General features: G+C 34.8%; 2 long non-coding RNA genes across 2 annotated transcripts in view, besides 2 other annotated features; both read left to right on the plus strand.

The window, feature by feature from the left end:
• LOC105370239 (uncharacterized) overlaps positions 1–8,125 on the plus strand; it is an 11,043-nt gene extending 2,918 nt beyond the window's left edge. Inside the window, exons 3-6 of the long non-coding RNA XR_942029.1 lie at positions 98–156; positions 3,550–3,657; positions 6,391–6,466; positions 8,039–8,125. This is a non-coding gene — a long non-coding RNA (uncharacterized LOC105370239). The remainder of the gene's footprint in view (positions 1–97; positions 157–3,549; positions 3,658–6,390; positions 6,467–8,038) is intronic.
• A 35,938-nt stretch (positions 8,126–44,063) lies between these two features.
• LOC105370240 (uncharacterized) lies at positions 44,064–103,783 on the plus strand. Its single transcript, XR_942030.1, has 3 exons — positions 44,064–44,179; positions 102,232–102,364; positions 103,494–103,783. It is a non-coding gene; the product is annotated as an uncharacterized LOC105370240 (long non-coding RNA).
• Positions 64,626–64,920: a silencer, noted in NCBI's record as "tiled region #870; HepG2 Repressive non-DNase unmatched - State 24:Quies, and K562 Repressive non-DNase unmatched - State 24:Quies". NCBI's record gives its function as "represses a minimal TATA promoter and a strong SV40 promoter by Sharpr-MPRA in HepG2 and K562 cells {active_cell/tissue: HepG2 | K562}" and the evidence as "EXISTENCE:reporter gene assay evidence [ECO:0000049][PMID:27701403]".
• Positions 92,518–93,717: an enhancer, noted in NCBI's record as "CDK7 strongly-dependent group 2 enhancer chr13:65360601-65361800 (GRCh37/hg19 assembly coordinates)". NCBI's record gives its function as "activates an origin of replication core promoter dependent on BRD2, BRD4, P300/CBP, MED14 and CDK7 cofactors, with strong dependence on CDK7, by STARR-seq in HCT116 cells {active_cell/tissue: HCT116}" and the evidence as "EXISTENCE:reporter gene assay evidence [ECO:0000049][PMID:35650434]".
• Positions 103,784–144,179: the final 40,396 nt, after the last annotated feature.

Consider the following 144,179-nt stretch of genomic DNA (forward strand, 5'->3'; position numbering starts at 1 on the left):
TTGTTTGTCAAGGTATTGTAAGTTTGCTGTGGGGAAAATTTTCAGGTTAGTTCCCTATGCACTTTTGACATTCCCCTGTTTTCTTTTCTTTCTCCAGCACCAGAATCAATGAACTCTGCAAAGATCCTGGACTCCTTCTCCTGCTGCATAATAAAGGTCTGGGCACTGGGTCTGCTTCTTGCTCCTGGGGTATTACTGATGGATTTTGAACTATAGAAGGGAAAAATGTTCTTCAGTGATTTTTAATATTAATGCTCAGAGTGACTATTGGGTTAGAGAAGCAATTTACACAGGAGTTTAGTTTAGAGAAGCAATTTACACATTAATTTCTGTTGTCTTGAGTCATTTATTTTTTATTTCTATTACTCTGAAATTTTAATCAGAAACCACAGTTTTTATTGTGCTTATTATCATTGTGTAAAATGAGCACAATGCTATAGTAGGGATATTCAAGAAAACAATCATTGTTGCAGAGCATTATTGATGATTATGTTTTGGAGCAAGATAAAATTAAGCATGAAAAATATTATTGTAAAAGAAAAATATAATTAAATATCAAAGATTATCTCAAATAACTATGATAATAATGTTGTTCTTAAAGAACTTAAATCCTGGGCAAACTACTTCCACTGTCAGTCCTCAGAGCTGTCATAAATAGCCTTGTATGTGCTTTTAGTATTGATTTGTACTAGGGTCTTTGGAAATTTTACTTCTTTAGTCAAAACTATTGATAGTAGAAGCTTAGAACTTCATATCCTAAAATAGGTCTTGACTTCAGGAAAGTGGCTTGACACCCAAGTAAAAACTTTTACAGTATTACTTAACTTTATTAAACTTTAGGAATTTTATTTAAAATTAAGAATAGCCGGGCGCGGTGGCTCACGCCTGTAATCCCAGCACTTTGGGAGGCCAAGGCGGGCGGATCACGACGAGGTCAGGAGATCGAGACCATCCTGGCTAACACGGTGAAACCCCGTCTCTACTAAAAATACAAAAAATTAGCTGGGAGTGGTGGCGGGCGCCTGTAGTCCCAGCTACTCCGGAGGCTGAGGCAGGAGAATGGCGTGAACCTGGGAGGCGGAGCTTGCAGTGAGCCGAGATCGCACCACGCAGTCCAGCCTGGGCAAGAGCCAGACTCCGTCTCCAAAAAAAAAAAAAAAAAAAAAAAAAAAAAAAATTTATATATATATATATATATATATATATATATATATAAAAGTTGATTTTGTAAGGGTTGGTTTAAATGCTATAGTTCATTCATATATATAATTTTGGAACATTCTTTAAATCGGTATCTTGTACCTCCATATATTCTTAACGATACTGCAGTTAAATTGGTTTTGTTTTAAATGAATTGCTCAAATCTGCTGTGGAATCAGAATAAACTAGATAGACAAACTTTTTGGCATTATTTTCCTGGGAAGGTCAGAAATATCTGAATGAGAGTCTAAGGAGCTCTTCTATGAGTAAAATGCATAGACTTTGGTGCTTAATCCTTATATTATCTAATTTGGCAGCTCTGAGAAATTATTTGTTCTGTGCTTCTTATTTGCCCCAAATTGAACTCTTTCATGCTTCAATGGGTGCTTCTAATTTTAATGTATTTTTGGTTGGATGACTATGCCTTGCTAATCCTATCCACATCCCCCATTAGTTTATTAAAGACTCAGCAGTCATAATTTCAAAAGGCTTAGTTTTATTAGACAAACAATTTTAATACTTTTAGCCTCTCCTCAAAAAGCAGTTACAGTGTCTTTCTGCTCCTCTATACCCAAGGTGGAAATATTGCTTATCATTTACACTTGGAGAATATTGAACGTGAAAGGGGGTACTAGTGGGCTACAGGACAAGTGAAATATGCATTGGAGTACATAAAGTCTATTGATTATGCTACATATACAACTTTTATAATTTTAAATAACTAAGTTTTTTAAAATCAGATTAGTATTCCAATAAGGATGCGCTATAGTTTATAAAAGGGATCAAATTATTTGCATTTAATATCAGGATTTTACTTTTGTCAAGGTTTTTTTTGATAAGAGGAAGCTTTACCAGAGTTTCTCTTTCTGTCTTATTCTGTTTTCTATCAATTACCAGGAACCATGAGTTGCTCAAGCTACTTAGATTTTTTCATGTAATTGTCCAACATATGCATGATATTTATATGATTACATGTTTTCATTTGAGAAATCCAAAGCTAGGAGAATTTAAGTGTAATTTCTAAAACTTCTGATAGAACAGAGGTTCAGATTTGCAATCAAGTGCCATATCATTTCAAATCCTCCTTCACAAATCTCATGGAAAAATAGTATTATTACATTTATATTTTAGGTTTCCTCAACTTTAAGTTTCACAATTTATTAAATATTAATTGTTCAAAGACAAAAAGTGTGGAGCATATGAGACTATACCCTAAAGCTATATTCCTCAGATGAAATCACAGCTCTGCTACCTACAAGCTATGTGATCTTGGAAAAGTCACAAGTTTTCTGCCCTGAGTTCCCTTATTCTATGAACCCTCCCAGAGGAACCCATAGTTGTTTTGAAGAATAAATCAGTTTATGTAATTAAAGTATTTATCTATTTTATAATAAGTTTGTTACCATATGTGAAGTGTTTATATTTATTTCATTCTAATTTTGAACTGTAATTAGATTTAATATATCTAATAAATATGTTTAGTTATAGCTAATTAAAATATAAAAATTTATATAAGGAAATATAAATATATTCATACATATTTTATCAGCATTATATATATGCATGTTTTTAAGTAATATATCCTTAGAAGTATATCTGCTTATATATTTTACAAATGTGCATATGTAACTATAAGAGGTATATATTTGTAAATAAATAAATATAAATATAATATATAAGGTAAGTGAAAAATACTTTACAACAATTTGGATAATATATGTAAAGTGCTAATATTTATTACATCTTAGTTATTTTGATACTTCATTACTAGGAAGAAGTCTATGTTATCTACAAACTTAGAAGTTTTCACTTTAATATAATTTCTACTCTGCTGAGAAAAATATTCATAAGAAACTGGTCACAGAATGGGACAAAGGGGAAATGTTGCCATTTATTTAGATGCTACAATAAGAATATACCTATAATCTTTGTTCCCATCTTCATATCCTAAATCAATTCCTCATTCATCTACGTATACTTCATTAATCTCATTAACCCTATTTTAAATATGGTGTACTTTAGAACACTGCTGTTATTGAAAATTTGAATAAATAAAACATATCCTTTGGTTATACTTTTTCTCCATGCTTCTTATCCCTTCAAAACAAAAATTTAGAAAATTGTCATTAAAGCTACTTTTCTTTTGAGATGCTGTCATACACTCCTCAGAAAAATGGTGCAAAGTTGGTATAAAGTTCAGGCAAAATAACAGCAAGAACAACATAGTTGAAATGTGGTGTCAGGGCACTCGCCCAAGCCTGGAGAATTGCCAGTGATATAGCTGTGGTATAAACCCATATATGCTTGGCTCCAAAGCTACTGTCTTTTCACTGTGTTGATTTTTCTCAGGAAGTGAAATTCTGCTTCATCGATGAATAACAGGATTTTATATAAAACTTTGAATGACATAGGAGGGACAATTTGCATAGAACAACAAGTCCTCAAACTGGCCACAAGGTATTTATAATGTATAAGCTAGGTTGTAAATTTTGTTATATTTTTCATGAAAAATACAATTTATGCAAATTTATTTTTCTTACTAAAACCATGGATCAAATAAGATGTGTGTGTGTGTGTGTGTGTGTTTAAAGAAGTTTAAAATTGTTAGATGAAAAAAATCATTAAGAATATACTAAAATATGTCAAAATCATGTACATTTTGATTTGCAAACTGAATCTTGGTACAATTTAGGTCAAACTGTTTATATTCCCTATGGATTAAGTAAAAGCATAATATGTACTAAATAAATTGTTCAAGGTCTCATGGTAAATTTTATGAAATCCTGAATGAGAACATACTTCCCCTGACATTAAAGAGTTGTTCTTTATTTATTCCTAATGCATTGCCTATACATTTTTATAATTTAGAGAAGTATGTTACATAAATATTAGTATATGCAAAAACCAAATAACTATAAAATACACATGACAACTCTGCTGTCAGTTTGACCTATATAAATTAATGTGCCACCTCTAATAAGTAAAAAATAATTACTATGTAATAACTTTTCTCAGAAATAAATACTTTCATTAATGTGGTCATAGATGTTTTGTATGTCACATGTGTATTTCATAAGTGCAAGTTATTTAACAAATAAAAGTTCGTAAGAGTTTAAGAAGATTCTTAGCTGCAAGGTGAAATCCCTGTAATAATTGCATAGTTAATAATCACTATTAATTATAATTTGACCTTATTCATGAGGATTGAATAAGCTATAATGTCTGGAATTTTATTAAATGCAGAGGCTCTGAATTAAGAAATATTTTTTACAATTTGCTAGCTATGTTATCTTAGAAAATTTATTGTTCTTTCTGTGCCTCTCATTTTTCTATAACATGAGAATTATAATACGGGAGAAGCTGATTATGAGGAATAAAAAGTTCATCTGCAGCATTTCCAAAACACTGCTTTGTTTTTGGCCTTATTTCTTTTCTTTTAAGTTTTATGTAGCATATACCTTTGTAAATTTTTTATAAGACTTCATTAAATACATTTTTAATGAGGCTAGACTGTACCAAAAAACTGTTGGCATTTTGAGTTTTGCTTTATATTTACCTTTCTTGCTGAAACACTGCCATTTTCTAGAATTGTGACTGTCTTAACAATGAGAAAAAATAGTGTGTTCTCCATAGTATTATGACACTCATGCAATCAGTTTTTGGAGGAAGTGGTCTACTTGACACGGTGAGGTGCTTAAGTCAGCTCTGCCTCTAGCAATATCTACCAAACAATATTTCTTCTGCTGATGTATGTTTCTCTAGTGGAAAGCAGTTTTATGATATCGGATAGCAATGATAACTCTTGGTAATGTTAACTTTCCTGTGTACCCTAGGAAGATAAGTTTTTATAAGCAATTAACACTGATTTCTTAATATAGTAGAAAAAGCTATAACATTTATATGTGTTTCACAGTTACCATTTCTCTACTTTTCCTTCTTGTCAAGTGTGAGTTTAGTTTAGTGACCAACTTGGATCTTATAGCTCATCTAGAAAGTAGTAAGTAGAAAGTATCTCTGAAGTTACTTTAAACTGTTATCTCCTAAAGTTACTACTATTTCTCTTTAAATGACTACTCCATGATAGTTATGCATATTTTTAAGGCCTTACCCTACCTAGCTTAGATTTGGTCTAAGTCACCAAATTTCTCCGTTAGCAACTGATTTCAACTCAGTATTTATAAAGGATATTCATTGCCATATGAGATAACCTCAATGACCTGGAAGAATTTATGCAATATATAAATGAAGATTATATATTTCTTCTGTGTAAGAAAGTTAGAATATAGAAAAAAGTTTTTGCAAGCAGTAGAACAAAATATTTGTTAAAATAAAACATGAAACATTATTAAAACAAAAGGCTATATTAAGTGCAAAAGAGGGTAAATACACATTTTTAAAAGAATAGCAGACAAGTTTAAAGAGATATAACTTGAAGTAGTGTGGACATAAGCATATATCAAGATGCATTCAAATCTGTATCAATATAACTTTGCTTTTATTATATTTAATGTTATAATTTCAATGTATCTTCATATCAGGGAAGTGTTAATCCTATTCTAATTTTTCAGAAAAATAATTTCTTCTTGACTGAGGGCTGATGATGCTTTTTATTTTAAATATAATAGTTAATAATAAACAGAAAATCAGAAAACCAAAATGAATGTTCTTCAGGAGAATTAATGATAAATTACACTCAATAGATTTAAACACTACTCACTTTATAAATTTTATTTTTTAAAATTATACTTCAATTCTGAGGTCTCTTAAGGAACATTGTGCTTTAACTGAATGTATGTATCCTACAACGGTTGTTTTACCAAACAAGAACATCTTGAATGTGTTTATGTTGTAGACACATTAATGGATTTTTCATATTAAAAATACCAAGACATTTCCAGATTAGAACGTTGTCTAATTCAAGGCAACCTAACATCAATATTGAATTATTACTAAAATTTGTGTGTTCCATAAGTATTGTTTAATCAATGAATTTTTTTATTGTTAAGAACAATATTAGATTGAGATATATTTAAGATAGAGGATAATTTCTCTTAAATCTTCTCAGTTAAGAGCACCAGGAAAATTAATAGACATATTATATTTACAAGCAAACTTTTCAAACTTTCTTCTACCCTTTCTTTGCTATTATCCTTGCCTCTGAGTGTTAATTCATCATTCTTTTTTTGTCAGCTGTCTGCACTGTTATTTGAGGATTTCCAAAATGCCAGAAGGTGCACTAACAGCTGTAGATACTTGAGTCAACAAGGTAACATCAGTTGATTTTGTTCTAGACAATACACAGATACATAATTGCACAGAGTACATGTTGTGGAGGCACTTGGCACATTTCAAAATATAACTTTTTGTTATTGCACTAAGTGCCTGAAGCGGCACAGAATTTTCACAATAATATTTCTGCCCCCAATTATTTTTTAAATTCTGAAAGTTTGGGGATCAGGTATTCTTCAAGAGTCACAATAAAAAATGTAATTCTCATAATACTTGGATAAGTTACTAAGCAATCTAACCTCTGCATTGCTCTACTTCTTAAATGCACTTCAGTGAATGAAACTGAATGTCCCTATTCAGGAAACATGCTCATGGCATCGGTGGCGTTATACCACATATATGCATGTTGTTAATTTAAAGTTTAGATAAAAAAGCAATCTCTAATTTATTTATGGTATAAAAAGAAGAGAGATAGAACTAGTCACAGATATTGTACCTAAAGAACTTCAATGTCTAAAGGGAAATTTAACTCTGATCCTTTAAGAGTAATCCTGTAAGTTATTAAATTAAACTATATCTATATAGTGTTAGTTATAAATTTAGAAACCTAAGTTTCCCAACTCATATTATTTGAGGGTATAGTCACTCCAGTCTCTCAGAGAATATGCAGAACATACATCTCTGGTAGATCCATCATCACCTGAACTGATTGGATTAGAGTGTACTGAAAGTTTAAGAGGCTACCTTTAAAGTACTAGCAAATGGAGTGATCAGTTAGTGAGTTCAATTTTCCAGATTCCAGGTAGGATGCAAAAACACCTTGGTCTGTGGCAGGCTGTGCCCCTAGTGAATACAATAGGAAAGCAAACTGAAAGCATCCTGAAGAATACAGAAAGCTAGAACCAGGTCAGAAAATCAAAAGTAAGAACACGGAACAGTCGTTCCAGTGACTACATAGAAATCAGTCAGGAGAAATAACTAAAGAGTCAGGATTCAGGCTTACATTTCATGTGATGCTGGAGATGAAAAAAAAAAAAAAAAGACAGCACTTAAATTTCTTCCACTTTAAAAATTATGTTTGTTTGGTATTTCCTCCTTTACCAATTCTGGCTTACATTTTTATTTTTAGAGGTTAGTTCACCTTACCCTTTAAGAAGTTATGATCTATAATATCACAGTCAAGAACACTTTCTGTAAACTCCAACAAAAATGGATTACTAGAGGAGTCTAACTTGTTTTAAAATCATGTCATAATGTATTATCAACCTTGTAAAGTCTTGCACATATGTATACATATTTGAGAGGAACCTGCATTTGTATAATTTCATAGATGTATAGCATCACAAACGTATTAAAAATATTATATATATGCCAATATAATTGTATAAACATGTATTTTTATTTGATGGCAAAAGTTGGTTCATAAGCTGGGAGAAATAATTTTCTCCATGATGTTCATTAGTTTATATGTTCATGGGATAATATTCTAATTCATTTTCTAAGTGTATTGTATTTAAGCTTATGTCTAAGAATTTTTTTGAATCTAATTTAAGAAGTTTTCATAATTCACTATTTGAAAACATATCACTCATTTTTTTCTTCCTTGCAGAAACTTCTGTACTTTTTCTCTCAAGGTCATACAGCCCTGAATCTGATAGCAACAGAGCTTCAGCAATAACAGCAGATGCCATCTTAGATTAATGTGAGTGAATGCTTTTTCACAATTTTTATAGTTTCTCTTCTTTGCACCCATTTCGTCAGGGAACAATGTTGGGTTCAATGCTGGGTGCCCTAGAGGTGCCCTAGAGTTATTTTAACGAATTCAATTTGCTTTGCTTTTCATGTAAGCACGGTTTTTCTTCTTAGATATTTTTTGGAGGTAATACGAGAAACTATTTCTTACATAAAATATTTTTAAAAGTTTACTCTTTATATAAGCCTTCATTATAGAATCATAGAATTAAAAGACCAGAGACTATAGAGATCATCTATTTTACTTTTTCTCAAGGATAATAGACAGAGGTTTTTGCCTTACCACCACTCATTTCTATTTTTTCTTTTCTTGAATGCAGTGATTCTCACCTGCTTTGCCCACTTTTCCTATTTCTTCTTTAAGTCAGTAGTGGAGAATTTAACTAGTTTACTTTTTTGTAGTATATTTTGAATTATGAAACACTAAAGTGGTTTTAAGTCCTCATTTCACATAAAGAAACTACATTGCAGAGCAGCTTAGCTATTTAACGAAAGAGCACACAAACACCTAGTAGCAGAAGAAGGTCCTGAATGGCTCAGAAATGCAGGGCTATTTCCCCCTGTGAATTCTAACCTAGGAAGTCTACACATGAAGCCGGAGCTTTGACTCCTTTCCTACTGCACATAACTGTTTGGAGACGGAGTCTTAGCCTGTCGCCCAGGCTGGAGTGCAGTGGTGTGATCTCAGCTCACTGCAACCTCTGCCACCTGGGTTCAAGTGATTCCCCTGCCTCAGCCTCTGCCTCCTGAGTAGCTGGGATTACAGGTGCCTGCCACCACGCTTGGCTAATTTTTTTGTATTTTTAGTAGATATGGGATTTCACCATCTTAGCCAGGTTGGTCTTGAACTCCTCACCTTGTGATCCACCCATTTCGGCCTCCCAAAGTTCTGGGGTTACAGGCGTGAGCCACCGTGCCCGGCCAGAGCATTTTTCATATGCTTATTGGCCATGTGTATGTCTTATTGTGAAAAAATGTTTATGTCCTTTGTCCACTTTTTAAATAGGGATACTTTTTGTTCCTGTTGTTTGTAGATTCTGGATATTAGTTCTTTGTAAGATGCATTGTGTGCAGATACTTTCTCCCATTCTCTAGGTTTTCTGTTCACTGTGTTGATTATTTCTTCTGCTGTGCAGAAGCTTTTAAGTTTGATAAAGTCCTATTGGTCTATTTTTGTTATTGTCGCATTTGCTTTTGAGGTCTGTCTTAGTCTTGAATTTTTGCCTAGACCAATATCTAGAAGAACTTTTTCTAGGTTTTCTTCTAGTATTTTTATAGTTTTAGGTCTCACATTTACGTCTTTAATCCATCTTCAGATTTTTGTATATGGTGAGAGATAGGAATCTAGTTTCAGCTGCCTATTTAAAGAACTATGATGTAGCTGAGATTTTTCAGTGTACTTGAAAGCTAGCAAGTTAGCCTGACACCATTACATGGATGTTGATAGAAGAGCCAAGACTCTTGGGTCAGATACAAAGGTCCTTATTCAGAAATTACAATAGCCTCAGCCACAGTCATACAGAGTAATGTCAAGAGGGCCAGGTGAGACATGCACATGTAATGTGATGCATTATAGGAGAGGGACCTGAAACTTAGAGAAACCCACTTTTACAATAGGCAGTAAATATGCCTTCTTTGTTCTGGAGGAAGTCACTAATACTACATGTCAAGCTCAGAAAAGTTTGCTCTTTGCTATGGAGAGAAATACTGTATCTTTCAAGGCAGTTAAACGTTCTTGAAAACATATTTAATAAGGATTTTTTTAAAAATGGCAATGAGCAATCAGTGTCACAGCTCTCAAAATGTACAGAAACATAAGAGACCCAGGGATCATTGTCTCCCACCCACCCCTTTCTACACAATGACAATGTCTTAATTGTAAGAGCAAAAAAAATAGCATGACAGTTTAAATTGGAACATGCCATTTTTATTTTGTCAGTATAAACTGTCTATTGTTACAGGATCAACCAGTATGTATTATTGTTTTAAGGAATATATTCATGGATGCACTTAGAACATTTTTTTCTGCCACTTTTGTTTGTTCATTTGTTTTCATCTTGTGTTCTATTGCTCCAGTTTAAGTCAAACTTGTAATATAAGGTTTCTTAACTTCCTCATAGACTGAGAAAGAGATTCTGAGTTTTACTAAGAATTACCTTGACTCACAGCTTAGCTATTACAGAGTAGATAGGAACATGTGGCAATTTGTTGGGGTGATCAGACCCAACACCAGGTTGTGGGGTTGACAAAGTTCGGTGCAGTCAAAGGATTGAGAAAAAGACAGTTTGAGAGAGAAATGTGGAACACCAGAGGGCCATCACTATCGTGGAGGCTGCGAAGGCCCCGAGTTCTGGGAGCCCACGGTATTTATTGGTAATCCAACAAAGAAACGGTGAGAATGTGGAGGTCAAAAGGGCACATTGCATTAAGCACATGATTTACAGCTGTGATTGTTTAGCATTTATACTGAACATGTTCTGCTACTTGAGATAATGGGAATAGGAGCCTAGGAGCAAGGAGCCAGCAAGTCTAGACACATTCCAGAGGACATTATGCAATCCCTGCCTCAGTTTCCCTCCCAACACTCAGCTTTTTCCCAACATGCCCCCCCTTCTCTTTTTTGTAAAAGAAGGTATCATTATTACTAGCTATCATTATTACTAGCATAAAAGGTAGCCTTTTAATTGAGCAAGGCGATTGCAGGCTGTGCAGCCCTTAATTGCAGGCTGGTGATCCAGCTTCATTTTTCTTAGCCCTTATTCAAACTGGAGTCACTCTGGTTTGAATGCTTCCCACATATCTCCCCTTTCCCTTTTACAAGAGGACCCTTAATCCTAGGGGTTTGCAGAAGGATGAAGGTCCGTCTTCTGTAACTCCTTCCTGCTGAATAGGGGCGATGATATTCCTGCCTATTAGGGTCTCTTGTATTCAGGGTAGAGAGGTGCTGAGTCAGAAAGCATTGGTCCATTAAGCATTGTGACTCCAGTTGGTCCTTGTTCCATCTTCGTATTCACATTCAACTGGCTCATGGCTCCTACTGGGGGAACCCAGTCCATGGTTGTGATCCATGGGTCCCTCCAGTTTCCTGTTACATGGTTGTACACATCTTGAGGACATCCGCACGGTTCATTCATCTCATGTAAAAAACACAAGCATACTCTCACCCCCATGTTAGTAAATCTACTGAAACAGAAGCAAAAACTTCTGTGGCTGTAGCTGGGAGGCATGCCATTGCTGAAGCATTTGTTAACTCCATTTCTGCCTCTTTCGTTAATTACCATGAGGTAAAACTTTCCAATGATAATGAGAAACAGGCCTTTTTTGATTAACAGAAGGCATAGAGAAAGCAAATTGAGGCTTTTCAAACCTGCAATTCTCACTGTACATGTGGGTCCACTAGATGCTGTGGCTTATGATAGATCTTCAGATGTTTGGTGGGCACCCACATAGGCATCTGATTGTCACCTGGACAGACACAAGCAAATCCTCTTCCCCATAAAATTATCTTTAGGTGGGGATCAGAGGAAGTAGACTCAGAGGTAAGGAGAATTTTGGGGACTAATGGTTTCCTGATGTTTCATAGGTGTTCCCTTGGAAGTTAGGAATTCCCTTTCTCTCCATATTGCTGCGTGGGCATGGAGGACTAGGTAAGCATACTTAGAGTCTGTATATATATTTACCCCTTTTCCTTCTCTTAATTCTGGTGTATAAGACCCCTGCTTTTCCTAGGATGTCTCTCGCTACCAAAGGAGTGGGGCTTTCAGGAATAATTAGAAAGGCATGTGAAAAGAGTAAAGTTCCCCAGTCACAGCTTAGTGGCTGGGAGAAGTATCTAGTGACTGCCTGTCCTAGGACCCCCTCTAATAGTGACAGATCTGGAGGACAGTTGTCCGGGACTGGAGAGTAAGACCGAGAAGGCAGTGCCAGTGTCCAGGAGACAGAACCTCCTGGCTCTCAGTGGTCAAGCATACCTGGGGAGGCTGATGGCATGGGCTGGCACTTGGCCCAGGCACCCTCAGTCCTGCTGCTGGATCATTTGGTTAGTGGCTTCTGACTCAGAGGACCTTCGTCCCCTGGGGCAATGGGCCTTCCAGTGATTCCCTTGACATAAAGGGCATGGACGAGGGGGCAGCTTATTTCTATTCAGAATCTTTTTTAAAGTGTCCTTGTAGACTGCACTGGAAGCAAGCCCTACTAGGCATTCGATTTTCCTAGCCTTTCCCTTTTCCAGAGCCTCAAAGTCTGCTTGTCTGAGGGTCATGACTAAAGAGGTGGCTTTTTTTTTTTAAATCCCATTTGTCCTGTTCTGCCTGCTCCTTATCTCTATTATATATTAAAAAAAAAAAAAAAAGTTTGCCAAGTTCAATAGGGTCTCTAAGTTTTGCTCCGGGCCTAACGCAGACTTTTGAAGTTTTTTCTAATGTCTGCAGCTGACTGAGTGATAAATTTATCATTTAAGATTAGTTGGCCTTCGTTAGAGTTAGGTGACAGAGGTATGCTTCCTCAACTCCTCCCTTTGTCTCTCCAGAAAGGCGGTAGGATTTTCTTCCTTTCCCTGTGTTATAGTGGTTTCTTCCTAGTTTTCCTTAGTCCTTCTAACACTCAAGTTAGCAAACGTCTGCGGCACCAATCTCCATATTCTGATTCTGCGTCCCACTACACTGGGAACTGCCTGCTGGCCTGTGGGGAGTTGTTCTCTTTCCTCTGTTGTCATCTTATCATTGACCTGACTGAGATACCAGAGATTGCCAAAATCTCAGGCTGCAGTTATGGCGGCACTTGAGGTTAACTCTCTCATTTGAGGTTAGTGTCTGATGTAGCAGTAACATTATATCTATGTCAAATCAAAGGATTGTCCTAACCCTTGTAAAACATCAACTAGAGCCATCAGGGTTATCTGAGAATTTACCTAGGTCTATTTTGTTTCAGGTCTGAGAGGGAGAAAGGTTCATACACTCTGACTGGGCCGAATTCTCCAGAATACATATTAGGGGAGTTTTTGCCTTGGGGGGAACGTTTCCCATCTGAAAAAAAGAACACAGGGATGCCAGCACCCCTAGTCATTTTCCGAAGCCGATGAGCATTAGTCCTAGAGCGTCCTCTATGATCCTAATGCTTATTCTCTTCCAGGGTGCGTAACCACCCATAGACCTCTGCTTATCGGATTAGTTATGCTCACCGATGTAGCAGTCCTGCATCTGTTTTCCTGCCTTTCTTGACCGCAAAGAAAGGGGCCTGGGCTGCTGGATTCTAGTGGTCCTTTACCAGCATGCCCACCATTGCCTTTGTGCTCAGAGGTGAGTTCTAGAGCTGGGCTGGGTTCCTGAATATTTCATAACAACCCAGCTGCCCCATCAAGATGTATTCCCATAAACAACAGTTCTTATGCAAGTTCATTTTAGAGAGGGTGTAGGTAACCTTTTGAGTCAGGATTGAGAGAGTTTGATTCTGTGAGTATTTTAAGGCTTGGCTGAGTGCAAACAGCTCGAACGTTTAAGCAGATTATTAGGCAATTTTCCTAACTCTGCTTCTACAAGACTTTCCCTATCAATTACTGAACACCCATTGTTTGTTTCTCTTTTCTCAATCACCCGGGAGGAACCGTCTATCATCCTGTCCTGAAGGGAGTTCCTCCTAGGTCTGGTCGGACTTTTGTGTGGTAATTAAGGTTTAAATCCCGTTAGGAAACCTGCTAGGTTAAGGGAATTTTCAGTGGTTAATGTTAAATCACCTTTTTCTAACAGAATAGCCCCATACTTTAAGATTGGGTTAGTAAGCTACCTTTTTGTTTTTTTTGTTTTGTTTTGTTTTGTTTTTTAACTTAGGATAGCTCTGAACTGGTGAGGTGTGCTCAGAATGAGGTTTCCTCTAAAGTTTATTTTTTCTACTTTCTTCTGCTGGCAAAGCAGTTGCTGCTACAGATTGAATGCATTTGGGCTATCCATGGGTTACCAGGTTAAGGATTTTTGATAGGAAGGCTACTGGTTGTCAGTGGTCTCAGTGCTTTCAGGCTACTCCCTTGTTTACGCTGACAACAAGGTAGTATTGAAGTATTGTAGGGTCATGGAGAAGACCTTCAATTATCAATTATAGGTTTTAAATTTACCCTGGCTTTTAAAGGAATAGGGTACACTTTTTTCTTTACTTGTGTATCTCTTTCTCCTTTTGTAGATGGATTTTGGAAACACAGTGGAATGACGTTTGCTGTCTTCCCTGCTGGATTATAGTTACGGGAAATTGCCATGCTTCAAGGTATCCCTTGGCTCTAGCCTTTTGAATAGAATTTTTTATAACACCACCAATTGCTCCAGGTTTTAACGTTGCAACTACAGTAGAAGTTTTGTAGCTAATTCATCTTCTTGCCCATTAAGGGGAGAGAGGAGGTAGCCTTTTTCGGCAGTTGGAGCTGACGGGCTAGTAAAACACGCTTTTTTCAGTTTTCCTTTTCTTTAATTTCCTGTTCCTCACATTCAGAATCTGAGGTTAGTTTTTTATACTCGTCCTCCTCTTCCTCATCTGAATCTGCCTCATCATCTGTTTGAAAAGGCTCAAGAGCTGCTTTTATTAGCACCTGCATTGACCAAACAGACTGGAATTTTTGCTCCATGTTTATGAGCTTTTTTTTTTTAATTTCTGCCAATTCTCTCCCATTCATCTAACTCCATAGTTCCTTGTTCCAGGAACCATGGACAAAACTGCTTTACTGCACCGAAGAGTGATAAATTCTGAGTACTAAATTTCACTCCCTCTCTTCATGATAAATGCCTTAAGAACTTTAAATAAGCAGAATGTCTGCTTTCACTTTGTCCTATTTTCACCCTGGTTCTCCTGAGCACTCAGGTTTCCCACCAAGCTTCTTATAGACATCTTCCGTGTTCACGTGCTCTGGCGTTCCTTCATTGGGGTCTTTGTTGCCCCACGTTGGATGCCAGGAATATTGGCGTGATCAGACCCAACACTAGGTCATAGGGGTGACAAAGTCCGGCGGAGTCAAAGGATTGAGAAAAAGACAGTTTGAGAGAGAAATGTGGGACAGCAGAGGGCCATCGCTTTTGTGGAGACTGCGAAGGCCCTGGGCTCTGGGAGCCCACAGTATTTATTGGTAATCCAATAAAGAAACAGATGGTGAGAATGTGGAGGTCAAAAGGGCACGTTGCGTTAAGCACATGATTTACAGCTGTGATGGCTTAGTATTTATATGGAACATGTTCTGCTACTTGAGATAATGGGAATAGAAGTCTAGGAGCCTAGAAGCAAGGAGCCAGCAAGCCTAGACACATTCCAGAGGACATTATGCAAGCTCTGCCTCAGTTTCCCTCCCAACACTCAGCTTTTTCCCAACAGCAATTGCACTAAGAGTTAGCACTAGAATGAGACAAATATAGGAAGAAGGAAATGTGCAAGCAAACCAGGAAAAAAAACAGTGTAAGTGAAATATCACAAATTGTATACTTCCTATCAGTTTTTACTATAATAACTTAAAGACTGTCGTCGTATTTTTATCTGTGTAGTTTTGTAAACATACCTATTCTATAATATTAGATACAGAATAATCAGGTACAATCTATCTTGCCTATTTTGTTTTATATATTAACTTGTTCATTTTTAATTTTTATATCTTCTTTATAGATATAAGTATTAAGAGAGAAGGGAATACATTATTTTGTCTAATTACTGTAGAAGTGTGCCTGGTAGAAGAAGAAATTGTGAATGTTAGTCGAATATGCAAATAAATAAGGAAAATATTATGACTTTTGTGCTTCAGAGATTATGGTATTGTGTCAAGGTATAACGTTTCCAAGAACCTATATTTAAACAGCAAACAATAAACATAGTAACAATATAAACATATAAACAATATAAACATAGTATATTTTACTATATTTAAAATATAGTAAACTATATTTAAATAGCATCCTTTAAATGTTTTTCTAACATAATAAACATAAAAAAAAAGTTTCAAGATTACACAAGGTAGACATATAAATGAAATTCAAATATAACAATCCTTAATAAAATGGCAAAAAATTATGCTATTATTATGACACTTGTATACTTTCAGACATAAGAAAACATACTTGACTTAATTTTCTTTTAAGTGCATACTTATGAAATAAAGCTAAATATGTTAAGCTAGAAATATCATTAAAGTAAATCATTATAATACATTTTATTAGCCTCTTTTAAAGACACTGTATGTTTCAAAGGACTTAGTGATATTTGGTGTTGCTTAGCAACATGAGCTTTGGAGCAATACAGACCTGGGTTCAGATTCAAGTCCTGCAATATTTATGTAACTTTGGACAAAATATTAAACCTTAAATAGCTTCGATACAATGTTCTATAAAATAAAGATAATGTATAACTTTTTGAATAATATATGAGATTGTACACAAAAAATGTTTAGCATTTTGCTTATTTCATCACTATTGTTATTATTACTATTATTAATAGCAAAAGCTTTGATATGAGTTTGTTAACATCTTATTTTATATGAAGAGTTCAAAAAGTTTTCCTGTGTTATCTGCCCTATCTGGAAAATGATACTTGGAATCTGGGGCTATGCACTGTGTAAAAATTGACCTTATGAAGAGTGTGCATCACGTTTCTCCAAGTATTTGTTTATTCATTATTTTAACAAATAGCTTGAGCAATATCTGTATGTGAAAAGCTTGAAGTTATGAAAAATGCAATGAATTGGGGAAACAATAAAGAGTAGTAGCCTTAGCAAAGAAAGGTAAGTTAATGAGTCTTGTAGTGTCTAAGATTCAGGAGCTTGCCATGTATTGAAAATCTTGAATGTCAATAAGGATAAAATACAGAGGTGCAGTAATGAGAACATTATGAGTGAGATCATATTAATCATGTATAACAAAATCATATTAGTAGAGTGAATATGTGAGAAAAGTAGAGATGTGATATCAAAGCAGAGATACCAAGTTAAGGAAATCATCTCCTGTACTTTTTATTTATTAGATTATAAGATTTCTTCCTTTTTTATTACTTTGGATTTATTTTTTCCCTATTTAAAATTGATACATAATAGCTGTACTCATTTATGTGGTACTTGTGATAATTTGATACAAGCATACAATGTGTAATGATCAAGTCAGGGTAGTTGGCATATCCATAACCTCAGATATTTATCCCTTGTTTGTGTTGGAAACATTCTAAATGTTCTATTTTACCTATTTAAAAATATACAATACATTGTTGTTCACTATGGTCACCCTACTATGCTATCAAACATTAGAACTTATTCCTTCTCTCTAACTGTATGTTTTTACCCATTAACCAACCTCTTTTCACCCCCCCTCACCCTTCCCAGCCTTTGGTAATTATCATTCTACTTTGTCCTTCATGGGATCAACTTTTTAGCTCCCATATATTAGTGTGAGCACATGTGATATTTGTTTTTCTGTGCCTGGCTTATTTCACTAAACATAATGCTCTCCAGTTCCATCCCTGTTGCTGCAAATGCCAGTATTTCATTATTTTCTTATGGTGGAACAGTATTTCACTGTGTATATATACCAGTATTTCACTGTGTATATATACCATTTTCTTTATTCATTCATCCATTGATGAACACTTAGATTACTTCCAAAGCTTAGCTATTGTAAACAGTGCTGCAACAAATATGAGAGTGCAGATATCTCTTTGATATACTAATTTCCTTTCTTTGGGGTATATTTCCAGCAGTGCAATTGCTGGGTCATGTGGTATTTCTAATTCTGAACCTCCATACTGTTTTCCATAGAGGTTGTACTAATTTACATTCCTACCAACAATATGCAAGCATTCTCCTTTCTCTGCATCCTCATTAGCATCTGTTATTTTTTGTCTTTTTGATAATAACCATTTTAACTGGGATGAAATTTTATATATATGTGTGTGTGTGTATATATACACACACACACACACACACACACACACACACATATATTTTTTTTTTGAGATGGAGTCTCACTTTGCCACCCAGGCTGGAGTGCAATGGCGCTATCTCAGCTCACTTCAACCTCTGCCTCCCAGGTTCAAGCGATTCTTCTGCCTCAGCCTCCAGCATTGCTGGGATTACAGGTACCCGCCATCTTGGCCGGCTAATTTTTATATTTTTAGTAGAGACGGGGTTTCACCACGTTACCCAGACTGGTCTTGAACTCCTGACCTCAGGTGATCCACGTGACTTAGCCTCCCAAAATGCTGGGATTACAGGTGTGAGCCACCATGCCCAGCCTGAAATGATATTTCATTTTGGTTTTGATTTGCATTTCCCTGATGATTAGTAATGTTGAGCATTTTTTCATATACCTGTTGGCCATTTGTATGTTTTCTTTAGGGAAATGTCAGATCTTTTGCCCATTTTTTAATAATTAGATTATTTGTGTTTATTGCTATTCTTTGAGTTATTTATTCTGGTTATTAATCCATTACCACTTTTATTCAAGATAGTACTGGAGATACTTAGCCAGAGCAATTAGACAAGAAAAAAAAATAAAGTACATGCAAGTTGGAAAGAAAGAAATCAAATTGTCCTTGTTTGCAGACAACCTGATCTTATATTTAGAAAAAACTAAAAACCCTTTCCAAAAAAATTCCTTTTAGAACAGATAAATGAATTCAGTAAAATTGCAGGATAAAAATTAACATACAAAAATCAGTAGCATTTTTATATGCCAACAGTGAACAACCTGAAAAAAAAATCCGGAAGGCAGTTTCCTTTACAATAGCTAAAAATTAAATCCCTAGGAAAAACAATAACCAAAGAAATGAAAGATAGAATTAAATTATAAAACATTGGTGAAAGAAACTGAAGAGGATAATGAAAAATAGAAAAAATATCTAATATTCATGGATTAGGGGAAGATTAATGCTGTTAAAATGTTCATAGTATCTAAAGTGATCTAGATTCAATGCAATCTCTATCAAATCACATTCTTCACAGAAATAGCAAAATTAATCCTAAATTTCCTATACAACCACAAGAAAACCCCAAATAGCAATCCTGAGCAAAAAGAATAAAGCTGGAGGTATCACATTACCTGACTTCAAAACATACTACTAACCTATAGTAATCAAACCAGCATGATACTGGTATGAAAAGAGACACATAGACCAATCGAACAAAATAGAGAACCTGGAAATAAATTTATGCTTTAAAGCCAACTCATTTTCAAGAAAGGCACCAGGAACTTACACTGGGCAAAGGAATATCTCTTCAATTAAAAAGCTAGTAAAACTGGATATCCACGTGCAAAAAAAGAAATGAAACTAAACCTCTGTCTCTCACAATAAACAAAATTAAATTGAAATGGATTAAAGCCTTAAATGTAAGACCCTGAAACTATAAAAGTGTTATAAGAAAACACTGGGGAAATGCTTCACAGCATTGATATGGACAAAGATTTCTTGAGAAGGACCTCAAAAGCACAGGCAACCAAAGCAAAAATTGATGATTGGGATTACGTCAAACTAAAAAGCTTCTGAACAGCAAAGGAAACAATTAACAAAGTGATACAGCTAACACAGTGGAAACACATTTGCAAGCCATCTTCTATACTTATGTAAATCCCCAGTTGTATCATATCCATCTTTCTGAGAATAGAAAATACTTACTTAGAGTTTTTAAAGATCTGGATCTAGTGAAAAGTAAATTATCACTCTAAACAGTCATATATTTGTATATCTCAGGAAAACTTTTTTGAAAGAAAATTGGTACACGCTCACAATTTATATTATTATTATTATTATTTTTTTTTTTTTTGAGGTGGAGTCTCACTCTGTCACCCAGGCTGGAGTGGAGTGGTATGATCTTGGCTCACTTCAACCTCTGCCTCCCGGGCTCAAGTGATTCTCCTGCCTCAGCCTCCTCAGTAGCTGGGACTACGGGGATGCACTACTACATCCTGCTAATTTTTGTATTTTTAGCAGAGACAGAGTTTCACCATGTTGACCAGGCTGGTCTCGAGCTCCTGACCTCAGGTGATCCATCTGCCTCAGCTTCCCAATGTGCTGGAATTAGAGGTGTGATCCACCACGCCCCATCTGAAATGTTAAAATGTAACTTCATTAGCTCTGTATTTGAGGGTTAGACAATTGCTAATACTTATTGTGCATAGTAGTTTTCTTTTTCCTTTTTTTTTTTTTTCTTTTGAGATGGAGTCTTGCTCTGTCACCCAAGCTGGAGTTCAATGGAGCAATCTTGGCTCACTGCAACCTCCGCCTCCCGGGTTCAAGCGATTGCCCTGCCTCAGCCTCCCAAGTAGCTGGGATTACAGGCACCTGCCACCACGCCCGGCTAATTTTTTGTATTTTTAGTAGAGATGGGGTTTCACCCTATTAGACAGGATGGTCTCAATCTCCTAACCTTGTGATCCACCTGCCTCGGCCTCCCAAGGTGCTGGGATTACAGGCATGAGCCACTTCACGGGGCATTTTTTTTTTTTTGAGACAAAGTCTTCCTCTTTTGTCCATGCTGAACTGCAGTGGCTAGATCATAGCTCATTACAGCCTTGAACTCCTGGACTCAAGTGATCCGCCTGAGTCCTCCAAGCAGCTGAGACTACAGGCATGCACCACTACACCCAGCAAATTGTTTTTTGTTTTTTGTAGAGATGGGATCTCACTATGTTGCCCAAGCTAGTCTCAAACTCTGGGCTCAAGCAATCCTGCTGCCTTGGCCTCCCGCAGTGCTGAGATTACAGTCATGAGCCATTGTTCCTGGCTCCTATTTTTCAAAATGGAAAAACCAAAAAGACCATTAGAAATTTCCTTTCAGAACATGTGAAAATACTCTTGACTCTTACAAATGGTAACCAGAATAAGTTATCCATAAAAGGAAGTTACTATGGTGAGCAAATTCCCCTCTTTGCCAGAGTTCTAAAGGAGTCTTGGGGAACTTCATGAGAAGATACTTGAAGAGTCTTTGTGTCTAGATTCAAGTAGTTTAAAGTAGATTATTTAAAGCTGAAGATTGATTGGAATCAGACAAAATTTAAAAGATATTAGTTTAGGAATTGTGGACATAAGGTTAATGTCTTAAAGTGAGTCTTTATTGGTAAACTGTGGTTTGACTAGCAAGCTACTTGCTCCTGTGAACAAATGGTTTGATCTGTATTAATAGTTTGGAAGTTTCTACCCTTTTCCAAAAAAAAAAAAAAACAGTGAAATTATTATTTTATACATTATCTTCCTGGTCAATGATTTCTTAGAATAATGATATATTCCTGTTGACCTATGTGGTCTTTTTTCTCAGTCTTGTTAATTAAAATATGTACATGAAGGTGGTCTTTGTTCTTTGAGTCCACTCTTTTCATACTCAAGTCTGTTCCCAGTCTTTTGTAATTTAAGGGCTCTAATAGAAAAAAGAACTTTAAATAATTTGAATGTGAAGCAATAAGAAGAGTAAGCCTATAGTTAGTATGAAGTAAGAAGACCATTAATTTATAATGAATGCTTGGATACATTCAGCAGTTTTATTAATAGCAGACTAATAAAAAATATTTTTACACACACAATGTAGTAGCACTTGTGAAAGTTCTCTGTCACTACAGCTGTTAATTATATTCTGCAACAAGACATAGTATTTCTTTTAGATAAAATGATAAAATGATTTGATTATAACCAACAATTATTTGGTAATAATCTTATCTTGTTAAAATACAAACTACTTGCAATTTGGAAACAAATCCAGGAATTTAATTAGAAGTTGGAAGCCTTTGAGGGATATAAAAGGTTTACTGTTGCTAGAATATTGAACGAAAATGCAGGAATGTTTGAGATTTTATAATTTCAGGAGCAGGTTGGTGATAGAAATAGTTTCACTTAAAGCTGATTTTGTTTTTCAACTTGTTTCCTCTTCCTGTATTGCTACTATCTGTACACATGCAAATCACCCTATAATCAAAAAGAATTCCCTTCCATGTACTTCTTGTTGTAGATCACAGAGAAATGACACACAGCCCTTGCCTATCATTCACATACTTCAAGGTCCAAAGCTATTTCTGCATTTCTTCTATTATAAGTGATGCAGTTGGACCCTGTAGTCCACAAAATTTGCTGGGAAATTACATGATGAAAGTACCACATTGCTGTCATAATGCAAAGTTTATTATCTTAATGCATTCTGCTTACTCAATCTTATTAAACAACAAGAATTGGCTGTACTCAAAAAAGCTTTCTAATAGTCTAATGACAAACGTTTACCTCTTCTCTTCATATCTCAAACTTATAACACCTCCCCCTAGTTCCACACATGAAACTATTTCCACATCTAGAAACAGTTTATGTGTCCACGAAGTTGTGTATGTGTGGTCTGATATGTTAAAATTTGCTTCTTCACTCTTACCACACTTTCTTTTTTTAATATTTTTTCTTGCTTCCACTAGTGTAACACAGCCCTCCCTGTTCTTTGAAAGGAAGTTAAATTCTTCAAAATATGATACTACCTTTTAGAATATAATTTGCAAACTATATACTTACATACAGATACTCACGGTGAAATAAATTACAGATTGTGGTTTTAAACATCTCAGACTAGGCAGCAAGTGCATCAGATTTTCACTCTGGTTCTGTTATTTAGACAGAGACAATAGCAGAGTTCTCACCAGGAGGATAAGAGCAGCTTCTACAGACACATGAATGCTAAGGAGGCAGCAACATTCTTTTGAGTTTAAATGTATTTTTCATCTCTGATATACAGCAGTCTGGAAATCCCGTGACGCTTTAATTATAATAATTATTATTATATGAAAATAGGGTTAGAGAAGAATTGTGTGTTTGGCTAAGATGCTGCAATACAGGAGTGGACCTTTTGATTTTTAAAAAAATACCCTTTGGCTGCTTGTTCTAGATAATTTGTATTTACATTTTGGTAGTTCTTTTCATTCCTGTTGAATGTGGCTAAAAGTATATGAGTCTTTAAAAACGAGAGTAGATCACCTAGTTTCCCAAAAGGCTAAAAACAAATTGGGGAAAGAGCGCTTGCTGAGAGGGTGTAAAGGCTAATCCAGTTCTTCTTTCTGTTCCTCTTGAACTTTGAGCAAAACTAGAGGACCAAGATTAGCTTTTTCTCTACCTGAGTGAGGTTAACAATGCAAAGACAAATTTGAATTACTCCTTGTAATCAACTCATATGATTACTGTGAACAGGAGAAATAATAAATACCAGGCAAGACAAGATCATTGTAACTGGAGGGCTTTTCACCTCCCCTACTTTTTAAGATCTTTGAGTCAAGCGTGACTCTTGAGAGACTGAAATGAAAAATGAAAGAGAGGGTGAAAGAGAAGGAGAAGGTCACTGGCCTCAATTTCTTTAATTAATTTGCTTACCATGAAAACAAATTAAGTGGAAATGACTGACAAATCTTATTTGTGAATGCTTTCGATCTTGTTCATATATTTTTGTTTTGTTCTAGTTTCTTTGCCCCTTAATGTCATGATTTCATGTGATTACTAATTGAATATCTGCACACTAAAACCTTACATCATAGAATCTTAAGATTACCAGGTTGCTACTGTTGCTTGCTACTGTATATTTGGTGAGGATGATTTTCAAAAAAATAAAATAAACACATTGGTCTATTAACACCTACTAATAGTTAGACTAAATATACATATTTGGGTTTATTAAAGGCATTTTAAATTTCTTCCTCTTTGAAAATACCCAGATTTATGGGAAGCATTCATTTGGGACATGGATTGCATAAAAATATTTAACCAACTGAGTATCTTGATAGAAATGACTTCATAGTGCTTAAATTTATTTGGTAAGTCTAGCTACCTTAAAATATATGAAGTATCTGTAAGTAAAGTAACGCATCTAAATATTTACAAAAAAATTATTAGCCAACACCTTAGTAGCAGTTATTTAGCACTACTAAAATATTAAGTCTTGGTAAAAACTCTAAATAACCTGAATGATCTGTTGAATTATGTAAAAATACAAAATGATAAGAAACATAGATATAATTAATTTTTAATGTCACTTATTTAAATGTCTACATTTTGTTTTCTAATGTTTTATCCAAGCATCTCTCATTATCTGAGAAAAAGAATATTGTGCCTCTATCATGTTAATTTATTGCTATCAGTCATCCATTTGAAATTGTGAAAGAAGTCAGCATAAAGGAAGGCAAATTCTGGCTTCTTTTCTTTCATGCTTCATGGACCCTGAAACTGTCCCGTCGTTGGTCATTCATTTCCCATGCCTCAGATCCTGCTTTTTAAGAGATGAATGAACTCATACTGACATAATTTATTCTCTCTGAGTCTCTATGTAAAACCATGTACTCTCAAGTCAAAAAAAGTACAGAACAACATTTTGCACTAATAATCACAACAGTAATATTATTTTTATTTTTAAGGAATTTATTAGAGGAAAAATGCCTGCACTAAAATATATATCCTTAGAAATTCTAGAATATCCTGATCTTTAAATTAACTCTGAAACACACATTCCAACACAACTTTTTTACAAAGGTGGCAAATTTAAACTCAAAAAGTGTATTGTTATAAATAAAACCTACAATTTTATGTTGAAGGCTCAGGGTTCAATATGCAAATGCACAACTTTAGGTCCCCAAAGATTATGCAACTTCTGCTAATCTGACACCAAGGTAGCCTAGACTTAAATTTGAGGTTGCTAATAAGTAGGAGGTGACAAGGGATAAGATTTATTAAATCCTTCAGTTTCAGTTCCCCCATTATAAGATTCTTTGATATGGTGATTTTTAAGCATTGTACAATGTACATTTAGGAGATAAATTTTATTCCTTCACATATCCATCATTAGACAAATGCCAAGGTTGATAGAAGGCCAGTATTTAAAACAGAGCAAAATAAAACAACACCAAGTTTTTGTTAGGTCATCAATGGATTAGGCAAAGAGAACACAAATTAAAATTGTCAATCTTATAAGCATTTCTTTATAAGTCACCTTCATTCATTTGAATTTCTAGGTAAATCAAATTTTATCTCTTAGCTTTATTCTTTTTACAAACATATGTGTATGTAGTAGGGCAAGTTCTTTTTTCCAAAAAATAGTTTGAAAATATATTGTCTTCCCAATTGAATGTATTTTTTTTTGCTAGTTGTACTTTGCAAAATAATTTGTCTATGACCTTTTCCTTCCATGATGTGCATTTTTTATTTTCTGACAGTACTTTAACAAAATCTTCAATATCTTCCACAAATGGATTAACATGGACAGTAGGATAAGATAAAATAACATATCATAAAATGTTTATATCAGGTACTCCCTAAAGCACACATACACACATATAAACATGTACATACACAAATACATACAGATTCAAATGAGAATATACAACTTGCCACATTGGCTATGAATTTTTTCCAGTAATACCTCCAAAACCCAAAGATATCTGGACCATGATGTCATAATCTGTAAATAAATTTGCCAAAATTGACAAATGGGACCTAAGTAAACTAAAGATGTTAAAGTTCCTCATAGATTCTGGATATTAGATCTTTGTCAGATGGACAGATTGCAAAAATTTTCTCCCATTCTGTAGGTTGCTTGTTGACTCTGATAATAGTTTCTTTTGCCGTGCAGAAGCTCTTTAGTTTGATTAGATCCCATTTGTCAATTTTGGCTTTTGTTGCCATTGCTTTTGGTGTTTTGGTCATGAAGTCTTTGCCCATGCCTATGTCCTGAATGGTATTGCCTAGGTTTTCTTCCAGGGATTTTGTGGTTTTAGGTTTTATGTTTAAGGCTTTAATTCATCTTGAGTTAATTTTTGTATAAGATGTAAGGAAGGGGTCCAGCTTCAGTTTTCTGGATATGGCTAGCCAGTTTTCTCAGCACCATTTATTAAATATGGACTCTTTTCCCCATTGCTTGTTTTTGTCAAGTTTGTTAAAAATGAGCTGGTTGTAGATGTGTCATGTGATTTCTGAGGCCTCTGTTTTGTTCCATTGGTCTATATATCTGTTTTGTTACCAGTACCATGCTGTTTTGGTTACTGTAGCCCTGTAGTATAATTTGAAGTAAGGTAGCATAATGCCTTCAGCTTTGTTTTTTTTTTTTTGCTTAGGATTGTCTTGGCTATACGGGCTCTTTTTCAGTTCCATATGAAATGTGAAGTTGTTTTTTTCTAGTACTGTGAAGAAAATCAATGGTAGCTTAATGGGAATAGCATTGAATCTCTAAATTACTTTGGACAGTATGGCTATTTTCACAATATTGATTCTTATGATCCATGAGCATGGAATGTTTTTCCATTTGTTTGTGTCCTCTCTTATTTCCTTGAGTAGTGGTTTGTTCTTGGAGACCCACAAACAGACTTAGACTCCCACACAATAATATTGGGAGACTTTCACACCCTACTGTGAATATTAGATCAATGAGATGGAAAATTAACAAGGATATCCAGGACTTGAACTCAGCTCTGAACCAAGCAGACCTAATAGACATCCACAGAGTTCTCTACCCCACCCCATGGAATATACATTCTTCTCTCCACCACATAGCACTTATTCTAACATCGACCACATAATTGGAAGTACTCCTCATCAAATACAAAAGAATGGAAATCATAGCAGCCTCTCAGATCACAGTGCAAACAAATTAGAACTCAGGATTTAGAAACTAACTCAAAACCACACAACTACATGGAAACTGAACAACCTGCTCCTGAATGACTACTGGGTAAATAACAAATTAAGGCAGAAATAAATAAGTTATTTGAAACCAATGAAAACAAAAACACAATGTACCAGAATCTCTGGGAAACAGCTAAAGGCATGTTAAGGGGGAAATTTATAGCACTAAATGCCCACATCAGAAAGCAGGAAAGATCTAAAATTAACACCCTAACATCACAATTAAAAGAACTAGAGAAGCAAGAGCAAATAAATTCATAAGCTAGCAGAAGACAAGAAATAACTAAGATCAGAGCAGAACTGAAAGAGAGGGAGTCACGAAAAACCCTTCAAAAATCAATGAATATAGGAGCTGGTTTTTTGAAAAGATTAACAAAATAGATAGACTGCTAGCCAGACTAAACAAGAAGAAAAGAGAGAAGAATCAAATAGACACAATAAAAATGATAAAGAGGATAACACCACTAACCCTACAGAAATGCAAACTACTATCAGAGAATACTATAAACACTTCTATGCAAATAAACCAGAAAATCTAGGAGAAATAGATAAGTTCCTGGTCACATACACCCTCCCAAGACTAAAACAGTGAGAAGTTGAATCCCTGAATAGACCAAAAACAAGTTCTAAAATTGAGGCAGTAATTAATAGCCTACCATTAAAAAAAGCCCAGGACCAGGCAGATTCACAGCCAATTTCTATCAGAGGTACAAAGAGAAGCTGGTACCATTACTTCTGAAACTATTCCAAACAATAGAAAAAGAGGAACTCCTCCCTAACTCATTTTATGAGGCCAGCATCATCCTGATACCAAAACCTGGCAGAGACACAACAACACACAAAAGAAAATTTCAGGCCAGTATCCCTAATGAACATTGATGCGAAAATCCTCAATAAAATATTGGCAAACGGAATCCAGCAGCACATCAAAAAGCTTATCCACCACGATGAAGTCAGCTTCATCCCTGGGATGCAAGGCTGGTTCAACATATGCAAATCAATAAATATAATCCATCGCATAAACAGAACCAATGACAAAAACCACATGATTATCTCAATAGATGCAGAAAAGGCCTTCAATAAAATTCAACACCCTTCATGCTAAAAATACTGAAAAAATTAGGTATTGATGGAACATATCTCAAAATACTGAGAGCTATTTATGACAAACCCATAGCCAATATAATACTGAATGGACAGAAGCTGGAAGCATTCCCTTTGAAAAGTGGCACAAGACAAGGATCCCCTCTCTCAGCACTCCTATTCAACATAGTGTTGTATTGGAAGTTATGGCCAGGGCAATCAGGCAAGAGAAGGAAATAAAGCGTATTCAAATAGGAAGAAAGGAAGTCAAGTTGTCTCTGTTTGCAGATGACATGATTGTATATTTAGAAAACCCCATTGTCTCAGCCCAAAATCTCCTTAAGCTTATAAACATCCTCAACAAAGTCTCTGGATACAAAATCAATGTGCAAAAATCACAATTCCTATACAACAATAATAGACAAAGAGAGGGCCAAATCATGAGTGAATTCCCATTCACAGTTGCTACAAAGAGAATAAAATACCTAGGAATACAACTTACAAGGGATGTGAAGGACCTCTTCAAGAAGATCCAGTCAGCTTCTAATGTTTAAATTATTTAATCTTTTTACCTTTTGTTTTTCTGTATTTAACATTAAATTTATATTTATAATTTTAATATTTAATCAATTGACTTTCATCTATTCTTATTTTATGTATGTCTTGTAAAATTATACCTCATAACTCAGAATTACAGAATTTATCTTATTTCCATATATTTCAGTGAAGAAAATTAATATTTTGTAAATGTACTTTTGTTGTTGAAAAAAATAATATTTGTAAGTTGCCAAGAGTTGAAAGAATCATCTATGTTTTTTCTCATGTACACCATAAGTTCATGGCCCTTTAAAAAAAAAACAAACTGTATTTTGCTTTGTTTCCTTGTGATAGTTTAAAAGAATTTGTAAAGAACCCTTTGGCGCTTACACAGTTTGATCATATTATTATCTGCTGCATTAATGCTTCTTTACAGCACTGCATAGCTACATCACATTATGTTCATTTATATAAAGTATAGATTCTTTTCTCAAATTTTGACTAAAGCTTTTCTCTATGGTTAACTTGAATAGTCAAGTCAACACTTTTGGAGTGTCTGTTGTGCTCAGAGCACTGTGATACCTGCTGCAAATACTAAGCCTAACTTGATTAATATAATATTGTTGAAGAGATAAAACATTTATACGTGCATTTGTTTGGTTGTTTTATAGCTCAAGAGAGTTCATTTTCAGAAGTGCATAGTAAAATAGAATTATTTTCACAGAAATGGGTAAATCTCTCTTACCTGCATGGATTATGGGATATGCATAATTCTAAAAAATCATTTTAAACCATTTACATTTCAGTTTGGAATATTTAGTACTATTTGAAGCTGTAGAATAAATAATCATCTGATATATATTTTGCTTGAATTAAAGCTAGAATTGTCTGCCTTGTCTGGGAAAACTTGTATTACAGACAAAGGCAAGGATGTTCTTTGTGTACTGAAGGAAGTCAACCTAGAGAATTAAAAATTCAGCATGAAAATAAGTAGGTATGTCCCCTCATTTATGGTTTAATTGAAGAAAAGGCAAATTATTAACACAGCTGGCTTGGATGCACTGATAATAATCAATGTTGCAATTATACCGGCTAGATGACAATTTATAGATTGCATTTCCTGATTTGCCATTTGCCATTATGTTTGTGCTATTTATCAAAAATCTTATTTTTACAAAGCTCTTGTATATATAAAAAACTATAGCCTGCCCTGTTTCTAAATCTAATCCTACAAAGTAATATACTTTCCAAAAACTTAACTGTTTTACATATTTATGAATTTCTCACAGGCCCCCTAAGGGATTCATTTCTCAATTGTGTCATAAGACACCACAGTATAATGCTTGGCTTATTTTCCCATTCCCATCAAGTATTGTTCTACAGTTACACGGTGTTTTCTATTTGTTGTTGTCTAGAGCAGACTGAGGATGTAGCACTGACCCAGCCTGCTCAATGTGCAGGACTCATGCCTGCAAGCACTGGGACTCATAAGACTTATCACTGTGCATTTCTGTGTCATATCAGCAAGCTCATCTGCAGAAATACATTCTGACTGAGTAACCCTGAGGTAGACAATGCTTAATTCTCCATTTCAAAACATTCCAGGAATGGAAAAATGATTCAGCTGGAAGGCATTCGCCCTGTCAGCACCCTATTATCCTAACACAGTGTTTACTCTGTTACTGGTTTCAGTTATCCCTACACAGTTTGATAATCATTTTTGAAGCCAGCCTGGTGTATAACTTAGCACTGGTTCATAGCATGTTTATGATTGGTTTTAACATGATACCTATGGATTCACATCTATCTTTTTGCCTACTTTGTCTATTCTCTAATTTTGAGAAAATATACTTCAAAGAATGTAATTGAAGAAAAATATTGAAAATTAAAAGTATATGTTAAAATATTCTAAAGCTTATTTTAGTAATTACCAATTAGCAATTTATTGAAATTAACATATATGCACACATACAGACACACAAAGAGAGAGGGAGAGGTGCCATCAACAGTGTGTGTTTGAAAATATGTAGAAGTGTCTGTAAGATATGATGTAATTATATTAAGAAAGCATATTAAGAAATTCAATCTTTCTTGAAAGTGAAATAATCAAATTTACCATATAGTGTTCTACACTTCCATATATATTTATAAGATATTCTATGAAAACAAAATGTATACATATTTAATATAAAATAAAATCTTTATTGAAAAAATGTTTTTTTCATATTAGCTTAAAATGACAGCTATTTGGAAAAAAAAAAAGCCTAAAATTTCAGTAGGCTTAATATTAACGTGGCTTTAAAATTATATTTTCTACATAAATCTAGGGAATATATTTTATATACTATAATATTACAAAAATATCAACATTAATATTATATTTTCTTCTTGGTCTTCATGATAACCATTAATAACTTTAATACAAATATATTGGTTTGAATTATTTTTAATTTCATAATTTAATCAATGAATACATATTTCTTGTTTGTACTGTATGTCAGATACTTTCTTTAACATAATGTGCTTTGTAATTTTAGAAAAATAGTATCAAAGTCATAAATACATTAGTGTTAATACTAATATATTTGCTCTTTTATTCTTTTCTAGTTGGATCTCTTTTTAGTAACTTTCAGGGATGAAACTGCTGGAAATCTGTTGTACACCATGCCAAAATGCTTTCAGGGTTCATATGTAATAATGGGCTTTAAAAATTGTCTTTGTGAAAGTTTATTTTTGGTCTTGATTGTATATAGTTTTTTTCTATTTCATATATTTAGAACATTTTAGTGTAAACATATTTAGAAAAAGATCTTTTCAGTTGATTTTATGTTTGATTTGAGAATTATGCCATGATGTGTGCATTTGAAGGCTATTTGATTCGATAATATACATATGTTTCTATTTACGGATAAATTTTCCTTCTGGCATGATTTGCATTTAAATGAATTAAATTTTTATAATCATATATGCATATGTATATGCACCTATATATATCCATACATGCATAATTATTTATATTGTTTATAATCATAATCATGTCTATGTCTATACATGCATATGTACATGTATGTATGCATGCACATATGTTTGTGTGTGTTAGGACTGCCATAAACAAATTACTACATACTTGGTAGTGGTAAAAATCAAGTTTAGCCTAAAGCTGCCTCCTTACGTATTTTAAGTTTGGCCTAAAGGTTTCTCTGTACATTGTGAACTATAACAAGTGAAGATGTAAACAGACCGTAGCCTATACTTGTGCCAATCAGTGAGTTTTGACCAATCAAATGTAGCCAACTATTCAAACAGTGTTCAAATAAGCCATACAGCGAGCTGTAACCAATCTGGCTGTTTCTGTATCTCACTTCCGTTTTCTGTACTTCACTTTCCTTTTTTTGTTCATAAATCCTCTTCCACCATGTGGCTGTGCTGGAGTCTCTGAACATACTCTGGCTTGAGAGGCTGCCCCATTCGCGAATGGTTCATTGCTCAACTAAATGCTTTTAAATTTAATTCGGCTGAAGTTTTTCTTTTATCATACTTAGAAGGACAGTTCTGAAAGCTAGATGTCGGAAATCAAGGAGTCACTAAGGTTGGTTTCTTCTTAAGTTTCTGAGGAAGAATCTATCCCATGCCACTCTCTCAGCTTCTGGTGGCTGCTGACAATCTTTGGTGTTCCTTGTCTTATCAACACACTTTTCAATCTCTGCCTCTGTCTTCACATAGCATTCTCCCCTGTGTTTCTGTGTCTCTCCTTAAGAGGAGAGATGATATGATACAAGATCATGATATGATTAAGTAATATCCAGTAAACAGCCCACACTGATCTAATATGAGATCCCCATCTTAAATGAACTCGTTACTACAAAGTCCCTGTTTCCAAATAACATCACATTCACAATTACTGTGGACAGGATTTCAACAAATCTTTCCAGGAGACTTAGTTCAACCCACACTGTGTGTGTATACATATGCCTATACACATGTATATGTACAACAATTCACTTTAATAATAAATAACAAGTTTTCATTTGTCTGTTGCAAAAGTATGTGTCATTACAAACTGTGTTATTTACACTGCTTTAACTATTAAGTAAATACTAAATCAGTACTAAATTGGTTATGTCAGTGTTTCAGAGCATTAGATCTTAAATAAATTTTGAATACAATCAATTAAAAATAATACACAATATTTTAACATAAAATTGATGAAGTAGAGAATTCTGCAATATTTGAAATTTTAGAGAATGCCAATTAATTGCAAACATTAGTTTTAAGACTAGGTGGATACCTAGCATTCATGTAATGTTAATCTCTGACTTTAGAAAATGTCAAATTATAATAAAAACTTATATTTTATTTTAAACATAAAAATAACATCATTCATGAATACAGTAGACTAATAGGACTAAACAGAATGGCCTGAAAAAGCTCAGAAGTATCATCACCCAATTCAAAAGTAAAATAACTTACTTATAGGAGGCCAGGCATGGTGGCTCATGACTGTAATCCCAGCACTTTGGGAGGTTGAGTCTGGAGGATTGCTTGAGAGTCCAGCAGTTCAAGACTAGCTGGGCAACATAGTGAATCCCCATCTCTACAATACAATACAAAAATTAGACAGGTATGGTGGCATGCACCTGTAGTCCCAGCTACTTGGGAGGCTGAGGAAAGCGGATTGCTTGAGCCCAGGGAAATTGAGGCTGCAGTGAGCTCTGGTTGCACCACTGCACTTCAACCTGGCTGACAGAGTGAGACCCTGTTTCAAAAAAAAAAAAAAAAAAAGAAAAAGAAAACATAAATAAATAATATAACTACATTTATAAAGTTAGGTTATAAAATAATAAAACATGCTTTATCTTTCTCCAAATCTCCACAAACAATATTTTTGTTTATATTCCAATATTAGTAAAAAGGGTGAAGAGTAACACTGAGAAGACCTACTCTTAAACTCTTGTTAATGTCTTTCTAGATATGATTTTTATTATGAAAAATTTTACACATACAACAATGTTGAAATAATTTTACAGTGAACACTAATACATCCATTATCTAGATTCTATGAATAATATTTGCTACATTTGTTTAATCACATGTATATCAATTTGTCTTCTATCCATCTATCAACTTTGTTAATTTTTGATGCATTTCGAAATGAATTGTGGATCTTTGTGTATTTCCTCCAGTACATCTTTATGATAACTTTAGTCAAAGGTCAGTATTTATTACTGTTTTCTGTAATTTGATATAAAGTTTTCATAAAATGTCATGCACAAATAGTAAATATATATTTAAGTTTTGAATACATTTACTCTTATAACCATATCTCTACAGGTGTATAACACTATCATCACCCTAGAAAAGTTTTTTCTATAAATAATATATAATTTATATAATATATAAAAAGTTCTTTATATATGATGGATACATTTCCTTATTAAACACATAATTTGCAAATATTTTCTCCCATTCTGCCTGTTGTCTTTTTTACTTTTTTGATCCTGTCTTCATAATACAAACATTTTAAATTTGGATATAATTCATCTTTTTTTCTTGTGTCACTTGTGCTTTTGGTGTCATATCTAAGAAACCATTGGCTAAACCAAGTCAATAAGATTCTTATAGTTTTGGCTCTTACATTTATAACTGTCAACAATTTTGGTAATTTTTTGTGGCTGATGTAAGTTTGGAATCCAAGCGATGCTTTTGCATACAGTTATCTAGGTGTCCCAGCACTAGTTATTGAAAATACTCAATAAATTACTTTGGCTTCTTTGTTAAAAAGTCAAATGACCATAAATGTATGAATTAATTTCTGGAAATCTTGACCTATCTGTGTGTCTTTTCTTATAGCATACCACATTGTCATTATTAGTCTAGTTGTATAGTAAGTTTTGAAATAGGGAATTGGTGTCTTCCAAATTATTTATTGTTTTTCAAAATTATTTTGTGTATGTATTTGCATTTACATAGGAATTTTAGAATGATTTATGATTATGGAATATCTTGATTTCTTTAGATATTTTATTTTTTTCAACAATATTTTGTGGGGTTTTTTTTTTTTTTTTTTTGACCGAGTTTCGCTCTTGTTGCCCAGGCTGGAGTGCAGTGGCGCAATCTCGGCTCACAGCAACCTCTGCTTCCCGGGTTCAAGAGATTCTAATGCCTCAGCCTCCCGAGTAGCTGGGATTACAGGCATGCGACAACACGCCCAGCTAATTTTGTATTTTTAGTAGAGATGGGGTTTCTCCATGTTGGTCAGAGTGGTCTCGAATTCCGAACCTCAGGTGATCCACCCACCTCGACCTCCCAAAGTGCTGGGATTAGAGGCGTGAGCCACCATGCTCGGCCCCTATTTTGTGGGTTTTAACACCTGGATTTAATTTTCTGGATTTGGCAACGCTACTGGGAGAGAATATGATAAAAGTGTGACGAGTTATTTAAAAAGTATAAATAGGCCTGGCGCGGTGGCGCACGCCTGGTGGATCACGAGGTCAAGAGATCGAGACCATCCTGGCCAACACGGTGAAACCCCGTCTCTACTAAAAATACAAAAATTAGCTGAGCGTGGTGGCAGGTGCCTGTAGTCCCAGCTACTTGGGAGGCTGAGGCAGGAGAATGGCGTGAACCCGGGAGGCGGAGCTTGCAGTGAGCCAAAATAATGCCACTGCACTCCAGCCTGGACGACAGAGCGAGACTCTGTCTCAAAAAGAAAAAAAAAAGTATAAATACTGATAATTTGTACCTAGATTCTAAACTCACTTTTGCAACTTACCCTGCGAGTCTTTTAGCTTCACTTTGCTCCCTTTACATCACCGGCAAATGAGGAAGATAATGCCTGACCTCACTTTCTTTACAGGAATGTTGTTAGAATAAATGAGGCAATGCACACATAAACACAGAGCATACTGGAAGACAAATAATCTATAAAACTGTAGAATCATCATTATTATTATTATAGACAGAATTTCTGAAAAGTCAGCAGGGTGAATATAGTAATTTCCTACAAAGAAGAAAATAAAAATATCATTACAATATGGATTTAATAGCTTTGTCTTTTATTTTATTCAGCACAGCATAAGAATATAGATGTACCTCCTTTGGTTTATTATAAAGGTGCATTGTTTTCCATTTCATGGTACCTTTATGCCTTTAATCAGAATCTAACAATATGTATGTTATTGTACATACATTTCTTACATTTCTAAAAATCACTAAAGACTGATTAGTCATAGGTGTCAGATTTTTTTAATTATACATTTTCACTATATACATGTATGTATACACATGTATACAGTGTGCATCTTTGTGCATCAGTTTTTCAGTGTACACTTTAACCCTAGGAATAATATATCATTGTTCATATGCTTAATATAAATATCAGTGTCTTAGTTTTTTACAACTTAAGTTCCAATGACTTCTTTGTATAATGAAGAGATTAGATACAATTTAGTGTTTTCATTTTAAACAATACATTTTGGAATAAACAATGGATAACTATGAACAAGTCGGTCACTTTCTGTAGGATTCTTTATTTGATATATTATGGAGTTAGGCACAATTATGATTAAGCTCTGTCCACATTCCAATATCTTTGAAATATGCAGAGTATTTAAGGTACAGAGGAGAATGAAGAAAAAGACAATTCTAGGATCAATTTATAGAATATAACTGATAAATATATGTTTCAAAGAAAATCTTGCAAGTAGAGCAATTTTCAAACTTTAGTTTTCTAAAGTATTTAAATTATGTAATACCACTACTTAAATATCTGTTTTTGGTTCCCTTTAATTTTTTAAATAATTTCTACAAAATATTAAGTTTAGCATGCAGCTCATGAAATAAAACATATATTTTATAATAAGGCCAGAAACAGGTAATATTCTTTAAAACAAATTAACTATGAGTGAGTAGTTTTATCTCAGCATAAATTTAATTAAAAATACTCTAATGAATTTTCGTTATGGTTGAAATTATTCTTTTAATTATTGTTATCTAATTTAATTTTAGTCTATTTTTTAAAAAATAGAACTCAAATACAGCTGACTCTTGAATGACATACGTTGGAACGTGTAAGTTCTGACTTAATTTGCAGGTTTTTTTCCTTAAAAGTTATACCAAGTGTTCCTGCCTCTCCTAACTCCCCTTTCAACTCCTCCACCTCTTCTGCATCTGCCACCCCTGAGACAGCAAGACCAACCCCCACTATTTCTCCTACTCCAGCACCTACTCTAAAATTAAGACTTTTATGATAATCCACTTCCACTTAATAAATGATAAATGTGTTTTATCTTATGACTATCTTAATAACATTTTATTTTCTCTAGCTTATTTAATTGTAAGAATACAGTATACTAAACTGATAAGAACAGATACTACACTTGATCTTAGCCAAAAGATGAAGGATATGAACAGACACTTCTCAAAAGAATACATTTATGTGGACAACAAACATATGAAAAAAAGATCATCAATGGTCATTAGAGAAATGCAAATCAAAACCACAATGAGATACCATCTCACGCCAGTTAGAATGGTGATTATTAAAAAGTCAGGAAATAACAGTTGCTGGTGAGGCTGTGGAAAAACAGGAACACTATTACACTGTTGGTGGGAGTGTAAATTAGTTCAACCATTGTGGAAGACAGTGCCATGATTCCTTAGAGATCTAGAACTAGAAACACCATTTGACCCAGCAATCCCATTACTGGGTATATAGCCAAAGGATTATAAATCATTCTGTTATAAAAACACGTGCACACATATGTTTATTGCAGCACTATTTACAATAGCAAAGACTTGGAACCAACCCAAATGCCCATCAGTGATAGACTGGATTTAAAAAAAAGTAATACGTATACACCATGGAATACTATGCAGTCATAAAAAAAGAATGAGTTCATGTTCTTTGCAGGGACATGGATGAAGCTGCAAACTAACACAAGAACAGAAAACCAAACATCGCATGTTCTCACTTATAAGTGGGAGTTGAGCAGTGAGAACACATGGACACAGGGAGGGGAACATCACACACTGGGGCCTGTCACTGGGTCAGGGGGCAAGGGGAAGGAGCGCACTAGGACAAATATCGCATGCATTCAGGGCTTAATACCTAGATGATGGATTGATAGGTGCAGCAAACCACCATGCCACGTGCATACCTATGTAACAAAACTGCACGTTCTGCACATGTATCCTAGAACTTAAAAAAAAGAATACAGTATATATTTCCTATAATATACAAAATATGTGCTAATTGTTGGTTTTTTGTAAGACTTCCAGGCAAAAGTAGTTATTAGTAGTTAAGTTTTCTGGGAGTCAAAAGTTAAATGTTGCACAGTGTTTTGGTGCCACTAAGTTCACATTGTTCAAGGGTTAACTGTGTATTATAATGACAGTCTCATATACTTAGAGAAATTGCAATCTGTTTGCTTATAAGTATTATAATTGCTTGATAAACCAAATGGAGCTTTGGCTTTGTTATAGTTTATAAATTTATTTTCCCCAAGCCTTTAAAACCAACTGTATAATTTTGTTTTCATGTACAAAGGCATTTAGTAGTTTGAAGCTAATGTGTCATATTTGGCTGCCCTTGTCATAGTCCATCCATCATATTCCTTTCAGTAAGACATAATCTGATTTTTGTTGATGAACATGATTTGAGATACAAGAGCCCCATCTTATGTAAAAGGTCAAAGATAACCAAAGTACAGTGAAGATTTTGAGACTAACGACAAACAAAAATCCTTTGTCATGGAGTAATTAGAATATGCAATAGAAAAAAACTTTATTTTCCTCATACTGTTTGTTCTCAGTTTTATTTATAAATAAGTGTATACATTAAAAAAGAAAAATTTGCAATAAAGCCATTGAATGTTATATGCAATAATGGCTGCGGCTATATCCACAAAATTCTTTGACAGGTACAAAAACATTTTTTAAGGCAAGGCATTTTGCTTAATAGTGAATAAATTTGTATTTACATGTAAACAATGTTTGTCCTGCTGGTAAGTGCTTCAATAACCTATAAACTTCATTTTGTATCCTCTTTATTTTATGGCAATTTCCAAAGGCTCTCCAACCATAGGGTTTCAGAAAAATTTATTAAAAACCTTTTGTCTCTACCTTCAAACACTACCATTTTTGCCATCGTTACTACTTCTTATTCACTTTCTCTCTTCTTGAGGCATAAATTTCACTGTTACTTATTAAAATAGTCCTGTAACCAACACTAAACCAATTTTAGTACTTCTTAATCATTTATTAAGGGAATTGATATTACTGAATTCAGAATAAGGGGAGAAACCAAAAATAGAAAAAATAAAATATCGTGGACTTGAATTATTCTATCAATATCTTATTTTTTCTTTTAGTTAACATGTGGAAGATAAAAGATCACTGCCTCCATGGAACATACTGTTCATTAATTTTTATTTCTGTCTCATTCATTAAGCATGCTAGAGCAAAGTACCATCGACTGGGGATCTTATAAACAACAAAAATTTATTTTTTCACATTTATGGCATCTGAGAAGTTTAAGGCACTGGCAGATTCAGCGCCTGGTGAAGGTCTGTCTTCTGGTTTGTACATGGCCCCTTCTAGTTTTGTCCTCACATGGTAGAAGGGAAGAACTCTGATCTTTTTTCCATTTACAAGGGCTCCACTCTCACAACTAGGTCATGAGAGAGGAACCCTCGTGAATGGGACCTCCAAAGTCCTCACCTCCTAATATCATCTCTTTCAGGGGTTAGGCTTTATCATATGAGTTTTTAGGGGACACAAGCATTCACTCTATTAAAAATACCTTTATTTTCTTAATTAAGATTTGGAGTAAAGTTATAGATAACTGTATTCCTTTCCTCACTGTGCCCAATAAAGTTATTTTAACAAAATGGTAGGCAAATTTAAAAAATGAATAAAAATCATAATAAATAATTCATTGTCTTGGTGGCAATAATATGCTATAAATAATAACCACTGAGATTAAAATTACAAGGTACTGCAACAATTTAGTGTTTAATACATGTAGTCATGACAAACATAATAGAAGTCTGTATTTTCCTTATGATTATTTTTCTTTCTTTATATTGCAACTATAGACATAAGCACATGGAAGCAATTTTAAAAAATAATAGACTTTATTTCTTAGAAAAATTTTAGATATAATAAAATATTTATCAGACAGTGAGGAGAATTTCCCTTACACTCCTTCTCTACCCAATGCTTCCCATATCATTTACATCTTGTTCTGATGTGGTACATTTGTCACAATTGATAAGCCAATATTAACACATATTGATAACTAATTCTGTGGCTTACATTAGGGCTTACTGTTTTTGTTTTGTTTTGTTTTTTGAGACAGACTCTTCCTCTGTGACCCAGGCTGGAGTGCAGTGGTGCGATCTCAGCTCACTGCAATCTCTGCCTCCCGGGTTCAAGAGATTCTCCTGCCTCAGCCTCCTGAGTAGCTGGGACTACAGGCGCCCGCCATCACACCGGCCTAATTTTTTGTATTTTTAGTAGAGATGGGGTTTCACCGTGTTAGCCAGGATGATCTCGATCTCCTGACCTCGTCATCTGCCTGCCTCAGCCTCTCAAAGTTCTGGGATTGTAGGCGTGAGCCACCACGCCGGGTCGGGTTTACTTTTTATGTTGTAGAGTGATCTGAGTTTTTTCAAATGCATAATGCTATATCTACACCATGAATATATCATTCAGAATAGTTTCACTGTCTTGTAAAATTCCATGCACCTCTACTCATTGCTTCTACTTTGTCAATGAATCGAGAACAACCGGTGAACTTTTTACAGTTAGTATAGCTGTGCCTTTCCCAGAATGCATATATTGGGAATCCTACAGTAAATAGCCTTTCCAGACTGGCTTCTTTCACTTATCAATATTTATTTAAGTGGCTTAGTAGTTTATTTCTTGTTATTAAATAATGTTTTATTATTTGAATGTATCACAGTTTAATCACATGTTGATGGACATCTTGGTCACTGATAATTGGCAATTATATATAAATAAATTGCTGCAAGTATTTGTGTGCAAGTTTTTCTATGAATATATGTTTTCAACTCACTTGGGCATAGATTCTAGATCATACGGTAAAATTACGTTTATTTTTTAAAGAAATTGCCACAAGTCTTCCGAAGTGGCTGTAGCATTTTACATTCCCACTGGCAATGAATAAGTGCTCCTGAAGCTCCACATCTTCACCAGCTTTTTGTTCTGTCAGTGTTTTGGATTTTAGCTATTCTAATATGTATGTAAAGGTAAACTTTTGTTGTTTTTAATTTGTAATCCTCATATCATAAGATGGTGAGAATTTTATTTAATCCTTATTTGCCATCTATATATCTTCTCTGTTGAGGTGTCTCTTCAGATCTTTTACCTACTTTTTTGTTTTTATTTTTAATTTATGTGGAGTTTTTACTTTAGATTCAGGGGCTACATGTGCAGGTTTGTTAAAAGGATATTTTTTGTGATGCTGAGATTTGCGCTTCTATTGATCCTGCCACCCAGATGGTGTACAGAAGCACCCAACAGAAGTTTTCCAGTCCTTCCCTCTCTTCCTGTTCTTGGAGTCCCTAGAATCTATTGTTCCTGTCTTTGTGTCTGTGTGTACCCGAGGTTTATCTCCCACTTATAAGTGAGAATATTTTATATTTGGTTTTCTGTTTTTGTGTTAATTTGTTTGAAATAATGCCCTCCAGCTGTATCCATGTTGCTGCAAAAGATGTGATTTTGTTATTTTTTTATAGTTGTGTAGTAATCCATGGTGTATATGTACCACATTTTCTTTCTCCAACCCATCTTTGATGGGCACCTAGATTGATTCCTTGTCTTTGCTATTGTGAATAGTGCTGCAATAAACATATAAATACAGGTATCTTTTTGGTAGAATGGCTTGTTTTCCTGTGGATATGTACCAAGTAATGGGATTGCTGTGTTGAATGGTAGTTCTATGTTAAAGTTCATATTAAAGCTCATATATAAAGTTCATATTAAAATTAAATGTGTTTCTATTTCTCTGTAGCCTTGCCAACATCTGCTCTTGTTTTAATACTAGCCATTCTGACTTATGTTAGATAATATCTAATCATAGTTTTGATTTGCATTCCTGTGATGATTAGTGATGTTGAGCATGTTTTTATATGTTTATTGGTTGCTTGTATGTCTTCTTTTAAGAAGTGTTTGTTCGTGTCCTTTGCTCACTTTTGTGTTGTTGTTGCTGCTGTTGATTTGCTTAAGTTCCTTATAGACTTTGGATAATAGACCTTTGTTGAAAGTATAGTTTGCAAATATTTTCTTCCATTCTGTAGGTTGTCTGTTTATGCTGTTGTTAGTTTCTTTTGCTTTGCAGAAACTCCTTAATTTAATGAGGCCCCACTTGTCAATTTTTGTTTTTGTTGAGCTTTCTTTTGTGGACTAAGTCATACATTCTTTGTCCAAAAGGGTATTTCCTAGGTTTTCTTTTAGGATTTTTACAGTTTGAGGTCTTAAATTTATGGCTTTGATCCATCTTGAGTTAATTTTTTCATATAGTGATAGGTAGTGGTGCAGTTTCATTCTTCTGCATATGGTTAACCAACTTTCCCAGCACCATTTATTGAACAGGAAGTCCTTTCTCCATTGCTAATTTTTGTCAACTTTGTGGAAGATAAGTTGGTTGAAGGTGTGTGGCTTTATTTCTTGGTTCTCTATTCCATTCCACTGATCTACATTGTCTATTTTTGTACCAATACCATGCTGTTTTGGTAACTGCCATTTTGTAATATAATTTGAAGTCAGGTAGTATAATGCCTGTGGCTTTGTTCTTTTTGCTTAGAATTGTTTTGGCTATTTGGGCTCTTTTTTGGTTCCATATAAATTTCAGAATAGTTTTTTTTCTAATTATGTAAAAATGTTGTTGGTAGTTTGATAGGAATAACATTGAATCTATAGATTGCTTTGGATAGTATGAACATTCTAACTACATTTATTCTTCTAATCCATGAGCTTGAATTTTTTTTTTCATTTGTGACATCTATCCTTTCTTTCATCACTGTTTTGTAGTTCTCCTGATAGCAATATTTCACCTCTTTTGTCAGATGTGTTCCTAGGTATTTTATCATTTTGTATTTTTTGTCCACTTTTTAATTAGGTTGTTGTATATTTTAGATACGACTACTTTATCAGACATGTGTTTTGCAAATATTTTATCTCAGTTGTGACTTATATTTTCATTCCCTTAACACTATCTTTCACAGAGCAGAAGTGTTTACAATTTTAATGAAGTCCAGCTTGTCTGTTTTTTTATGGATCTTGCTTTTGTGTTATATCTAAACACTCATTATGAAACCTAAGGTTACATAGATTTTCTCACATTCTATCTTTAAGAAAGTTGAGAGATTTGCATTTACATTTAGGTTTATAATCTATTTTGAGTTAGTTTTTACAAAAGATGTAAGATCTGTGTTCTTTTTTTTTTTTTTTTTTTTTTTTTTGCATGTGAACATTTAATTTTTTCAGCACCAATTGTCAGATTTCCATTTCTCCTCTGGCAAAGACAAGTTGACTGTTCTAGTGTGGGTGTCATTTTGGGCTCATTTTTCTATTCCATTAGTCTTTTTGTGTATACTTTTGTTAAGACAACTCTGTGTTTATTACTATAGCTGAATAGTAAGTCTTGAAGTCTTACTGGTCAGTCATGTAGTATCACTTCTCTGACTTTGTTATTTTTCTCCAAAATTATGTTGGTAATTTAGAGTCCTTTGTTTCTTTGTATAAACTTTAAAATAGTTTGTTGATATACACAAAGTAAATTGCTGATATTTTTGTTGAGATTGAATTGCATGTATAGATGCAATTGGGGAGAAGGACATCCTAATATTTAGTCTTTAAATTCATGAGCATGATATATCTCCATTTATTTAGAGCTTTGATTTATTGTATTACAGTTGTGTAGATTTCCCCATATACATCCTGTAAATATTTTGTTAAATTTCTTCCTCCTCTTCTTCCATCTCCTTCCCTTTCACCTTCTTGTTCTCTTTCTTCTTTTTAGAGATAACAAAAACTGTGCTGTATCTTTTATTTCAGTTTCCAACTCCTCAAAAGCAATTGGCATTGTATATTACACATGTATCCTATGCCTTTATTATAATTACTTATTATGTCTAAAAATATTTTTTTCTGATTTCTTTGTAATTTTTAAACATATGTTAAAGTGAACTAATATTACCTGAGAAGGAATCTGTACTTCTATACTTCAGTCCTTGTGGACAAACCATAACCTAGCTTAATAGGTAGACAAGATTGAAAACCTAACTTAGGAGTATGTGCCCGTAACAATAACTGAGACTTGGTCAGTCCCAGCAGCCATACTTCAACCAGTCATATACTGCTGAATGTTCAAATTGTGTCCAGATAAGGTAAACTCTGAGCTGTAATCAATTCAGCTGTTTCTGGACCTCACTTTTTATTTTTGTATATCACTTCTTTTTTTGTCTATAAACTTGTGACCATAAGGCATCCCTTGAGTCTCCCTCTGGATCTTTTATGATTTTGGGGTCTACTCAATTCATTTATTGTTCATTGCTCAATTAAACTCCTTTAAATTTAATTCTGATGAAATTTTTCCTTCATTAGATGATGTCAGAAGTGGGATCCAAAGTAGAGGTTCTAACGACCCCCAAGAACACTGAGTGACCAAACAAGGTACCTGCTGGACTCACTTGTGTCTGCTGATCTTTCAGGGCAGCTGGGGATTGTGGTAAGTTTTCTCTAGGAGTCTGAAACTCCATGGATTTGTGCTTTGAGCTCTCTGAGTTTCTTTGAGCAAATTTCTTTTGGAAATTTGGGTTTGGAAGTTGTGACAGAAACTGGACTGGGTCCAGAATTGGATTAGATCTGGTAATTAACTGGGTTGGATCCAGTTAGAGGTCTCTTACATCTGACTGGGTCAGACAGAAATTGGCAGTAAATGGTAATATTGCAAGAATTGTAAAATTTGGCTTTTGGAAATTCTCAGGGATTTTTGTTTTCTACCCCTTTGTTTCATTTTTCTTGTATGCTTAGGTAAGAAAAAAAATCATTGGCAAGGGAAAGGAAACCCAAGAGCAAAGACACTACCTTAGATAAAAATGGGATCTTTAATTTCTGAAGAACTGAGTTCTTTCTGGCTTATACGTGCATAAATGTTAGGCCCCAGAAGCAGCAAAGTCTTACAGAAATGGCAAAATCTTACTAAAGATAACTTGCTGTGGAACATTCTGAATGAACAACAACACACTGATGTACATTTAAAAATGAGGGCTCCTAAATTAGTCTCATCTAGGGATGCCTATTAATGTGCAGAAGTTTCTAAAAAAATTTCAGTGGTTTTATTTAAGACTTTACAAAAGGCAAATAAAAAGCTTAAGGGACTAATTGATTAAAAAAAATCTGTCTCGTACTTTTTGCTGATGGGAATGGGTGATGGGATTAGGCATGCACAGGATCATGGGATACAGGAAACATTTTTCTTCTTGAAGGAGGAGCTGGAGAGCTGATGGGACTGCTTGAAAGTCCCTTCGTGACTGAAAAGTGGTCACCTGAATTTTTGATTCAATATCTCTGCAATGGATGAATCATTCTCTGGCCTCCCTGAGCTTCTTGCCTTCCCCACCCTACCTCAGGCAATACTACTCTCTCTCTCTCTGTGCAAACTGGTTGTGGGAATGATAAAAATCACTATCTCTTGCAAAGGTTTAATTAATGAGAAAAGGATTCATGAGGCTAGTCTTAAGCTGTACTGAATCTAGTGTATTTTGTGCTATGAATTTGTCTTTCTGTGTCATTCTGTCACAAAGAGGGGTACCTTAGGATAGAACATGGGCTTAGGACCCCATAAGCTTGCTGTTCAAGACAGCCCAGCAAGCTGGTCAGTTACAAACTTTGCTGCAGGTCCCCAACACAAACAAAAAACTGGATGAGGTCTCTATCTTGATTTTTGTCCTTGGGAGCTTGAACTTGTAACCATGTGGTGGTACTTTCTTTTGGTCTCCACCATCTTGGGAACAGGAGTTTTGGGGTTCATGTTATAGTTAGCTCTAAAAATTATCTTGAGTAGATAAAAGCCATTGCAAGTTCAAAATTGACTACTCTAGACTCGACTCCTTCTGGGAAAAGCAATGGAACCTGCCCAAATGCTGTAGCTCACCAGCTAAGGTTTTGTCATTTTATCATTTTAGATGCCATTTTATCATTATAAAGCCTGGTTCAATCTTATATTGAGTACTTCCTGGTTAATATCTTTGTGACTTTTTCCATTTGTTTCTTCTCTTCCCCTCCATGAACAACTTCTTGTTTCCTTTCTTAAATTTTCCCTACCTTGAGCTACCTTGAAAGACTCTAGATTTTGTAAAATCTGCTTACCACCTCTTTGAAAATACCTCATACACTCATAGTTAATTCATAACCTTAGTTGAGGCTTGTTGATTTCGCTTATTAGGTTACCTTTGGTGAAGTTTAAAAGCCCAAAATATTGGCTGTTTGGCCTCGCAAAAGTATCATAATAAAAAATTTAAAAGGACATTTTTTTTTTAGAGAGCATTATGGTTAAAAGTCAGCTTAATTAAAAGTGGATATCCAAGCTATAGGTATATTTAAAAGGCCTTCACGTTTTTTTCTCTTTTTGGACCTTGTTTTTCTGGGAAAAAGGTTTCTATTTCTTCTTGTTGACTGAATTATTTTTCTCCATTTTGTCTTGCCACTCTTAATGCACACATGAGTGGCCCTAAGATAACTTTTAATAGCCTGGAAGTCTTTGGGAAAAACAGAGAAGGCATCACAGACCAAGATTTGAGAAAAAATCTCTGTTTTGCTCATGAAACTCCAGGAATTGAAAGTTAATAAGTTCCTCTCAAAACCTAAGTCTCTGTTCTGTTTTGTATTGTGTTATCTGATGGTTTTTAGTTTGGGGGTGTCAGAAATTACTTCACACCATGAGAGAGCTTTGGTGTGTAATAACTAGGTAGGCAATAGACTGTTAGGGCTGGCTAATGGCAGTTATAAGGGAATACTTAGCTCTTTGCACCTTTGGATCAGGGAAGCATGCTCTTGGCCACCTAGAAAGCATGGAAATGTCCTCATGTCCCACTGAAGGATAAAAATTCCGTGAGGGATGGGCTAATTGCAAAATGGGCTAATTGGTTTAGGGTTGCCATGCAATAAAGTGCACGGTAAAGGTATTGCACTATCTTTTCCTGTAGCATTTTTCTCTTTTGGGGGTTCCAGGATGTGATATAAAAATAAGATCCTAAATTTTGGAGATCTGTTTTTGTCTTCCAGCTGTGCCTGCTTATTAGGCCCTAGAAACTGCATGTTTTCCTGGCCCTGTTACTTGAAGAACTCCACCCTAAAGCCAGTAATCCAATTAAGCAACTTTAAAACTGGCAAATGAAAGATCTTATAAATTCTGGTTATTCTTCTATCTGTCTGTGTAGTTATATGTATTGTGTGTGTGATGTTTATGTAAAAGAGCTCTAATTAATTGACTTTAAGAAAAATAAGTGCTTAAATCAAATATTTTAAAAGAAAAATGAAAACTAATGCCTTTTAGATAATGTGACTTTACAAATCTTTGGGAAGTAAAGACAGCTTTAAAGATTATTAATAAAATGAAGACATTTGGTCTAAATTAGGCAGGTCAGGTATTAGGTTTGCTCAATGCTTTAAGGTCATAAACTGCTTATTTGCTTTTGAAAATTGTTCCACTTGTCTGCTTTACAGCTAGGTAAGGCCTGGGGGCATGTGGAGTTAGCCACACCCCTACCTATGCTGGAAAGAGTCAAACCTTATCTGCACTTCTGTCTGGTGTCCTAAGCTCCACTCCTACTACATAATTAAAATAACTTACCAGGTTTTTCACCAAAATTAAAAATTTCTAAGAGTTGCCATTAAAACATGTAATTGAGACTACTATATGAGTGATTGAAGTATGGCTGCTGGGAATTGCCAAAACTCAGGTATTGTTACAGGTACATGCTCCTAAGTTAGGTTTTCAATCTTGTCTGCCTATTAAGTTAGGTTATAGTTCATCCACAAGGACTCAAATATAGAAGTACAGAGTCCTTCTCAGGCCATATTTAGTTTACTTTAAAAATTCCCTTCTTTTTGGCAGCCTCTCAGTTTAGACAGATTGACCAAAACTTTAGGCATTGATGCCACTCTCTGTCACCATCATAAAGACTTATTTGGTCTCAGGGTAGAATTTACAAGTCTCCTTTAGTTTCAGTATGGAGCTTCACAAGTCTTCTTTGGTGTCAACGTGGAATTCACAAGTCACAGCTCTATACCAGCTGAATGATTCTTTATGTTCTTGCTGACCCATTTCTTGATGATTTGTTATGTTCTTGAGGTCATTCCACTCTCAATGGATGACTGCATCTGAAACATTTAAGACTTGAGAGAATATACCACATGAGGGGGACTGTTGTTATGATTATCAATAAGATCACATCAAAATGCCATTGCATACTCCTTAATAAGAGTTCCTATGAAACAAACCAAACCAAATTAAATGAATTAAGGTTAAGACAATATAGGCAGTCTAACAGTATTAGGGTCTAAATGGACATAGTCCTCATTTGGAGTGTGATAACAATCAAGGACCATAGTGCACTGTAAAGTAGCCTGATTTTAAGAAGTACTCATTTTTATTGTTACCCTGGTAACACAAGTCATAATATCTTAGAAACCTTCTAGAATTAATATAAAGATTAGAAACCCTTGGAAAACCCAAGCTTGCCATTCACCATTTAGGATGCCTGCAAACCAACTGTTGGTTGCTCCTGTAAACACATCATGGGTTCCTTTCTCTAGGGAGATTTATTTAATGTATTTGGTGGCAGTGTCTAAGGAAACATCAATATCAGCCACCTTTTTTTTTTTTTGAGACAGAGTTTTGCTCTTGTCACCCAGGCTAGAGTGCAATGGTGCGATCTTGGCTCACTGCAACCTCTGCCTCCTGGGTTCTAGCGATTCTCTTGCCTCAGCCTCTCGAGTAATTGGGGTTACAGGTGCCTGCCACCTATCAAAATTCTAGCTGTCTTTTCCTGAAGAAATTGACAAGTCGATTTTAAAATTAATACGCATGAGTCCCAAAATAGCCAAACCAATTTATAAAAGAAAGAAAAAAGACAACTTATCTTTTCTGAATTCAAAACTACTAAAAAGCTACAAGACATTGTGACACTTCCATAATGATAGACACAGCTCAATAAAATAGAATGGAGAGATCATAAATAAACCCTGTGTTTATAAGCAAATGAATTTTCACATAGATACCAAGACCATTTGATGGGGAAAATAAATGGGATAATTGTATTTCCACATGGAAAAGAATGAAACTGTTGCCCTTCTTCAAACCACATAAATAATTTAAGCCAAAATGATGAAATATGTAACTGTTAGAAGTAAAATTATAAAATTATTAGAAGGAAATATAAGAGTAAATCTTTATAAATTGGATTTTTATAGAGACTTTATAGCTATAACATACACAAAACAATCACAAGCAACACAAAAATAGAATAAATTGAACTTCATCAAAATTAAACTTTCGTGCTTCAAAATATACCATCAAGATTGAAAAGACAACTCAGATAATCAAAGAATGTTTGCAAAATATACATCTGGTAATAGGCTTTAATCTATAAAATATAACCCTTTCATTCCTATAATAATAAGAAAAACTAATTAAAAATAGTCAGTGAATAATAATTTACATTTCTTTAAACAATGTATACAAATGGCCCATAAGCCCATGAAAGGATGTATTTGTCCCCCAGTTGCTGGAAATTTTATTTCATCTTTTAAATTGTTTTCTCTCTCCCTGTTTCCATTTTGGAAGTTTCTATTGACACATATTCTACCTCACTGTTTTTGTTTTGTTTTGTTTTGTTTTTCCTCTGCTGTGTCCATTCTACTGATAGAGCCATCAAAACCATTCTTCATTTCTGTTAAAATGTTTTGATTTTTAGCACTTCATTTTTACTTTTTGTTAGAGTTTCACACTGTTTACATTACTCGTCTGTTCTTGCATGCTGTTCACTTTTTCCAGAACATTTAGCATATTATATATATTTAAATTTCTTGTATGGTAATTCTAAAATCTTTATATTTGAGCCTGAATTTGGTACTTGCTTTGTCTCTTTAGACTGTAATTTTTTCTTTTAGCATACCTTCCAATTTTTTGTTCAAAGCGGGATATGATTTATCAAGTAAATAGAACTGAGGTAGACAGTCCTTTAGTGTGATATTTTATACTTATCTGGTGAGTAGTTAGGCTGTTTGCAGTAGCTGTGGTATTTTAGGCTAACATTTTCTCTAGTGTCTTTGTATTTGTCTTTGAGTTTTCCTGGAGATTCTTTAAGTAGGACCTGAGGTTTGCAGTTATTTTTAGCTGTTATACCCTTTTATTATAAAGGGGCAATATTGATGTGACGGTAAGATGTGTGTGTGTGGCAGAGGAGGGTTTTGTGTAGTTCTATAATTAGTCTTAATCTTTTAATGAGCTTGAGTTGACTGTTTACCTTTTTTCACCTCAAAGCCTGGAGAGCCCTGGCATTTGGGTATTTTCCTTTCCCCAGGTGTTAGGCTTGGGTAAAACTCCAGTGGGTTAGGCCTTGGTAGTTTTCCTTGAGGGTAGGCTTTGTTAAGGAAAAAAGAGAACTCTGGGCCTGAGTAACTCTAAGAATAGTTACTCTGCCCCTTCTCCCTGGTAGAAGCGCCAGGGAATTCCCTCTGTCCCCCATCTTCACAATAAGAGTCAGCTAGAGCTTATGCAGATAAAACCCAAATGTACAGGGGCTCACCTAAGACTGGGCTCCATCAGAATTGCTAACTCTCAAGCTAGTCTATACTGAGCATCCAGAAATTTGTCGATTACTATTAAAGATGTTCTTACCAGCATTGGCTGCAGCTTCAGGCTTTTGCTTCTGGGCTTTTAACTTCTGGGCTTCAGCTCCAAGTAAACCATGATTTTCTGTATCTATCTGCCTATACATCTTACCAGTTATTCTGGCAGGAGTTTGCCCTGTGATCTAAATTCTCTGATGCATTTAGGAAGAGTTGGTAATTTTTATTTTTTAAATATTTTTTCCTGTTGTGAGGAAGACAGGAGTGATGACTTCCAAGGTCTTTACATAACGGACTGGATGAAGCAAATTATATTTCAAAAATTGGCAATTGCTATGAATAAGAATGAATAGATTTTCAAAACTAATATTCTTGCTAAATTCGGCTTATAGATCTATAGGTTTTCTCTTTTAAAGCAATTAATTAGAATTATGTCATTATTTTATCAACAATCCCGCTTTGACGTTAATTTATTTTCACTAAACTTTTTAAATAAAATGATCTCCTCACCCCCACCTCAAAAAAAGCACAGAAGGAGATTTGGTATTTGAGACCTAAGAGTAACAAACCTAATTCCTTGCCACATATTCTTGCAAAAGTTATTGGGTTCAGGTTGCTCATTTTTTAAGAGAAATAAATCATTATTTGGGGTTTTATGAGGCTGGCAAGATTTCACTATAGTAGAAAAGGTATCCATTTTTTCCCTAATTAAATCTTTCTCCTAGAACTCTATTATAACATTTAAATTTAAAGGGTTGGCAAATATTTAGCAGAATTTGACATGTATGATGAAGACCATAAAAATTGGTTCCCAGGAATGAAATGGGAACATGGAAACGGTGTGGGGGCTTCCTGAGGAAGCAGGATAAAGACTGTTTTCACTTCACTGTGTATGCACAAAAAACTTAGAGGAAGAATGGCTAAACTGATTATCTTTTGGGGGTACTGACATCTGAGTACATTGATCATAATGCTTGTCAGAGGTTGACTCTAGAGATGGCAGTTCAAGTGTTTCAGAAAAAGAAATTATTCATACAGAGTATATAAAAATATTATCATGTGAGGTTTAGACTTTGGTAAAAGATGTTGATTAAATGAATAATATATTAATACATATGTGTATATATACATGCATGCATTGATAAATATATGTATTTTTAAAATAATTTTCTATTTCAACTAATTTGTATTCATTTTTGTCACACAAATTTCAAAATTAAAATAGAGAAATGGTAAAATACAAGGTAAAAATGAACTTCAGTCATCAAGGCCGTATTAGTAGGTCTCTGAAAGTATTTTAGTGATACAGTTCTTAACAGATTCTGCTGTTAGAGTGAAGAGTGACTGTTCTGCCTATGATTGTTCAGCTTGAGTCTAATTTTGCTTTGTTTCAGAGCCCTTTTTACATCTCAGCCTGACAGAAAATTTCTAATTTTTCCGCATATAAATATTTTGGAAAATATGTTACTTTCCTCACTCTTCATGTGTCAGTCACCTTACAATATTCAATAGAATACTTTATAAACCCACATTAAAATACTTGTATCTGAAGTATGTTACCACTATTTGAAGCTGCATGAAGGAACTGGGTAGTTTTTTGACCTAGAGGACTAACAAGATGTTCAAGAAACCTCTTGAAGTCAAATCTTACCAATTAGTAGAGACAAAGCAAACTGAGCATCCAAACTCAGAAATGGAGAAATACATTAAATGACAACAACTGGATGTGATTATTTTAGTTTTTTATTTTACAGCTATGGAAGTTAAATTGAATTATCAATATCTGGAAATCTTAGATAAATAAAACTGTAATATTCATTACAAAATTGTGGCAGAATTCTCACATTGGTTCAGAACCCCAGATTCATGAGAGGGGAGGTTACCATCTGTGGGTCATGCAGCTTCCAACGCAGTTTGTTTTTGGTGAAACCTAACAACATGCTACCAATTCAGCAAATTCGGCAAAGGATCCTAGATTATTACTTCAAAGCTCCATTCTACTTAGCATAATCCCTCAAAAAGAAGAAAATTAAGTTTATTTTCTCACATCAATTTTAAATATACAACAGAGAAATGATAGGATTCAAGTTTAATACTGATGGGGGTTTGGCTCTGTTTTTAAAAAAATGGGAACATTCTAACTGCATCAGAGACATAGGATGGCTACATTACTCTCCCTTATTTTCACAATGATTTATCCATTTAGCAAGTATATACTGAGTATTCTGTGCCAAGCACTCTTTAGGCAAAGCTATCTGAAATATACATAATATATATTATAACATATAAAATATATATTATTCATAGTCTAATGTTTGGGGCAGAAATAAATAGCTAAACAAATAAATGCATATATAATATCAGGTAGCTCTAAGTAACAAGAAGACAAATACATTTGTGTATTGGATGAAAAAGGAATAAAAGTTACTATATTAGTTTTAGTGGTCATGATATGTTTCTTTGAACAGTTCATATCGTACAGAAATCTGAATAAAGTTATAGAGAGTCTCATACAAAATATCTTCTTGAAGAAGGTTCCAGTTAGAATAAACAGGCACTGTGAATGTGTTCAAATTCTTGCTTGGCATTTTGGAGAAATATAAAGAAGGTCCATGTAGTTGGACACAGTTCTGAATATTTTACTTAAAAGTTGCCAGGTGCTTTGAAACAAGTTATGATATGGCTTTCACTGGTGGTTCCCAAACTTGAATGCAAATTGTATTCACCTGGAGATCTTTAGAACACTATTGTCTGGATTCTACCCCTGAACATTGTCATTTAATTAGTAGAGTGTGCTACCTCGGCACCTGCTTCCCAAGTGATTCTAATGAGCAGCAAAGTCTGGGAATTTAACTGTGCTCTAAATTACATTTGAATCCCTGGGCAGCATAAATATCAAATTATTTAACAAAACAGAACATCGTCTTCACAATCTTGTCTGTTTCTATCCAATCTTATTTTCCACTAGATCTTTTGCTGTATTTTTCAGCAGGTTTCCCAAGTCCTTTTTTTTTTTTCTTTTAATTCAGTGCTTCTGCTCATGCTGGGCCATATGCCTTGAATTTCTTTTCTGTTTATGTATTCTCTCTATCTTTGAATAGCTCCCAATTTAAGGCTAAATTACAATTTTTTTTGAGAAGTCTTCTACCTCTACTAAGCTAACATGCCCATTATCCAAGTTTTGAATATACGATTCCTGTTTATTCTTGTTGCTGCAGCATAATTATTAATAATGACTCTCATTTTACCCATAAAAGAGTCCTAGTTTACACCAAAATTTATATGATGACCCTCTAGTCTGTACTCCCACAGTTCACATGATGTTTTTCATTTGTTGTAATATATCATAATTTTTAAGTAAGTTGGGTACATTGTTGTGAACTCTGTAAGAGGCAGACCACACAACATTCTCTTTTGTAACCCCCACAACAAGCACATTGCCCATAACACGGTAAATATTCACATAGAAGGTTGAACGGCTTTAATGGAAGTACAGAAGTTAATGCATGTGACAAATGATGCAATATTTGCATGAAATAGCACAAGTGTTGGTATTTTTAATTTTAAAATTATTTTAATTCTTCCTCTTAAGGCCAGTTTTTCATCAGCTGTATAGAATATTATGAATTACATTTACACAAATTCAGTCAAGGTCACTTCTGTTACACAGCGACAATGATTTTACCAATATAGTCTGAAACAAATAGAGGTCAGTGTACATTTTCTCATAGCCTTGCTCTCAGCTTTCTTCCATGAACTGCAGAAGGTTTCAATTTACTGAAGCACCGAGGTAGGTAAGATCCAATCAAAAGCAAAATCAATAAATGCTAACCTCGAAGGGCTAAATAGTAGTGACATCAGTCACAAAGAAAAGTTGTTTGCAGGCTTGAAATACTATTGTTCTGTAAAGGTAAGAGAATAAAACTGCAATTATGGACACTTGTAAGTTTTGTTTATCCTAAAATATTTAACCTGCAGACAAAGAGATAACAATGTCATGTATTGTATAGGTAGAATAGTGCTAAACAATGAGAGATAATTTGATCTTCTCATCATAACTGAAAATATTTTCTCATCGCAACATATTTCTATAATATATTCAAAAAGAATCACAAAAATGTTTTTAAATGTTTGTGATAACATTTATATAAATGATTATTTCTCATAATATTAATGCTTTTAAGGCCTATGTGTGAAGATTTTATGAATTTTACATTTTGAACAAAATGTAAAAAACATAAAGAGTGAAACTATGGCTCAAAAATTTATAAAAAGGTCATTAAAAGCATATGTCCCAATTCTGCCCCTTAATGCTGCATGAACTTGATCAAGTGATCTTCACTAACTCTATTCTCATATTTGTAACACAGTACCACTTGTCTAGAGCATAGTAGGTGTTCATTAAGTAAATATTTAATAAATTATGGTGTGCAATAGTAAATAAGGAATTGAAGCTATATAGTTATGATTGCTTGTTTGGAGAGGAATCCTTGATTTTCCATCAATGATTTTGTAGTAATAAAGAAGTCAAATTTTTTGACTGCCAGTTATAACTTGTGACACAGTTTATTTTAAAATTTTAACTGAATTTTAATATTGTCATTCATTGTCCCTTCAATGATTCATGAATCATTTGATTGAACATTAGGCAATCGCTTAATTTGACCATTTTAGACCCACAAAACTATTAGTTTCATATTTGACCTAACAGTTGCAATCCTCACACACTTCAAATTTTTACAAAGATTATCATTTTGTATTTTTTCAATCTCTGTAAAGAAAATCAAGGTAAGAATTGCACATGAACCCTTTGGTCAATATGATTACATGGAAAGCTAGAATCCTGGACTCATGAAAATGTCTTTAAATGTTCTTCGTACTGTTTCTACCACACGGTTTGTTGTTCTATATTCAGTACAGGAATCATTATTCTCTCATTTACATTTAGTTTATTTTTTCAGTACTTCTACCTTGTCATTCAGTTACCCAGTCTTTAAAATAATTCCATAGTACAGCATAGATGTAACACTAGGAGGAAGGTTGAGTTCAGCAAATTACGGTCAAGCATACTGATATTGGGCAGTCTGTGTCTTTTCCAGAAAAGATTATGATTCACCCAGGAAAGAGATGGATGTTAAGACAAGGAACTGAAATGAGGAAGATAAGTATCACATACCTCTGTGTAGGGGTAGACAGGTATAAGGACATCCTAGATAACAAAAGACTCTGCCACACTGAGCAGGTTAGGGCCCATGTGGATGTTGTACTCTCTCACGTTTACACTCTTGTTATCACCTCAGGCCTAATAAAATTCTGATTTAACGTCTTGCCTGAGCTCATCTCTTCTAGGTGGAACGGATAATGGGGTCAAGCAGTTAAGTGTATTAAAGGGAAAGCAGGGCTCCTTGAAAACTATGTATTACCATAATAACTGATTGGAAATCCCCAGGGTAAGATAAACAGACAGGAAACCAGAATGTGACCTAATGAGGTTTAGCGGCACTTTTTCAACAGAATATTGTCCCTTCTGTAACAATTAAAGTTATTTAACATTGATTTTATGAAAGTTTTTGTAAAAAGTGAGCTTTCTTTTCAAATTCTGAAGAAATAATTTGTGGGAAAAACAAATTTACTTTTTCTATCACAGAAGAGGCAAAACAATTATTTTTATTATTGCCTCTACAATGATATTCCATTAAATTAATCAGGTTTTTAAATCTGTAAAATAATACAGTTGTATAGCCAATACATTTGGGCTTTTGCAATTGATTTATAGGTAAGATGAATACAAATCTTACTGCAAGGCACATAGTGAAAACCCGATAATTGATGCCAGAAAGTGCCCCTGTTTTGGGGAGGGTGACACGTGGTAGATCTCTGTAGCTGCAGCTAGCACTATAGGGATGATATTTTGTTGTTTGTTTGTCTGTTTGCTTTTGGGTTGGTTTGTTGGTTGGTTTTGCTTATCTGAAACCAAGAATTTGTTAAAACTAGAAGGGCAAACTGATCCAGGAATAGAGGAATACATCAAAGCCCAATATATCAGTTTGGAAGTTCAGGGTTTTTTTAAATGATAAAGTTAGAAGCAAATATAAACACAAAACTATGCAGTGGCAATCCAAGGAAGAAACAAGAGCAGAAGAAAGCCACAGGGCAGGAACTTCATCTGTCTTAAATTGGCTCTAGTTCCTCCTGGCGGACCCCTGTACTTTTTTGAAATGAAAGAAAAAAAAATATAAATTACTTTTCTTTAAAAAAGGTAACTGACTGAATTAAACAATAAACAAATACGTTAAAAGTAAATGAGAATGATTTCTGCAGCTCATTTTAGGCTGTAAATTATTTAGCATATGATTCTTTATTTTCAATTGCATAATTAGCCTTGAAATTTTTGAGTATGTTTATATTTTCTTTTTAAAACTAGTGCCCAGGATAACAACCATATCCTTTGCTTGACATCACATTTTTGTTAATTAACCCTACTCACGCTCATACTGTTTTTCTTCTGGAAATCTATGCTTACAAGACAGGTGTATTAGTCAGGGTTTTCTGGAGGGAAAGAACTAAAAGGAGATATATATACATATAAAAAATATATAATATATAATATATTATATATAATATATTATATATGTATATTCCCCTAAATATATATAGAGAGAGGAGTTTATTACATATATATATATATATATATATATATATATATATATATATATATATATATGAGTTTATTAAGTATTAACTCACAGGATCACAAGGTCCCACAATAGGCTGTCTGCAAGCTGAGGAGGAAGGAGAGCCAGTCCGAGTCCTAAAATTGAAGAACTTGGAGTCTGATGTTCGAGGGCAGGAAGCATCCAGCACAGGAGAAAGAGGTAGGCTGGGAGGCTTTGTCAGTCTTTTCTCTTCACGGTTTTCTGCCTGCTTTATATTCTCTGGCAGCTGATTAGATGGTGCCCACCAGATTAAGGGTGGGTCTGCCTTCCCCAGCCCACTGACTCAAATGTTAATCTCTTTTGGCAATACCCTCACAGACACAGCACCCAGAATCAATACTTTGTATCCTTCAATCCAATCAAGTTGACACTCAGTATTAACCATCACATCAGGTGAGGTTTTACAGAAGCTTTTCTTAATGGAACGCTAAACTGGCACAAAGCAGGCTGCTTTGCTTTTATATAATTTAAAATTTACTACTCACTGTAGCCTTTAGGACTCCTTTGTGGTAGTGATCTCTGTGGAAATCACACCTCATTGTGCAAATCCACAAGGTCATAGGAGAAAATAATTCTCAAGCTCTTTTCGAATGCAATTAACTTCTTTTCTGGTTCAAACTCCTTGAGTTATAGCAATACATCTACCCATGAAAGCCAAAAATGTATTCCCATTTGTTTGAGTGACCCAAGTACATAACAGCTGTATAGATCACTGGTTATTATGGGTTGTGTGTCATGTAAAGAAGACCTTCAGCTTTACTGTAATAAGTCTTGGTTCACTTGGTTTTCAAGTGTCCTGTCAATTTTGGTTAAATATTGATAACTTTGCACAGCAGAATGCAGAATGTTCATTTTGTGGGTAGATAGCAGACAACTAACAGGTAGAGTGAAGCTTTTTATATTCTGTGAAAGTGCAGAAGTCATATATCATATTGACATAACAAAATCCCATTATACAGAACCTCGTACAAAGAGTACAAATAATGACAGTATCCTACATGTAAAGTCATAAGGTTAAATAAGACATTTTGACCTTTAATAAAAACATGAAGAAAATTGTCCTAAAATAAATTTATTAACATACCTCTAACAGCTGAAAGATATTCAGCATACTTCAGGAAACATGATTTACTTTTCTCAGGGAAATTCTTGAAAATCAGAAAGACTACATGCATTATTAACTATTACTACCTAATAGAACCCTCAGATAGAGTTTTTAAAATTTTTCAATTAAAAAATATCAGTGATACAAATGTATATTCATAAGGTATTTGTATATCTTCAAGCTGCAACTATTTTATACTTTAGTAAATTATTGTGTACCTTAACTCTATAAAAATATACATTATTTTCTTTAAGATTTAACATCTTAGATCTTTAAGTAGACAGTTGATTAGCATGATTAAAAGTTAAATCAGGCAATTTTTGAAATAAAAATACATTTTCTATAACAAAAATATTGCTTGAAACATAGTGAAGATGTTTAATGTAAAAGTAATTTTGTTGTCTCTCATTTCATTTTTGTTTCAAAAATATGGAGCAAAAGTATTTTTATAACATATCCTGTGCTAAGTACACAACTACTAGCTCACAATAGCAGTGAACAGGTCAGACCTTAGCTTCATACAAATATTTCAAGTTACAGGACAACACATAAAACACATAATTATTGGCTGGGCACGGTGGCTCATGCCTGTAATCCCAGCACTGTTGGAGTCCAACGAGGGCAGAACACAAGGTCAGGAGTTCGAGACCAGCCTGGCCAACATGGTGAAACCCCATTTCTACTAAAAATACAAAAAAAAAAAAAAATTAGCCGGGCGTGGTGCTGGATGCCTATAATCCCAGCTACTCAGGAGGCTAAAGCAGGAGAATCGTTTGAACCAGGGAGGCGGAGGTTGCAGTGGGCCGAGATCATGCCATTGCCATTGCACTCCAGCCTGGGTGACAGGACGAGACTCCGTCTCAAAACAAACAAACAAAAAACCCTTAATTAGGTAATGGAGATTTTAATAAGCAGTGCATCGGTTCTCTTTTACATACAACGTTATATCCTCTAGGCCCTGTCCCATTGCAGCCACTGAGTAGTATCTAGTCCCTCACAAGCTCTGAACAGCAGCTGTGTCTTCACAACCTGATTATCTTGCCGGCACAACTTTCTTGTCTTCTTGTCAGTTCAGCTATGCAAACATGCTTGTCCCTCATATATACAGAGCTAAGAAGTGAAGGGGATTTAAGGCACAGTGAGCAACAGTGGGTGACTCTTGCCCGATGGGAAACAGAAGCTGATGTATAAATATTTTTATTTTCTCCATTCCCCAGCCTGCTCCATGCCAGTTCTCTGGGATAACATTTGCAAATAGACTATTCATACATAAATTTTTATCATAGCCACTGTTCAGGAGAAAAACCCAGGCTAAGATAATGAGTACCATAAATACATTTAAATAGTAAACACTTGGGATGGGACTATGGAGCTGTATTATTCAACAGTCAAAAAGCAATAATAATCCTTTGCAGAAGCAATAACTCTGGCATGCAGCAATATGGCATAATTATGCACACTGTCACTTGTGCCTCATTGGGAAGGGTGCAGGTGAAAGCTGAAGTGTTGGCTTTTGCAAAGGTTGTGGTACTTCATCAATATGAGGGAAAGACTAATTATAAATATGGGGAAAAGTGGTATGGCTTTTTAAAACTAATTTGAAAGCCTTTACAAAATAACCATGTGGTGCCCTGATATTATGAAATGCATCATCATTCAGAAACAGTCAGCCTGATGTAATAGTGAAATTACTTGTTGAAGACTCAGCTAAAAGCCAGATGTAGAACAATTCTTTGGAGAGCTGTTTTTCAGGATGGAAAATATTTATTGAATCAATAGCCAGTGTTTGAAAGTATGACTGCAGCATGGTGCTGAAGAAGCAAAAACATGAGAGGAGGGTATGAGTTAGTCAGGAGAGAGATGATTCAGGGTCCTATGATAAGGGAGATATACACATATATAAAATGTATACACGGATAAAAATAGACAAAGATATATAAATATACATGTCTATATATTTATCTGTATATAATTTAGAAAAAATTAATGCTTATGCTTCAGAGATATATGCTCAGAGATTGGAGGAAATTAGATTAAAAAAAAAACTTGGAGAGTAAGGAAGTTATAAAACCAGTGATCCAGACTATTTCTAAAATTGATTTTCTAAGAGAAGGAATAAATTGACTTTATGAAAGTTAATTGATGGTCTCAATGAGAGTAGTTTTGATGCTATGGAAAGAAGCCTGAACAAATAGAATAATATAAACATTTTTTCATTCAATAAATATTTATTGACCAACTGCCATGTGCCAGGCACTGTTCTAAGTACCTGGGAAACATCAGTGAAGAAAACTAATGAAGAGCCTTTATCACCTCATGAAAACAAATGAGAAAAAAAAATAACATATTAAATTAGTCACTGAGTATATTAGAAGGTGACAAAAACAAAAGAAAAAGTAAAATTAAAAGTGGAGCTGGGAAAGTAGGACCAGGAGTGTAAGGGGAAGAGTTGGCAGACTGCTATTTTAAAGAGGTTAGTTAGTAAGACAGGAATCATTAAGGAGGCATTTGAGGAGAAAATCAAAGAAGGAGGCTCATTGATGGAGGACAGAAAGTCAGTCACATGTGTGTAATTGGAGAAAAAAAGTTCCAGCCAGAGAAAAGAGCCAGTGCAAAAGATTCACAGTGAAAGACCGTGTGGCTGATTGAAACCTATAACAGAAGACTAGAAATAGATAAAGACAATCAATAAATAGGAATGCCGAATCATTTAGAACCTTGCAGGCCATTGTCAGCAATTTGGCTTTTACCTTGAGAAAGATGGATTTAGTGGAATAGCATCATTTGATTTGTGTTTTAAAAATGATTGCTCTAGCTGTTCTGTAGTGAAATGATGCTGGAGGTATAAGGGTAGAAGCTAGAAAACTAGTATACGTTTCACAGTCTAGCCCACTGCCTATTTTTGTAAGGCATTCAATGAAAACATTTTTTTTCAGGTAAAATTGACAATCAGCTTGATGATAAGAAATACAGGAATAGATTCCAGTTCTGTCGTTATTAGGCATATGTTATTTAAAGAATTGTGTTCAATTAGTATTATTACATTTGAATTTTGTCAATAAAAATGTTTTCTCTCTTGTTCTATACGTACCTACATCATATCCTGGTTTTTGCCTCTTGTCCCTCAATGTGAAAAATTTTTACTAACTATACTAATACAATGTTAGAAAATGTATTATTAAATATATTAGTAAATTAGTAAATGTATTAGTAAAATATTTAATAAAAATGTGTAAAATATCTGACCCTTTAGAGAAAACATTTCCAATCCCCTGAGTTAGAAAACTACTTAATCCAGACAAAAGAAATTGTGTTTCACATCTGAGTCTTTACAATAGAACTGACAAAAAAATGGCAGAGTTCTAGATGTATTTTGGTAAAGAAAATAGAATTAGCTGATGGATTAGATACAGAATATGAGACAAAGAAAGAGGACCAAAATGCAATCAACATTTTTGACCTGAGCAATTGGAGAGAGTAGTTGTCATCTCTAAAATACGGAAAGCAGTAGTGGGGCAGGTTTGAAAGCTAAAATCAGTAATTCATTTTTGAGATGTTGAGATTAAGTTGCATGTTAAATATGCAAGTAAAAATTACACATATGCAAGTCTGGTGTTGACAAGAGTGGTAGAGGAAGGTGAGGAAGTGGAAGCACTGAATGTCGATGCCTCTTTGAAGAGGAGACTTGATATATAGTATCAAGTAGTAGATATATATGAATCAAGCAGTAGATATATATGAATGAAAGTATAACCACTCGACAGGTTCTTACCCACTGCCTAGACTGAGCTGGTTTATCAAGACAGGCAAATTGCAATGGAGAAAGAGTGTAATGTATGCAAAGCCAACTGTACAGGAGGGTGGAGTTTTATTATTACTCAAATCAGTCTTCCCGAAAACGTGGGGATCACGTAGGGGATCAGAAAGTGGGGAGTGCTGATTAGTCTGGTTGGAGATGAAACCATAGGGAGTTGATACTATCCTCTTGCACTGAGTCAGTTCCTGGGTGGGAGCCACAAGACCAGATAAGCCAGTTTATCTATCTGGGTTCTGCCAGCTGATCCATCAAGTGGAAGGTCTAAAAAATATCTCAAGCATTAATCTTAGCTTTTACAATAGTGATGTTATCCTTAGGACTGGGAGGTTTGGAATCTTGCAGCCTTCAGCTGCATGACTCTTAAACCATAATTTCTAATCTTGCAGCTAATTTGTTAGTCCTGTAAAGGCAGTCTAGTCCCCAGCCAGGAAGGGGTCTTATTTCAGTGAAGTGCTGTTATTGTCTTTGTTTCAAAGTTAAACTATATTTGGTTTTCTGTTTTTGCGTTAGTTTGCCAAGGATAATAGCCTCCAGCTCCAACCACGTTCCCACAAAAGACATGATCTCATTTGTTTTTTGGCTGCATAGTATTTCATGGTGTATATGTATATGTATATGTATATGTAGTATTTCATAGTATTTCATGGTATATGTAGCATATTTTCTTTATCCAATCTGTCATTGTTGGGCATTTAGGTTGATTCCATGACTTTGCTATTGTGAATAGTGCTGCAATGAACATTTGTATGCATGTGCCTTTATCATATAATGATTCATATTCCTTTGGGTACATACCCAGTAATGGGATTGCTGGGTTGAATGGTAGTTCTGCTTTTGGTCTTTGAGGAATTACTATACTGCCTTCCACAATGGTTGAACTAATTTACACTCTCATCAACAATGTACAGGTGTTCCCTTTTCTCCACAATGTCGTCAGCCTCTGTAAATTTTTGACTTTTTAGTAATAGCTATTCCAACTGACATCATTGTGGTTTTGATTTGCATTTCTCTAGCAATCAGTGATATTGAGGTTTTTTTTCTTTTTTTTCCACATGCTTGTTGGCCTCATGTACATCCATGTTTTAATAGAGTTGTTTGTTTTTCCCTTGTAAATGTGTTCAAGTTCCTTATAGATGCTGGATATTAGACCTTTGTCAGATGCATAGTTTACAAATATTTCTTCCATTCTTTATGTTATCTGTTAACGCATGTTCTCATTTATAAGGGTGAGCTTAATGATAAGAACTTATGAATATAAAGAAAGAAACAATAGACACTGGAGTCTTCTTGAGAATGGAGGTTAGGAGGAGCAGAAAAGATAACTATTGGGTACTGGGCTTAATACATGGGTGATGAAATATTCTGTAACACAAACCCCAGTGACACGAGTTTACCTACCTACCTAACCTTCACATATACTCCAGAACCTAAAATAAAAGCTAAAAAATAAAGTAAAATAAAATTAAACTATAAACTAACTTCCTCCCAAAATTAGTTTGGCCTGTGCTCAGGAATGAACAAGGACAGACTGGAGGTTAGAAGCAAGATGGGGTCAGTTAGGTCAGATTTCTGACACTGTAATAATTTTCTCACTTATAATGTTTGCAAAGCCTCTTTCAAAAGGTCCAAAGATTTTATTTGGTATTATATTTCATCTTATTTTCAACATGAAGGATATTAAATTATGTGAATTGCTGATAGTAATAGGATGGTGCCAAAGATTTGGGGAGATTCAAGTTAGAGAAGACAGCAGGGAAAAATCATCAAGGTTTTGATTGATAGGCTCAATAAGCATGACTCCAGGGCAATATTGTAAACAAAACTTTATTTTAGCCTCCCATTTGTATTTATTCAGGTAATTTTTCTCTGCTCTTAGATGAAAATTTAGACAGGTTTTGTTACCAGAAAGGGATACCAATCCAGACCCCAAGAGAGGGTTCTTGGATCTCAGGCAAGGAAGAATTCAGGGCGAGTCCATAGAGTAAAGTGAAAGGAAGTTTATTAGAAAAGTAAAGGAGTAAAGAATGGCTACTTCATAAGCACGAGTAGCCCTGAGGGCTGCTGGTTGGCTATTTTTATGGTTATTTCTTGATTATATGCTAAACAAGGGGTGGATTATCCATGAGTTTTCCGGAAAAGGGGTGGGCAATTCCCAGGACTGAGGGTTTCACCCCTTTTCAGACCATACAGAATAATTTACTGACATTGCCATGACATTTGCAAACTGTCATGGTGCTGGTGGGAGTGTCTTTTGCTAATGCCTTATAATTAGTTTATAAGGACGACCAGAGGTCACTTTCATAGCCCTCTTGGTTTTGGTGGTTTGGGGCCAGCTTCTATACCACATGCTGTTTTATCAGCAAGGTCTTTGTGACCATACCTCGTGCCATCCTTCCATCTCTTCACACTTAGAATGCCTAAACTCCTGGAAATGCAACCCAGTACGTCTCAGCCTTATTTTACCAAGCTCCTATTCAAGATGGAGTTGCTCTGTTTCAAATGCCTCTGACAGTTTTATTACTTCTGGTCATTCTTACAAAATGGAAATTCCTAAGATCTTTTAAAATTTCAAACACAGTCTGAACTCAGTAATTATAGATTCTAATTGCAGTAAATAATCAAAATTGTGAAGTTAACTTAATGTCAAATATTTCCTCTCCATCACCTGGAATTCTTGGAAGTTTAGTGTGGGAAAGAGAGCCAAGTGAGGGCTGGAAATTCTTAAATATTCATAGGATGGAACCTTTTTCTCTGGGCATAGTCATGCTAATAGCTTATTTTCTCTTGTGTAATCCCCAGCCCAAATTCCTGGCAGTGCATCTCATTTGCAAGCAGCTTCCCATTCATTTCTTGGTTTTCTCTCCACATTGACTCCACACTTGGAGTTCTATTGCTTTTTCCATGTGTTGCTTTTGTGCTGAACTTAAATTGGCCTCAAAAAGGGATATTGTATTATGAGGTCTACATTTGATTCAGAGAAAACATGCTCAAAAATGTGGGGCTCCATTCAAAAAGAAGTACTCCTGTGTTCCAGACATAACAGTGACCCATCTTTGCCATGCTGCCCAAGCAGCTCATCTCCATGTGTTACCCCTAGCCTTCAGACTTCCTGGGATGGGTCAAAACTATGTTCTTGGCTCTGCCAAGTTCTATGAGAAATGATTCAAACTCTTTTTTTCTTCCTATCAATGTCTTCTCTTTGTCCCTTGGTGGTGGAATGCAGGGTGGGGTAATAGCAGCTCTCTCTCAAAAAATTGCTTTACAATTCTCTTCCTGGAGCTCCACCTTTTTTATACTTTATATTACTGAATTAGGTGAAGAGTTCAAGGGTTTTGAAACACGTTCTACATATACTTTTCAATTTCTACGTTCAGTCTATGATATTTTATCAGAATGTCATATGTATTGAGTACAGATGATGCAAATAGAATCTTTTCATTGAGTATTCTGTTACTTGTAGATTTACTGAGAAGATGGGAAAACTAGAAGTATAATGGAAAATAATCTAGCATATTGATATGGCAGACAGTCAGCATGGTTTTCATCAGAAATAATTTACAATGTTTCCAAAGCATGAAATGAGTCTTGCTTTAACAGTATTCTGAGAGGAGTTTATAAAAACAATTCTTAAACATATGTTGTAAGTTTTAGATAATATAACATTAAAAATCACATGATTTATTAAACATATATTGTTTGCAATTCAGTTTGGTGACTTGAACTTGCAAATCGCAACATGTAGCACCAAGACACAGCAGACCCTTCATTTTTTATCTGAATCCCATGGACACTCTTTTTTATTTACCTCACATCAAGAAAATAAGTCAATCAGGATAACTTTGGGAGAACGTTATTATGATTTTATGATTTGAGTTTCAGAAAACAGTTTGGACTAAAATAGAAGATATCAGAGACTTTTAGGGAGCCAGCTTTCTGTCGCCTGAAACACTTTAAAATAATGTAATTTATCATTTTCTGTTGATATTTGAATGGATTATCTTCAAAATGAATAAAATCCATACAGCATATAAAGGTGTTGAGGTTTGTTGGAGGAGGAACTGCTTTCAATGTTATAAGAATGAAGGAGAAAAAATAGATGCAAACATTGATTTTTGGTACGTTTACAGGTTTTGTGTCTGGTGGATTAGAGAATGCCTGAGTTGAATTTTGAAGCCAGATGGAAAAGTTGTTGTATGATTCCAAGCATGAACTGTAAATAATACCACATAAGAGAGTTGTGAGAAATGGGGATGAAACAGTAGTCAGGCGCTAGATAATAAAGGATTATGTGTGGCATACTAAGGAGTTTGTTAATTCTACAGGCAACAGAGGGTCATTAAACAATTTCATCAAGGTAAAATCTCATGCTGGTGCTATTTATGTAAAAGATTTATGGTGGATGAAGAATGAGAAGCAAGGATCCAACTAAGGATGCTATTACAGAAGTTTAGTTTAAAGATAATAAGAGGCTATACTGCCTCATAGTGTAAAAAAGAGAAGGAAAGAGAAACATTAATGAGGTCCAATTGGCTGGACTTGAAGAATAATAAGATGTGGAAAATGAGAAAGAGCCCAAAGTCAAGAATAAGATTCAAACTTTGACAGCAGCTCTATGTTTTGGTATCAACCAATATAAAATTTAAAGAGAAGAAATGCAGTTTAGAAATGAGGGGGAGGCAAAAATAATGATGAAGAAATAATTTGGTTTTGTAAATATTGATTTTGAGATGCCTACTGGATATCTAAATAGAGATATAAGGTAAAAAATTGTGTATCAAATTTTGAAGCTCAGGTGGAGGTGTAGGCAAGATAAATTGATTTGATGCTCATCAAGATAAGCATGTGTTGAAGTTTCAAGAAAAGATGAGATTATCCAGATATAACTAGCTTTGTGATGCTTTTTTCTATAGAAGTCTTATTATTTTTGCAAGCCATGGAAGATGAAAAAAATATTTCTTTGATCTTTAATCTGTATATTTTATTGAATTTTCCTTTTGAATTAAAATAAATGCATGCTTTTTACAATAAGCCAAGCAACTTTCTAAAATGTCATATGGTTTTGATTACAAATAACTTCATTAATATTATCTTCTGAATCTTTGTATGTTTTCTCATTCTCATAGTTCTGTAGTATTATTTTATGAGTCCCTTTTTTAAATTCTTTTTCCTGCCTGTTCATTCAGGGATAAAATATACAAAGCAATATTTTATAAAGTGCATGAATTGCCTTTAGGAATGCTTGCTATCTACATGAATATAAGTATGTAACTCCTTAGTTGATGTTAAGTTGGGGAACATTTGAGGCTGGGGTCCCTGGAAGAAATTTTCTGAATTAAATATTTATACATAGCAAATTTAGGGTTGTGCATTTGGGAAAAATTGTAAGTGAGGGAGGCAGGACTTGGCAGAGATTGAAGTTAAAATGTACTGCAAAGGCTTCAGCGGATCCCAAAGGCTGAGCTGTCCAAAACAAAGACAAGAGGTCTGGGCCTCTGTATCCTAGTATCAATCATGCTTTAAATGCAGGTGACCTTCGAACAAGAAAATTCCAGGAGAAAGACTGAGCTGTGAGTTGTCAGCAGCCAATACTAGCTGTGTGAATGAGGGCTTTATCATAAAGCAGGAAGCATCATGGTTCCCACTACAGTACCCACTTTGTCTCATTTTGATTCACATGTTTCTAGTAGCAAGCTCACCCTCACCTGGTTCAGATTCTCTAAGATTCCATTTTGTCTCATATCCTGGGGAAATGAATAATGTGCATATTAGTGGGATGATTTACATCTTCTCTCTCTCCACTGCATTGTTCTCAAGGATAACTATTGTTTCAACCTTCTTCTCACACTGGATGGCATCTTTGTTGATTTAGATGGCTTACCTGGGAGGTGAAGTTCTCTTTTGTCTATTAATAATGACCTCTTTAGTCTGTGGCTGATACACTTATCCATTTAAGATTAAAAATTTAATACAATAGGAACCATGAGATGTCTCAATGAATTAAAGAAAAGGCCAAACTTATTCTTTCTTGCAGGCATTTTCTTTTCTTTTGTTTTCGTTTTTGAGACCAAGTCTCACTTTGTTGCCAGGCTGGAGTGCAGTGGTGCAACCTGGATTCACTGTAACCTCTGCCTCCTGGGTTCAAGCAATTCTCCTGCCTCAGTCTCTCAAGTAGCTGGGACTGCAGGTGCACACCACCACACCCGGCTGAGTTGTTTTTTTGTATTTTAATAGAGTTGGGATTTCACCATGTTGGCCAGTATGGTCTTGATCTCCTGACCTCGTGATCCGCCCGCCTCAGCCTCCCAAAGTGCTAGGATTACAGACATGAGCCACGGGGCCTGGCCTCTTGCAGGCATTTTCTAATAATAACCCTGCCACTCACTGATGATTAGGCTGATTATCTTGTCAGTATGTTGATGCTTTTACTTGCAGGTCTCTGGTTACATGGTACTAGAAATGGCCATATGGCAACTGCCCAAGACCATGGGAACCCACCTCTTACATCAAGCATGGCCAAGATGAGAGACATGAAGTCAAAGGAGATCATTTTGGAGTTTTAATATTTGACTGTCCCACTAGTTTTTGGACTTGCATGGGACCTGTAGCCCCTCAATTTTGGCCAATTTCTTCCATTTGGAATAGGTGTATTTACCCAATGCCTGTACCCCCACTGTATCTAAGAAGTAATTAACTTGTTTATGATTTTACAGGTTTCTTGCCTTGTCTCAGATGAAACTTTGGGACAGTGGACTTTTGAGTTAATGCTGAAATAAATTAAGACTTTCAGGACTCTTGGGAAGTCAAGATTGGTTTTAAAATGTGATGACATGAGATTTAGGATGGATTGGGGTGGAATGATATGGTTTGGCTGTGTCCCTACCAAAATCCTATCTTGAATTATAGCTCCCATAATTCCCATGTGACATGGGAGGGACCTGGTGCGAGGTAATTGAATCACAGGGCAGGTCTTTCCCATGCTGTTCTCATGATAGTACATAAGTCTTATGAGGTCTGATCGTTTTTATAAAGGGAGTTCACCTGAGCAAGCTCTCTCTTGACTGCTGCCATGTAAGACGTCCATTGCTCTTCCTCCATGATTGTGAGGCCTTCCTAGCCACATAGAACTATGAGTACATTAAAACTCTTTGCTTTATAATTTACCCAGTCTTGGGTATGTGTTTATTAGCAGCATGAGAACAGACTAATACAGCGGCCATAGCTTAAAGTTCAGTGGGACTATTATTGTATCCTGTAGCAAAAGTGTCCCACCCTCTCCCTTTGGGAATGAGCGCCTCTATACCTACAGAGCCTAAGTTACAGGAATGAAAAGTACTGCCAGTGGGTCACTGGAAGGACAGAAAACAACTCTACATCTATTTACCCTTCCTGGTTTCTACTTTGGGAAAAAAGGACCATCTAAATGTTGGTGATTTATCCTGGAGGATGACACCCTCCCGAAATACCAATTCCTGACTTGCATCTCAGCTGTTGTGTTAAGAGGCCATTCCCTTCCCCTGCTTTGTCAGATCAATAGCTTTGAAGTTGCAATATTTGATGAGTAGTGCATTCCATCATTGTGTATCCGTGGCCACATCTCTGTTGTAAATGTTTCCTTTGATCGGAGGCATTGTTATGAGGCATTGCTATGAGTAGATCAGATATTCTGTTAGGACTTGAGGTAGTACATGTGAGGCTGGTGAGCAGGAAGGCAAAGTAAAAAATGTTCACCAATTTCATGCAAGATGGATTTTAACCCTTTCCAGGTTGTTAGGGGTCTAACGTAATCAGCTTACCAACAAGTGACTGATTTGTCTCTAAATAACAAGATGTCATCAACATTATAAATCAATGTGCTCGGCTAAAGAATATGCAGATATTAAAAAATGTCTTCATTTTTTGATCTTGCATTTGCTAGATCAATGGCAACTTATGATGTACTTGAGGCTATGTTAATCTGTTCTAGCAGAAACACATCTGTTATGGTACCTGCATGCCATATGGGCTAAAATTTGGATGAGTTTGTGATAGTAAACTCTTTTTTCTTTGGATCCACCTTTTTTTTTAAGGGGTCCAACTGGTTAATTAAATAGAGATATAATGGGGATCACTAGCCTCATCTTTAAGGGGTCATTTCCTTCTGGGTGTGATAAAAATTTGGTTGTTTCTCCTGGCTGGCAAAGAGGGGCAGACTCAGAGATTTCCATTTTGCCTTCACAATCATAATGGCTATGACCACACAGGTAAGTAAACTGTTATGAAATTGCTGCTACCTGTCAAGAACTGCAAATAAACTGAGCTTTTACCCTACATGCAAGCTAACACAGAGGATGCAAGGCTTGTGCCTCAGAGGCAAATAACTCGATTATACACAGTAGAGCAAACAGAATGAGCTTCAATGTTTACACAAGTTCCCTGCTCTCCAAGTCCTACAGGGGCAATGCAGAGTGGTCTAAGTGGGCTCAACACATGCAATGGGCTTGTTTCACAGTAGAGGAACATCAAGCTTGGAAGAACACATATTTCTGATACTGAGTAGTTTGCATACCTTTGCTTGCCCTGAGTGGAGACATTTTCTTTATTAAATTAGGCAATAAACAAACTGGTCCTATACTTCAAAATGAGGCAGTATCTCATTCAGCAAAACGTATTTGCTTGTACAATTATCCTTGAAAAGTTATCACAGAACAAAGCAACCAATCCCTCTGCTCTCAATACATGCAGTAATGTGGGAGACTGATGGGAAATTTTCTTTCAAAACTATTAAAAAGCTATAATAGAATAATCCAATTCAAGTTCTGAAAAATCACCAAGGATTAGCTACCTAAATACAGTGGACCAACTATAAACCAGACGTAGGCCAGGATTTCATTTATGATTTTGCTCTTATGTGTTCTGATTTTAAAAGTTGACTATCCTGATGCTTCCAGTCTTCAGGAATTGATGTCAAGTTAGGACCTATCTTTAACAGTCCTTAAAATATCTGGTAATTTTCTATTTCCCATTGTCTGGTAACATGAGTAAATGCCATGGATATTTTGGTGGGAGAGTGGGGAGAACCTGGGACAATCATTACAACAGGAACCTACTGTGGTGTTGCAGTGTCCTTCCTCCTGGGCACCTTGCTTCTCCCTTTGCCACCTCTAAAATCTGGTCCAAGTTTTCAAGCTGAGTAGGAAATAATGAGTTCCTGTTAACCCAACTTCCCTCATCTAGCTAATTATCAATCTTTGATTGCTTTTGATTTTGTCAATTAAGCAGTACTTATTTGGCTACTGATTTACCTTGTCCTAAGCAACACCATGTTTTGTTTCTTGTCTGGTTTCTTTGAGTAGATTCCCCCTAGTTTGCACTGTGGTCTTATAACTTGTTATGATAATTGAACCCATCTAAATTCGGACATTTAAATGCTGCCATGTGGCTTCAAGATACCGTTCCTTTTATTATTAGGAAATCCGGTTATGTAATAACATCCGTTATTATCAGCCTTTTTCTGCAAATACACACTCATTACTGAGCTTCTTAACCATGCTGGTATCCCTTTCTTTAGGAAATTCCTTGATACTTCAGTAAGTAATGTGCCCTCTGAGTCCTCTCCTGGATAGTAGTCTCACAGTGGATGTTGTGAGGTTACAAAGTAAATCCAGTTAGCATGATACATTATTTGTACCTTTTGATCCTTTCCTCCATTGTTTTCTATTCTAGAATTTCTGTATCATTTAGAGGAAGCCATTGCTTTCCCCAGACTTCCAAATCTCATCTCCTCTCTGGATCTTTATTAGAGTAATAAATCAAGAATCCTGGGAGAGTATGTTATATTAATAGACTTTCCTATTTCCAACTTTATGTTTCATCCCCCTTTGATCATCATCCTCAGATCTCATTTCTATACATAGTCTCCTGGTTCTAGCCCATATATGTTGGCTTGTTCTGTAGCTTTTGTTGGCTTTTAGTTCCTTTTCTTCCTTAGCAAAACTGGCATTTCCCCAACCTGGCTGTGTTAGTTATGTATCTTATGACCAGGAGGGAAAATGGGAATAGATTCCAAGGAAGTTTATGTTTTCTTTCAAGGCAGATGACTCCACATCATGTTCAAGCCAGGGTAGGGAAGGGTCTGGCCTTTAATAGGGAAGAATGAACCACTTCAGCCCTCTAAGAGAGTTGAGAAGGATCTGGAGTCTTGATGATTTTCAAATGAACTCATCTGAATTCTCAGGGTCTTCTTCCTTCATAATCAGGACCTTGATTTTTTTGTAAGATATTGGATTGGGTGAAGGATTCTAACATCACTGGAGCTCTGCTACTCTCAAGTCTGATGTCTACATTAGATGCTCAACTTCTTTAGCGCTCTGAATGTAGAAATGAGATTAGCTTTGTAATCTACAAAAGAATTCCATTTGTTTCCAAACATAATATTAAGTCAGCCTTTAATTGACTTTCCATTGTGCATGAATAGTATCCAACAACACCTATATGATTCCATAGTCTTTGCAATTACTATTTCCTTCATACCTTTCAAATGTATAAAATATTACTCTAGCCAGTTAATTCTCATCATAGTTATCTCACTTGAGTTCAACACCAGTGAGAATTTTAACAATTGCACTGCTATGTAATTCCAAGGACACTCAGAACTTCTGTCTACTCTCAATGATATTTTTATGATTAATACACCATAAGTTCAAGACATCACAGAAATTGACAAAGCTCAATAAAATTCCACTCACATATACAATAATAATAATATGGCTTTAAAAGTTATTACATGTTAAATGTTTAAAGACAACAAAACAAACGAAAACTTCCCAAACCTTCAAGCCAAAAGTACCAATAAGTTTTTATTTTATTTTCACCAGTGGTTAGAGTCCTACTCTTTTCCATAAATAAGTTCAATTATTAAATATTAAATTAAAACTTTGAGACAAGAAGTTAGCCTTTACTTGACATTATTGTTCTAACTCACTATTTGACCAACAGGAAATCCTGTCAGTTTACAAAAGCAGTGAAGTTATTTCCAAAGCAGCATAACAAAAAGATTCTGGAAAGGGTTAGAAAAGCAAGAGGTCAGAATTACACATTTATCTTTTCAGAAGCTAAAAAAGTTATCCTTATATTTTCATTGAAATGTTTCCTCTGCTAAATTTTAATTTTCTCATTCAGTCTTCCTTAATTTCACTGTGAATGATAAAGGAAGAGGAAGGGAATGAGGGAGAAAAAAGGGACAAAGAAAGAGGGAGGAGAAATAACTTCTTAACTTGAAGGTCAGCTTCTCTTTCCTTAGTATCTTTAGCAAAGATTGTTTCATGTCTACTGGTATTGTTATGGACACAGAGTCGTCAGGCACTTTCCATAGTCATCGATGAGTAGCAGTAGGTCTTTGAGTCCTGCAGTGAAGAACTCTATTACTGCCATCTTCTTCAGATGGCTGTCCCATTTGGCAAATATTCTGCATGACTGCTATTGAGCTTCCATCTGTCACAGCTCAATCCAACATTTAGGACAGGCACTTTAAAAGGGCAATTGCTCTACTGTCTAGTGGACTTAAAAAATAAAGAGAAAGAAAACACTGTGGGTGTTTACATTAAATAAAAACAGAAGCTCATTTATTGAGTACTTCTTACAGGCAAAGCATTCTACATATGCTTCACTTTTAATTAATGTAAAAATCCTATAATAGAACCATTAATTGCTAAGGGAAACCTGCCTCATAAATTAATACATTTCAAAATAGAATTCCAATCTGAAACTATGTATTTAAAAGCAACTCTTCATCTTGGCTATAGTTTTTCAAACACTTAAGACTTAATGTTATTTTTAGGATATATTAAAAATTTTCATTTAAAAATATCAATTCCATTTTCTATTCATTTTCCTGAATCCATGTCTTTAGGCTGTGGCCACTCTTGAGTACTTTTTATCTGAGTCTATTTCGTTCAGTTCTTAAATAGTTGGCCTTATTTTTGTAAAATATAGATTGCTTTAGCCATTTTTTTCCCTTTGTTTCAGTTCTATTTTTTTTAAACCATTATTCTTTTTCTTTTTTTTCTTTCTTTTTTTTTTTTTTTTTTTTTTTTGAGATGGAATCTTGCTCTGTTGCCCAGGCTGGACTGCAGTAGCATGATCTCTGCTCACTCCAACCTCCACCTCCCATGTTCAAGTGATTCTCCTGCCTCAGCTTCCCAAGTAGCTGAGATTACTGGCACCTGCCACCACGCCCAGCTAATTTTTGTATTTATTTTTATTTTTTATTTTTTGAGATGGAGTCTTGCTCTGTCACCAGGCTGGAGTGCAGTGGCATGATCTCAGCTCAATGCAACCTCTGCATCCCAGGTTCAAGAAATTATCCTTCCTCAGCCTCCCCAGTAGCTGGGACTACAGGCAATGCCCTACCATGCCCAGCTAATTTTTGTATTTTTAGTAGAGATGGGGTTTCATCCACCCAACTTGACCTCCCAAAGTGCTGGGATTGGAGACCTGAATCCCCACGCCAGACCTTTTTTAAACCATTATTCTTACCTCATATGGCAAGATATACAAAATTACTTCACAGAGCCTGAAAGTCCTCTGGGTAGAACCCCATTCTACTTTCAAATGTTTCCTCTCATCCTTATAAACAAGCACTCTACACATCTACATAGATATATTTGCAATGGTTACATGCTCTTATGGCTCATTCTATTTTTAACTCATGTTATTCCCCTCTTTATCTCTTCTTCACCTTTGCCCCCCAAAATGTCTTTTCCATCTACCTGATGAATTACTGCTTATCTTTCAAAATGTATTAGAAATATTTCCTCATCTATGTGTCATCTTCTGATACCCTGAAATCCAATATCGTTATTAATTCTTTGCTGTGTTTCTTATTATCCCAAGTATATTCTTACGAAAGAACTTATCATATCTCTTTCCATGTTTTCATGTCTCTTTCCCATTAGACTAAAATCTTTGAGAACAAGTATTACTGTGTAACACTGAGTGTTGCAATCCCACAGCCTTGCTATACACATATTACCCAAAAGGTTCTCAGTAATAATCCTGTAAAGAAAGTAATTCATTTCTGATATTTAAACACCACACTGAAAAGCCTTGTACTGTGCTTACTCATAAATTAAGAAAAAAGTCTTATTAACAAGTTTTATTTTCTTACTTAAAGTAATAAAATTCTAAGAGAAAATAAAAAGTTTTACATTTTACATTATAAATTTTTAATGTCTTATATGGGATGTTTTCTAAAATATATAACTCTTCTATTCTAAAATTGTAAACTGATATTTAGCATAATATTAATAAATTTTTATATGGACACCTATGATTGTCAAAGCACTTTTAGAAACTTAAATTTAAATGACTATAAAACTTGAAAACTTGTTTTTATGATTTTTTTTAAAAGCTATTTTTCCTGCTGTTGTATTTGCTCCCTGAAAGTCCAGAGTGAACTGTCTCATTATTGTTATATAAATTATTTCATCAGTGAAGTGTTTGCAAATGAAATGCAGAGCTTTAAGTGACACGAAGTGCAGGATTTGTAGAACATAGCTAGTAAAACATAAAACTTGTAAAAAGGTTTTGTAGGGAATATTGAGTTCATATTCCATTTTACCCAAAGCTCTATTTAGCAAGATTTTCTTTTATTACCTTGCAATTCATCAAGCATGAGTAATTTCCCCATCAATTCTTTTATCCAGTGGCAACATAAACACTCACACTTTCTGAAATAAAGGAGTTGGAGTATTATGGTTGCTCTGTTCAAGCAGCTATCTTTAAAGTTGTGTCAGCATTTCCATTACATACCCAGTTTCTTGAAGTTTATAACTCGCAGTAAAAACTAACCCTTGGGTTGAATCTTTACTTACAGAGGTATTTTTCAGTTCAACTTATGGAGATATAGCTGCAAGACACCCCATTTCTGTTAATAGAAGCCAGGTCATGAATCCCTTCCTGACACATGGAACAGATTTATCCTGTCACTTTTCTACTGGGAGAAAATTATTTTCATCAAAATGGGAGAAGTATTTTGGTTTGATTTCAGTGAAGTTATAAAGTGCAATACCTATCTCGTGAAGGTATGAATTTTCAATAGCTTTTCTATACTTACGGCAAACTCACTTATTTTTTCTCCCAAAAGTGACCTTGGTAAAGTATAAGCTAGTTGGTTCTACTCAGGTAAAGCTAAAACTAAGCTCATATTATTTTTTCTTCAAAATATATTTTCTTTCTTGAGCATGCCACTAAAAGATAGAAACAATTTAAAATATGTTTTACAAAAGAAAGTAAAATAATGAATTTGATGATTATTAGTACACTCCAGTTCTACCTGTGGGATATACATGAGTTACATTTGCATCCTATAGTTATTTGTTGGGATGCAGATGGAAGTCATGTGTATGCTGTAGGTAGCATTTTTTATTTTTTAATATATGACTGTAATAAGTGATAAAAAATTCTGATTTTTCAAAATGTAAAAACATATAAGTCTAGTCACTGCAGAAATCAGAAAATTTTGTGTTATCATTTAAGTAAGCAAAATTACCCAAAGTTGAAAATTTTAACATATAATTTAGTTCCTCTACATTTTTAATGCACACACTTAGGTGTCATTATTCAGTACATAAACCTCTCAAATTCAATAAAAATCAGATAGCACATGTTCTGAAAAAATAAAAGGGAAGTGTTAAAACCAATTAAATCAATGATCCTTGAGCCACAGATAGGCTATAGGTGTAAATTGTAATGGAGCAAAGCTCTATCAGTTCCAACATCTACCATAACACTCATAAAATACAGTATGACTGACAAATAATGCATAATAAAAACATTAACATGACAAATAAAAATGTATAAATTGAAACATGTTTAAATAGTATTTAACAAAAATACATGTGCATGTTAACATTAATTTTAATATTAGATTCAAACTACTTTTTTTGTTTAATTAACATGGCTAAAAACATTAAACTGTCACTAGTTATATTTTTAGTTGTTTTTATCAAAGAATCTGCCCATTGGTGCTTGATATAGTTTGAAGGTGTGTTCCCGCCCAAATCTCACATGGAAATGTAATCTCCAATGTTGGAGGTAGGGCCTGATAGGAGGCGATTGCATCATGAGGATGGATTTCTCATGAATGGTTTACTTTAGCACAATCTTCCTTGGTACTGTCCTCAGGATAGTGAGTTCTCCCGAGATCTGGTCATTTACGAGTGTGTAGCACTTCCTCCCCTTGTTCTCTTGCTCCTGCTCTTGCCATTTGACCTGCAAGCTCCTGCTTCACCATCTACCTTGATTGTAAGCTTCCAGAGGCTTCCACAGAAACAGATGCTGCTATGCTTCCTGTACAGCCTGCAGAACCATGAAGCAATTAAACTTCTTTTTAAGTAATTTCCCCAGTCTCAGGTATTTCTTTAGAGCAATGCAGTATCAGCCTCATACGGTGATTTACAATTTAGACATTTCTTTTAAAAAATTTTGTTCTACTTTAAGTTCCAGGATACATGTGCAGAACATGCAAGTTTGTTACATAGGTATACACGTGCCATGGTGGTTTGCTGCACCTATTGACCTGTCATCTAGGTTCCCTCCCCTTGCCCCCCACACCCCAACAGACCCCAGTGTGCGTTGTTCTCCTCCCTGTGTCCATGTCTTCTCAGTGTTCAACTCCCACTTATGAGTGAGAACATGCAGTGTTTGCTTTTCTGTTCCTGTCTTAGTTTCCTGAGGATGATGGCTTCCAGCTTCATCCATGTCCCTGCAAAGGACATGATCTCATTCCATTTTACAGCTGCATAGTGTTTCATGGTATATATAGGCCACATTTTCTTTATCCAGTCTATCATTGATGGACATTTGGGTTGGTTCCATGTCTTTGCTATTGTAAATATTGCTGCAATATACATGTGTGTGCATGTGTCTTTATGGTAGAATGATTTATATTCCTTTGGGTATATACCAACTAATGAGACTGCTGTGTCAAATTGTACTTCTGGTTCTAGATCCTTGAAGAATCGCCACGCTGTCTTCCACAATGGTTGAACTAATTTACACTCCCACCAACAGTGTAAAAGTGTTTCTATTTCTCCACAGCCTTCCTAGCATCTATTGTTTCTTGACTTTTTAATAATCACCATTCTGACAGGTGTGAGTTGGTATCTCATTGTGGTTTTGATTTGCATTTCTCTAATGATCAGTAACGTTCAGCTTTTTTTTTATGTTTGCTGGCTGCACAAATGTCTTCTTTTGAGAAGTGTCTGTTCATATCCTTCACCCACTTTTTGATGGGATTGTTTGTTTTTTCTTGTAAATTGTTTAAGTTCCTTGCAAATTCTGAATATTAGACTTTTGTCAGAGGGATAGATTGTAAAAATTTTCTCCCATTCTGTAGGTTGCTTGTCCACTCTGATGATAGTTTATCTTGCTGTGCAGAGGCTGTTCAGTTTAATTAGATCCCATTTGTCAATTTTGGCTTTTGTTGCAATTGCTTTCAACGTTTTTGTCATGGAGTCTTTGTCCATGCCTATGACCTGAAAGGTATTCCCTAGGCTTTCTTCTAGGGTTTTTATGGTTTTGGGTTTTACATTCAAGTCTTTAATCCATCTTGAGTTAATTTTTGTATGAGGTGTAAGGAAGGGGTCCAGTTTCAGCTTTCTGCATACGGCTAGCCAGTTTTCCCAGCACCATTTATTGCATAGGAAATTCTTTTCCCAATGCTTGTTTTTGTCAGGTTTGTCAAAGATCAGATGGTTGTAGATATGTGGTATTATTTCTGATATTCTCTTCTGTTCCATTGATCTATGTGTCTGTTTTGGTACCAGTACTATGCTGCTTTGTTTTCTGTAGCCTTGTAGTATAGTTTGAAGTCAGGTAGCATGATGCCTCCAGCTTTGTTCTTTTTGCTTAGGATTGTCTTGATTATACAGCTTCTTCTTTGGTTTCATATGAAATTTAAGGTAGTTTTTTTCTATTTCTGTGAAGAATGTCAATGGTAGTTTGATGGAAATTGCATTGAATCTATAAATTACGTCGGGCAGTATGGCCATTTTTGCAATATTGATTCCTCCTATCCATGAGGATGGAATGTTTTTCCATTTATTGTGTCCTCTCTTAGTTCCTTGAGCAGTTCTCCTTGAAGAGGTCCTTTACATTGCTTGTTAGCTGTATTCCTGGGTATTTTATTCTCTTTGTAGCAATTGTAAATGGGAGTTCATTAATGATCTGGCTCTCTGCTTGTCTAGTGTTGGTACATAGGAATGCTTGTGATTTTTGCACATTGTTTTTGTATCCTGAGACTTTGCTGAAGTTGCTTATCAGCTTAAGGAGTTTGGGGCTAAGATGATCCTCAGCAAATGCAAAAGAGCTGAAATCATAACAAAGAACAGTCTCTCAGGCCACAGTGCGATAAATTAGAACTCAGGATTAAATAACTCACTCAAAACCACACAATTACATGGAAATTGAGCAACCTCCTTCTGAATGACTCCCGGGTAAATAATGAAATTAAGGCAGAAATCAAGAACTTCTTTGAAAACAATGAGAACAAAGAGACAATATACCAGAATCTCTGGGACACAGCTAAAATAGTGTTAAGAGGGACATTTATAGCACTAAATGCCCACATCGCAAAGCTAGAAATATCTCAGATCAACACTCTAACATCACAATTAAAATAACTAGAGAAGCAAAAGCAAACTAATCTGAAAGCTAACAGAAGAAATAACTAAGATCAGAGCAGAACTGAAGGAGATAGAGACACGAAAAAGCCTCCAAAAAATCAATGAACCCAGGAGCTGTTTTTTGAAAAACAATTAACAAAATAGATAGACCATCAGCTAGCCTAATAAAGAAGAAAAGAGAGAAGAATCAAACTGACACAATAACAAATAATAAAGGGGTTATCACACCGACCCCACAGAAATATAAACTACCATCAGAGAGTACTATAAGCACCTCTATGCAAATAAACTAGAAAATCTAGAAGAAATGGATAAATTCCTGGACACATACATCCTCTCAAGACTAAACCAGGAAGAAGTCCGCTCCCTGAATAGACTAATAGCAAGTTCTGAAATTGAAGCAGTAATTAATAGCCTACCAACCATAAAAAACCCAGAACCAGATGGATTCACAGCCAAATTCTACCAGAGGTACAAAGAGGAGCTGGTACCATTCCTTCTGAAACTATTTCAAACAATTGAAAAGGACGGACTTCTCCCTAACTCATTTTATGAGGTTAACATCATCCTGATACCAAAACTTGACAGAGACACAACAAAAAAAGAAAATTTCAGGCCAATATCCCTGACGAACATCTATGTGAACATCCTCGGTAAAATACTGGCAAACCGAATCCAGCAGCACATCAAAAAACCTATCCACCATGATCAAGGCAGCTTCATCCCTGGGATGCAACGCTGGTTCAACATATGCAAATCAATAAATATAATTTGAACATTTCAAATGCAGAGTATATTTGAGAGTTTTACTTTGAAATAGTCTTAACTATTTTAATTTCTATATGCAAACTACATACATATGTAATTTAAATAAAATAATAAAGTTTAATAAGAATTATTTAAACTTGGTTTTGATTCACTCATTTATCAATATATGAGACAAAATATAACAAAAGGAGAGGTTCACTTAGATTAAGATATATCTTTTAAAATTTGAAATAAACAGAGCTTACTCAGAAGTGAAAACATTCCTGTAACACATATTTCTTAAGCCAATTAAAAATTTCATAATCCTGGGAAAAAATAATGACTTGTAAATGACAATGCATAGCACATACCTCTATACTCAAACAAGTTTGCATATGCTATAGAAAAAAAAAGACATAATGCTATCAGAAGAATATATATTGAGACATAAAAAATAAAGAGCAGAACATTGCAAATTGTTTCGCAAATTTCATATTAATGCTTGTTCCACCTTCTCACCATATTTTTGTTTGGTTTTTTGGTTTTAGGAAAGTTTGTGTTGTAAATAATAGCTTCAAAAATTCTATGATAATTAAGGAAAATTTTAAATATCCAAGGTCACTAAAAGTCAGAGAAGACTATAAGCATGTGTATTTGAGCCACATGGTTCCAGATTGTCAAACTAAATAAGGACCAGATTTTAGAGCTACTTACTTGGAATAGGCAGATTAAATTACAGGATTGGAAAAAATTTAGAAAATATTATTTACTTTTGTCTTGCTCAGAGTAAATATTATGCTCAAAGGTAAATATGCTGAGTAACTCTCAGGGTGAGTTTAGCTATCAGATATGTCCTCTTATTTGAAATTTCTTCAAAATGGTTTGTCACAATTTGTTTAATGTCCTTAGGGCTCTAAAAATTTTGCTTTAATGTATTCAAGATAATTTTTAATATTAGCATTCGAGTAGTTTGTAAAGTGTCAAATTGCATAGGCTAACATCAATACTCAGAATTCCCTTCTCTGTATGTTTTTAAATAATTGTTATTATTTAATTTTGATAGGGTTTGGGGGAACAGGTGGTATTTGGTTACACGGATAGGTTCTTTAGTGGTGATTTCTGAGATTTCAGTGCACCCATCACCTGAGCAGTGTACAGTGTACCCAATGTGTAATCTTTTTTTCTTTTTTTTCCGAGACGGAGTCTCACTCTGTCGCCCAGGTTGGAGTGCAGTGGCATGATCTCAGCTCACTGCAACCTCCGCCTCCCGGGTTCAAGCAATTCTCCTGTCTCAGCCTCCCGAGTAGCTGGGATTACAGGCATGCACCACCACGCCCAGCTAATTTTTGTTTTTTTTTTTTTTCAGTAGAGACAGAGTTTCACCATGTTGGCCAGGCTGGTCTCGAACTCCTGACCTCATGATCCACCTGCCTCAGCCTCCCAAAGTGCTGGGATTACAGGCATGAGCCACCGTGCCTGGTCCCCAATATGTAGTCTTCTTTCCTCACCCACCTCCCACCCTTTCCTCCAGTCCCCAAAGTCCATTGTGTCATTCTATGCCTTTGCATCCTTGTAACTTAGCTCCCACTTATGAGTGAAAACATACAAGAATGGCCATAATCAAAACATCAGAAACATACAGAGAAGGGAATTCTCAGTAATGATGTCAGCCTATCCAATTTGACACATTACAAACCACTCCAATGATCATATTAAAAGTTATCTTGAACTTATTAAAGCAAAATTTGGAGGTGCCACAGAAATGTTTTGTATAAGATTTGAAGTGAAAGTGAAGCATCAGCCATGATGTTTGCACACTTGGAAGGTCAGTACATGGTCACCAAGTGCTATTACAGAACATACGTGTTGTGACACATCTCCAGGCTCACCTCCATTTCACAGCAGAGTCTGCAACTGCTCCACTACATTTTTGGAAACTCCTTAAGCTTCTGTGACTTTGGGGTCAGGTCATGTGTATAGCTCTGTGATGATGCATTCCTGTTTCTCCAACAAAGAGCACCAACACCTACCATCATAAAAATTGGAATCCGAGAGACATTGACATGGGTGCAAATCCATCCTTGAGAGATTATGTTCTCTCCACCCCTTTATATTGTCTTTTCTTCACAACTGCCTGCTCTGCAGACTTTAAGTCCTAGCATCAGACACGAAGAGATGCTACAAAAAATAGTAAATAATAGTAAATAAGTATGTTTGTGTTGGGGAGTGTTCCTGATCTGAATTCTGATTGATACAATATTAAATAGCAATTACAAGATACTATTCAAGAGACTTTCAGTAAAAGCCTTTTATAACTTGCTCTTGTGTTGAATTAAATGATAAAATTTATTCTTAAAGTAGTGAGTTTTCAAGATTTCACATACTAATAAATGAGTTTAGCAATGTGGCAGGATATAAGATTTTTTATGAAAGTATAATTAACAAATAAAAATTAAAATTATATATATAAAACATGGTATTTTGATATATGTATACATTGTAAAATAGTTAAATCAAGCTAATTAGCATGTCTATCACCTCACATACTTATCAGTTTTTGTGGTGAGAACATTTAAAACCAGAACTCTCTTAATAATTTTCAAGTATAAAGTACATTATCTCATAGTCACTATGATATACAATAAATCTCCTGAATTAGTCCTCTTTTCTAACTGTAACTTTATATCCTTTGACCAACATTTTTCCATTCCCCTCACCTCTAGCCCCTGGCAAACCAACCTATGCTGTTTCTATGAGCTCAACTTTTTTAGATTCCAGTTACAAGTGATCATGCAATATTTGTCTTTCTGCGACTGGCTTATCTCACTTAGCATAATATCCCCCAGCTTCATCCATGTTGTCCCAAATGACAGGATTTCCTTCTTTTTAAAGGCTGAATAGTATTTCATTGTGTGTGTGTGTGTGTGTGTGCGTGTGTGTGTGCATGTGTGTAATTTTTTTTATTCATTCATCTATCAATGAGCACTTTGGTTGATTCTGTACCTTGGCTATTGAGAATAGTGCTGCAGTGAACATAAGATTGCTAATATCTCTTAAAAATACTGATTTTAATTCCTTTGCATATATGTTTAATAGCAGGATTGCTGCATCATATGGTAGTTCTATTTTTAATTTTTTTTAGTAACTCTCATACTATTTTCCTTAGTGGTTCTCACCAACATTATGCAATGGTTCTTGTTTCTCCATCACAGAATATAAGATTGATACAAAAAAATCAATTCTACTTCTATACAGTAACAGTGAACACTCTGAAATAAAATTTTAAAATATTCTACTAATAATAACAGCAAAAATCATATACTATCCAAGAATAAATTTAAGAAAAAAATGCAAAACTTATTCCCTGGAATCTACAAAACATTGTTGAAAAAGAAAAGAAGACCTGAAAAAATAGAAAGATAATCATTAAAAATTGAGTGTTTAAAATATAACCAAATTTGTCATTGATATTGCCACCTCTACCTCCACATTCACCTCTATTGTGCACTGTAGATTTTTCTATAATTAGAATTATCTATAGACTAATGTCTATCTCAGTCTTCCCCTTCCTGCCTTTTCTATTCTTTTCTTTTTACACATTGTTATTCAAGGGAATATTAAATTATCTTATTTTTCTTAACCAAGTTCTGAATCAATTTAGAATACTAAAGGACAAAACACATGGAAGCCTGTGTTATCTGACATATATTAGAAAAGATGGCATTTGTAGGCAATTGGAATCAAAATACTGATATTCAAGATTAAAAAACTCAATTTACACCAGCAGTCCTGGAAAGCTTAAGCTCTAGGCTCATGACACAATCAAAGATAATCAAGGAAATAAGTTTTTCAGGAATGTCGGTATCCAAGACAAAGGGTAGAGGAAGAGTAAAGGGCATAGCATGCAATTCCTTTCTCTCCTAAACTCATCCTGTTTATTTCCCTGGGACAGAGTATGTGAGGAAGTGGAGAGAGAGTCTAGAAGTTTCACACTGATAGCTGTTCCTCTGCATTGAAGAACATATTAGGATAAAAAAAAAAAAACTAAAACAGAACAAAACAAAAAAAAACCCACTGTCCCTTGAATAAAATTCTTCCATTATAAAAGACTTCAATTACTAGCATCCATTTTCCCACAATTATAAGTATTGAACTAAAACTCAAAATTGACAGTAAAGTTTCTGTTTGTTCAGTCTTTAAAATGAAACGGCCCAATGTAACACCGACAGTCTTAAATAATATGCTGGTTCGTAGTCAACTTACTAATGTATACTTTCTTCTTTCTCCCAAACTTCATCATGCATCCCACTCTCAGATGATTAACACAGAAATTTTCACATATGAAGACATACAAATAATCAGAGACAATTATCTCATCTCTGTACCACACCATCTCAATGAATTTCATCTTGCCAGTTTTAATGACTCGTTCATTGTCTTCATTTCATTTAATTTCTTGGAAGCATTTTGCATGGTTGATTACCTTTCCTCTTTAAATGGGTTCTTCACTTCAAATGCAAGGACACTATATATTCCTGATTTTTCCTCTATCTCACTGGGTACTCCTTCTTGATCTCTGCCACAAGTTCTCCTTTTTTTTTTTTTTTTTTTTTTGCTTACTTATAAGTGTTCTCACAGTTTTGAACTTTGATCTTAGACTCCTGTCAATATTCCCTCACATCCTAGATTATCTTATTCTCACTCATGTTTTAAATATCCCATATTTGCTGAAGATTTACACTTTAATATTTTAATGTGTTCTCTCCCAAGTGCCAGAATTATATTCACAAATGTCTACTCAACATCTAAATGGATGTCTAAGTGGTATATACCAAATGTAACATGTATAAAACAAAATTCTTAATTCCACATCTTATCCCAAATCTATTTTTAACCAAAATTTCCTCATTTCAGCAAAAGGCAACAGGATTCACTTGAAGTCAGCTTGGATTTCCATTATTTTTAACTCTTCACATTCAAACAATCAGAAAATCTTACATTTTATACCTTTATTCTTAAGAAATCAGAATAGTTCTCAAAGAACTCCCGCTTATAGCTATAGTAATTTCTCTCTCTCTTTTTTTTTTTTTTTTGAGACAGAGTCTCACTCTGCCACCCAGGCTGGAGTGCAATGGCACGATCTTGGCTCACTGAAACCTGTGCCTCCCGGGTTCAAGCAATTCTCCTGCCTCAGCCTCCTGAGTAGATGGGATTACAGGCATGTGCCACCACACCCGGCTAATTTTTTTAAATATTTTTAGTAGAGACAGGGTTTTACCATATTGGCCAGGCTGGTCTCGAACTCTTTACCTTGTGATCCACCTGCCCTCAGCCTCCCAAAGTGCTGGGATTACAGGTGTGAGCCACTGCACCCAGCCCTGTAGCAACTTTTCATCAGACATAGACATGATATTAGTTTTCTATTGCTGCATAACAAATTAGTATGCACTTAGTGGCTTAACACACATTTATTATTTCACTGTTGTATCCTAGGACTCCAGATATAGTTTAGTGACTCTGTTGACTAAATTGATAATGCAGGCTCTATCTAGGTGTTAGCCAGGGCTGTGGTCTCAACTGAGGCTCAGGGGTCCTTTCAAACTCACATCACTGTGGGTAGAATTCATTTTCTCATAGCCCTAAAACTCAAAGTGCCTTATTTCATCAATGCCACCAAGAAAGTCTCAGCTGCTTCAAGTTTCCTCCCTCTAGACCCTGTTATAAAAAGGCTTGACTGATTAGGTCAGGTCCATGAAAGATTATCGTCTTCTTGAGCCTCACAGTTGAACTCATTAGGGACTTTAATTTTATCTGCAAAAAAATCCCCTCACTTTCCCTATATAATGTAACATAATCATGGGAGTGGCATCCACCATATTTACAGGTTGTACTCACACACAAGGTAAGAGGGCTATGCATGGCAAGTATACCAGCAGATAGGAATCTTGGACTATCATAAAATTCTGCCTACCATAGACATAGAGACCTTACCATGGTTGTTAAAAAAGTTCTTCAAACTTATCACTATTCTCTCAGCTCCCATTGATCTACTATTGTTTCTGTTCCTCCAACAGGTCAAGTAAAATTCAGCCTCATTGCCTCTGGAAATTATTTTCTCTGCTAAAATGTTCTTTTCACAATATTCACATATTTAATTTCCCTTTTACTATTGTTGTCTCATATATAATATTGCAAAAAGTCTTTGATGATCAACTATTAATATTTTTTTGAAAAACTTTAAATCTTATTATTCCTTCTATCCCTTTATTCTGTTTTGAATGTATTATTGACTAGAATTATATCACATTGTATTACACTATTAATTAGCTAATATATTTTCTGTCACTACCTTTGCAGCTTAATCTCTATTAGAGAAAGGGACTATTCTATTATATTGTGGACCACTTTATCCTTAAACATAATCAGTGCTCATAAATGTATGCGAGACAAAGAAAAACTTGAAGGAAGAGAGTAATAAAAGAAAGGAATAATTATTTCAAAAAGAATATTTAATCACATAATTTCATATTTATATTTCTTAATGGCTTTCCATTACTTACAGAATAAAATACAAGAAACCTTAAAGTACTAAAATAAAAAAATACATAATCTTGTTCCTGCCTAACTCCCAAGATTTCTGTCCTACAATTCTGTGATCCATACTCTGAATCAGAGCAGCACTGAACCTCTCAATACAAAAATCACATGTTTTGTTGTATAATATTTCTCTGTCTTTGCTAATGCATTTACCTTTCCCAGTTAATCTGCAGTAATCATTTACCTAATCCTGAGATTTCTTTCCACAGAGAGTATCTCTACTCAAGTTTGTGACTGAGATAGGCGTTCCTTTTATTTGCTTGTCTAATAAAGCCAACCTAGTTTGATAATTGGGTTAGATATTTTTATTATTTTCCAATACATATGGATCTGTTTTACCATAAAGGTGATCAAAATTAGAAATTAAGTTTTATTCCTTGATCTTTTTGTAAATTGATTTGTTCCAATTTTTAAAATAAGATAAAATTTAATATTGGTTATAATCTCAATTTTAGAGATTCTTCTGCAAGCTTGGATAAACATTTATCAAATGTGGTAATTAATTATGAAGGTAATTACATTATTAATTAAGATAAATAATACATTCATGAAATAAAGAAATTCACTATGCCCTTTTGTTGTCAATTCCTCCCAAACCCAGCCCCTAGTAACAACTGATCTGTTTATTTCTCTAGCTTAACTCTTCCAAGAACATAGTATATATCAAATTTAAAAATATGTATCTTTTGAGTCTGGTTTCATTTAACTTTTCATAATGCATTTGTAATTAATCTTTGTTGCAGCATGTATTAAAAGTTTGTTGTTTTTATTGTTGAGTGGTAGTCCATTGTAAGATGTACCCTAGGGTATGCATCCTTTCCTCTGTTAGGGTATTTTTTTATTCTCTAAATTATTAAAAAATAAAATAAAATCTTTATATGCATTCAAGTACTGGGTTTTGTGAGAAAATACCTTTTTTTTTTTTTCCAATTGACAGTGTCTTTTTACATTTCTCAGGCTGGAGTGCAGTGGCCTGATCATACCTCACAAAAACCATAAATTCCTGGGCTCAAGGGATACTCCTGCCTCAGCTTACCAAGTTGCTGGGACTACAGGAGCACAAAACCATGCCTGATTATTATTATTATTATTATTATTATTATTATTATTATTATTTTATCTTTGTGGAGCCAGTGTCTCTCTCTGTTTCCCAGGCTGGTCTCAAATTCCTGGCCTCAAGCAATACTCCTGCCTCAGCCTCCCAAAGTGTTGGGATTACAGGCATGAGCCACCACACCTGGCCTGAGCACACTTTTCCTATTTGCTTGGGAAATACCTGGGAGTTGGTTTACTGGGTTATATTGTAAGTTTTTGTTTTAACTTCAAAATAAACTGAAAAATACATTTGCAAAGTGGCTATACCATTTTGCATCACTATCAACAATATACGATATTACTGGACAGTCCCCTTGTCAGCATTTGCTGTTGTCAGGATTTTTAGCCATTCTATCTGTGTATATATACAGATATGAAATCACAAGTATATCATTGTTAGTTTAATTTCATTAAAAACTAATAGTGGTTATTATTAATGCCACTACTTTGAGATTAGTGGTATTATTAATTTGGGAGGTCGAGGCAGATCACTTTGAGATGCCAAGGCAGGCAGATTGCTTTGAGACCAGAAGTTTGAGACCATTTTGGGCAACATGGCTAAAACCTGTCTCTACAGAAAATAAACAAAATTAGCCAAGCATAGTAGTGCATGCCCGTAGTCTTAGTTACTTGACAGGCTGAGGTGGGAGAATCCCTTGAGCCTGTGAGGTCAAGAGTGCAGTGAGTCGTGATTGCACCACTGCACTCCAGCCCAGGTGACAGAGCAAGTCTTTGTCAAAAAAAAATGAATAATGATAAGCATATGTCTGTATGTACATTTACCATCCATATATCTTAGGTGGAATGAACGTTACAGTATCTTGCCAATTATTAAAAATTGTGTTGTTCATTTTCTTATTATGTATTAGAGTTCTTTCCTTTTAAAGCTAGTCCTTCATCAGAAATGAATTTGAAAATATCTCTCAGTCCTGGATTATATTTTCATCCTTTTAACGGTACTTTTAAGAGAACAGATCTTAATTTTGATAAAGTCCACTAGAGTAAGAAAAAAAAAAAAAAGCTGGTGTGTAATATGGAAGATAAGAAATCTTGGCTCACCCCAGAGTTATAAAGATTTTCTGATATGTTTTTGGCCTTAAGTTCAAAAGTTAATTTTAGAATACTCTAGGAAATTAGAATAGAGTTTTTTTTAATGTATGTATATCCATTTGTTTGAGCACCATCTGTTAAAAAGGCTGTCTGTTCTCCCTTGAATGACCTTTCTCATTTTCTATATAAGTTGACCATATATGCGTGGCTCTATTTCTGAACTCTCTTCTGTTCCATTGATCTATATGTATTCTCTTTATCCAAAACCGTGTTGTCTTGACTAACACAATTTTTTTAGTGCCTGGAAAGCATGAAGCTTGAGTCTTCCAACTTGTTCTGCTTGTTCTTCCTTGGATTCCTCATTCTGTTTTCTTTTTATATAATTTTGAATTAGTTTGTTGATTTATAAAAAACAAATTCTGCTGGGATTTTGATTTGAATTGTGTTAAATCTGTAAGTTAAATTTTAGAGAATGGAAATCTTAACAATATGGAATATTCTACTCCATGAACATGCTATATCTCCCTATTTGTTTAGGTCTTCTGTGATTTCTGTTATCAGTGTTTTGCAGCTTTCAGTGTACAGATAGATAGATGTTTCCTATAGTTTATAGGTTTTATACTTAAATATTTTAGTTTTGATGCTATTAATATGGTACTGTTAAAATTCAACTTTTCTTTTTTTTTACTATTATATTGAAATACTTTTTTTTAAAAAAAAACACTGGCCTTGTGCCTTGCAAGTTTGGTAAATTCATTTCTCAGTTCTATATGATTTTTGTAACTTCTTTTTGTGTTTTTATGTAGACATTTATGAAAAGTGGAAGAAGAGGCAATTTTATTTTTTTCTTTACAATGTATATACTTTTATTTCTATTTCTTATCTTATTACCCTGGCTTTATCTCCAGTAAGATGTAAAATATGAGTGGCGAGAGTAAACACCCTCATCTTTGAAGGGATTATTAGCCCACCAAAGTGCTATGAAAATTACTTCAAAATGAAAATATCTGAACAAACAGCAGCACATGGAAAAAAAAAAGAGTATGTAAATTTAAACAGAACCTCTAAAAAATACAGCTGTATTGGCCCTCCTCTCAGAGAGTTTTCTGATTTGGAAAAGATGGACCCTTAGCATGGGGACGTACAAATTCAGCTGTCTGTTAGCATCAAACAAACCAAGATAACTTTTCAAATTTCCCCAGTGAAACCCTGAACTCTCCTACTCATTTTGCAAACCTTAGAATATCACAAGCCTGTTATTTCTGTGTGTGTGTGTTTTTACCACTTTACACAACACTGTTTCTGCCTATAAGCCAGTGCACACATGAGTAAACCTCATGGTTTAACATAAGCAAGTAAATAAATGTGATACATCACATACACAGAATTAAAAACTAAAATGATATGATTGTCTCACTAGATGTAGAAAAAGCTCTTGACAAAATCCAGTTTCCTTTTATGGTAAAAACTCTGAACAAACTAGGCATAGAAGAAACATACTTCAAAATTAAACAAAAAAGCCATATATAACAAGCTCACAGCCAACATCATACTAAATGGGGAAAAGTTGAAACATTCCCCCTGAGAACTGGAACGAGACAAGGATGCCCACTTTCACCAGTTCTATTCAGCATGTACTGGAAGTCCTCCTAGCTGGGACAATCAGGCAAGAAAATAAAGGGCATCCAACTTGGAAAAGATGTCAAACTATCTGCTGATGATAACATCATATACCTAGAAAACCCCAATGACTCCTCTTTTCAGATTCTAGACTTCATAGATGCATTCAGTAAAGTCTCAGATTACATAATCAATGTGCATAAATCAGTAGCACTGGTAGATACCAACAATGACCAAGCTGAGAAAAAAGTCAAGAATTCAACCCCTTTTACAATAACTGCATTAAAAAAAAAAAACCCTAGAAATATACTTACCAAAGAAGGTGAAAGATCTCTGTAAGGAGAGCTACAAAACACTGCTGAATGAAATCATAGATGACACAAACAAATAGAAATACATTCCATGCTCATGGATTGGAATAATCAATATCTTAAAAAATGACCATACTGCCCAAAGCAATCTACAATGAATCAATGCAATTCTGATAAAAATACTAACATATATTTTTATAGAATTATGGAAACCAATTCTAAAATTCATATGGAACCAAAAAAGAGCCTAAATAGGTAAAGTAATCCTATGCACAAGAAACAAATCTGAAGGCATCATATTACTGGACTTCATATTACCAAAACAGCATGGTATTGGTATAAAAGTAGGTACATAGATCAATGTAACAGAAGACAGAACCCAGAAATAAAGCCAAATACTTACAACCAACTGATATTTGACAAAACATGAAAAAACATAAATTGGGGAAAGGATACTCTATTCAATAAATGGTGCTGGGAAAACTGGCAAGCCAATTGTAGAAGAATGAAACTAGAAACCTATCTCTCACCTTATACAAAATTTAACTGATGATGGATAAAAGACTTACATCTAAGACCTGAAAACATAAAAATTCTAGTAGAAAACCTAGGAAAAACTCTTCTGGACATTGGCTGTGGCAAAGCATTTATGACTAAGACCCCAAAGGCAAACATAATTAAAACAACAATAAATAAATTGGACCTAATTAAACTAAAAAGCTTTTGCATAGCAAAAGAAATAGTCATCAGAGTAAACAGATAACCCACAGAATTGTAGAAAATATTTGCAAACTGTGCATCTGACAAAGGACTAATATCCAGAATCTACAAGGAACTCAAACAAATCAGCAAGAAAAAAAAATAATAATAATCCCATCGAAAAGTGGGCAAATGACATGAGCAGACATTCCTCAAAAGAAGATATACAAATGGCCAAAAAACATTTGAAAAAATGCTCAACATCACAAATTATCAGGGAAATGCAAATTAAAACCACAGTGAGATATCACCTTACTCCTGCAAGGAGGTCCATTATTAAAAAGTCAAAAAACAATAGATGAAATGGATGTAGTAAAAAGGGAATGCTTATACATGGCTGATGGGAATGTAAATTAATACAATCTTTATGAGAAATGGTATGGAGATTTCTTACAGAACTAAAAGTAGATCAACTGTTGATCCAGCAATCCTACTACTGGGTATCTTCCCAAAGGAAAAGAAGTCAGTATATCAAAAAGACACTTGTATGCATGTGTTTATTGCAGCACAATTCACAGTTGCAAACATAATGAAACCAACCCAAGTGTCCATTAACCGATGAGTAAATTAAGAAAGTGTGGGAACTATACAGCATGGAATACTACTGAGCCATTAAAAAGAATGAAATAATTCTTTCGTAACAACTTGGATGAAGCTGGAGGCCATTACTTTAAGTGAAATAACTCAGGAATGGACAACCAAATAGAGAATGTTCTCATGTATAAATGGAAGCTAAGTTACAGGTATGCAAAGCCATGCAGAGTGGTAAAATGGACTTAGGATATTCAGACGCGGGTGGGTGGGGAGGAAGGATACAATACCGAAGCAGGTCATTGTCTGTGGTGAACACCCAGGGTTTGTCCTCTTGCGCCAAGAGGATTAATGACACAGACACACAGGAGGAGTGAGTATAGGAGCTTGGGCACTAATAGGCAAAAGAAAGAGAAAGGAAAGCAGCTCTCTCTCTGCTAGAGAGAGCGGTGTCCGAAAGGGAAAAGCCAGCCTGCGGCAGACTGCACCAAATTTCACAGGCAGGCTTGAGGGGGCGATGTCTGATTTACATAGGGCCCACAGATTTGTTGCTCAGGGGTGACATTTACATAGTACACGGGGAAGGCTGGCCACCCCACCCTAATCTTATTATGCAAATGGGCTTTCCACTTGGTGGCCATGTTGTCTGCTTCTTACCGTACACGTGGCTGACAAAGAGCAGGGAAGATGGAGCCACCATTCTGAACCTGCCCAGTCCCAGGTAGCCTTTTCCTATCAGTACAGCTGCCAGCATTCGCCCACGCAAGCTTCCAGCTTTCTTGTGTATGTTTTCAGTTCGATTTTACAGGCTGCTCTCTGTTAGAAAAGGAAATGATTTGGGGGCTGCTTTTCATTAAAAGGAAAACCCTGCAGAGGACTTCTTTACCCTCACTATCTGCCTACATAATTTCTTTTTAACTCCTATATCAGTACTACATATTGGGTACAATGTGTACTACATAGGTGACGAGCACTAAAATCTGACTTCACCACTATACAATTCATTCATGTAACCAAAAAACACTCATATCCCCAAAGCTATTGAAATTTATTCATAGATAGATATTAAAAACCTGTGTTTTTTTCTGTTAATCTGTATATTGTAATTTCATTTGTAGGCCCCCAAACACTAGACCCAAGTTGTAGGAGTAAAATTTTCCTGTCCTGTTTTGGCAAGGAGGAGGGGATGGTTTATACTCTTAGATTACCCTTAAGACTCCTGCTGAGATGTTGGATACTATGACCAAGCTGGCAAAGGTAAACCTTTTACCAGTCAGACCCCTGAATCTCTGCTCAGGGTCCTGAGCAAAGGCAATAAAAGCCACTCCTATTTTTTTTCAAAGAGTATTTTCTAAAATTTAGATTTAAAGGAGAAAAATTTTGGTTAGAACTAGTTTTTTTGTATACTGTGACTCTTCTTGCAGATAGCCATTATGTATCCATTTGTCACTGTCTCTTGTGCTATAAATTTGTGTTGTGCTGTCTAAACCGTGTTGTTTGTTTCCCAAGAATTTAGCTGTGCAACTCAAAAAGAATGTTTTCTCTGGATTTTGGCCTGCTGGGAGAGAGGTGACAAATTGTCAGGTCTGTGCTCAGACGTGGACAACCATCAGAAGGAAAACATTTTCTTTCATGATGAAGTATGATATTTACTCTCTACTCATTAGCAATATGTAGGAGTGGGCATTCTATTGCCAGTGTACTGAGAGCTTTTAACATGAATGATGTTGACTTTTTTGTCAATTTTTTTCTTCTGCATGTAATAAAATGTTAGCGTAGTATTTCTCATGTGCTCTATTAACATGGTTACTTTCATTGATTTTCTATTGTTGAATCAGTTTTGCATTCCCCAGATAAAACACATTAGCACACAATATACTATTATTTTTAATATTAAAAGCAAATATTAGTGGATTTGCTTTACTAGTTTTTTTTATTTTTTTTTTTTGGATATTTTTCACCTATATCATGAGGTTTACTGCTTGATAGTTTTATTTTCCTACTCTCTTTGTTTGGCTTGGCTATCAGTATAAGTCCAGCACCATAAAATAAACTTGTAAATATTCTTTCCTATTCCACATTCCAGGAAAAATCTATGTTAAATTGGTATTATGTCTTCCTCAAATAATTGGTATAACTAATCTGGATAGCCACCTGGGTAAACAGTTTTCTTTGTTAGAAAATTGTTAGCTACAAATTTAAATCTTAAAAGATATAAAATATTTAGGTTATTTAATTCTTCTGGAGTAGTTTGTACATTTTACGGTATTTGCCCATTTTAGAGAAGTTGTTGGATCTATGAATATAGAGTTGTTTTAATTTTTAAATTAATATTCTTTTCATATATGCATGTTCTGTGATGTCACCTCTTTCATTTTTATTATGTGTATTTTGTGTCTTATCTCTGTAAAATTTTCTTTGTCAATTATGCTAAAACTTCAATTTTGTTATTTTTTTTTTCCAGAAAACCAGAGATTGGTTTTTTTGTTGTTATTTGTTTGTATTTGGTTTTTTGAGGCAGAGTCTCACTCTGTTGCCCAGGCTGGAGTACAGTGACATGAACTGGGCTAACTGCAACCTCCACCTCCCAGGCTCAAGTGATTCTCATGTCTCTCCTTCTCAACTAGCTGGGATTACAGGTGCAGGCCACCATGCCCATCTAATTTTTGTATTTTTAGTAGAGATGGGGTTTTGCCATGTCACCAGGCTGGTCTGGAATTCCTGGCCTCAAGTAATCCACCTGCGTTGGTCTCCTGAAGTGCTGAGATTACAGTTGTGAGCCACCACACCTGGTCCAGAGATTAGTTTTTAAAAATGTCTTTACTTAGTTTTCAAGAATGTTAAGAATTTCTTTAGTAGATCTTTCTGTCTACTTGTTTTTACTTTAACTTGTTATTCTTTTTTGAGTATTAGGTTGCACCTTAAATCTTTCCATCTTCCAAAAGCATATTGTAGTTCCTTGACACTTGATGATTGCTCTTGCTTTGATGCAGAGGGTACAAGAGACTTATTCTTTATTGTTCTTACTCACTGTAAGTCTCAGATAGGCACTGTATCCCCGGCCCTGGATTGTGGTGCCTTCTTTGTGATTCTTTTACTTTTCCACCTGTGTATCTGGTTTCAGGATATATCTCTGCCCCTCTCCTATGAATACACAGGTCTTTTCAATTCCTCCTCTCTTCTTTTTCCTTGAACTGCAATGGGTTTTCACCAATGTCATAAGGGCAAGGGAGTTTCTTGCCCCTTTCTAGCATTTTAAGGCTTTTTTCTATTATGCATGATAGAAATGTTTATGTGGGGCTCAAGCAGCAGCTGCTATTCCTTCCCTAAGGCCCACACAAGAGTGTTGATTTATTAGTGCTATCACCTTCCCCCCCACCTTTTTTTTTTTTTTTTTTTTTGGTGAGGCTCCAAAATGTACAATTTCCAATTTGTATCTGCATCCCCCAGGGATTTGTATTCTCCCACTTGTCCACACTTTTCCTTTTACAAATCGTTCAAATTCTAGCTAAATCATGTATTTTCTCACTACCCAGACATGTCTTCTCTACAGAAGTAACTACTTATAACTGATGCTTTCATGGAAGTACTGTCTTTCATTAAATTTTGGTCAGTTGGTTTACCAGTGATCTACTTCCCTGATGCATTCAAGAGGACTTGTAAATTTGCAGGTTGTCTAGCATTTTTTCATAGGTGTAGAAATGTTCTTTCAATTTTATCAACATTCAAGGTAGAAGTTACACAATACTGATATTTTAAAACACAGGCTCTAGTATACAGCATGTCTTAAGACAGTCTCTCAATAAAGGCTTATTTAATGAATTATTTGTGGTATTTTATATATTATAGATGATTAAATCTTTGGAGTAGTATTCAAATTACATTTATGGATTTAGAGGGCTATGCCATGAAAGACTCCTACAGTAGTTATAAAAATTAATCAGTATGTTTAGGGGAAAATCCAGCAACAGAAACACAGTTACTGTGGTTTGACTATTTTATTAATGATGAGTGTTTAGGAATATTTAGCAGGACTGATGGTGAAGCAAAATGGTGTTTTCAATTCTGGAGGTTTGGCTGATGAACTGCTTCCTAGAGGTATGCTACAAGAAACAAATGTGTTCTGAATGTAAAATGACACACTAATCCCTGGATGGGAGTATTAAAAAAGTTCGTTGGAAACTACTTTGATCATCTTCTACTCAAATATATTTTTATCAGGTTTTTTGATTCCACTGTGCCAGGCTCCTGACCTCAATTAACATTTCAACCATAGTCATTATTGATTATTTGCATATTTTCATTTAAGATTTATTTATATAATGATATTGATAGTAATAATAGTTATGTATATAACATTTTTCTTGTGAGAGACACAGTTTAAAGTATAATACGTATATTTTTAATACTTAAAATGCCCTAGGGATTAAGTATTGTTATCCATAATCTATGGATGAAGAAACTGAGGGAGAGAGAAGCTGAATAACTTGTCCAAGTTCACAGATTGTAAGAGTTACAACATAGTTTGACCTATTAAGAAATGTTTGAAAATAATGGCCAGATATTGTGGTATTTCTCCAAGTAAGAATCTATCATTTATTTGCAAGTGCAGAGTGGAGAATAGCTGTTTCACAGACATATATAGCAGGCTATTAAAGGTCATGAGGTAGGAAGAACTGATCAAAGACTAAGTCTCTATGCTCAGTAAAACCCAGTTTTTCATGGAGGGTGTATTAGTCCATTCTCACACTGCTGTAAAGAAGTACCTGAGACAGAGTAATTTATGAAGAAAGAGGTTTAATTGACTCACAGTTCCACAGGCTGTACAGTTCCACAGGCTGTACAGGAAACACGGCTGGGAAGCCTCAGGAAACTTACAGTCACGGTGCAAATTGAAGGCGAAGCAAGCACATGGCCATAGGAGAGAGAGTGAGTGAAGGGGGAGGTGATACATGCTTTCAAAAATCAGATCATGTGAACTCTATCATGAGATCAGCAAGGGGGAAGTCCAGTTAACTCCCACCAGGCCCCTCCTCCAACACTAGGGATTATAATTCAACATGATATTTGGGTGGGGACACAGAAGCAAACCATATCAGAGAGGATTCCTCTGGACCCAGGGTGGACTTACGTATGAATTTCAAGGGGTATTTGATGGGGTGAAATAGCACCATCGAGATGAGTAATAAAACTCAGATGTGAAAAAGGAAGTATCCCAGTGTCTTCTCAAAACTACTCATGCCCATCAACTTCACAGATAAAAGAAGATTTGGTCCTCTGGGCCTAAATTAGATACGCGCCTGTGGGCCCAAGTCAGATATGACTCAGGAGGATAGAACAGACTGTTGTAGACTATAGTCACAATAAGTGTAGGACAAAAATGGATCATTCTTAGGCATTGATACACATGAGGAGTGGCAAGCTGAGAGAAGAAGTTTGAATATAGCTAAATAAATATGAACTTTACTAAAAACACTTATTACAAAAGACTGAATATATAAGAAATTACTGGAAAAAAATTAAAACAATGCTCAGAGTCCATAAATTACCTTCTATAAAATATAGAAATGATGATGTTTTACCTCCTGAGGTTTGTGATTCTTAGTATTATGCTACATCATACCTGGTAAATATGTTAAATTTTTTAAAAAGTTCATAGACGAAGTCAAATCTTCATAAAAAGTAAGGGAAGTATAAATAGAACAAAGTACCTAACATACTGGTTCCCATTCTCTCCTCACATCCACTGAAAGCACAGCTACCAGCTACTTTAGCGTCAACACTAATTTCTGGTAACTACTGACAACTGTAACCTAATATGATTGGCCAAAAACGTGTATTTTTCCTTTTTGCTTTACTCCACCTATAAGCTTCACTTTAGCAAAAATATATTAAAAAACTGTTTTTACTGGATTTTTCTAGTTCCCATGATTAGAGTCAACATTTTGATGACTGATCACCTGATCACCATCTCTAAAGCTACTATTCTCTTATGAAACCTGAGTTTCCCTCATCAATTCTTACTTAGTTCTAGAGATTTCTAACTTCACTTTGTTTTCTCTGTAGCCTGAACTTCTTGACAAATTGCTTCAAATGTACTCTCAACCCCAACCTTAATTCCTTTAGCTTTATCATCCTTCCACAGCATGTCTTGTTAAAACTCTTCACACGGTGAATCTAAACATCTGCTTTCTCCATTCCTACCCTCAAGCCCCTGAAACATGTTGGAAAAAATTACATAACTGGTCTGACTAGTGCCAAAGAATAGTCGTCGTTTCAAATTCCAAACTCATGGGAACTTCAACAGTGCTCAACAGTGGTATTATTTACCTCAACTTAGTCTTCTTTCAGTGAAGTGGTTGCTGTGAAGTGCCTTATCTTCATTCTGTCTAAATTAATTGCCTACATTCCAATAGATAGTTTACTTCATAATGCATATGGAAAATAAAACCACTTAAGTGTGGCTTCTCTTAATACCTCCATCATGCCCTGGGTCACCTTCCTGAATGTTTAATTCCCAATTTCCCCCAAGTTGCTGTATTTTATACAGAATTTTAATGTACTTATTTTATTTCTGAATCCTTCTTTTTCTTTATATATTTACCTAAGGTCTCCCCTTCATCAACAAACATCTTGAAGGGATAGTCCATGCTCACTGAAAATAGTTTCTTAATTTATGTACATTCTCTGCCTATGAAGACCACAATAAATCCTATGGAAAATGTTGTTAAAAAGTAATCAACAGCCTCATCTGTCTGGTATTAATATCTTAATCTTGAATCAGATGTGTATAGAATTGTAACATTTTATTTTTCTCATAGTTAAAATCAAATATTTTGCCATCTCATTCCCTGTCCTACATAGATTATACTCTTACATTCTACAAACAGCTCACCCTGGTAGATTTTATTTTCTTTAGTTTACCAAAGAGAAAATTAAGGTCAAACCCTGTCCAAGTCTCTCCAGAACCAGAGCTTCTTACACCACACTACACTACCCCTACTACCCGCATGCTAAGATCATTTCTGTATGACCACTGAAACAAGAAGCAGAACCTGGCCTTTATTCGACCTCGGCTAGGTATGTGCACATTACACAACTCAAATTTATTGCTACTTGAGTATCTGTGAATTGATCACAAAATTTCAGCCAGTATTCACTTGGGAAAACAAATTTTAGCCAGTAGGCAAATTTGCAAATGCAGATCATGTATAATGAAGACCCACTCTATACATCTTATGTCAGACACACATGTGAGTGCTTGCTTATATGTGCAGCAGGTCCTCAAATAATGTCATTTTCTTTCATTATGATTTGATGAAAAGGAAAAAAAATCACTTTCCAGCCAGGGCCATTGTCTATGTGGAATTTGCACATTCTCTCCATGTCCTCGTTTATTTTATCCAGGTATTCTGATTTCCTCTCACATCCCCAAGATGTGCATGTTAGGTTAATTGGTGTTTCCACAGTGTCTCAGGATGAAAGAGAGTGTGTGTGTGTGTGTCCACGTGTGTGTGTCCTCCACGTGTGTGTGTCCACATGTGTGTCCCCTGAGATGGAATGGTGTCCTGTCCAGGGCTGATGCACATCTACTGTCCTGAGCTGCCTAGATAGACTATGGCCAATTGCAACCCTGAAATGGAATAATTGGGTGAATAATTATCTTACTTGTTTTTATTAATCTTTCTTAAATTTATGTATAGCTCACATTTATTTCAATGGTTAATATTAGAAGTGTTTTGATCTTTATTTAGAAGTTTGGTGATGTTATTGTAACCAGAAATATACTGTAGGAAATTAACTCCTGTTTATATAAATTAGCTTATAGTAAAATTTGTTTTGTTATACATCATTGTTCTTAAAGTTGCAGTGTCTAGGAACCTATGGATGACATTAAGTAGGACTTACTGTATATACTCTTCTACAAGACCTCCTTTTAGGTTATAGGCACACACACACACAAACACACACATATACACATTTGTAAATGTGTGTATATGGGATATATGTACCTTTATCCATGTAGAAATATATGCATTTGGAAAATGTATATTCCAAATCAGGATTCAGCAAATTAGCCACTCTTTTCAAAGCTCTCTCCAATTCCACTCTCCTTGTGAATATTTGTTCCCTTCCTGGCCTCCATGTTCTGCTGATAACCTCCCTGAGAGAACAGTTTAATAATAATCACTTTCTGGCCGACTATGGTGGAGCATGAGCAGATTATCATATTTTTCTTTCTACGGAAAACCTGCAAAACTACTGGGCCCGTTGCTTGTCTAACTCATAGGTGTTATCCTCACATGTACAGGTATCAGCATAATTTTGGGGGGCAGTAAGTTAAGTTGTTCTGTGGGCTCTGCATATTCGCAAGTGTCCTCCTTTCACGTATGATCCTATGAATGAAAATGATGTCTTGCCTCTTCTTTCCAAATCAGATCCATACCATAAGTGTCATCTGCTGAAGTGGGGGTGGTCACTTTGGTTTCAGGGGAGGGCACTTGTCAGGGCTGACAAGCTACCCATGTACACTTCCGCCATTTGTAATTTCTTCTTGATCCACAGAAAACATCTGGATTTGTGCCACACCAAGTTTCTCTGTACATAAAACTGGGTGTGATATTTTCCCTCTCTTAAGTCACTATACTTGTCTTTTCACACTGTTGTTCTTTCACGAGGTAAAGAAAATAGAAGATGCCCATGGGCTCCACCTCTCTGCAAATTCACCACAAAGGACACGTGTCATCCTTGTGTTCCAAATCTCCCCTTATACTAGTGGTCAGGTCATTTACTCCATCTATTCTCTTTATTTTTGGACATTGCCATAATGTAAGCTCTGACCATTTCATATAATCCATTGAAATGATTTTTCTAACTGACAACTCTGCCTATGGTTCTTCAATTCATATTTCATACTGCTGTCATCATGTTTCAAAATACACATTCAAAGTTGCAATGCAGTTATTTAAAAGTTTTAGTAGTAATCATCATCACAATATATCTCATATGTTTGAGTAATTACAGAATGACAGCCAATGTTCTGTCACTGATGATGGGTTGTCTATGAACCTCTATTTTTATATGACATAATCTAAAGTTTCTAGAACAGCAAAAAACATATCCCATTTTACTTTTTCTTACAATTTTTGAATTTCCACACAAAATTACACTCCAGCTATCTATGGTTATTTGTTCTTCTGAGAATGATGCCATGCTGTTTGTATCATTTCTTTTGCACTCTAGAATATTCCACTTCTGCTTGGAAAACTGCTTTCTTCCAAGGTATATTTGCAATACATCCTTCTATGTGAAACTTTTCCCAATCCACTAGCTCCATTATTTGCTCTTTCTCTTATGATGCAAGATGACCATGTACATAAGGAAGAAACTTGTTCTTGACTTACTGGTTTATGGAACGGACTCAATTTTATCCTTATGAATCTACCTGCCATATTTTCAATTTTGATAGCAACATGATAGTTAAAAAGTGAGTACAGGAGTGAGCACTTTAAGCAAAATCAACCAAGAACATGCCCTAGAACCATGTGAAGGACTCTCCAATCTCCTCTCAGAACTGTGAAAGAGAGAGAGAGAGACTTATGGAGATTTTTTGTATGAATGAATACATGCTGGGAGTCTTAACTCTTTCCTTCAAAGTGGGTAAGGGATGAGCTCTCCTAGACATTAACTTCACATCAAGTTTAAGGACTATCAGCTTCATGCTTGGAGAGCTTCATATGTGTTACCCAATAAAGGAATACTGTTGACTGGTGTCTGACACATGCAAGAGAAAGCTAAAAAACTGTGGGAGAAAATATTTTTTGAGACAGAATAGAGCACCGTCATTGAAAAATAGCTACATGAATAAAAATAATGAACTAATGAATTAATGATTCAGTTTTATCTATTACAGGGCAGTTGCACAACCTGGAGGCTGGCATCATGGGGTCATTTAGGATTGAATCTGAAGGAGCCGCTGTGGTGGAAATGAAATCCCTGCACAAAAGAAGCTGGGGCTGAACTATCATATTCTCCTGGAAGTAGTGGTAGGAAAGAGATATTTATTTTCGGGACCCAGTACCTCTGAACACTTATTTTAGCTGTTTACTGCAGCTATGCTTTCTTGAAAGAGATATGCAGGAAGGATGGAAAAGTGTCTATTAGCCTTTTAATTTTCTCTTCTGAGAAATTCCAAAAACTGTTTTTTTTTTTCAACTAATCTATGCAATTAGCATCGTTCACTTAGCTTCTCAGCTTACTTAGTGGACTTTTTCACTACAAAAATAATCATATCAAAATTTAATTTATGAACAATAATTTGCTCCATTTAAGTGTACAGTTCTGAATTTTCACAAATGTTTACACCCATGTAACAATTGTCATGTTCAAAATAGAAGGAGACTATTTACATCACCCCCACCCCTGCCCCGCAACAAAATCTCTATGCTCCTTCTCTGTCTATTCTTCCTTCCCAGAACATCTTAGCAAATGCTGATAATGATTTCTATCACTATGGATAAAATTAGTCTTTTCCTGAGTTTTCATAGGTTTTTCTTGTCTGTTTCTTCCCCTGAAAGTTTGCATTTATATCTATGTTTTCTATTTTTTATTACATTTTAAAAAATATTTAATGTATACTCAGTTTAAGAATTAATTATTGAAATTTATTCCTTCTTCCCAAACAGTAAAGTAACATAAAATCATTTAGCTCTGCACACAGTATTTCAAATGTAGATAATATTAGGTCAAGCATTTTTTTTTTTTTTTTTGGTAAGTCTTACTATTTTAAACCTCCTTCTTAGTATTGTTATTGTTGTTATTTTATATTTAGTCACTGATAGAATTTCTAAATATTTTTCATCTTGCTTTTTTTCATTATTTCTTGCCTTGCAGACCTTCTTTCTGGGCTCAAAGCCTTCCTACCTAAATCACAACTTTTAGAATTTCTTTTAGTAGAGGCCTTTTGATTAAAAAGAAATTTTTTTTGAAAATGTTTTTATTTTATCACTGCTTTTAACAGATAGTTGAGCATGGCATATGATTTGTGATTGACAGTTACTTTCCTTGAAAATTGAAAACATTTTTCTATTGTCTAATAGCCTCTATTTTTATGGTAAAATACCTCTCAATAAAATCATCATTTCTCCATAGAAAAACTTTTCTTTGCTCCCTCAGGTGCTTTTATAATCTTTGGCCTGCAATGTTATTTGAAGTGTGAATGTCTTCTAATTTTTCTGACTCAATGTCATTGGCTTTCCTGAGTATGAAGATTAAGGTTTATCACCAGTTTGAAGAAATGCTTAGTGATTTTTAAAAATCTACCCAGGTATATCATAGATCTTGTAGCCTATGTGTCTCATAAAAATCCCTTTTCTTTATTTATCTCCCTTGCATTCTGAATAATTTTGTCAATTCTACTTACTAGTCCATTATTATTTTATTCCTTGGTGTCAAATATAATGTTCTACCCATGATATGCATCTTTAATTTCAATACTATATTTCTGGAAGTTCTATTTAATTCTGTTTTGAGACCTCTAGCTAAGTTTTAATACCTGTTTATTTTTCACTTATTTTTATTTCTTTAAATATATTTAAACATATTAAACATGTAATATTCTGATATCACGTGATATTTGGATTCTGATTATTTTAACACTAAAAATATATGGGCTATGATTGCACTCTTTCTTGTCTTGCTTCCCTGTGAATTCTTCTTTTTAATTTTGTCTTGCAATTCATTTTGCTTGAAATATTATCTGAGTTGAAGGTGCATACCATTAGAGAGAGTCTCATTTGTTTCAGCCACGTACTGTAGATTACTGAAACTCTATAAAATTTCAGCTTGAAGTTATTTAAATCACATTGAAAGTGTCAATGTAGACTTCAAAAATGCTTGAGGACTGGCATGTGATTATGATTTTCAGATTTTTTTTCCCTATGATCAAGCAACAAAATTGAAACTCACAGGTTCTTCCCATCCAGGTCATTCTATAGTTCATTTGGTCCCAGATTTACATAGGAGATTTCTTTAGATTGCCCAAGCAGTAGGTACTGTCCTTTACCCCTGCATTTTGTTGGTCAAAATGGAATCTCAGGAGCACCAGGGCTGGTGCATACCTCCAGGGTCAACATGGGTTTACATTTTGTTTGCCTCTCTACACTAACACATTTATTCATATTAGACTCTGGGGTTTTCTTGCTTTCTTATTTTCTTCGTGTTTTAGTTAAAAATATATTTTATCATACATTTTACCACCTATTTTTAGTTATTTAGTAAAAGGCATACTTAAGGGGCCTGATAGAAGATAAGTGCAGCAGTAATTCCTTGCATACACAACAATGACTTGCAAAAAAATTTTTAAAGTTTTTAAATACTCAATTCTCCAGTGTTCACACAAAAAACTCAGCCAAAATACTATTTTTCATTGAATTTGTTTGCAGGCCTTATGTTGCCTCATTAAATTTAGAAGGAAAAAAATCCGAAACAACATTTAAATCTTTTGAATGTTCTAGGCTGATAGGCACGTTTCTTTCTCAGAAGACGTGATCTTTTGTAAATGATTAAAAAAAGAAAAAAGTGGTCCTTCTTTGTGGATGTGGCACCACATAATTTCACAAGCTACTAACCCCTTTGGCTGGACATCTTTGTGCAGGCACAACTTGTACAAATTGTTCCTGCTCTTTTCTCCTTGAATGATTCGGTGCAGGCAAAAGATACCTGTGCATATATCATAGCTCATTGGATAAAATCCTTGAATTTTTCTGAATTAAAAGTTGATACCTACACAAAATATAATACATGTTTAATACTGAAGCATACTCACAGTAATTGAGAAACCTATATATCCTAATTTTTAATTCAAGAGACTCTATATTTTTAGTGAATTACTGACCATAATAAATAATTCAGAGGTTATCTTATAGTTACTTGTGTTCACATATAAAAACACTAAAAATAAATCTCAGATTAAGATATTATGTGGACATGTCAAATTTGTTTCATTGCAATTAGGAATAAAATAGCTAATTACATATTACATCATATGTATGACTGGTATTATATTTCTTTTTTTTGGTGATATCTTAGCATCATATCTACTTTTTCTGATAATATTTACTATTATCATGTAATGTGACATATTACATAATATGACATATTAGTTGTGTCATATCAGACAGATGTCATGAATTTTTCCTGTCGATAAAGCAAAGCTTTTAATTGTAACCTGATATTGTTATTTCACAAGTAAGTTAAATATCAAATTTAAATAATCTATGGCAGTGCAGTACATAGAAAGAATTCAGTTCAATTTTTTTCTTTTTTCATTTTTATGTATGTTGCCATCTTGCATTCCAGTGAAGAGGAAATAATTATTTTAATGTACCCTGATTGTAATTATTTCTTCTAATGTGGGCTGTATTTTTTAGGCACACATTTTGTTTCTACATTAGAAAAAATAAGGTAAATGTCTAAGGAATTCACCCTAGGCATTTATAACTGCATCTAAGAGTATGCTATCTGTCTCCTAAAGTCTAGACCATTCTCCATGCAGAAAATCCGTGACCAGAAGCCAAAACTCACTTCTTGGCAGATACCCTCTGGGATATGGTTAGTACTGAACAAAGCAGAAATAATAGTTTTTGGAACAAGAAGGTAAAGCAGAGTTGGTCTCCTAAGCCTATGGAAAAGTAGGTTAATGCAAAGGGAAGAATCCATTTCATTGTTATGAGTAGAATCATAAATAGCTGAAATTAATAGGTAATTCTGGCAGCAAGGATCAACTGGGTTAGTTGTTACTCATCTTTGAGTTCTGGACATCACTTGGGATTAAAGGTTTTTATTATATTATCTGAAATTAGTTCAAGATAGTTATGAAAATCCTGTAGTCTATTTAAAAAATTATAGTTACCTGTGGTTTCATCAGACTTGACTTTATTTTAGGTGCATAGTGTGTGTACACGTATTAAATGCATATAATTCATATAATTCATTTCACTTTCTCAACTGGAAAGCCTTTATTTTACTAAAAAGAAATTAAAATGTATGTTGAATTTTTACTGTAACATTTGAAAGCTGCTGTCCAAGATGTTATTGTGCCAAATTATACCTACTTGGTTGAGCTTGAATATAATCCTTAGCATATTAATTTTGTAATCTATTTGTAAACAAATGATTGGAGTAGATTGCAGAAAAATGTAAAAATAACTTTACATTGGGGTGAATATGTGCATATGATGTGCATGTAATTCAACACATCATGCTGCACATGATAAATACATGCATTTTTATCTGCCAATTCAAATAAATTTTAACAAAATAAAAAATATAAAAATAAAATTACTTTGAATCACTACAATCTATCAGTATATAGACTAACATCAATATTTGGGACCTGCTTTATTAAGATGAAATTTTTATGCAAATTCTTACAAGAATAGACTATGTTTGCAGCTGTTAAAATGAATACATAAGAAACAACAAGACAGGCTGTCTCAGTAGCAGCTACTCCAGTCTGTACAAGAGACATGGAAGAGAACAAGTAGATGTCTGTTTTCTTGCTGCCTGGAATAGAATGAGCTGCTAAGGAGATTATGGCCTTAGGCTTGTCTATATGTATGCCACTTAATTGGAAAGTGAAATATGTGAATTTCTCTAAGTTGACAAAGAATTCCAGATGATAGTATTATAGTTGAACTTGCACCTTTGCTCCATAATTTATCTTTAAAGATTATTTGATTTAATTGGTTTTATCTCTTAAAGTCTTCTCTTGATACAATCTGAATATTAATTTAGTAAAAATTTTATAATGGACCAACTTATAACTAAATCTGCATATCTAGCCTCTCCAGAGCTTCTTATTTTCCATATAGCTTTAAAAATATTAAAGTACAGATTGTTCTTAAAACATATCAATGTTATGTTAAAATTATTTAAGCATATACATTAGTTGAATCACAATAAAATAAATTGGTATCTCCATAACATGTTAATACTGTAAAACAACACACAGAAATTTAGAGCTGTAATTTTTAGCAAAAAGTATCAGACAACAATATGAGGGAAAAGCAATGACAAACATCATCTATCTATGAATAGTATTATCACTGAAGTCAGTTTACAAGTGCACACAAACACATTACTTTCTCAATGATTATATGGTATGATTACTAACAGTGGTACATCTATTTCTCATATACTCATGTATACATACACTTCATTAAAATTCAACCCTGTATTAAAGAAAAGCAGAATAGATAACTAAAGATTTAGATAATGTCATGGTAGAAATAGAATGAGGAATAACATGAATCTGTTCACCAAATTCACCCTAAGTTCTATCAAAGCAGAAATGTTGCCCTGGACCTAAACACAGACACAGACAGATACTTACACATACAAGCACATACCAACTCATGCACGCACATTTGCACATCTTATTATTATTTTTTCAACAATTTGATTTCATATACAAGAATGCTAATTTTCTTTTTACATTGAACATAGGTAAATAATGTAATTGCAATCTAATTCTATCTATTCATGGACTTACATGATGATTGGTTAAGAATATCTTACAAAGTGGTAACACTGGCAACTTCATCTCTATCTTACAATCTCCAATTTTGTTAGCATGGTGAATTCCAGGGTATCTGGCACCTTTGATCACAGGTCTGCACACACACCGGGCCCAGGATTCAAAGCAGTTGCAAGAGGAAATTTGTCTTGAGCTGGAAAAAGCGTAGGCCTGGTTACTATCTCCTGTCAACAAGATGTGTTAAAATATCGGTTACCACGTGCAGGAGGTGCCACAGCACCACCTCCTATACCAAAATTCAGAGCATAAAAATAAATGTTTATTGTACTTTTGAAATATTGCACAAATTTCACTCATGACCAACCTTAGCCCAGGACGACATAGGGAAGGAGGTTCTGGAAAACATAATTCTAGTTTAGCTAGTTAATAAGAAACAATGCCACCATAATAAGGAGTGAGGGTGTTATTCTGATTTCAGTATTTTCTACAGAAAACACTAGGAGAGAAATTAAAGAGTCAGGATAGGCAATAAATGTATTCACTGTACCTAAAAGTAGAGAAATGGGATGATAACTTGAGAGGGTTATGAATTTATGACTGGGGTTTTTGTATTTAAACATGGGATTAAGCATAACATGTATGTTTCATTAGGAAACATCAAGAAAAAGTGAAAATATGATTCAAGAGAGAGAAAGAAAGGAATTTATGGATCCATGTCTGAATTAATTAAAAGATGATGCCTAGTATGTAAATAGATGGGTTGGTTTTTGCTAGAGAAATTGTAAATTAATTTATAGCAATAATAGAAAAATTATAGTATATGGCCATAGATAAGGGTAGCTAGATAACATAGATGTTGGGAGCTTGTGGCAGTAATGTTACAAATGGTTCTATTTTTTGAAGTGAACTAGAAAAATAGTCATTCCATGACAGGGAGTTGGAGTTTCAAAGAGAAAGGGAATATTATGAAATAATTGTGTAAGAGACTAGGGGAGTAAATAGATGAAGGAAGTATTGTATGACTGCTGGTAAGCACTAAATCCAGAGCAAGACTTCAGAACATGGAGCCCTGTACAACTGCACAAGCCTCTTGCTCAAAAAGCCAGGTCTGCACAGGGTGTGATCAAAAGTAAAGTATTAATAAATATAAGTAAATCTACATTATTCAAACTCTTCATGATTCTAAATTGCTTGGACAAGTGTTTCTATCAGTATCATTTTATTTTTGAATTATATTCTTATGCAGACGTACAGAAGTTAAAATATTTCTAACAAAATGCAATTGGAGTATTTTTTGCTATGCAAATTAATTTGATGTTATACATGAACGTTATTTCTGAGTCAGTTTTTATCATAAGATATTGGTAAAATCAATATGGGTGAAGCATTCTCTTGATTATTTGCTCTCAATTATCTTCATGGCAAATCTATCTACATTTCCTGACCAATGACCCACTCTGTGACTTGACCGACACTTCTGTGCTTTCTCTCACTGTGCTTGTCTTTCAGTCTCTTTTGTTCTCTACACCATCACGTGATTTTGAAAAGTTAAGAAACCATGAGGCCACACCAATTATTTTCATTTTTTTAGACCCATGAAGTAGGTTTTAAACACAGAGGTTGTTAGGTCAAAGATGTTAAAAGATTTTCAAATATTAATTCTTCAAAGCTATGTGCTTAAAAAAGATTTTTAATATGAGCAGCCATCTGTGCATCTGCAAACACTTTAACAAAAAGGTTACCCAATTACTAAATGTGGATACAAATTTTCTTAAATACCTACATGAAATGTAAAGATATTGAGGTGAGAATTTGCCATGAATATGTAATAGTGGCTTTTAGTTCCTAGTTATTGTTGTTATAACCATCCACGAATGTATTTGGTAACCTCTTTTTATCTTTTTAACTTTATTTGTTTTTAAAGATAATTTATTTCTTTTCTTTCTTGACCTACGTTTTTGGTGCAAATTTCTGGGATCAGATTCACCTAGGAGGGTGTAGAGATACAACGAACATCTTTTTGTTAGTACAGGTACACATTCATCAATTTAGATGGCAATTCCATTGAAAATCAATAAACACAGAAACTAAAAATTTCAAAGCTTGTCAACAAAGTGGTTTGTGGAGCTAGAGAGCTTAGAAAAATCACCCAATTTATGATCACTGGCTTAAATGAGCGAACTGTACTATGATCAATTCCAAATATAACTTACGTGTGATACTTGTCTAACAATTTGTTCTACTTTTCTATTCCATGCGCCTCTGTACATGATCTTTTCATTTTCCATCAAGTAATTGGTAATAGTAATCAGAGGCTGTAGAAACACAAATGGTATATCAGTTTCTCTGGTAAAATAAGACAATCATAAATTTGAAAAATATATCATATCCATTTCATCATCCAATCACTAATATTTGGAGAGTTATTGGATCAGTAATATTATTAGCGAAATGAAGGAACAGATGCTAGTGATAGGCAGGACAGGAAGATTGGCCTTTTGTATTAAAAGTTACAAAGTTATCTTCAAATTAAGTTAGGAAATAATAATTTTGAGAATTTTATATTTTCATAGTGTTCAATAAACACTTTTGTAATTAATGAAGAAAGGAATCAAACGGGTAAGTAGAGTTCTTTGAGGAAAAGAAAACATGAATCACTCTGGTGACATATAAATGTGAATGTGAAAGTGTCAAACAAAGGTAATTCAGCATGGCTGTCTCATAAATATTGGCAAATTAAATTAAGCACCTTAAGCAAATATTTTGTTTATTGTTCTTCTGAATTTTATTCTTAAAATTTTGTTTAATACAAAGCAGTCACTGAAATGAAAAGCAATGATAAATTATTATATGTATATCATTATAGTTAAGCAAAGAATCACATATAAATTCTCTTGTAAGGAAAAAGTAAAATATTAAAATCAGATATCTGTACCCACTTCACCCACAGGCTTCATACTATTATAAGTTAACTCCATGATTTATTAATTGATAATAATAAACATGTTGAATGTGTCTCTTCAGTCTGCTATTTTTCTAGTCATTTATTCCCTTAATACATACTTTAAAGGCACACAGGTATGCTTATTTTTATTGATTTTTCAATCAGGTGTCAATTTACCCTTACTGGAATAAGATAAATAACTTTGAATTATCATGATCATTAAATCAAAGCATTTTTACTGAAGTATTGTGTTAAATTAGGTTAGCCTTTGTTTAATCCACTGAACATGCACTTAATGAATGATAAACTTTAAGGGAGCATTAGTATGGTAGAGTAAGGAAATTCATTTCTACTTTGTCACCCTTGCAAAGATGGGAAAAGAAGTTATCTACAAAGAAGCATGAACTTGCGTGTATTCCCATCCATAGCTTTCCTTCATTAACTGTGGTTAACAGACATTCTTTTTAACTTTTTTCCCTTAGGAGTCATAATCATTGTAATTCATCCTTATTATAAATTGGCTTATGTTAGAAAGAAAATAAATGTATTGTCATATAATTGGAGGATCTTTAATCTTTTTTCTGTATTTATATGGCCTACTTTATTGTAGATAATATTTAAGACTAACAGTCATTCAATGATTGTTTCAATACAATGGCCAGAAATTATATGTGTGTGTGTGTGTGTGTGTGTGTGTGTGTCTGCATGTGGGCATGTGTATCTAAATGCATTAATTGATTGGTAACCTTATACTTGATATAAGATGTATACACACACACAGATGACATATTTAGCATTCTAAAATTGTTTTAAAATTTTGACTTAGGCTGTACTGTCTTTCTGGAATGTTTTCTGTGAGAATAAGTGGTATTACAAATTAACCACATAAATTACTAATTGTATAACATTTTATTGATTACAGTTATTACATTTATAATTTCATTTTTCTTTTATATCTGAAGAAACTTTTTATAGTATTAACTTGTTGACTTTATGTCCTACTTGGATCAATTGATATCCTTATGAAGAAATTTAAAAAACATAAAGGGGAACTGCATAGAGTTAAAGATCTATAGAAACACTGAAGTGTTAAAATAATGATTAAAAATTTTAACTAATTAGACCGGGAAAACATTTTCAAACGTTAATAGCACCCAACAGTTGTGTGCTAAATGAAAAGAAAGACACTATTTCTTTCAGGCAGAAGCTACACAAAATAAAACAGCAGAGAAAAAGTGTTCATTTGGTAGGAAAGATGAGGATATAAAAACAGCACACTTTTCAGTTGTACCCTGTGGGTCTGTCAAGTCTATTGGGCTCTTATTTTACGTTCTCTGTCTCATTCTCTAATAACTTGAAGTTCAAAGAGAGAAAGTTTAGAAGGCTAAATTGAGGAACAAATATAGCGAAACATTTAGGTTTCATTTACGTTTTTCCACCTCCAATTTGCAATGGTCTAGTGGAGAAAGGAAAAGAATTGTGCATGTTTCTAGAGCAGAGGAAATGTTGTCTTACAGTGAGTATAGGAGGAATAGGACACTAGAAATCTATAAAAGCTATTTTACTAAAAATAACTGTATATAAAACTGTTTTATAATTGTAATCATTCAATTTTATTTAATGTCTATTGACAAGTAGATAGACATGCCACTGCCTATCATCTGTTGTGATTAGAAATGAAAAAAACATTCTGGGAGCCACATAACTTCATCAAAATGAATAAATGTCGTATTTATTAGTTACATATTTATTAAAGAAGACATTTTAAGTTTTCATCATACATCTCATAATTTATAAAGTTTCACATGAACTAGTTGATCTTTGTTAATGCTTGGCATGCGTATAAATTTATTTTAAAAGGCAATTAATTGTTTTTACATTAAATATATTATTATTTAAATTACCCAATTTTTAATGAACATATAGCATATTATATAAGAATATAACATATTTTACATAAAAAAGGTCTATATGTGAGCAGAATCCAAACTTTCAGATTTTGCACCTTCTTTATGAGCATGTTGACTAGCTTTAGAGACTTAGAGAAGAAGAAAGGAGGTGGCAGTGACCTATTAGCAACACCAGATATCAGTTTATAGTAAAAATCATAGCTCTCCAACAAACATTAATAATGCAATGTCAATACATAGTGAAATAAATATCTGACATCTTAATTTCAATTCATTACAAATATAATTTAAGGAGATAAGCTTACAGCCTCAGAGGAAAAATAAAATCTGAATATGAATACAGCACATAGCAGATGTCTGCCCTCGGCTCTTATAGCTAGTCAAGCATATAGCCTATTTTGATATTATTTGGGACATGGTATAAAGTTTGGGAACTGTTATATTAAGTTGTCAATATCACTTCAGAATCTTTTTTTTATTGTATAAATCTAAGGGGTATAAGTACTATTTTAATTGGATATATTTTATAGCTGTGAAGTCTGGGCTTTTAGTGTAACCATCACCTAAATAATGTACATTGTACCCATTCAATTTTTTATCTCTTACCACCTTCCTACTGTCCTACCCATCTGAGTCTTCAATGACTATTTTTCCACATTCTATGTTCATGTGTACACATTATTTAACTTCCACTTATAAATATGAATGTGGCATTTGTCTTTCTGTGTCTGAGTTGTTTCACTTAAGATAATGACCTCCAGTTCCATCTATAATGCTGCAAGACATAATGTCATTATTTCTATAGCTGAACAGTATTCTGCTGTGTGTTCCATTCCATTCCACCATGTGTTCTTTATCCAATCGTCTGTTAATGAAAGCTTAGTTTGATTCCATATCTTTGCCATTGAGAATAGTGCTGTGATAAACATATGAGTGCAGGTGTCTTTTGATATAAAGATTTCTTTTCCTTTGGGTAGTGATATGGTTTGGCTCTGTGTCTCCACCCAAATCTCATCTTGTAACTGCCATCATTCCCACATGTTGTGGGAGGGACCTGGTGGGAGATAATTGAATCATGGGGGTGGGTATGTCCCATGCTGTTCTTGTAAGAGCAAATAAGTCTCACAAGATCTGGTGGTATTATGAGGGGGAGTTTCTCTGCACAAGCTCTCTCTCTGTGCCTGCTGCCATCGATGTAAGATGTGACTTGTTCCTCCTTGCCTTCTGCCATGATTCTGAAGCCTCCACAGCCGTGTGGAACTGTGAGTCCAATAAAACCTTTTTACTTTGTAAATTGCTCAATCTCCGGTATGTCTTTATCAGCAGTGTGAAAATGTACTAATGCAGTAAATTGGTACCAATAGAGTGGGGCATTACTGAAAAGATACCTGAAAATGTGGACGCGGCTTTGGAACTGGGTAACAGGCAGAGGTTGGAACAGTTTGGAGGGCTCAGAAGAAGACAAGAAAATCTGGAAAAGTTTGGAAATTCCTAGAGATTTGTTGAATGCTTTGAACAAAAGCCTGATGGCAATATGGACAGTGAGGTCCAGGCTGAGGTTGTCTCAGATAGAGATGAGGAACTTGTTGGGAGGTGGAGCAAAGGTGACTCTTGTTATGTTTTAGCAAAGAGACTGGCATCATTTTGCCCCCGCCATAGAGATTTGTGGAACTTTATACCTGAGAGAGATGATAAAGGGTATCTAATGGAGGAAATTTCTAAAAAGCAATGCATTCAAGAGGTGACTTGGGTGCTGTTAAAGGCATTCAACTTTATAAGGGAAGCGGAGCATAAAAGTTCAGAAAATTTGCAGGCTGATAATGTGATAGAAAAGAAAATCCCATTTTCTGAGGAGAAATTCAAGCTGGCTGCAAAAATTTGCACAAGTAACAAGGAGCCAGATGTTAATCCCCAAGATAATCAGGAAAATGTCTCCAGGGAATATCAGAGGTCTTCATGGCAGCTCCTCCCATCACATGCCTGGAAGCCAAGGAGAAAACAAAGGTTTTGTGGGCCAGGCCAAGGGTCCCTGTGCTGTGTGCAGTACAAAGACTTAGTGCCCTGTGTCCCACTCCAGCCATGAATAAAAGAGGCCAAGGAACAGATTATGCCGTGGCTTCAGAGGGTGCAAGCCCCAAGCCTTGGCAGCTTCCATGAGGTGTTGAACCAGCAAATGCAAAGAAGTCAAGAATTGAGATTTGGGAACCTCCCCCTAGATATCAGAAGATGTGTGGAAACACCAGGATATCCAGGCAGAAGTTCACTGCAGAGGTGGGGCTCTCATACAGAACTTTCACTCGGGCAGTGTGGAAGGGAAATGTGGTGTCGGAGCCCCCACACAGAGTCCCTACTGTGGCACCAACTAGTAGAACTGTGAGAAGAGGGCCACTGTCCTCCAGACCCCAAAATGGTAGATCCACTGACAGCTTGCATCGTGTGCTGGAAAAGCTGCAGACACTCAACACAAGCCTGGGAAACCAGCCAGGAGGGAGGCTGTACCCTGCAAAGCCAAGAGGCAGAGCTGCCCAAGACCATGGGAACCCACCTCTTGCATCAGTGTAACCCCAACATGAGATATGGGGTCAAAGGATATCATTTTGGAGCTTTATGACTTGACTGCCCTGCTGGATTTTGAACTTGCCTGGGGCTTGTAACCCCTTTGTTTTGGCCAATTTCTCCCACATGGAGTGACTGTATTTACCCAATGCCTGTATCCCCATTGTAACTTGGAAGTAAATAACTTGCTTTTGATTTTACGGACTCAGGTGGAAGGGACTTGCCTTGTCTGAGATGAGACATTGGACTGTGGACTTTTGAGTTAATTTGGAAATGAGTTAAGACTTTGAGGAACTGCTGGGAAGGCATGATTGGTTTTAAAATGTGAAGACATGAGATTTGTGAGAGGTCAGGGTGAAATGATATGGTTTGGCCGATTGGTTTTGACATGTGAAGACACAAGATTTGGGAGACGCCAGGGCAAAATGATATGGTTTGGCTCTGTGTCCCTACCCAAATCTCATCTTGTAGCTCCCATCATTTCCACATATTGTGGGAGTGACCTGGTGGGAGATAATTGAATGATGGGGGCAGGTCTTTCCCATGATGTTCTTGTAATAGTGAATAAACCTCATGAGATCTGATGGTCTTATAAAAGGGAATGTCCCTGCACAAATTCTCTTTCTTTGCCTGCTGCCATTGATGTAAGATGTGACTTGCTCCTCCTTGCCTACTGCCAAGATTCTGAGGCCTCCCCAGCCACGTGGAACTGTGAGTCCAATTAAACCTCTTTATTTTGCAAATTGCCCAGTCTCAGGCATGTCTTTATCAGCAGTGTGAAAACAGACTAATGCAGGTAGATACCCAGTAGTGGGATTGCTGGATCAAATGGTATTACTGTTTTTGGTTCTTTGAGAAATCTCCATGTTATTCAATCAAATATTTTTGCAGAGAAGAAGGTCATAGTCAAAAAGGCATAGCCTTGATTTATTTTCAGACAAGCATTAATTGCTACCATCCCTGCAAAATTTTATCTGCTGATTTTTTACATTTACTATTATAAATCACATTTAAATAATATGAAACTCATTTGGGGGGAGATGAGTTTAAGTAATTATATTCAATGGAGTTGTAAAAGCGAACACAATGTATTTTATATCCCAGAGCATTCACTCTTTTTGTTGTCTCTATCTGATACACTCTATGCCACAATTTTCAAAACTGGCTCCTTTTTCTCTTATAAGACTAAACTATAATATCACTTTCTCAGAGGAACCCTCCTAAGCCATTTTATTTAAAACAGTCCTATTCACATTCGTTTAAAGCAGGGCTTACTGAGGCAGTTGTGTAAGCTCTGTGTAGTTAGTGCCTGGCATATAATGGACACTCAAAAAATATTTATTGATGAATGAATAAATTGTCAAAAACAAGTATTTTTGACTTAGGTAAGGAGAGATATTATTTTAAAAGACTATTGCAGTAGGGAAAAATCTTCAGATCATAAGATCTCCAAGCACCTTATAGAATAGGCAGAGGAGAATTTTCTTTAATAGGAAGGTGTAAAGAAGACAATAAGTACTGGTTACTGGGGAGTAGGGTGGAATGGTGGCTTGATAGGGCAGTTGAACAGAAACAGTCTTTTCCCAAGGTTGTCAGATTCTCGGGAGTGGTCCATAAGGAGGTATTGCTCCATATTCCCATGCTAGTGTTGACTGAGTATGATTCACAGTTCTGGGTTACGGGAAGAAGGAGAGAAAATTAAACTTGGTCAAACCAAGTTAGAAGGTATTTTGAGCAGATTGGTGAGTGAGTTCAAACAATTAACTATTTATGAAACACAGAAAGGAAATTTGGTAAATCTGCATTTGACTTTTTCATAAATAAACAAGGGAAGCATTTATGAGTCTTAACTGACTCATATGGGGGAAGCTGTATTTTTGTAGTAAGGCATTTCCTAGAACACAAAAGGATGGGGGACGGTTCTTAATTATTGCTGCTTTTCAGAAACACAGGGCTCTTATAAACACTAACATTGCCAAAATGAAAAATGCAAGTTTGTTACAGTATGTTTAAAGTAATATTTAATGTGAAATGACTATGTACAAGTCTACATATGTACCTGTATCTTTATGTATTTATTTTTATATTGATATTGGTATTTATATTATTATTCTACATAAATATGATCTAGTCAATATTTCTCAACATGTCTAATTGATAGAGACTAATCAATGAATTATAGAATGCAAATCATCCTTGGCTTGTGGCCATTGTATGCCAGTTTCACCCTTAAGATATTATAACCATTACAAGCACATCCTGCCTTCTCCTCTTATAACCAAATGCCCCTTAGCAGAGCAGCTCTAATCTTAGTTGAGAATCATTGGAACACAGATGTGTTATAGATTCTAAATACTAATGTTATATTTCAGTAATATTCTCTATTTATTCTCATATGCATATCCATTGTTAAACTGCATTTGTTGAATATGTAAATCCTAGAAAATAAATCTTTTATATTATCCATTCTACCATAAATGGTTTATTTAAGCCAATCATGGGTTATAAATTCTGCTTACCTAGTCAGCTATTTTCATCCCCCTGGCAAATGAGACCACAAAGAAGCCTTCTGACAAGTTGTTGGAAATGGATTCCTTGCTATCAATAAAAGACAAATAAATACATGTTAACTTTGCTTTGTCTGGACATTTTTAAAAGTAGATGATTATAATGTGTAGCCAAATTGCTATATCCATCTTTTACCAATCCCAGGATGAAGCTAGTTCACTTGAAGAGTCAGACTGAAAAACTGCAGAGAAGAGTGTAAAAGCTTTGATACATAATTTCTAAAGATGATGTTTCTTATGAATGTTTTTACACGCAAGTAAACACATTTTCTTACTGCTTAAAAATCTGAGTTGGAGATTTTGTTACTGGTGACCAGAAACATCTTATCTTATATGCTATATTTTTGTTGAAGTCCAATAAATCCCAAGGAACTGTTTATTTTCTACTATTCCTAAAAACTCATGAATATATGTCATAAAATCTCTTTCCCAAGTTAAAAATTAAATATCTCTTAGCATTGATAATACAAATTTATTATTAGGAAAGTAAAGAAAAATTTACAATAAAATTATCCACAATGAGAACATTAAAGATATGTCTACTTACTGAAATGAGTTGACCAAAAACAATTTTTGTAAGAGGAGAATTTTTACTAGCCTCCAATTTTAAGTGTATCTATTTTGATATTCATAATGTGGATACATCATTCTTTTTGCTGTTTAAAAATCCATTTATAAAAAATATAAAAAGTCTTTTATTCCATGACAATCATCATCCATCTACTATTCCTAACATGGGACAAAGCATTATAATCATCCCTAGTATCCATCAATTCTTTTTAGAAAGAGAATTCTCAAGTTTATTTGGGCACCTTGTTACATACCTAAAGAAGAGTTTGCTGTTCTCCCTTATAACAACTATGAAATTTCTGGGTCACCTCGTTAAAAATGTAATTACATACCCTACACTGTGTTTTTTCCTTATTCTTGATTCTTAAGAGATGGTAAGACTGCCGTCTAGAACTCTGAAGGAGAAGCAAAATGCTGGGGAACTCAGCCAAATTTCCAGTCTGATTCCCTTGATAATCTTGTGCAGTTGAATTGCCCTAAAGCCCATAAATAATCTCTAGATTATTATATGAATGAAAAATAACTTCTTACTTAAAACCTAGCATTTTAAAAAATACCTTAGCCTAGTTTGTACCCTTACTAATAAATATATATTTCCTAGAAAATCATACTTACCAATAACATTTGTGAAATTACTAATAGAGATGGAAAGATGGACCATTGAGTAGGCTGTGCGTTTTTTTGTTGAAAGAATATAGGTGAACCAATGGAACACTGGAGTGAAAAAATAATTTTGCCTATCTTTCTAACTGAAATAAATTGGTAGTATTTTTCTACATGCCTGAGTTGGAAGGAATGTGAAGTAGTGATCATACTCCTTAAGAGTGATTGCTATAACCTAATATTGCTTGCAATAGAACTGGGATAAAGAAGTGGTGGTATATATGCAACATGTTTTAAATGTTAATCTAGGATTTGAAATAAATGTCATAGCAAAACAATCAGAAGATAAATGAGAACTTTGAAAAAAATACCAAAGTAAGTGTTGGCATTCCTCCTCACGCCACAGAACTCACATAACTTGTTTCAATATTCTGCTGCAAGATACTTTAGAGGTATTATACTTCCTATTAGCATTAGTAAATATAGAAAATTCTAGAATAACTTCATCCTGTGAGTTGAATATTCTGCAAGTTTTAAAATACTATATGTAATGCTGAAAATGGGCATTTTCTTGCTTTTCCACAGCAGCCAAGTAAGAAGTGTGTTTGAATAAGCAAGTTTAAAAACATATTCAGACTACATCTTCTCAAAAGAAAATGAATGAAGCAGATGCAATAAGTTCTCCTTCTTGTTCTACAAAACATGCATAGCAATCAATAAAACTATCATCTCATATTTTAAAACTTTAGTCAAGATCACGATTTTCAACTTTATATCTAAGACATTTTACTTAATTTGTAAGAGACAGGTAGTGACCCATAAACACACTTACAAAAACATACTTAATGAAAAGGTCAATTTAGTTGAAGAATAATGGGAAATGTAGCATAAACATTTTGTTTGCATTGCCCTTTAGTTGCACCTTAATATATGAAATGTGCTGTGGTGCTTTCTTGATGTGGAAGAGAAAACTAAACATCAAAGTTTTGTGTCTTCTTTCCTTAAAGTGAAGTTGTTGTTGGAAAACGGCTGTTTGGTCAGCATCTATATTTTTCAAACTCCTGTGGGAAATGTAAATAGTTAACTGTACCATCAAGTTAGTCAGTAGAAAGATCAGAAAATAAAGCAAAAATAGATATACCAATTAGAAAAGACACCAAAATGGTAATAGTTGAGTTTATTGCTTTAATTGATCTCCTAAACATTGGCCTAGCAGATTTTCTAATTCATTTTATATGCAGGCAGGATAAAAGGGAGGAAGATAAGGAGAGAGGGGGAAAGAAAAGGAAAGAAATAGAATGAGATGGAAGAAAGCCTCCATCTGGAAATAGGGAAGTAGGAAATATCACATCATCTGTAATTTCTTCATTCTCTTGTTAACTAGAAATTGGAATTATCAGACTAGATTGTTTGAGATAGGAAACTTGGATAGATTGAATCATTAGTTCTGTCTTGAATGTTTGAGTTGTGACTTTGAAACAGAAAAGTTTGTAGAAAAAAAGGATTAAACTTCACATCTTAATACTTTTTAACATTTCCTTCCTACTCCACACTCTGCTCCAAACAGTGACAATGGCACTTCTTTTTTTTAATTCTCCTCTCAATTTTTAAGAAGTCCTTAAATTAATCCATCTACCTTAGGCCTGTTGGATTAGTCTAGTGCTTTGTTAGTGCTCTGGCAGAGAAAACCAGTGCAATATTTTCTACTCTATGGGATGGGTAAGAACCTGAAGAAACAAGTTGGAGCACTGGGAGAGGACTAAAAATGTAGGCATAGCTAGATAAGCTTTGTCCTTAGAGTTCTGTGGACTCTATGAATGAGTTAATCATGTAAGTTATCAGCCTAATACTTTTGGAGAAAAGACAGTAGTTAAACCAATGGAAGAAAATTCCCATGAGCTCCAGTTGGCACATTAGGAGTCCACAGAATTCCAGGTCAGAATAAGAAGAAAAAAGTCGCCTGTAAGTATCCTGGTAACATCAATTAAGAGAAAATATTATAAACTTTCATATGGAAAAAAACATGGTATCTACAAAGAGAAAAAAATAAAAATAAGGTCTCTCTGACATTATATTTCTCTTTTAGGGCACTTAAAGCAAAACAGAGTAGGCTATATGTTCGGATTGCCAAGGAATAAGATCCGCAACCATTCCAATATAAGCTACTTTTTGGAAAACAAACCTAAAAGAATAAAAAATTTTGTGTGGATCTTTAGGATAATAGAAGCACTGCCTTTTAATCCTCATCTCATCTGATGTCTTATGTTACCAGTAAAATGTAATTTTAATCTGTCTTGGCTTTGTCCAACATTTCATATTTATTCTCCCTTACTTTGTAATCAATAATCAGGTGGCAACTCCAACGTATTTTCTGTATAACAATTTAAAAGTAATTTGAATAGCCCTATGTATATACTTATTAATATCATCACTTCTCAAGGTATTTAATTCAATAATAGGAGATGTTAGTTATAGAGCTCAATTATTAACACTGCGGGTGTTTCATAACTCTGCTTTTCTTACTTTGCGGTAAATAAATGCAATTATAAGTCTTTCTTTAGTTATCTTAGATCTTGTTCTCTTAAATAATAGTAACTGCATGTACATGTTTTTCTTTTCTTTCTTTTTACCATATACACTCAATTTCACTTGAAAGTCATGGCAAATATAGAATAATCTTTGTAGGGTTGACGTAATTCTTTTCTAATTGTAACTTTAACCTACTTAAAGAATCATATAATTCATATAAAAGTCAAAGACTGACAAGTTTTAAACCAAAGGTATTTTAAAATATTTTATCTCATCCATGAACATGTTTCTCACTACTTATCCTGCAATCTGCTGAGTGCTATTTTTCTTACTTTTATTTTTTGACAGTTTCTGTATATACTCGATGAAACTTAACAGGTTGAGATTGAAAAAAAAAAAACTAGTATCATATTAGCTAGCAGTTTTTCTAAGCATAAAAAAGGCAAAATTGTGTTTTAAATTTCAACTAGTAATAAAACATGCTTGTTATGCATATGTAAGACTCAAGAAACAGAAAACATCCTATGATAATTTTAAAAATAAATTATCAATTAAATATAAACTAACATTTAAAATATGGCAAAGCCACCCATGTGCTTTATAAGAATTTGTAATGTCTCTTTATTTCATTAATTTCATCTGTTATAACATATTGCAGGTAAAGCCTTTGTGATGGCATCGATATATCTAGATACCTCTAATTTAAAGTAGTAAAGAAACAATAGAAGTAATAAGGAAAGAAAACAATTTTTGAAATAGCAATCTATTTTCTAGTTGAAAAATATAAACCACAACCATATATTTGACATGAGTATATATCAAAATCTTCCTCAAATGTGGACTGAAGCCTAAGTGTTGCTTGCAGGCCTGATTATAGTGCAAGGAAAACCCAATAAAAATTGTAACATTCTACTTCTTATAGGCCCTTTTCTCTAATAAGTATAGATTTTTATATATTGGTAAAAATGACAGCTTGTACATAAGAAATTATTGCCTCAAATATAGTACAAATAGTTACATTTTTCTAAGTGAACTTGTTAGCTATAATTTGCCAAGGCGATTTAATACAATTAATGAAATTGGAAGTAGCATTAATTCCTGGTCATTGTTATATTTGACATATTAAAGATAGTTTAAAACATGGTTAGAAATCTTTTTCTATGTGTTCAAGGATAATTAACTTTGGCATATAAAATTTATTAAAATCAAGGCAATTTATATTACAGAGCATTGCACATACCTAGGTTAACATGAAAGCACCACGTCTCTGCTAACCATGAGATTACTATAATTCACAAAGGTACTTTTTCGTAATTTTGAGTGATTTATGTACATAGTATAGTCAACAAATAAAGATGGTGTTAAATCTAGAAGAACCTTCATTGTGAGTATTGTGATAAAATGATTTTAATATACTGTGTTTTAAAAGAGAAACACTTGAATAAGGGATGCAGCTATTGGGTTATTTCTATTGAATTACTCTAATTACATGTAGTTGGCAAGTATAATATGAAAAATGTGTTTTTATATCAGCTTAAAATTTTAAAAGAAAAAACAGAGGTAGACATTTGTTTAAATGTAAATGACTAATGAAGCAATAATTGTTCTGTATACATGTGGCTCAAAAACCTGCACATACAATTACTGAGATAAAAATTCATTTGTAACTTAAAATTTTTAATAATTAAAACATTTTCAATACTTTAAAGAATCAGAGATACTATTAGTAGATAGTGTGGATTTGGGCATCTTGCTATAATTTTGCAGTCACTTTCTTCTTATTTTATCCATGCCCAAGTCAGGCAAAAAATACATCAAAATACCAAATCAAGTATGTTTCCCAGCATGTTGGTTCAGAGGCACAAATATGACCATGACCTAGAACAGATAGCGCAACAAAGAAAACAGTCTTAACAGATATAGAATAATTAGAAAACATTCTAATTGTCCAATTTTATCATATTAATTTTTGGGAAATGACTTTTCAAATGGGAAATTAGTTGTCTTAGAAATTAGGAAAATATTTGTGGATGAGAGAAGACTATGCTGGTGCCACATATAGAATACATGACATATATTGGTGAAGGAGGTATTTGTTCCACATTTTATGTCAACTGTTTTAGCAATGATTTAGTGGTGAAGAGAAGCATTGAGTACAAAGTGAATTTATTTATCTATTTATTTATTCATTCAATGAATAGTTACTAAGAACCAGGAATTACTGGGAACAAAAGATAAAAATGATCAACACCTAAGAAGAATGTCATGGCTTTCATAGATCAAGCATTGAAGTAATAATGACTAACTACATTTCCCTCTTTATTCAGTTGCCAGGGGCTGCGCCTTCTTTGGGAAGCTTTCTCTGACTTTCTTGGGATATACTTGTTGTCCTTCAGAGTAGTCAAAGAGCAGTATGAGCAGTATTTTCTGTGCATTCCTAAAGCGAAAGTCATTGTTTTATAATTTGACTTACATATCTATCCAGAAGTATTGAGTAAACACTTAAAAAACATGCCATTAGTTTTCAGATGCATATCCCAACATCTTAGCACGCTGTCAGAAAAATGACAGAGCAGTGTTTCTCAAATTTAATAGGCATATAAATCACCTGGAGATCTTATAAAAATGCAGATTCTGATTATTTTTGGAATATGGACTACTATTCTGCATTTCTAATATGATGTTGGTGCTACTGTCTATGAACCACACATTAAGTAACAAGGTAGTAGATATTATGAAATTACAAATTGTTTGATGATTTAAAAAGATGAGAGATTAAGAGTATTAATATTTAGTGGGTAAGTAGTGAAAGATGATTTAAAAGATACTAGACAGCTTGGTATTGCTAAAGACCAATAGAGAATGGCCACCAGGAGGAAGCTTATAGATTTTATGGAAAAACCTGTGTATTAGATAAAATTTTTTTCAGGCATGAGTTATAATGTTGTTGGCTACAAGTTCAATGTTAGAAAGTGAACAATATACAACAAATAAGTTGTCTTTATAAAGAAACACACATTAAATAAGATTCTGTATTGATTGGTTGTTGAATCTAACCCTGTACTAGGAGCAATGGTTCAGCATTTGCTAATTCAATTTTCATGGAAACTGCATAGAACATAACTATTGCAAATCTTAAGAACCAACTATACCTACATAATATTCTAAATTTTGATTTCTCACCAGCAAAGAATAAAATACTAGTTGTTCCTTTATAGACGAGTTTGCCAACCCCAGGCTTAGGTGATAAAGTGAAGGAAAAAGAAAGATGTTGGCTTAATCTAGAGCAAACAGGAAGATTGTGAGACATTTTTATATATGATGTATCTTAAGAATATAAGACATTGAAGAATATAAATATATTAACATATAGTATATATAGATAAACATAGATTTATATATTGGTATTACCAACTACGTTTTTATTCACATTGTCTAGTTCATTAGATATTTTTATAATATTGTGTCTTATAATGATTGTATCTGAGTCTAGTTCTACCTTTATTATTTATTTTATGGGTTATTATTGGGTTTCATACCAGATTATTAGTCATATAAATGTTCCCAATTATTATTAAAGAAAATAATATTTTGCTGACTGTTTCATGGTTGTAATATTTATTTTGTCATTTGGAGGATATTTAAAATGTGCACACTGCTACTTTGATTACTTTCTGTAAGAGATCTCTTGCTTACTACAACATTGCTTTTAGGAAAAAAAAAGTTCTTTTAAGATCAGTCAGTCAGTCACTTCTTGTTTTGATGAAAACTGTATGATGAGGCCAGTCACAAGATGGCGGTGTAATGATGTATATTAGTAATGGTTGTGCTGGATAGATGATTAAAATAATATTTGTAGTAAAATTTTAATAGGACTGAATGGTTGCATTGGAGGAGTAAGTATGAGGAAGAAACCAGAGATTACAATTTCATTTTTTCCCGAAAGGAAAACTAAATTAAGAATACTTGGCTTTTTCCAAAATATGCAATCTTGGAGAAAATTATGTAAAATTTACGACATGTTTCTTTCTGGTATAAATTTCATGCGTTTATCGTAAGTTCAAGAGGCCGGTTTAAGAAGGGGTAGGCATTTGAAGATATATTAGGAAAGATATATGACTATTGAATTTTTGGAAGTGCATTAGGTCAAACAGATAGTATATGGTGAGAAATAAGTTTGGGCTGAATTCTGTAAAACAACAATATTTAAGGCATATGCAAAAGAGTGGATCTCCTGCAAATGGAACAGAGAAGTGGCCAAAGGATATGAAAGGAAATAATTTGTGACGGAGAAAGTGATTGACAAATCTCTAAATAATTTACTTGAGTTAATACAGTTAATGCATATTTATTGGTGACATTGGAGAGAGCTTTCATTGTTGTTGCTGTTATTGTTTTGTTCGTTTGTTTTTTGAGACAGGTTATTGCTCTGTCACCTTGGTTGGAGTGCAGTGGCATGATCACAGTTCATGGATAGAGCTGGAGGCTATTATTCTTAGCAAATTAATGCAGGAACAGAAAAGCAAATACCTCATATTCACACATATAAGGGCGAGCTAAATGGTGAGAACATATGAACACAAAGAAGGAAATGACAGACACTAGGGTCTACTTGAGGGGAGAGAGTTGGAGGAGGGAGAGGAGTAGAAAAGATAACTATTGGGTCCTGGGCTTAATTCCTGGGTGATAAAATATTCTGTACAATAAACCCCCATGACTTGAGTTTACCTGTGTAACAAACCTTCACGTGCACCACTGAATCTAAAATATTAGTTAAAAGCAAAACAAAATAAAATAATCTGTTATTTCTACAACATGACCTTTGTAAGTCTCATGGCACTCTCAAAGCAAAAACCTTTAATAGATAAACTAGGAATAAAAAGCAAGAAATCCAATCATACTGATACTGAAAATCACAAAGGAAGACAGTGAAAGAAAAAGAAAAAGAAAAAATCAAAGGCTGTATAAAACTACCAGCAGACAAGGAACACTATGGCAGTACCAAGTCATTACCTATTAATCATTACTCTGAATGTGGATGAATTAAATTATCCAATTGAAAGACAAAGTGGCTGGATGGATTAAACAAACAAGACCCAATTATATGTTGCCTATATGAGATTGCCTTCATCCATAGGACATGTATCAGCTGAAAGTGAATGGATGGAAAAAGATATTCCATGAAAATGGAAACCAAAAAGAAGCAGAAGTAGCTATAGTTGTATCAGATAAAATAGACTTCAATTAAAAAACTATAACAATATCCAAGGTGATTCTGTAATAATAAAGGAGTCAATACAGCAAGAGGAAATAGCAGTCATAAATATATATGCATGAAACATCAAAACACCTAAATATATGAAACAAACATTAATAGATCTAAGAGAGAGAGAGAGACAGGAATACAATAATAGTAGAGAACTTCTATACCCATCTTTCAGCAATGAACAAATCATCCAGAAAGAAAATTAGCAAAAATCATTGAATATAAACTACACTCTTGAGCAACGAACCTAAAAGATGTTTTATGAAAGAGCTTCTGAATAGCCACTCTTTTCAACAGCATGTGAAACATTCTACGGAACAGGTCATATATTAGTCCACAAAACAAGTCTTAACAAATTTAAAAAAAAATCAAAATTTATCGTGTCTTTTCTGATGATAGTGAAATAAAACTAAAAATCAACGGGAGGAACCTCAGAAACTGTACAAGTTCACGGAAATTAAACAGTATGTTTGTAAACAAATGGGCCAATTAAGAAATTAAAGGAGAAATTTTAAAATTTCTTGAACAAATGAAAATGAAAACACAATATTCCCAAAATTATGGGATACAGCAAAAGCAGTTCTTAGAGGAAACTTTATAGCAATACACACAAACACACACACACACACACACACACACATATACACACACACATTTATATACATATATATATATATATATATATATAAATTCTCAAATATATCAACAACCTAAGGATGCTTCTCAAGGAACTAGGAAAACAAAACATAAAATTATTAGAAAAAAATAATAAAGATCAGAGCACAAAAGAGACTAAAACATCTGTAAAAGACAATGAAATGAGTTTTTAGAAAACATAAAATCGACAAGCCTTTAGTTAGACTAACAGAGAATACTACAACAAACAAAATCATAGATTAAAAAAGACACAGTAAAGTTGATACCACAGAAATACAAAGGAGCATAATAAATTTCTATGAAAATTTCTATGTCGACAAATAGGAAAACCTGGAAGAAACTGATATATTCCTGGATACATACAACCTACCAACATTTTAAAAAGAAGAAATACATAACGTGAAAAGACCTTCAACAATTAGGAAAAAAAAGACTTTCAAATTGGAAAGGAGGAAGCCAAATTGTTTCTCTTTGTAGATGACATGTTCTTATATATACAAAATCTTAAAAATTCCACCAAAAAAACTGTTAAAACAAATAAACTCAGTAAAGTCACAGGATTCAAAATCAACGTACAAAAATCAGTAGCATTTCCATATGTCAATAACAAACTATCTGAAAAAGAAATCAAGAAAGCAATTCCATTTATAATAGATAATAAATAACAAATAAATAAATTTAACCAAGCAGGTGAAATATCTGTACAATGAAAACTATAAAACACTGATGAAAGAAATTGAAGAGGAAATGAATAAATGGAAAGATATCTGATGTTCATGAATTGGAAGAATTAATATTGTTAAAATGTCCATGCTATCCAAAGTGATCTACAGATCCAATGCAATCTCTATCAAAATTTTAATATAATTCGTAGCAAAAGTAGAAAAAAATTACTAAAATTTATCTGAAACTAAAAAAGAGATCTCAAATAGACAAAGCAACAATGAGCAAAGAAGAAGAAAACTGGAGGCCTCACACTACCTGATTTCAAAATACACAGCAAAGCTGTAGTAACCAAAACAGCTCAGTGTTGGCGTAAAAACAGACACATAGACCACTGGAACAGAAAAGAGAGCCCAGAAATAAGTCCACTCATTAAAGGCAAGTGATTTTCAACAAAGGTGTTAAGAACACACAATGGGAAAAGGACAGTCTCTTCAATAAATGGTGCTAGGAAATCTGGATATACACATACAAATAATAAAATGTGACCCTTAACTGTCACCATATACAAAAATGAACTTAAAATGGATGAGACTGACTCTATGAAACTACTGAAACTACTAAAAAATAAACATTATATAAATTGATTGAACAAGGATATTTGAGACAAGATGGCAAAAGTAAAAGCCACAAAAGCAAAATAATCAAATCGGAGTACATCAAACTAAAAAGCTTCTTCGCAGCAAAGGAAACATTCAACAGAGTGAAAAAATAGGGTTTAGTAGAGACAGGGTTTCACCGTGTTGGCCAGGATGGACTCAATCTCTTGACCTCGTGATCCGCCCGCCTTGGCTTCCCAAACCACTGGGATTACAAACATGAGCCACCACGCCAGACCAAAAGAGTATTTTCTTTAGCAGTATTATGTGAGATTCATCTAGGTAAGGCATAAAACTCATTATTTTATGTAATGATTTCATATACTTATAATAATTGGAGGAAATATTTTCCAAATATCCATCTGACAATTTGTTACCATCCAGAAGGTATAAGGAACTCAAACACCTCAATAGCAAAAATACAACAAATCCATTTGGAAAATGGGCAAAATCTATTTATAGATATTTCTCCAAAACACACACACACACACACACACACACACACACACACACACACATCAACTGTCTTTTGTCTTTTTGATTATATGTAATCAAAAGGTTATGTATTATATGTATAACTGAAAATAAATTCTGGCAATGATGTGCACAAAGGGAAACTTTTGTACACTGCTGGTGGAAATATAGATTAGCACAAGCATTATGGAAAACAATATGGCAGTTTCTTAACAAATTTGAAAATAGATGTGCCATATGATACCATATGATCCAGGAATCACACTACTAGGTATATATCCAAAGGAAATATGTGAAGAGACATTCGAACTCACTTGTTTTTTTCAGAGCTGTTCACAATAGCCAAAGTAAGGAATCAGTGTAAATGTCCAATAGATGAAAGGGTAAAGAAAATATGGTATTATGTGTATTTACACAATGGAATTCTATTCAATACAGAAAGACAAATACCACATGATCTCATTCATATGTGAAATTTAAAAGAATTCATTTTATAAAAGTTAAAAGAGTTACCATAGTCTTGAGAAAAGGTTACCATAGTCTTGAGAAAATAAGGTGCAAGGTGAATGGGAAAAATTTGGTCAACGGGTACAATGTTACAATTAGATAGGAGAAATAAATTTTGGTACTTTATTGCACAGTAGGGTGACTACTATTACAATTAACTTGAAGAAAGCATTTTAAATATTCTCATAACAAATTATACATATTTAAAGTGATGCATATGTTAATTCCCATGGTTTGATCATTACACAACATATACATGTATCAAAACATCACGTTGTACCCATAAGTATGTGCAATTACTATGTGTCAACAAAAATAAAATAAGAATTTTGGCACCCTGATTTTTGTTTTTCCTTTAACATTCACACTTATCTTTATTCTTAGCATATTTGTTATCCTATTCAAAGGATAATCAAAATATTTGTGTTTTTAGGTAAAGGAAGCAGCACACATGAATACCACAATGGGAAGAGAACGAACAGAGTAAATGATTCTCTTTTTGTTGTTTTGTTTGTTTTTTATTAATACCTCTCTCACCATTTACATATGCTTTCTAACAAAGAGTTGTGTCGACTTATGTAAACCCCCTCCAGTGTGTCAAATACTGATATATACCCACAAAAATGTTAGATGAGGCAGAGTAGATGGATCTGAAGAAAAGAGGTGAAACTCAGAGTTGGGGAAGTCAGGCAGACACAGTGTGGAAGCAACAAGATTCTACTCAATGACAACTGTGTGTTAGTCTTGATTAATGAGAAAACTATCCAAAACTGCTTTTGTTCTTGTAATATCTCCAGTTTTTACTGAAATTTAGATCTATTATCTAATAATTTCAATAATTACTTTCTAAGCATTTAGCAATTCATCACATCTACAAGTTCCCTCCTAAATTAACTCATTATAAGTTCGATTTTGCTTAATTTATTCTCTAACATTTTATTACAATAAATTAAATGATAATGTTCTCATTAAAATGAAATAAGAAATATTATCATGAGATTTATAAAAGAACATTTTCTAATTTCTGCCTTAATTTTATTTATTAATATTTTTCATGACATTTTCCTTAACACTTTTTACTAAAATTGTGTACCTGTTTATTATTACTTTATAACATCATGTATATTTATAAAAATACACTCATTATTACATTAAAAACTTCACTTTTATTTAATATTTTTCTTTAAGGATATTAAAAAATATTTAAAACATAAAATAGGCTTATCACTTCACAAAAAATGTAATTTTTGTATTTTATTGAAGAAACATTTGTGGTTTAATTTGACAATATTATTATTATTGGATTTATATACTAAGTCATTCATTCTGCATATTTTGAAAACTTAAGGATAAAATGTTTTTCCTATTGCAATATTAAGAAGTTATAATCATTTCCAAAGTTAAGCCGGAGAACATTGTACTAAATGAAATAAGCTAGTAACAGAGCTACACATACTGCATAATTCCACTGATAGAAAATATCTAAAATAGTCACTTAGAGAAAGAGAGAGGAGTGGTGGTTATCTGGGACTTAAGAAGGGAAAAATTGGGAGTAGCTGTTCAGCAAGTGTAAAATTTCAGTTAAATAATTTGAATAAATTTTAAAGATCTGATATATGACATTGTGACTATAATTAAAAATACTGCATTGTGCACTTAAAAATGTGTTGAGAGGGAAGATAGCATGTTCTTACCACATTTAAAACAATCCATTGATATGTGTGTATGTGTAGAAATGATAGCACTTCAGCAAAGTAATAGATATGTTTACCAATGTTTAGTAATTTAGAAAGAAAAGAAGTTTCAGCATTAAGGTGAATTTAATATCATTTATGTAAAATATATTGGTTACAAACAAAAACTACTTTATCACAGAAATGTGATGGTCTTATATTGACTAGTATTACCTTTTTATCTCTTCTATAACAGAAAAATTAGGAAGATGGATTTGGAGAATAGTAAAATAAGATATGATAATGCAAATTGAATCAGAAGCAAATTTAATACATTTTTTTGGAAAACGCATAGGAGATTTTTAAAAATTATGTTTACTTGGTCAATAAGGAAAATTTACTCAAGAGAATATTAAATACAATAATTTTAACTAATTTTAATGCCTAAGCTATTAAGAATAATTTACTGCATAACACTTTATGTAATTATTATTTTTTGAGATGGAGTCTCCCTTTGTTGCCTAGGCTGGAGTGCAGCTTCACAATCTTGGCTCACAGCAACCAGTTGCACGATCTGGATTTACAGCAAACTCAGCCTCCTGGGTTCAAATGATTCTCATGCTTCAGCCTCCTGGGTAGCTGGGATTACCGGCATGTGCCACCATGCCCTGCTAATTTTTTTTTTGTATTCTTAGTAGAGACAGGTTTTGTCCTGTTGGCCAGGCTTGTCTCGAACTCCTGCCCTCAAGTTATCTGCCCACCTAGGCCTCCCAAAGTGCTGGGATTACAGGCTTGAGCTACCACGCCTGGCCTACTTTATGTAAAATGTGTAATTAATACATGCAGCTTATCTCCTAAGTTATTTTACTTTTTAAAATCTAAATTATATTGTGATGGTTGATGGTATTCTCCAAATTTTATGAAATATACTCTATATGTAGATAAAAATATTTGACAAGCTTAGAAAAATGTTTTAGTCTGAATAGTCAAATATTTGTTAAGACCATGAGTAGTTCAGAATTCAGAAAATATTTTTAATTTCAATTTTTCCATCTTACAATTGAGATTATCTTAATGTATTTGTATTTATTATAGTTTCATCATAGACTACATAGACAATGAAATAATTAATTGAAACTTAGGTAGTATATTTTTAGGTTTGTTATATACATCCAGTGCAACCAACATGACTTTACTATATATGTTACAAAAGCAATTGCAATGAAAACAGGATTTTTTGTGTTAATTAATTTTTATGAACCTCAAATACTGAGAAAACCTTTACATCTATTGTCAGTAACTTTGAAACAATATTTCCTTTTTTTCTTTTTTTTAATTATTACTTTTTTTTTTTTGAGATGGAGTCTCACTCTGTCAACAGGCTAGAGTATAGTGGCGTGATGGCTCGCTGGAACCTCTGCCTAGTGGGGGCAAGTGATTCTCCTGCCTCAGCTTCCAGAGTAGCTGGGACTACAGGTACACACCACCATGCCCAGCTAATTTTTGTATTTTTAGTGGAGACAGGTTTTCACCATGTTGGCCAGGATGGTCTTAATCTCTTGACCTCATGATCTGCCCACCTTGGCTTCCCAAAGCACTGGGATTACAGACATGAGCCACCACTGCAGGCCAAAACAGTATTTTCTTTAGCAGTATTATGTGAGATTCATCTAGGTAAGGCATAAAACTCATTATTTTACGTAAAGATTTCATATACTTATAATAAAAATGTACTTGATTTTATCTTATTCCACATATGAATTTACATATCCTCATCTTATTCATCCTTATAGAAACAGTTACATATTTCAAAGAAACAGAAAGAATTAGTTTATTTAGTTCTGTCATCCATATTCTAATAATCTCTTGTACAGAAATTAATATTAATGTTTCTCTAATATTAGAAACTAATTCTTAATTTTGTGTGTAAATACAAAAGACCTAGAAAAGCTAAAATGATGATAAAAAAGAAAAATAAATTTGGAGGACTTATATTACTTGAATTAAGACATTAAAAATAGAAACATATAATTTCGGACAATAGTCTGAAAGTTTGTGTAAAAAAAGCAACTAAACGTACACATTTCCAATCCTAGGTATAACCTCCTTCCGAATTAAAATTGACTTCTAATAAAATTTTTACAAAAATGTTTCTAGAATTTTTATTCATGATAGCCCAAACATGAATAATCTCACTGTGTATGAAGAGGAAAATGGTAAAACAATTGTGTATTTTAGCAATGGAATTCTCAGAAAAAAGAAAAAAACAATGAAAGGGAAATTGAAAAAGGCAGCAGGAATGGGTCTCAGAACCATTTTTCACTGTGAAAGAAGTATAGATAAAAGTGTAAGGAATGGAAGAGGCTGGCAAGATGGCCAAATAGGAACAGCTCTGGTCTGCAGCTCTCAGAGAGATTGACATAGAAGGCAGGTGATTTCTGCATTTCCAACTGAGGTACATGGTTCACCTCATTGGGACTGGTTGGAGAGTGGATGCAGCCCAAGAAGGTTGAGCAGAAGCAGGGTGTGGCGTTGCCTCACCCTGCGAAGGTTGGGGTTGGAGAGGGTTGGGGAACTCCCTCTCCTCACCAAAGGAAGCCATTAGGGACTGTACCATGCACTCCAGCCCAGATACTGTGCTTTTCCCATGGTCTTCACAACCCACAGACCAGGAAATTCCTTCCAGACCCTGGGTTTCCAGAACAAAACTGGGTGACCATTTGGGCAGACAGAGCTAGCGGCAGGAGTTTCTTTTTCATAGCCCAGTAGTGACAAAACAGAAATGTTTACTCCCTGGAAAGGGGGCTGAAGCCAGGGAGCCAAGTAGTCTGGCTCAGCGGGTGCCACTCTCATAGAGCCCAGCAAGCTAAGATCCACTGGCTTGAAATCCTCACTGCCAGCACAGCAGTCTGAGATCGACCTGGGAAGCTCGAGCTTGGTAGCGGGAGAGGCATCTGCCATAGCTGAGGCTTGAGTAGGAGGTTTTACCCTCACGGTGTAAACAAAGCTGCCGGGAAGTTCAAACTGGGCAGAGCCCACCGCAGATCAGCAAGGCTGCTACTGCCAGATTGCCTATCTAGATTCCCTCCTCTCTCAGCAGAGCACCTCTGAAAAACAAGGCAGCAGCCCCAGTCAGGGACATATAGATACAACCCTCAACTCCATGGGATAGAGCACCTAGGGGAAGGGGCAGTTGTGGGCACAAGCTTCAGCAGACTTAAACATCCCTGCCTGGCAGCCCTGAAGAGAGCAGTGGATCTACAAGCACAGTGTTCGAGCTCTGATAAGGGACAGACTGCCTCCTCACGTGTAGGTCCCTCACCCCCATGTATCCTGACTGGGAGACACCTCCCAGAAGTGGCCGACAGACACCTCATAGAGGAGAATTCTGGCTGGCATCTGGTAGGTGCCCCTCCGGGACAAAACTTCCAGAGAAAGGAACAGGCAGCAATCTTTGCTGTTCTGCAGCCTCTGCTGGTGAAACTCAGGCAAACAGGGTCTGGAGTGCACCTCCAGCAAATTCCAGCAGACCTGCAGCAGAGAGGACTGACTGATACAAGGAAAACTAACAAACAAAAGAATAGTATCAACATCAACAAAAAGGACATCCACTCAGAGACCCCAACCAAAGGCCATAGACTTCAAAGACCAAAGGTAGATAAATCTACGAAGATGAGGAGAAACCAGTGCAAAAGGCAGAAAATTCCAAAAACCAGAGTTCCTCTTCTCCTCCAAAGGATCACAACTCCTTTCCAGCAAAGGAACAAAACTGGACCGAGAATGAGTTTGACGAATTGACAGAAGTAGGCTTCAGAAGGTGGGTAATAACAAACTCCTCCGAGCTAAAGAAGCATGTTTTAACCCAATGTGAGGAAGCTAAGAACCTTGAAAGAAGGCTGGACAAATTGCTAACTAGAATAACCAGTTTAGAGAAGAACATAAATGACTTGATGTAGCTGAAAAACACAGCACGAGAACTTCATGAAGCATACACAAGTATCAATAGCCAAATCGATCAAGCAGAAGAAAGGATATCAGAGATTGAAGATCAACTTAATGAAATAAAGGGAGAATACAAGATTAGAGAAAAAAAGTGGAAAGAAATGAACAAAGCCTTCAGGCAATATGAGACTGTGTGAAAAGACCGAATCTACATTTGATTGGTGTACCTGAAAGTGTTGGGGAGAATGGAACCAGGTTGGAAAACACTCTTCAGAATATTATCCAGGAGAACTTCCCCAACCTAGCAAGGCAGGCCAACATTCAAATTCAGGAAATACAAAGAACACCACAAAGATACTCCTCAAGAAGAGCAACCCCAAGACACACAATTGTCAGATTCACCAAGGTTGAAATGAAGGACAAAAATGTTAAGGGCAGCCAGAGAGGAAGGTCAGGTTACCCACAAAGACAAGTCCATCAGACTAACAGCGGATCTCTCGACAGAAACATTACAAGCCAGAAGAGAGTGGGGGCCAATATTCAACATTCTTAAAAGAATTTTCAACCCAGAATTTCATATCCAGCCAAATTAAGCTTCATAAGTGAAAGAGAAATAAAACCCTTTACGGGCAAGGAACTGCTGAGAGATTTTGTCACCACCAGGCCTGCCTTACAAGAGCCCCTGAAGAAAGCCCTAAACATGGAAGGGAACATCCGGTACCAGCCACTGCAAAAAAAACATCAAAATGTAAAGACCATCGACGCTGTAAAGAAACTGCATCAACTAACAGCCAAAATAACCAGCTAGCGTAGCATCACAATGACAGGATCAAATTCACACATAACAATGTTAACATTAAATGTAAACAGGCTAAATGCCCCAATTAAAAGACAGTCTGAAAAATTGGGTAAAGAGTCAAGACCCATTGATGTGCTGTATTCAGGAGACCCATTTCATGTGCAAAGACACACATAGGCTCAAAATGAAGGGATGGAAGAATATTTACCAAGCAAATGGAATGCAAAAAAATGCATGGGTTGCAATCCTAGTCTCTGATAAAACAGACTTTAAACCAACAAAGATCAAAAGAGACAAGGGCACTACAAAATGGCAAAGGGATCAATGCAACAAGAAGAGCTAGCTATCCTAAATATACATGCACCCAATAAATGAGCACCTAGATTCATAAAGCAAGTTCTTAGAGCCCTACAAAGAAACTTAGACTCCCACACAATAATAGTGGGAGACTTTAACATCCCACTGTCAATATTAGACAGATCAATGAGACAGAAAATTAACAAGGATATCCAGGACTTGAACTCAGCTCTGGACCAAGCAGACCTAATAGACATCTACAGAACTCTGCACCCCAAATCAACAAAATGTACATTCTTCTCAGCACCACATTGCACCTCCTCTAAAATTGATCACATAATTGGAAGTAAAACACTCCTCAGCAAATGCAAAAGAAAAAAATCATAACAGTCTCGCAGACAACACTGCAATCAAATTAGAACTCAGGATTAAGAAACCCACTCAAAACCGCACAACTATATGGAAACTGAACAACTTGCTCCTGAATGACGACTGGATAAATAATGAAATGAAAGCAGATAAAGATGTTCTTGAAATCAATGAGAACAAAGGCACAACATATCAGAATCTCTGAGACACATTTAAAGCAGTGTGTAGAGGGAAATTGGTAGCACTAAAAGCCCACAAGAGAAAATGGGAAAGATCTAAAATTGACACCCTAACATCACAATTAAAAGAACTAGAGAAGCAAGGGCAAACAAATTCAAAAGCAAACAGAAGACAAGAAATAACTAAGATCAGAGCAGAACTGAAGGAGATAAAGACACAAAAAAACTCTTCAAAAAATCAACGAATCCAGGAGCTGGTTTTTTGAAAAGATCAACAAAATACATAGACCACTAACAAGACTAATAAAGAAGAAAAGAGAAAAGAATAAAATAGATGCAATAAAAAATGATAAAGGGTATATCACCACCAATCCCATAGAGATACAAACTACCATCAGAGAATACTATAAACCCCTCATGCAAATCAACTAGAAAATCTACAAGAAATGGATAAATTCCTGGACACATATACCCTCCCAAGACTAAATCAGGAATAAGTTGAGTCCCTGAATAGACTAATAACAAGTTCTGAAATTTAGGCAGTAATTAATAGCCTACCAACCAAAAAAAGTCCAGGACCAGATGGATTCACAGCCAAATTCTACCAGAGGTACAGAGAGGAGCTGGTACCATTCTTTCTGAAACTATTCAGAAAGAATAGAAATAGAAAAGATGGAATCCTTCCTAACTTATTTTATGAGGCCAGCATCATCCTGATATCAAAACTTGGCAGACAAACAACAAAAAAAGAAAATTTCAGGCCAATATCCCTAATGAACATTGATGCAAAATTTCTCAATAAAATACTGGCAAGCTGAATCCAGCAGCATATCAAAAAGCTTATCCACCACGATCAAGTTGGCTTCATCCCTGGGATGCAAAGCTGGTTCAACACAGGCAAATCAATAAACATAGTCCATCACATAAACAGAAACAATGACAAAAACCACATGATTATCTCAAAAGATACAGGAAAGGCCTTTGACAAAATTCAACAGCCCTTCATGCTAAAATCTCTCAATAAACTAGGCATTGATGGAACATATCTCAAAATAATAAGAGCTATTTATGACAAACCTACAGCCAATATCATATTGAATGGCAAAAACTAGAAGCATTGCCTTTGAAAATCAACACAAGACAAAGATGCCCTCTTTCACCACTCATATTCAACATAGTATTGGAAGTTCTGGTTAGGGCAATCAGGCAAGAAAAAAAAATAAGGGGTATTCAATTAGGAAAAGAGGAAGTAAAATTGTCTGTGTTTGCAGATGACATCAAAGTATATTTAGAAAACCCCATCGCCTCAGCCCAAAATCTCCTTAAGCTGATAAGCAGCTTCAGCAAAATCTCAGGATATGAAATCAATGTGCAAAAATCACAAGCATTCCTATACACCAACAAGAGATAAGCAGAGAGACAGATCATGAATGAACTTGCATTTACAATTGCTACAAAGAGAAAAAATACCTAGGAAAACGACTTACAAGTGATATGAAGGACCTCTTCAAGGACAACTACAAACCACTGCTCTAGGAAATAAGAGAGGAAACAAACAAATGGAAAACCACTCCATGCTCATGGATAGGAAGAATCAATATGAAAATGGCCATATTGCCCAAAGTAATTTATAGATTCAATGCTATCCCCATCAAGCTACCATTGACTTTCTTCACAGAATTGGAAAAAAAAACTACTTTAAATTTAATATGGAACCAAAATAGAGCTCATATAGCCAAGACGATCCTAAGCAAAAAGAACAAAGCTGGAGGCATCATGCTACCTGACTTCAAACTATATTACAAGGCTGCAGTAACAAAATCAACATGGTATTGGTACCAAAATAGATATATAGGCCAAAGGAACAGAACAGAGGCCTCAGAAATAACACCACACATCTACAACCATCTAGTGTTTGACATACCTGACAAAAACAAGCAATGGGGAAAGGATTTCCTATGCAACAAATGGTGTTGGGAACACTGCCTAGCCATATGCAGAAAGCAGAAACTGGATCCCTTCCTTACAACTCATATAAAATTTAACTCAAAATGTATTAAAAACTTAAATGTAAGACCTAAAACCGTAAAAACCCTAGAAAAAAGCCTAGGCAATACCATTCAGGACATAGGCGTGGGCAAAGACTTCATGACTAAAACACCAAAAGAAGTGACAACAAAAGGCAAAATAGACAAATGGGATCTAATAAACTAAAAAGCTTCTGCACAGCAAAAGAAACTATCATCAGAGTGAACAGACAGCCTACAGAATGGGAGAAATTTTTTGCAATCTATCCATCCGACAAAGGGCTAATCTCCAGAATCTACAAATAACTTAAACAAATTTACAAGAAAAAAACAACTCCATCAAAAAGTGGGCAAAGGATATGAACAGACACTTCTCAAAAGATATTTATGAGGACAACAAACATATGAAAAAAAGCTAATCATCACTGGTCATTAGAGAAATGTGAATCAAAGCCACAATGAGATGCCATCTCACGCCAGTTAGAATGGCGATCATTAAAAAGTCAGGAAACAGCAGATGCTGGAGAGGATATGGAGAAATAGGAATGCTTTTACACTGTTGGTGGGAGTGTAAATTAGTTCAACCATTGTGGAAGACAGTGTGGTGATTCTTCAAGGATCTAGAACTAGAAATACCATTTGGCTCAGCCAATCCCATTACTGGGTATATACCCAAAGGATTATAAATCATTCTACTATAAAGACACATGCACATGTATGTTTATTATGGCACTGTTCACAATAGCAAAGACTTGGAACCAACCCACATGCCCATCAATGATAGACTGGATATAGAAAATGTGGCACATATACACCATGGAATATTATGCAGCCATAAAAAGGATGAGTGTATGTCCTTCAAAGGGACATGGATGAAGTTGGAAACTATCATTCTCAGCCAACTAACCCAAGAACAGAAAACCAAACACTGCATGTTCTCACTCATAAATGGGAGTTGAATGATGAGAACACATGGACACTCAGAGGGGAACATCACACACCAGGGCCTGTCGGGGTGTGGGGGACTAGGGGAGGGATAGCTTTAGGAGAAATACCTAATGTAGATGATGGGTTGAGGAGTACAGCAAACCACCATGTCATGTGTATACCTGTGTAACAAACCTGCATGTTCTGAACATATACCCCAAACTTAAAGTATAATAATAAAAAAAGTGTAAGCAATGAAAGACTTTATATTGAATTATACTATAAGCAAATTTAATCTATTCTGGGAAAAGTCCTAACAGTGGTGATGGGGATTGATTGGAGAGGAGCATGAGGGAACTCTTTGAGGTTTTTGTAATGTTCTGTATATTGATACAGTTTGAGGTTACACAGCTGTATGCATTTTTCAAAGCATAAGGAATACACACTTAGATTTGTATATTTCCTGACAAAGAAATTTTAAGGCAAAAGCCAAACTCAAAAAATATTGTTTTAGTTAATGTCATGCATGCTAAAGCATTTAGCATAAAGTGTACAGATGTCTACAGTTTAATTTGAATGCATCAACAAATAAATTGGGAAGTCTCTAATAAAACAAATATAATAAAATGTTAATAAAAGAGTCTAGATTGTGAGTATTACAGATTGCAGTTTTGTATCAACTCAAAATGCATACATTGAAACCCAATGTGACTGTATGTGGAGATAGGGTCTGTGAGGAGGCAATAAAGCTTAAGTGAGATTGTAAAAGTAGGCCCTTAATTGGACAGGACTGGTGTTTTTATGAGAGAAAGAAACACCAGAGCTCCTTTTCTGCCATGTGAGAAGACAGGGAGAAGCTGGCCATTGCCAAGCCAGAAAGAGCCTCACTAGGATTTGAACTGTCTGGTACCTTGATTTTGGACTCCTCAGCCTCTAGGACTGTGAGAAAGAGAAAAAAAATGCTGTGCAAGCCATTTAGTCTATGTTATTTTTTTATGACAGCCTGAACAAACTAAGAAAGTAGTTGTATGGGAGTTCACTGTAAAATAAAATTATCTTTTCTGTGTATTCCAAAACTTATATAATAAATAGAAATTTCATTTTTCTATGCCACCCTCACTGCCAAGCTTATTTCTGAAAAGAGGTTATTCATCTGACCTCAGCATTTCTGGTACAACTTTTTGCCCAGTAAAATCTGAGAAGTAATGTATTTCACTTTTAAGCAGACACTTTAAACCCAGATAAAATTCTGCTATCACTTTTCCCCCTCTTTGAGAACAATATTTCCTGATAGACACTAGTCCTAGAGACTGCAAAATAAAAAGCTGTGAAGCAGAGCTAGCCAACTCCAAAAAGTATACAAAGTGCATGATAAATACATGTTCGTTTTTTGTAAACTATTGAGAATTTGGGATTATAATACCATTAAGAATCTCTAAATCTATTACATCATCTATGTGATGTATTGGGTAAAGAACAGATCTCAACATCAATAATTATCATCTGATCATAATTATGATTTCATAAATCCCTTAAATTCTAAGTAGCAGATCTATTAGTCATGTGCCCACTTCTTAGTCAAGTCAGAGTTTGGTTTTGGATGGTTGTTCCAGAGATGGCTAAAAAATTTATCTAGCTCATGAATAGGTGATATTTTACATTTTGAAAAATAATATTAGAGAAATATTTATTTAGGAAAATCACTATTTTAGTTCCAAGTTGAGATTTCTGTGCATCATTGAAATAGTCATTTTAACTAGGCAATTGCTATAGTGTGTGTGTACACATGGGTTTAAATTAAATAGCATATGATTACCATATAAATCATATGAGGATACAACGAACAATCAATGTAAAATAAGAAAAACATAAACAAAAACATCAGTATCAACTCCTGAATTAGAGCATGATTAATGCTGATGAAAATGATTCAGTAGAGACTGAAGATTGAATCTAGGAGGGAATGATCCAGAGGAGGAGAATAAATTTAACATAACATAGAATAATATGAGTCTGTAACAAATTGTGAATATTACAGACTGCAATGCTCTTTTAGGGTTGATATGGTTTGGCTCTCTCTCCCCACCGAAATTTCATCTCAAATTGTAATCCCCATGTGCCCAGGAAGGTACCTGGTGGGAAGTGATTGGATCACGGGGGCAATTTCCCCCACGCTGTTCTTGTGATAGTGAATGAGTTCTCACAAAATCTGATGGTTTAATAGTTTGTGGAAGTTCCCACTTCTCTCTCACTCTCTCCTGCCACCATGTAAGATGTGCCTTGCTTCCCCTTCACTTTCTGCCGTGATTGTAAGTTTCCTGAGGCCTCCGCAGCCATGTGGAACTGTGAGTTCATTAAACCTCTTTTGTTTATAAATTACCCAGTCTCAGGTAGTTTTTTATAGCAGTGTGAGAACAGACTAATACAGAAAATTGGTACCAGGAGTTTGGAGCACTGCTATAAAGATACTGAAAATCTTTGGAACTGGGTAACAGGCAGAGTTTGGAACAGTTTGGAGGGCTCAGAAAAAGACAGAAAGCGGAGGAAAACTTTAAAACTTCCCAGAGACTTGTCAAATGATTATGATAAAGTGCAGATAGTGATATGGACAATGAAGTCCAGGCTGAGGTGGTCTCAGATGGAGATGAGAAACTTGTTGGGAACTTGAGTAAAGGTAACTCTTGCTAAGTTTTAGCAGAGACTGGCAGTGTTTTGCCCCTGACCTAGACGTTTGTGGAATTTTCGACTTGAGAGAGAAGATATAGGGTATCTTGCAGAAGAAATTTCCAAGCAGCAAAGCACTCAAGAGTTGACATGGGTGCTTTCAAAAGCATTCAGTTTCAAAAGGGAAACAGAGCATAAAAGTTTGGAAAATTTGCAGTCTGAGGATGCAATAGAAAATAAAAACTTATTTTCTGAGGAGAAATTCAAGTCAGCTGCAGAAATTTGCATAAGTAATGAGGTTCCAAATGTTAATCACCAAGAAAGTGAGGAAAATGTCTCCAGGACATGTCAGAGACCTTTGTGGCAGATCCTCTCATCCCAGGCCCAGAGACCTAAGAGAGAAAAATGATTTCGTGGGACAGGCTCAGAGCCCTGCTGCTCTGTGAACCTTGTGTCCCAGCTGCTCCAGCTCCAGCCATGGCTAAAAGGGGCCAAGATACAGCTGGGGCTATTACTTCAGAGAGAGAAAGCCACAAGCCATGGAGGTTTCCACACAGTGTTGGTCCTGTGGGTACACAGAAGACAAGAGGTGAGGTTTGGGAACCTCCACTTAGATTTCAGAGGATGTATGGAAACACTTAGATATCCAGGCAGAAGTCTGCTGCAGGGGCAGAGCCATCATGGAGAAACTACGAGGGCAATGCAGAGGGAAAACGTGGGATGGGAGCCCCCACACAGAGTCCCCACTGGAGCACTGAGTAGTGGAGCTGTGAGAAGAGGGCCACAGTCCTCCAGACCCCAGAATGGTAGATCCACTGACAGCTTGCATGGTGTACCGGGAAAAGCTGCAGGCACTCAAAGCCAGCTTGTGAAAGCAGCTGTGGGGGCTGTACCCAGTAGAGCAACAGGGGCAGAGCTGCCTAAAGCCTTGGGAGCCCACCCTTTGCATCAGCATGCCCTGAATATGAGACATGGAGTCATAGGAGATTACTTTGGAGCTTAAAGATTTAATGACTGCCCCGCTGAGTTTTGGACTTTCAAGGGGCCTGTATCCCCTTCATCTTGGCCAGTTTCTCCCATTTGGAAGGAGAGCATTTACCCAACTCCTGTATTTCCATTGTATCATGGAAGTAACTAACTTCATTTTTTTTTACAGGTTCGTAGGTGGAAGAAACTTCCCTTGTCTCATATGAGGTTTTGGACATGGATTTTTGGGTTAGTGCTGGAATGAGTGAAGACTTTGGGGGACCATTGGAAAGGCATGATTGTGTTTTGAAATGTGAGAAGAACATGAGATTTGGGAGGGGCTAGGGTAGAACAATGTGGTTTGGTTCTGTGTCACCACCCAAATCTCATCTCTAATTGTAATCTCCATGTGTTGAGGAAGGGACCAGGTAGGAGGTGATTGGATCATGGAGGAGAATTCCCCCATGCTGTCCTCATGATAGCAAGTGAGTTCTCTTGAGATCTGATGGTTCGAAAGTTTGTGACAGTTCACCTTTCTCTCTCTTCTGCCATCATGTAAGATATTCCTTGCTTCA

The sequence above is a fragment of the Homo sapiens genome, chromosome 13 (assembly GCF_000001405.40).
Source record: "Homo sapiens chromosome 13, GRCh38.p14 Primary Assembly".
NCBI classification, from domain to species: domain Eukaryota; kingdom Metazoa; phylum Chordata; class Mammalia; order Primates; family Hominidae; genus Homo; species Homo sapiens.